General features: G+C 40.9%; 1 protein-coding gene across 1 annotated transcript; it reads right to left on the reverse strand.

Moving 5' to 3' along the window:
* Positions 1–46,690: 46,690 nt before the first annotated feature.
* Positions 46,691–105,740, reverse strand: LOC137502865 (zinc finger protein 782-like). Its single transcript, XM_068230022.1, has 6 exons — positions 105,500–105,740; positions 73,916–74,011; positions 67,046–67,128; positions 54,098–54,787; positions 48,590–48,734; positions 46,691–46,867 (listed from the first exon to the last, which is right to left on the reverse strand). The coding sequence occupies exons 1-6, from the start codon at positions 105,563–105,565 to the stop codon at positions 46,691–46,693; spliced, it is 1,257 nt and encodes a 418-aa protein (XP_068086123.1). The 5' UTR covers positions 105,566–105,740.
* Between the last annotated feature and the right edge of the window lie 38,439 nt (positions 105,741–144,179).

Raw genomic sequence — 144,179 nt, forward strand, 5'->3', positions numbered from 1 at the left:
GCTACCTTCCTCAAGCAGCCCACCGATGATCCCTAACCCGTTAGAGGGGCGATCCTCACTGGAACTATTTGAAACTAAGTTATTATTTTTATACACATAATTTTTAACGAGCACATTCACAACCGCTTAACCAAGTCCAGGATCTACGTGAGTCCAACCAGGGACTCCTAGGGAACAACATGGAGAACAAATAGAGTTCGATGGATTGCTATCAACATTAAACGGAGCTTGCGGACAAAATAAAATAGAAACGGCTGAAGATGCGTCTGGATGCATTAGAAGTGGATGTCATTCGACTTAGTCGGGAAGGGCTTATAAGGTGTTCATGACAGGTGTTAAAAAGGGACTGGCAGATTGTGGGTTTGGATTGTTCTCCAGGAAACCGTCGTATGCGCACATAGTTTCTGTCAGTCACGTAAATGAGCGATTGATGTCGATATATTGAATGGTGTGAGGAACTGGAACAAGAACTCTTTCAGAGTATTCTCCATGTAAGGAAACTGATGACAATGAAGTACACAAGTTACCGAGCGCTGGTCAATAGTTTGGAGTTATTGGGCATCTTTAATGCAATAATTGGAAACGTAACCGAGTGACATGAGAAGGTAATGGGTGAATGTGGGAAATATGGAAGCAAATAAGCAATGGAGAGGTTTGCCTGGACGTCTACGCTAGTATTGGATTAGCATAGGGCAATACACTGCTACACACTGAATCGTGGAGGCACTAAATCCATTGTAGGCTACTTAGTACCAGACTTTGACTGCAGAAACACCGTTTGTAATGTTCGGGTATTTAGGGGACTTGAGCGATTTTCCGATAATAGAGACTACTATCATATATGTATTTATTCTAGGCCAGAGAAACTTGTGTTTGCCTGCAAACGGGTAAGGGTAGAAATGAGAAAAAATGGCCCTGTGAGCAAGTCCGCAGAATAAACTCACTAATGAGCTTGGGTGGAGTTTTTAACAGTAAGAATGATGACTAAAATGGGACACCAGTGTCTCTCAACTTCGAAGTAAGACTTGGTCACCATCCGTCCGAGCTGATTCTAGTATTTCTTGCATTTACTTGGTAAGGATCTTTACTTTTACCTTCCCCCATCCGATCTCCCTTGATCAGTTCATGTTCTCTTCTGACCTCGATTGTGAGGTCCAGAGATTCTTCTGTTTTCACGACTTTAATGTCCCTTCTCTTTCTTTTAACGATACCGTCATTCTTTGAAACTTTGAATCTCCTACATTTTTCCTCTGGAGCATGGAGGATGGTTGCCCAGATGTACGTCCTCTTGTAACTGTAATCACCACTCTAGTTTTAAGCGAGTCAAAGCCACAGCAACATATTTTCATTTGGAATTCGAAACACACTAACGTTATTTTTGATTGAAAGAATTCTATATGCAACGGCTCGCATTCGATCAGTGAGGTGACACAGTTTTTATTAAGATATAATTTACACTGACTGACAGTGACAATGCAACACCAAGGAGGATTGGTTCGAAAGGGATGAAAGTTGGGGAAAAAACAGAGACGGCACGGATGAATAATTGATGTTTATTTCAAACCGATATGCAGGTTACACAATGCGCACGGCATCGACTCAGTAGGATGTAGGACCACCGCGAGCGGCGATGCACGCAGAAACACGTCGAGGTACAGAGTCAATAAGAGTGCGGATGGTGTCCTGAGGGATGGTTCTCCATTCTCTGTCAACCATTTGCCACAGTTGGTCGTCCGTACGAGGCTGGGGCAGAGTTTGCAAACGGCGTCCAATGAGATCCCACACGTGTTCGATTGGTGAGAGATCCGGAGAGTACGCTGGCCACGGAAGCATCTGTACACCTCGTAGAGCCTGTTGGGAGATGCGAGCAGTGTGTGGGCGGGCATTATCCTGCTGAAACAGAGCATTGGGCAGCCCCTGAAGGTACGGGAGTGCCACCGGCCGCAGCACATGCTGCACGTAGCGGTGGGCATTTAACGTGCCTTGAATACGCACTAGAGGTGACGTGGAATCATACGCAATAGCGCCCCAAACCATGATGCCGCGTTGTCTAGCGGTAGGGCGCTCCACAGTTACTGCCGGATTTGACATTTCTCCACGCCGACGCCACACTCGTCTGCGGTGACTATCACTGACAGAACAGAAGCGTGACTCATCGGAGAACACGACGTTCCGCCATTCCCTCATCCAAGTCGCTCTAGCCCGGCACCATGCCAGGCGTGCACGTCTATGCTGTGGAGTCAATGGTAGTCTTCTGAGCGGACGCCGGGAGTGCAGGCCTCCTTCAACCAATCGACGGGAAATTGTTCTGGTCGATATTGGAACAGCCAGGGTGTCTTGCACATGCTGAAAAATGGCGGTTGACGTGGCGTGCGGGGCTGCCACCGCTTGGCGGCGGATGCGCCGATCCTCGCGTGCTGACGTCACTCGGGCTGCGCCTGGTCCCCTCGCACGTGCCACATGTCCCTGCGCTAACCATCTTCGCCACAGGCGCTGCACCGTGGACACATCCCTATGGGTATCGGCTGCGATTTGACGAAGCGACCAACCTGCCCTTCTCAGCCCGATCACAATACCCCTCGTAAAGTCGTCTGTCTGCTGGAAATGCCTCCGTTGACGGCGGCCTGGCATTCATAGCTATACACGTGTCCTGTGGCACAAGACAACACGTTCTACAATGACTGTCGGCTGAGAAATCACGGAACGAAGTGGGCCATTCGCCAACGCCGTGTCCCATTTATCGTTCGCTACGTGCGCAGCACAGCGGCGCATTTCACATCATGAGCATACCTCAGTGACGTCAGTCTACCCTGCAATTGGCATAAAGTTCTGACCACTCCTTCTTGGTGTTGCATTTGCTCTGTCAGTAAGTGTATATCTTCCTTGATAGTATCGACTGCTCTTCGCCACTGTTGATACCGATGATATTGGTGTAGTGGTATCCCTTCCAGTCCCTATTCCATAAAAACGGAGGTCTCACAGTCAATCAGTGAATCAATCATGCAATCAATCTAGTAATCGATCAGTAATCAATCAATAATTCAATCAAATAATCGATCGATCAATCGATCAATCAATCGTCGGCACTCAGGGCTATGTTGTGTATGTGGTCTTTCCATAGATGAAGTTGGAATTGTGTCACACATCTCTCTTGGAAAATTACTCATATTATTTGCCGTTTCAATTCCAACATTTTCTTCATATTATGTTGTTTGATACTTTTAGTAACCGAGCAAGTGGTTGCGCGGTTTGGATCATGTAGCTATCAGTCTGCACTTCGGAGATCAAGGGATCAAAAAAGTATAGCTACAAAAGTAATTAGATTATTACTTTTAAAAACACCACCCAAGCTCATTCGCCTGCTGATATCATTTTCCGCCTTCCGGTGTCCGGGCCTGTTGAGATTTCCCGTGTTGAGTCTATTTCAGCCGCAGGCTTCACTCCTGGTGGTGTCCTTCCGTCAATTCCTTTAACTTTCAGCTTTGCAACCATACTTCCCCCGGAACACAAAAGCTTCGGTTTCTCAGGAGCTGCCTGCCGAAACATCGGAGGAACTTCTGCGTATCGCTAGCTGGCACTGTTTTTAGTTAGAACTTGGGCCGTATCTGATCGCCTTCGAACCTCTAACTTCCGTTCTTGATTAATGAAAACATACTGGGCAAATGCTTTCGCTTCGGTCCGTTTTGCGTCGATCCAAGCATTTCACCTCTAACGTCACAATACGAATGCCCCCGCCTATCCATGTTAATAATTACCTCGGGTTCCGAAAACCAACAAAATAGAACCGAGGTCCTATTCCTTTGTTCCATGCAAATTACTTACTTGGTCTAACTCAAGAAACCTCTGCCCCCCTGACAGTGTATCATAAACTGTTCGAAGGAAACCCTTTCAGCAATGACACCATCACAATGAGACCACAAGTAATTTCTTCTTCTTCTTCTGAAGTAAAACGGGCACAGTTGGTAAGCTTGATGGAAGATAACTTTTTTTTTTTTTTTTTTTTTTTGCTAGTTGCTTTACGGCGCGCCGACACAGATAAGTCTTATGGCGACGATGGGACAGGGAAGGGCTAGGAGTTGGAAGGAAGCATCCGTGGCCTTAATTAAGGTACATCCCCAGCATTTGCCTGGTGTGAAAATGGGAAAACACGGAAAACCATCTTCAGGGCTGCCGACAGTGGGGTTCGAACTTACTACCTCCCGAATACTGGATACTGGCCGCACTTAAGCGACTGCAGTTATCGAGCTCGGTGATGGAAGATACTGACATGGGTAGGAGTAGTTAAAAAGCTTGGCGATTACATAGATGACTCAGTGGTAATCAAAATAAAACTTCAATACTTTCCAATGTCACAGCAAACTAAATTGAACATCAATTTCTGCAAAATGGACAACCATCTAATCCATGTCGACTTCAGAATAAAGGAATTGAGAAGGCTCATGAGCAAGAGACTTAGACACTCACTAAACCTTCTACTTTATCTGAGCTGAACAGGGCACTAAATCAGTGTAAAAAAGTTAAGGATGCCGGCCTAGATGAAATATCTATTGAGCAAATTAATCAATATAGACCTATTGCTAAACAATGGTTACTAGAACTGTACAATAACTGTATAAACACCTGCAATTTACCACGTGTGCGGAGGAAAGCCAGATTAATCGCAATTCTCAAACTAGGAAAAGACCCAGACGATCCAAAAAATTACAGACCTATCTCACTGCTGTGTCCTCTGTACAAGATCCTAGAACGGATGATCCTTGAAAGACTTACAGTTATTATTGAACCACATCTCATCCCAGAGATAGCAGGGTTCCGAAAAGGGCGAATTTGTATTTCAAAGGGCCTATTTATGCAAATCATAAAATCACAGGGGTGGCTTTTATCGACTTATCTGTTGCATATGGGACAGTTAATCATCGTATACTGTTGCGTATACTGTACAACATGAAAAAAGGATTAGAAGACGACTCAAGTCATTAGCAATCTTCTCCAAAATCGTAGGTTGTTCTTCGAGTTTCAAGATCAGAATAGTCGATGAGGAAACAAAAGAATGGTTTGCCACAAGGCATTGTTCTCGCCCCTATGCTCTTCAATTTCTATACGAATGACCAACCTAATCCAGTTGGCACCAGAAGCTTCATATGTGCAGATGATCGAGCTATTTTTACTCAAACAAACTTCTTTGAGGTTGTAGAAGGAAGTTATCAGAGGCTCTTTCTGAACTATCCTACTACTATACAGGAAACCAATTGAAGCCTAACCCATCTAAAACCCAGGTATATGCCTTCATTTAATGAACAGACATGTGTAAAGGAAATTACAAATAGTATGGGAGAACACTCAGCTAGATCACTGCCCAACACTAAAGTATCTAGGTGTAATATTGCATCATGCTCTTACCTACAAACAACACCGCATTAACATCAATCTGAAAGTTTCAGCTATAAATAACATCCTTCGAAAGTTGTCTGGAATCAGTTGGGGTAAACATCCAATGACGATGAGAACTACAGCCCTGGCGTTGTGTTACTCCGCTGCAGAGTACGCTTGCCCTGTTTGGTACAGATCCAATCATGCTAAACAAGTTGACATTTATCTAATGGAACATGTCGACTTATCACTGGTTGTTTGAGAACGAAACACAACGAGATAGTACCTACTGTCTGGCTGGAATCGCCCCACCTGATATTAGAAGAGAAGTCACATCCACGAATGGGAGGACTAAAGCACTTGCCCCATGTGCACACCCATTGTACGGATATGAACCTGCCCACCGAAGATTGAGGTCTAGGAGGAGTTTCCTGATTACACCCGAAGATCTAAACGAATCTGCTCAATCCACAAGGTTGAGATTATGGAGAACTAGCAATCGTCAACTTACTGGTTGGATGCTACCATTCAACATCTCCTTCTAGGACACGAGAAACATTGGTCTACTTGGAAATCGTTGGAAATCGGGATTGGTAGATCAAGAAACAATATGGTAAAGTGGGTCTTTCTTGGCACATCCAGGCTATGTAAATGTGGTGAAGACCAAACCACAGCCCATTTCATGAACTGAAGTAAGTGTCCTTTACGTTGCACAGTGGAGCACTTGATGGCTGCGACACCTAATGCCCGTGATTTGGCAAAATTCTGACAGACACGGTTTGATAAGTATGTTATTAAGTACCATTATGTTATGTAAAATGTATGCTTCTGATACGAATAACTAAATAAATAAATTCCGTGCACACAGTACCCAGGCGCAGCCGCTTCTGATCCAGCTGTCCTTCCCAGATTAACTTATAATCGCATTACCGTGGCACTTAACATTCACCCACTTTACACTTTCTGTGTTGTTCGCCAACTAGCTGACAGCTGTGCACCAGTTCCCGGTCTCTACACCCCAAGTTGTCTGTTATTTTTGGAGACGAGCCTTTCACCTAGAAATTCGTGTTTCTCTCCCTTAACTTTTTCACGGTATAAACATCCTCCTTTCTTCGGAATGAATGCACTTTATGAAGAACTCTCCAGTTCCGGGATAAAACTCAACTCCTGTCGCAATATCCGGTGAAAATATAAAGTAATATACGAACTTTTTGTCGCAATAAAACATGGAAAAATTTCGGAGATGGGAGGATGGGAAAGGGCTAGGATTGTGAAGGTAGCGGTCATGGCTTTAATTAAGATACAGAGCCAGCATTTGCCCAATATGAAAATGGGAAACCACGGATGGTGTTTGTAACCTCCATCTCCAGAATGCAATCTCACAACTGCGCGACCCTCACCACACGGCCAACTCCCAGACTAAAAATACATCTGTTAAGTAACTCATTATAGTCCCTTCGTTAGAATATTTCTACAGTTCACCGACTACAACTTGACTCGACTTCCAGCTCCCTGTACTCGAATCACCGTTCACTAGACCAAACTTCTCTGGAGCACAGTCATTTTCACCAACATTCTAAATCAGAAATTTGCCTTAAAATATGTGATGTATTGTTCCCACGTGAAAATATATGCCAAGTACTCTTATTTATGCTTAGTAACTAATGTTTTAAAATTCCACCTAATTGAAAACCCGGGCCCCAACAAACCGTAGCTATCAAATTAAGAATGTAAAAAAAAATAATTAAAATAAAAAATTATGAAAATTAAGATTTGATTGTGGTCTCAGAACGAGATTTTTATCAGATACTCTTAAATCTAATGTTTCGTTCGTTGAAGGCCTGGACATTCTCCAAAGTCCCAGGTATTTTCCACGTTACTCAGGACACATACAATTTAAGATTTATCTCCAACACAGGAATGTCGGTGTGGGAACAAAGGTATATAAAGATAATTCGTCCGATTGTCGTGCAGGCATTTATTACTCTATGGGTTTTATAAAAAGATAAGCCAACATCTGTAACGTGTTTAAATCCGGGTTATTTTTAAGTGCTACACGTAGATATGCACTTGGTATAATTTTCCACATATACCCGAGCTTAAACTGTGGCTTGAATATAAATTCCCATTGTGTTTTAAAATTATAAGCTAAACATATGACGTCACAAATTTTAATTTCACTTCTCCCTGGCTTTTGAGTAGCTTCGGAGGTTTACAAGCGCTCTTGAAGTTGCTTAGTTAGACATCTGCAGTCGTTTAGGAAAGATAATTCACGAATTAATTTTTGGAGTGATAAACTTCTAAATAGACCGATATTTTTTTACAGACTAGCAATATGTCGCTTATGGGTCATTGTTGTACTCGCGTTACCTTGGTAACTGCATTGGGAGTAAGTCATCACCGACATATTTTAACAAATATTGTATTTTCAGTCTGTATATTGAAGCAAAACGTGGCTGATCATGTGGCACCTCCCTCTGAAATGTTTGTGCAAAATTTAATGAAATTCTGTTCAGCGCTTTCGGCGTGATGTTTCGGAAGGCGGACGTAAAGAAGATTACCAAGTCCATCACTGACGTAGAAATATCGTCATGGTAAGGAACTAATTCGTAGGTTTTATCAAAACCACGAGGTCATCTGCCCCTATTCATAATGAGGGTGACCACCGACATAAGGAATAGCCAGCAGAAAACAGAATATGATGTCTTGAGTCCCTGAAACTCGTTAAGAATTACATTTATTTCATGCTCTGAAGTTATTGTCTGTAATTACTTTCTACACTGTTCTATTACAAATCGCCTCTGATTGGTTGAACTCCGCTTGTGGAATGTTTCTCCACCAGATTGCAGCACCATCTCCACACTTCCAGCTCAAGTAATCTGACGTCATCACAATACCGGCTAATGTTAGGTTAAACCCGTCCAACAGATAAATATGACATATATCACAGTATAACATAAAGTTGGTATGAGTCATCGGGGTAGTTGCAGCCTCCCATCCGAGCAGGCGGGAAGGTGACTACAAAGTGAGGAGAGGAAAGCGGGAGTATAGAGAGAATGTACACTCCTGGTATGCAAGGGCTAGTGAAATAGCAAAGCATGATTTCTTTGTACCGTGTGCCCATTAAGATACATTCCTTCACATGAGGACACAGGTAGTGAATACAGCAAGTGTTACATTCGCGTGATGAGAAAGTCGCTATTTAACACATAAACTCAATTCACATGGCAGTATTTCTCAAGGATTTTCGTAAATTGGTCCTATATATCCCCTTCTGGCTTGTGCCTTCTTAGTTTCTACAGTTGCTGTAAGGACCGGCAGTATATTAAGGTAAACTTTAGAACTGTAGTAAAATATGGAACTGTAGATTTCATTTACTTACCGGTGTCGCTCACCAAAGAAATGTAATCAGTAGCAAAGGGAAGATATACTTCCTCTTACCAGCCGCTGTGACTTAAAAAGATGTATTTATAAATATTTGAGTTATTAATACGACATAATGATATTGTAATAAATGTTTATTTCCACAATGTGTGTGTGGGAGTTTGTCTTATGACTGTGACCGTGAGCCTAGCCTGTTCTATCCTTACCTGCCCGGTACGCCGCTCATCATTCTTCCAATCCCTTGTAGGGCACAATACACAATTCATGAGTAATTAGGATTTAGTTGCTTATTACCACACTTCTGGATTACATTTGTTTACTTTCTATTAGATTTAGTGCTGTTTGTGGATTTCCCGAGCTACACCTCCGCTTTATGGCTCGCTACTAATTTTACCAATGTTTTGTCAACTCAAAGTAGCGGCTTATATATTTCATTTATATTGGGATCTATAAGAACTTCACTCGTTAAAAAGTAGTTCATGCATTGCATATAATGCGATGTCAATGTTTAATACTGTACAATGCTTGAATTATGTTGCTGTTAAATAAATACCAAAAATGTGTAGTGACTGAAGGAACGGGTACCTGCCATTAAAACATCCCTGTTACAATCAGATATTTCGATAATGAAATGGCGTATGGCTTTTAGTGCCGGGAGTGTCTGAGGACGAGTTCGGCTCGCCATATGCAGGTCTTTTTATTTGACACCCGTAGATGACCTGCGCGTCCTGATGAGGGTGAAACGATGATGAAGACGACACTTACACCCAGGCTCCATACCAGCGGAATTAACCAATTATGGTTTAAATTACTTACCCTGTCGGGAATCGAACCCTAGAACCCTGTGACCAAAAGCTAGAACGCTAACCATTTTGCCACAGTGCCGTACAGGTATTTTAGGTACAAACATGGGATAAACGATAATTTATATACGCTTACAAAATGGGTGATGAGATGACGTATCGCACGATATATTGAATGAAATCAAGAATACCATGCCAAAGTGTTGTCCCATGTAAGTGCTTTTAGTGAAAAAATACATCTGACATTCAAAGTTCAGTTTTCTAAGAGCAGACTTGTGGCTCAAATAATTCACAATATTGGAAGAAATGTCGCATGACGTAAAGAATATGGTACTGAACTATTATAATTACTATTATAATTAAGCTATCTATCTATATATAAATGTCGTATGTATGTGTGTGTGTATCTATTTCATTTCCTCCTAAACCACTTGCGCGATTTACACCAAACTTGGTACACTTATGACTTAGTATCAGGAGACAAACCGCGTGTGGGTAAGACACCCCGAGTACCCTTAGGGGTGGGGGGCGAGGAGGTCACATATAAAAATATACGAAAATAGTGTCGAATCCATCGTTTTCGGATTCGCTGAGATGAATAGTGATACCCCGGAATTTTTCAAAGTCAAAATTCAGCCCCCTTTTGGGTGGGGGCGAGGGGGGAGTGATATATCAAAGTAATAGGAAATAGTGTCGAATCCATCCATTTCGGGGTCGCTGAGATGAATAGTGACACTCCGGATTTCTTTTGACAAACCGCGTGGGGGTAAGACACCCCATGTACCCTTAGGGGCCGGCGGGGCGCAAGGGTGCTGACATATAAAATATTTGAAAACAGTGACGAATACATACTTTTCGTGGTCGCTGAGATGAATAGTGACATTCTGTAATTTTTAAAGTCCAAGTTTTGTCCTCTTGGTGGTGGGGGGCGAAGGGAACTGATATAACAAATAAACCGAAAATGGTGTCGAATCCATCCTTTTTAGGGGTCACAGAGGTGAATATTGACACTCCGGATTTCTTTTGACAAACCGCGGGGGGGACACATTGAGGCGGGGGGGGGGGCGAGGGTGTGTAATATAAAATAATCGAAAAAAGTGTCGAATCCGTACTTTTCGTGGTCGCTGAGATGAATAGTGACACTCTGGAATATTTTAAAGTCCAAGTTCAGCCCCCTTTGGTGTGAGGGCGAGGAGGTAGTGATAAGAAAATTATCGAAATGAATATTGACACTCCGAATTTCTTTTGACAAACCGTTGAGGCGGGGGGGGGGGCGAGGGGGTGACATATAAAATATTCGAAAAAGTGTCGAATCCATACTTTTCGTGGTCGCTGAGATGAATAGTGATACTCCGGAATTTTTAAAGTCCAAGTTCTGAACTCTTTGGTGTGGGGGCGAGGGGGAGTGATATATCAAAATAACAGAAAATGGTGTCGAATCCATACTTTTCGAGGTCGATGAGATGAATAGTGACACTCTGGAAATTTTTTAAAGTCCACGTTCAGCCCCCTTTGGGGTGGGGGCGAGGAGGGAGTGATACAAGAAAATTATCGAAAACAGTGTCGAATCCATACTTTTCGGGGTCGCTAAGATTAATAGTGACACTCCGGATTTCTTTTGACAAACCGCGTGGGGGTAAGACACCCCATGTACCCTTAGGAGCCGGCGGGGCGCAAGGGTGCTGACATATAAAATATTCGAAAATAGTGACGAATCCATACTTTTCGTGGTCGCTGAGATGAATAGTGACAATCTGGAATTTTTTAAAGTCCAAGTTCAGCCCTCTTTGGTGTGAGGGCGAGGGGGTAGTGATAAGAAAATTATCGAAAATAGTGTCGAATCCATACTTTTCGGCGTCGCCAAGATTAATAGTGACATTCCGGAATTTTTTAAAGTCCAAGTTCTGCCCCCTTTGGGGTGGGGGCGAGGGGGGAGTGATTTATCAAAATAACCGAAAATGGTGTCGAATCCATCCTTTTCGGGGTCGCTGAGATGAATATTGACACTCCGAATTTCTTTTGACAAACCGTTGGGGGTAAGACATCCCACGTACCCATTGAGGCGGGGGGGGCGAGGGGTTGACATATAAAATATTCGAAAAAGTGTCGAATCCATACTTTTCGTGGTCACTGAGATGAATAGTGACACTCCGGAATTTTTAAAGTCCAAGTTCTGAACTCTTTGGGGTGGGGGCGAGGGGGAGTGATATATCAAAATAACAGAAAATGGTGTCGAATCCATACTTTTCGAGGTCGCTGAGGTGAATAGTGACACTCTGGAAATTGTTTTTTAAGTCCAAGTTTAGCCCCCTTTGGGTTGGGAAAGAAAATTATCGAAAACAGTGTCGAATCCATACTTTTCGGGGTCGCTAAGATTAATAGTGACACTCCGGATTTTTTATGACAAACCGCGTGGGGGCAAGACACCCCATGTACCCATTGGGGCGGGGGAGCGAGGGGGTGACTTATAAAATATTCGAAAATAGTGTCAAATCCATACTTTTCGTGGTCGCTGAGATGAATAATGACAATCTGAATATTTTTAAAGTGAAAGTTCAGCCCCCTTTGGGGTGGGGGTGGGGGAGTGATATATAAAATGAATCGAAAATAATGTCAAATACATAGTTTTCGGAGTCGCCAAGGTGAATATTGGCAATTCCGATTTTTAATATCAGGAGAAAAACCGCGTGGGTTTAAGGCACCCCAGGAACCGTTAGGGGGGCGAGGGGGTGAGATATAAATATAATAAAAATAGTGTCGAATCCAAACTTTTAGGAGTCGCTGAGATGAATAGTGGCACTCCAGAATTTTTTAATGTCCTAGTTAAGGCCCCTTCGGTGTGGGGCCGACGGGGGAGTTATGTAAAAATAATCGAAAATAGTGTCGAATCCATAGTTTTCGGGGTCGCTGAGATGAATTGTGAGACTCCGGATTTTTTATAAGTCCAAACTCAGCTCCTTTGGGGTGGGGGCAAGGGGGGAGTGATACATAAAAACAGTCGAAAATAATGTCGAATCCACATTTTTCGTCGTCACTGTGATGAATAGCGGCACTCCGAATTTTTAGTATCATGAGACAAACCACGTGGGGGTGAGACACCCCAACTACCCTTTGGGGTAGGGGGCGAGGAGGTGAGATATAAAAGTAATCAAAAGTAGTGTTGATTCCATACTTTTCGCGGTCGCTGAAATGAATAGTGACACTCCTGAAATTTTTAATGTCCAATTCTAGCCCCCTTCGGGGTAGGGGAACGATGGGGGAATAATATACACTGACTGACAGAGCAAATGCAACACCAAGAAGGAGTGGTCAGAACTTTATGCCAATTGCAGGGTAGACTGACGTCACTGAGGTATGCTCATGATGTGAAATGCGCCGCTGTGCTGCGCACGTAGCGAACGATAAATGGGACAAGGCGTTGGCGAATGGCCCACTTCGTACCGTGATTTCTCAGCCGACAGTCATTGTAGAACGTGTTGTCGTGTGCCACAGGACACGTGTATAGCTATGAATGCCAGGCCGCCGTCAACGGAGGCATTTCCAGCAGACAGACGACTTTACGAGGGGTATGGTGATCGGGCTGAGAAGGGCAGGTTGGTCGCTTCGTCAAATCGCAGCCGATACCCATAGGGATGTGTCCACGGTGCAGCGCCTGTGGCGAAGATGGTTGGCGCAGGGACATGTGGCACGTGCGAGGGGTCCAGGCGCAGCCCGAGTGACGTCAGCACGCGAGGATCGGCGCATCCGCCGCCAAGCGGTGGCAGCCCCGCACGCCACGTCAACCGCCATTCTTCAGCATGTGCAAGACACCCTGGCTGTTCCATTATCGACCAGAACAATTTCCCGTCGATTGGTTGAAGGAGGCCTGCACTCCCGGCGTCCGCTCAGAAGACTACCATTGACTCCACAGCATAGACGTGCACGCCTGGCATGGTGCCGGGCTAGAGCGACTTGGATGAGGGAATGGCGGAACGTCGTGTTCTCCGATGAGTCACGCTTCTGTTCTGTCAGTGATAGTCACCGCAGACGAGTGTGGCGTCGGCGTGGAGAAAGGTCAAATCTGGCAGTAACTGTGGAGCGCCCTACCGCTAGACAACGCGGCATCATGGTTTGGGGCGCTATTGCGTATGATTCCACGTCACCTCTAGTGCGTATTCAAGGCACGTTAAATGCCCACCGCTACGTGCAGCATGTGCTGCGGCCGGTGGCACTCCCGTACCTTCAGGGGCTGCCCAGTGCTCTGTTTCAGCAGGATAATGCCCGCCCACACACTGCTCGCATCTCCCAACAGGCTCTACGAGGTGTACAGATGCTTCCGTGGCCAGCGTACTCTCCGGATCTCTCACCAATCGAACACGTGTGGGATCTCATTGGACGCCGTTTGCAAACTCTGCCCCAGCCTCGTACGGACGACCAACTGTGGCAAATGGTTGACAGTGAATGGAGAACCATCCCTCAGGACACCATCCGCACTCTTATTGACTCTGTACCTCGACGTGTTTCTGCGTGCATCGCCGCTCGCGGTGGTCCTACATCCTACTGAGTCGATGCCGTGCGCATTGTGTAACCTGCATATCGGTTTGAAATAAACATCAATTATTCGTCCGTGCTTCTCTGTTTTTTCCCCAACTTTCATCCCTTTCGAACCACTCCACCTTGGTGTTGCATTGTCACTGTCAGTCAGTGTATAAAAATAATCGAAAATTGTGTCGAATCCATACATTTCCAGGTGGCTGAGATGAATAGTGAGACTCCGAATTTTTATAAGTCCAAGTTCAGCCCCCTTTGGGGTAGGGGCGAGGGAGGAGTGGTATATAAAAATAGTCGAAAATAGTGTCGAATCCATACTTTTCGGTGTCGCTGAGATGAATAGCGATACTCCGGATATTTAGTATCATGAGACAAATCACGTGGGGATAAGACACCCCAGGCATCCTTACGGGTGGGGGTGGAGACGGGTTGAAATATAAAAATCATCGAAAGTATTGTCGAATCCATACTTTTCGGGGTCGCTGATATGAACAGTGACATTCCAGAACTTTATAAACCAAGTTCAGCCCCTTCGGGAGGGGGGAGGGACGAGGGAGAAGAGCCATACAAAATAACCGAAAATAGTGTCGAATGCACAGAGTTCGTGGTCGCTCAGATGATTAGTGGCACTCCTGATTTTTAAAGTCCAAATTCAGGCCCCTTTATGGTGGAGGGTGAGGGGATTTGAGATATAAATAATCGAAAATAATATCGAATCCATAGTTTTTGTGGCACTCCGGATTTTTTATGAATCCATGTTCATTCCTCTATATTGTGGGGTTATAGGGGAGTGAGATGTAAACATGATCGAAAATAGTGTCGAATCCATAGGTTTTGGTGTCACTGAGGTGAATTTTTAAAGTCCAAGTTCATCCCCTTCGAAGTAGAGAAGAGGCGAGAGTGATATACAAAGTAATCTAAAATAGTGTCGAATCGGTAGTTTTCGTGGGCACTGAGATAATTTTTCTCACTCCGGATATTTTATAAGTCCAAGTTCAGTCCCCTTTGGGTTTTGGGGCGCGGGGGACGTGTTAAGTAAAAGTAAACGAAAATAGTTTCGAATCCATAATTTCGGGGTCCCTGAGATTAATAATAACTCTCCGGATTTTTTATAAATCATATTTCATCCCCCTTTGGCATAGGGGAAGGAGGGGTAAAACAGAAATTTTCAAAAATGACCGAAATAGTGGACGTATCGTAGCCTATGTATGTTACAGCGTAGCTTTCAACCAAAATTGATACAAGTATGACTTACTATCTGGAGTAAGTACTGTTTACGGTAAGACAGACCTGGAACCTCTAGAGGAGGGGTGATTTATATTCGTAACTAAAAGCGAACAATAATACTTTTCCGGACTACTGGAGCGATTAAAAAAGCCTGGTACACTTATAAATTACTATCAGGAGATAAATCGCGTGGGGTTATGACAAATTAGCACCCCTAGGGGTAGGTGTTAGAAAGGGTGAGATATAAAAATAATCGAAGATAGGGTCACATCAAAATTGTTTTCGGGGTCGCTGAAATGAACAGTGACACTCCGGTTGTCGTTTAAGTGCAAGTTGATCACCAATTGGTGGGCGGGTGAGAAGAAGTGAAGAAAAGATGATATCCAAATGACCGAGTTTAAGGATGTTTGTGTGTACGTTGCAATATAATTGTCAGCTGAACTTGGTACAAATATTACCTACTATCTAGAAAAAAAATACTATGGGGGAAAGACACCCCTAGAAGCCTTGGACAAGGGGACGAAATATAACAATATTAGTGTTGAATCCATACTTTTCGGGACTACGGGTGCGATTTCAAACAAAATTAGTCATTTATGACTTATTATCAGGAGACAAAGTGCGTGGAGGTATGACAACGCTAAGCACACCCACAAGGGGGTGAGATGTAGAAATAATCGAAAATAGTGTCGAATCCATTCTTTTCGGGGTCGCTGAGAGGAATAGTAACGCTCCGAATTTTTAGAAGTCCAAGTCCTGCCTCCTTTCGCATAGCGGCGAGAAGAAGTGAAAAACAAAATTTTCAAAATGACCGAGATAATGGACGTATGTGTATATTCCAGCATAATTCTCAACCAAATTTGGGGTAAGAAGAACCTAGCCTCTAGCTAAAATGTTAACATTAAACGAAAACGACCGATATATGTATCTAATTCATAGTTTTCAGGATCGCTGAGATGAACTGTGACACTCTGGATGCCGTTTAAGGTTAAGTTTAGTCTTAATCGGCAGGCGAGTTAGAACCGGTAAAGAAAAGAAAATGTCCAAAGGGACAGAGTTTAAAGATGTATGTGTGTATGCTCTAGCATAACTCTCAACCAAACTTGGTATACACATGACTTACTAAATAGGAAACATTACTGTGGGGGTCAGATACACCTAGTACACCTCGGGCGAGGGTGAATTATAAAAAAACACAGGAAGACGGGTGAAATATAAAAAATAATATATAACGACAAATATTCGTGTACAGTCCATACTTTTCGAGGTCGCTGAGGTGAATAATGACACTCCGGTTGTCGTTGTTCAGCCCCTATCGGCATGGATATTAGAAGGGGTGGAAAGGAAAATGTTCAAAATAACCAAAAATACGAATATATTTTTCATCAAGGATAGCCCTCATTCAAAATTGGTACACATATGACTAACTAAAATACTGTTGGGGTAAAACACCACTAGCACACCTAGGGGACATGGTGAAATATACAAATAAACGATGTTGTACTGATATTAGTGTCGAATACGTTCTTTACGAGGTCCGAGGTCACAGAGTTGATGTGTGTCACTCTGGATGGTTAAGTCATACTTCAGCCGCTATCAGTAAGGAGGTTGAGAGGGGGTGAAAATGGATGTAAATATTACAGATATTATGGATGTACTGTGTGTGGGTATGTTCCAGAATTGCTCTCAACGAAACTTGGTACACATACGACTTACCATCTTAGAAAAAATACTATGGAGATGAAAAATCACAGCCTCCGCTATGGGTGGGGAATGAGAGGGGCTGACGTGCAAAAATGATGGAAAATAACCGATATTAATGTCGAAATGCATTCTTATACGAACTGTGACGCTCTTGATACCGTTTAAGTCCACGTTCAGTAATCCATTGAGACAGGAGCTGAGAAGGGCTTAAAAGTATACAGTATAAAATGACCGAGATTAGTGTTGAATACCTCTTGGGGTCACTACGGTGATTGTGACGGTCTCAATGACTGCCGAAATTATGTACATCATTATGTATTGTCTGACGGGTAAATACATATTAATATTACTTTTATTTTTTGGAAAGAATAAAATACTTCCCAGCCAATTCTAGCTTACACAAGGACAAGGTTTTACTCGAAAGTAAAATAATCTAAAACTTGAAATCAGATACATCTAAATAACTCTAAAACTACATAATAGGTCGTAAAATCAATATTTCAAAAATAAATCAATAAGAATCTACTTCACACTTAACTAACTGGTAATACAAATACTAAAGGTAAACATTCAAAAGCTACCCGGACAACGCCGGGTACTACAGCTAGTATATATATAAATGTCATTGTACGTACGTATGTATGTATGTATGTATGTATGTATGTATGTATGTATGTATGTATGTATGTATGTATGTATGTATGTATGTATGTATGTATGTATGTATTACATCTCCTCCTAAATCACTGGAGCGATTTACACCAAACTTGGTACACTTACGACTTAGTATCAGGAGACAAACCGCGTGGGGGTAAGACACCCCAAGTACCCTTACGGGAAGAGTTCTTGGGGCTACATAAAAATATAAGAAAATAGTGTCGAATCCATAATTTTCGGATTCGCTGAGATGAATAGTGATACTCAAAACATTTTCAAAGTCCTAATTCGCCCCCCTTTTAGGGTGCGGGGCGAGGGGGTAGTGATATATCACAATAAGAGAAAATAGTGTCGAATCCATCCTTTTCGGGGTCGCTGAGTTGAATAGTAACACTCCGGATTTCTTTTAACAAACCGCGTGGGTGTAAGCCACTCCATGTACCCATAGGGGCGGAAGGGAGCGAGGGGGTGAATTGTAAAATATTCTAAAATAGTGTCGAATGCATACTTTTTATGGTGCTTAGATGAATAGTGACGCACCAGAATTTTTTAAAGTCCAATTTCTGTCCCCTTGGGTGTGGGGGGCGAGGGGATGCGAAATATCAAAATAAGAGGAAATTGTGTCCAATCCATCCTTTTCGTGGTCACTGAGATGGATAGTGACACTCCGGATTTCATTTAACAAATCGCGTGGGTGTAAGGCACCACACGTACCCATTGAGGCGGGGGGGGGGGGGTTGGTGGCATATAAAATATTCGAATTCGTACTTTTCGTGGTCGCTGAGTTGGATAGTGACACTCTGAAAATTATTAAAGTCCAAGTTCAGCCACCTTTGGGATGGGGGAGACGGGGAAGTGATATAACAAAATTATCGAAAATAGGGTCGAATCCACATGTTTCGGGATAGCTGACATGAATAGTGGCACTTCGGATTTTTAGTATAATGAGACAAACCACGTGGGGGCAAGACTACCCAGGTACCCTTACGGGCGGTGGAGCGAGGGAGCTGAGATATAAAAATAATCGAAAATAGTGTCGAATCCATACTTTTCTGTCACTGAGATGAATAGTGACACTCCGGAAATTTTAAATTCCAAGTTCAACCCCTATCAGGGCGAGGGCGAGAGGGGAGTGATATATCAATATCAAAAAAATAATGTTGAATCCATCATTTTCGGGGTCGCTGAGGTGAATATTGGCACTGCGGATTTCTTTTGAAAAGCCTCGTTGGGGTAAGACACGCCAGGTACCCATAGGGGTTGGGGCGAGGGGGGTTGACTTTTAAAATATTCGAAAATGGTATCGAATCCATACTTTTCGTGGTCGCTAAGATGAATAGTGGCACTCCGGAATTTGTTAAAGTCCACGTTCAGCCCCTTCGGAGTGGGGGGCGAGGGGGGAGTAATATATGAAAATAATCGAAGATAGTGTCGAATCCCTACTTCTTGGGGTCGCTGAGATGAATAGTGACACTCCGGATTTTTCAAAAGTCCACGTTCAGCACCTTTGGGGTGGGGACCGAGGGGGTCTGGTATGTAAAAATAATCGAAAATAATGTCGAATCCATTTTTTCCGAGTGGCTGAGATTAGTGAGATTCCGGATGTTTGTAAAGTACAGGGGGCCCAGGGGGAGTGATGTACAAAAATAATCGAATATGGTGTCGAACTGTGTCACTGAGATGAATAGTGACACACCGAAAATTTTTAAATCCTAATTTCAGTCTCCTATGAAGTGGTGGGCAAGTGGTGAGTGATATATAAAATAATCGAGTATAGTGTCAAATCCATACTTTCCGGTGTCGCTGAGATGAAAAATGAAATGTCGTATGGCTTTTTTTTTGTGCCGGGATATCCCAGGACGGGATCGGCTCGCCATGTGCAGGTCTTTCTATTTGACTCCCGTAGGCGACCTGCGCGTCATGATGAGGATGAAATGATGATGAATACAACACATACAGCCAGCCCCGTGCCGCTGGAATTAACTTATTAAGGTTAAAATCCCCGACCCGGCCGGGAATCGAACCCGGAACCCTCTGAACCGAAGGCCAGTACGCTGACCGTTCAGCCAACGAGTCGGACGCTGAGATGAATAGTGACACTCTGAGTTCTTTATACGTCCGAGTACAGCCCCGTTTGAGGTAAGGGCGAGGGGAGAGTGATATTTAAAAATGTAGGAAATAGCGTCGAATCGGTTGTTTTCGGGAACGGTGAATAATTCATTTCACTTCGGATATTTTATAACTTCACGTGCAGCCCCTTCCGTATAGGTGTGAGAAAGGGTGAAAAAATAAAGTGACCAAAGTGACCGTGATTATGGATGTACCTGTGTATTTTCCAGCAAAACTAACAACCAAATTCGGTGCAAATATTACTTACTATCTGTGAAAAACAGTGTGGGGGCAAGACACCCCTAGAAATACTATGGGAATTGGGTGAAATATAGACAAAAATGATCAATCATAGCATCGAATCCATAGTTTTAGGACTAACGTAGTGATTTGAACCAAACTTGGTACACTTATGACTTATACTAGCATAAAACTACCCGCGTGGTGGCAGGACACACTTAGCCTCTTTAGGGGTAGGGGTGGGGATGAGATGTTTGTGATATAAAAATAATCGAAAATAGTGGCGAATAATCGTTTTCGGGGTCGATGAGATGAATAGTTACACTCCGGATTTTTTAAAATCGATATTCAGCAACCCAGGAGCGAGAGAAGAGTGATATATAAAGATAATCCAAAAAGGCTTCGAATCGATAGTTTTCGGAAATACTGAGTTTCACTCCGGATTTTGTATAAGTTCCACTTCAGCCCCCTTAGGGGTCAGAGCGAGAGGGATTTATGTATAAAATATTCGAAAATAATGTCAAATCCATATTTTTCGTGGCCGCCGAGGTGAATAATAACACCCCGGATATTTTATAACTCCGAGTTCAGCACCCTTTCTCGGAGGGGCGGGGAGGGAAGCTAAGGTGGAAGTGAGATATACAAATGGTCGAAAATAGTGTCGAATGCATACTTTTCGTGATCGCTGAGATGAACAGTGACATTCGTATCTGTCAAAGTTCAATTTAGCCCCCTTTGCCAAAAGGAGATGAGAAAGTGTGAAAAAAAAAAAGTCCAAAATGATGTACGTTCCAGCGTAGCTATCAACTAAAATTCATACAAGTATGACTTACTATCTGTAGGAAGTAGTGTTTAGGATAGGACACCCCTAGAACGACTAGGGAAGGGGGTGAAATGTATATAAATAACTGAAAACGAACAATAATAATATCGAATAATACTTTCCGGGACTACCGGGGAGATTCCAACCAAACCTGGTACACTTATGATTTACTATCAGGAGATAAACCGCACCCGTAGGGGTAGGTGTTGGAGGGGTTGAGATGTGAAAATAATCAAAAATAGAATCACATCCATAGTTTTTGGGGTCTCTGGAATAAAGATTGACACTCCGGTTGTCGTTTAAGTCCAAGTAGAGCCCCAATTTGCAGGCTGGTGAGAAGAAGTGAAGAAAATAAAATGTGCAATGACCGATGTTTGTGTGTACGTACCACTTTAGCCGTCAACTGAACTTGGTACTAATATAGCCTACTATCTGAAAAAATACTGTGGGGCAAGACACCTGCACATGCCCTAGGAAATGGGGGCAAAATATAGTCTAATTATAACTAAAAGCGACCTATATTAGTGTTGAATCCATACTTTTCGGGACTACAGGACTGATTTCAACCACACTTGGTACACTTATGACTTACTATCAGGCGAAAAATTCCGCGGAGGTATGACGACCGTAGCACCCCTACAAGTGGATGAGATGTAGATATAAATGAAAATAATGTCGAATCCATTCTTTTGGGGGTCCCTGAGATGAATAGTGACGGTCTGGATTTTTTTGAAGTCCACGTTCAGCCTCCTTTCGCACAGGGGTGAGAAAAGGTGAAAAGAAAAATATCCAAAATTACCGAGATAATGGACGTATGTTTGTATGTTCCAGCGTAGGTCTCAACGAAAATTGAACTTACTGTCTGGAGAAAAATACTGTGGGTGTAAGAGACCCCTAGCCCCAAAAACGACCGGTATTTCGGTCTAATCCATAGTTTCTGGGTCACTGAGATGAATTGTGACACTCTGATTGCCGTTTAAGATAATGTTCAGTCCCAAACGGCAGAGGGTGAGAACGGGTGAAAAGTGGCCGAGGTTAAGGACGTAGCATACCTCTCAGCCCACATGGTACACACATGACTTAGAAGAATTTGCCATGGGGCGGGGATGAATTATAAAAACACAGAGAGACCCGTGAGATATAAAAATAATAGACAACGGCAAATATTAATATACAGTCCATAGCTTTTGTGATCGCTGAGGTGAAAAATGACACTCCGGATGTCGTTATTCAGCCCCCATCGGCATGGAGATGAGAAGCGTTTTGAAAAGAAAATGTTCAAAATGACCTAAATTACGAATGTATGTGTGTGTATTCTAGCACAGCCCTCATACAAACTTGGTACACATATGACTTATAATATAAAAAATACTGTGGGGGTAAAACAACCCTAGCACTTCTGGGGGCGGTGGTGAAATATAAAAATAAACGAAAATGACTGATATTAATGTCGAATACATTGTTTACGAGGTCGCTGAGTTGATCTGTCGCACACTGTATGGTTAAGTCATACTTAAGCGGCAATCAGTATGGAGGTTAATGAATGTAAAAAATAACCAAGAAGAATGTGAGTATGTTCCAGAATAGCTCTCAACGATACTTGATTGACCTACGCATGACGACTGAAAAAGTAATACTATGGGAATGAAACATCACAGCCTCCGCTGGGAGTGGGAAGTGGGAGGGGATGACGTGTAAAAATTATGGAAAATAACCGATATTTACGCAGAATCCGTTGTTTATTTGTCGCTGATATGAATCCTGAGACTCTGGATACAGTTTAGGTCCACGTTCAGCCTCCATTGAGAGGGGCTTGAAAGTAAATAGTCTAAAATGACCAAGATTAGTGTTCAATCCACTGCTTTTGGGGTCGCAAGGCTGAGTGGTTACAGTTGAAGTCGTGTACGTGATATCTGTTGCGCGACGGGTAAATGCATATAGTTATCTCTATTTTATTTTTGAAAGGATCAAAAACTTCCCAGTCAATTCGAGCTTCCACAAGGACAAAGTTTTACTCAAACATTAAATAATCTAAAACTTGAAATAAAACTCTAAAACTACACTAGAGATCGTAAAATATCAAACAAAATTTCAAAGGTATGCTATAAAAATTCACTTCACTCATAAGTAACCGGTATTACAAATCTAAGATAAACATTCAAAAAAATATCCGAGCAACGCCGGGTACTACAGCTGGTGCAAAATAAATAATAAACTATAGGGCTGTCTTAACTGATTGACTACAAGAATTTATTTTGTAGAGCATAATGTGATTCTGTTTGTTTGTGGCACTTCAACCTCTTTTGTCCGTGCCTACTCTAAGTATGTGGTAGAACTATGCTAAACGGGCAAAGGAGGTTCAACGGGTTGACCGGTCCTTTCGAACTAGCCTCTTCAGTCCCGAGCCTGTTGATGCATTCGATGTGTTATATTTTGCTCAAATAATTTTAAAAAATTCACCATAGAAAATTAGTGTGCTTCACTAAGTTGTTTTATTCGTGTAGCATATATGCTACATCAGGACTCAGAGTTGACTTTCCTACCATTATTACTTTTTTCCTTAAATTACTTTGTTTTATTGTAAGTAGACAAAACCACATGTAGAGCATATGCTACATACGGACTGAGGAGGCTAGGAGGACACGCTGATTCCTTCAGTGTAGCACGCGTGCGGCCCAGAACATCTAAGGGCATCACAGACCTGTTGTTGCTCAATCTCGTGCAGCTAGAAGCCGCCTGTCCCCCTAGGAAGATGTGTTGTCGCCGGTAGCATGAACGGATACCGGATGCGACTATTTAGCAAGCTAGAGTCTCGTTCGTTATCGGAATTAACCAGACATATCGCTATACTACCTAAGAAAGGCCATGCAGCAAAACCCACCGAATGAAGAAACAGCTCTCAACCTGTCAATCTTTCCCGTGTCCGGTCCTGGTGAGGTTTCACGTGTTGAGTCAAGTTCTGGCGGTGCGCTTCCGTTAATTCCTTTAAGTTTCAGCTCTTCAACCATACTTCGGCGGATCGCAAGCTGGCATCGTTTATGGTTCTAACTAGGGCGGTACGTATCTGATCGCTTTCGAACTTTCGGTATTGATTAATGAAAACATACTTGGCAAATGCTTTCGCTTCGGTCCGTCTTGCGACGATCCAAGAATTTCACCTCTAACGTCGTTATACGAATGCCCCCACCTGTCCCCATTAATCTTTACCTCGGGTTCCGAAAACCAACAAAATAGACCCGAGGTGCTACTACTCCATTGTTCCATGCACACAGTATTCAGGCGCAGGCGGCCTGTTTAAGCACTCTAATTTGTTCAAAGTAAACGTGCCGGCCCACCTCGACACTCGATGAAGAGCACCGCGGTAGGATTTCATCGGTGTCCACGTACGGGGCGCAGGAACCGCACGCGGATTAACCACGGCGGCCGCGTGCTTTCGACTCGCCACCATCGGCAGGACGTCGCCCGAACAATGCCAGTTAGACAACGGCGAGCGATGAACCGACAACGTGGGACACAAATCCTACTACGACACTTTTATCCCCAACATATTTAATATACGCTATTGGAGCTGGAATTACCGCGGCTGCTGAGAACACACTGGATTGGATAATGATTTAAGTGAACATTGAAGTTTCCCACAGTGTTACATGCATTTTGTTTAAACTACTCTTCTGAAAATGCAGAGTAATTCATAAACAATTACGGAAATGCACGTGGTAATGGAAGAAATAATGTCAAAACTTGCTGTGATAATTTTATTGGTAGTAAAATGATATCCGCTGAGAATTATTTAAGTAAATGTAAGCTACAAAGGTGTGCATATGAACTTACTCAGATATATTGGACTACGTAGAATTATTTTCACGATCACTATGACTTCACATACCTGTCAGTAATGAAAATAGACTCGCTCTCTATATATGTATGTCCATTATCCCCAAGAGCAAAGCAAGTTACGAATTATGGCGCAATACTTTCTTTCCATAATGTTATTCATATTTATACATTCACGAAGCACAAGATACAGCTACACTGAGCAAATTTCACTTGCACTGTCAACAGACTATTTAACAAACGTAAACTTTCTTAATAAAATATAACAAACATAATAAAATATAACAAGATCAGGTACACAGCCTACTAATAACAACTGTCCAAATCGAAAACCATGAGAATGTCCATGTTCATAGCCAAGTCGTCGTGGGTTAAGATGGCGGTATAATCCCTTCATATCAACTTATCTTTAACATACTATTTACACACCTCTCGAATACACTTTTATTTGATGCTTTATCAAGCTCTTGTCTCCTATTAAGATTGTTAAAGAGTGTTGGGAGGCGGATTAGGAAAGATCGTTGAAGTATTGAGTGTTGAGTGTGGGAAATGTGGAGAAGGTCTTTGGTTCTGGTGGAGCGGGAAGGAACACGGAGAGAGAAGAGTGAGACAAGATGTTCCGAGCGGTAATGCCCATTTAAGATCCCGTGAAGGAAACTCACGTCAGCTACCTGTCGCCTGATGTGCAGCGGTGACATATTAATTGCCATTAATACCTGCTGCGTAGACAGATTTCTGAGCTTCGGGTTTCTGTTCCTTACAATTGCAGCAAAGAAGGACACTGCTCTGTCTAACTGCTTAATATTGGAGGGGGAGGCTGTTGTCCAAATCGGAGAGCAGTAGTTTAAGAGAGGTTGAATGATCACGAGGAAGAAGTGACGAAGAGCAATGGGGTCAGAAATTTCTGTGAAGCGATAGAGAATGCCTAGTAATTTCATAGCCTTGGTTGTATATGTTTCTATGTGGGTCTTAAATTGTAGTTTTGTATGGAATATTACACCTAGGTCACGCTGCTGCGTAATCACGGTGATGGGCTTGTCGAGAAAAAGTGAGAGAGACAGAAAATTATATCCTCTTTGGACGGATGAACAGAGCACTTCGCTATTCAGCTAGTTGAGGAAAAGAAGGACTACTTCAGATATGAATTAAACAGTAAAGCGTAATAAATTAGCAACCTGAAATATTTTGGAAACAAGAAGAGTCCTTAATGCAGCGAGTAATAAGCTTCATTAAATATCGAATCGTCCAGATACGCATAACTGTGTGCTGCACACGCATCCATGCGGCATCCATGTTTGGGAGAAGAGAATGAGTTCTCCTGATGCTCAGCAAAATATTGGCATTAAAACATAAGTGAGAGCTAGCCTGCAGCGTGAAAGAGTAACACCTAAAGTTATGAAGAGGAAAGGAAAATTTAGAGTTAATGAATCCCTTCAGTGAGTGAAGCAAAACAGCGCGAGCGAAGGAATTTTGCAGATTAGAGCGGGGAATTACTAAAGCCGTCTTATTACAACGCGAGGCCCAGTAGGACTTACCCATACAGAACTAAGCATCCCCTTTCCCAGCACTCAATTTCTTTGGCCGAACGCAGCAGAATTCATGTGGCTGCGATACTTAGGTATTTTCAGAGAGTTCCACTACGGTTCTCTGCTTTATTTCGCTCCTGATTGACAAGATATCATCCAGAATTACGTTCTTCTCCTAAATGAAAAGTGCGGGAGTTTGAATATATTTTACCATGGATCAACCAGGCGAACCAACTTTGAAACAATTAATTCATAAAACTAAAAGACGCGGTCATATTTGCAGTACATGATGTACATAGATTTTGTATCTCAAGTGCGGACATTAGCTGTGAATATTGTCAACCTACTGAACAGCTAAGTCAAGTAAATTTTCCCAATCGTGACGGAAAGAAGCAGGTGGATTCCAGGAACACTAGAAACGAGTGCGGTTAACGACCCAGCTTAGTGTGAATATTTTTCTCGTGTTGTTCTGTTTAAATTAATATTCAAGAGTTTTCAGGTGAAGAATTTTAATTGTGATGTGTACAACCTTTGAAAGTCTAGGTAAACAGTTTGTAATGGCGTCAAGAGTCCACCTCTAGACCCCATATAAGTGAAGGTTAAGACCGGAGAGAGCTGAGCAAATCCCACAATGATTTTTCGCTGATGTGAGTAACAATTATGAAAATGCTTGTTGTTCTTAGAAAATGTTAATGATTCCCATCTATTTCAGTTCAGAGGTTGCCGGACGTTTCTTCACCAAGGAAACACGTGGAAATAAAGTGAAATGAAAGTTAATAATGAAATGCAGTTTAGATTTTCAGAGAAGATAATGTCCATCCAACGTCGAGAAATTCGCCTTGTGTCGAAATAATAATACTGACATTCTTCTCTCTTAAGCAAAAACGAAAAAATTAAATAACTGTGTTGTCCTACGTATTTTCAGTGTCAATGAAGTGATCTTGCAGGTATGGTTTTTAATTATATGGCAATTTATTTTGTTTTAGTGATGTTATGATAAGCCTAACTCGATATTCAGTGACCAGAATAATGAGATCAATTATTTCATGAGGAAGGAATATTAATGTGATCGGATAATGAGGTCGTAGTATTCAGTGGTTTACAGTAGATAATGGTCAGGACGGATAGTTTCATGGAATGTCTTATTCCCTATCAGAGTTTTATGTGGAGACCGGAAATTACCCACATTGCACTGTTTGAGTAATTCGTTCTTCGCAGATGTTCAGGAACTTCAAAATAGGACGGAGAATAAGGGTTGAATGAATTTAGGTTTTGAATAGAGCATCTGCTTAAGTTCTATCCTTATCGTTGTGGGAGTTATTGACAGTAATGAGGTGTCATCATTAAGCAAATTTTTGATAGAAAAGTGTTACTTTGTATTGCCAATTCTTTTAGAAATAATTCGAGGTGTGATATCTTTGAGATCGTGTACAGGACTAGACAGGCTCAACGCCAATCTCTTATCTGGTTACGTAATAATAAACCATCCATTCTTAATTGATTATTTAGTGGGACCATTTCATTTTTTAGGGGCTGCCTGGCCTAGGCGGTAAAGGTGTGCTCGGCTCGCCCGGAAGGACGTGGGTTCGAATCCCCGTCAGGAAGTCGTAAAATTTAAGAAATGAGATTGCCACTTCCGGAGGTGCATATGGCCCTGAGGTTCTCTCAGCCTACACCAAAAATGAGTACCAGGTTAATTCCTGGCGGCAAAGGCGGCCGGGCGTAGAGCTAACCACTCTACCCCATCACGTGCCGAGGTTAACAATGGTGGTAGCCTTTACCTTCCACTCCTCCAAGGGCCTGTACGGAGGTGACTTTGCTTTTTATTTCATTTTTTAATGTTCCAGGTGACTGTGGGATGACATCTGTTCAGTAATCATTATATTTTATTTTAAATCTCCGAGAGGAAGCAGAAATAATTATGGAATTTAACGTGTTAATCAAGTAAATGATTATTTCATTCTTTCTGTAATATGTACATTAGTCAAGGTTAGGCTAGCTTGTCTTGTAACATTTACTAGTTGTAATGAAGGAAAAATTGCTAGAGAGAATGATCCAAACAGGGAGAAAATCATAATATCAACGCCAATAATCATATGATTTCCAGATACGAGAAAAGCCCAAAACCGCTAATGTGTTTAGCCTGTAGAGGGCGCGTACAAGTAAACCCCGGGAGGAGGCGCACAAGTTGGTTTAGACTGGCTCAGGAAAATATAGCACAACTTAAGCAAAAAAATGTAAAGTTACAAAACTAGTAAATAATTTTGAACCAACTTGTAAACAATGTTCAAAGGCATTTTAACAATACAAGAATTGGATTTTAAACAATTGACATTCATTCTGCTTCATCACTTGATTCTTGACTTTCCGTAGCGCACCGAACACGTCACCGCCGAGCGTTCTTTGCAGATATTTCGCTGGAGCGTGAGAAGGGAATTGTTTACAGCACTGATAGGGGACGAGTCCAATGTAAGTTACTGGGCAGTGTGACGGTGTGTCGTGAACGACGTCTCACGACGCGCCTTCCGCGTATTAACGAAAGAGCGAACGGGTTCGAATGGGATTCGAATCCGCGAACTCCAGGGTAAAAAGCCTGTGATTTAAAAAGTAGCAGGCATATGAACGCATGTATATATGAAGGGAAATTACAGTAGAGTTTGTGTATATTCATAACTCATAATTCATAAATGACAGTAATAATAATAATAATAATAATAATAATAATAATAATAATAATAATAATAATAATAATAATAATAATAATAATAATAATAATAAGAGAAATAACAGAATATTTCAAGGAATGACTTGGAACATTCGATGTTGCTTTGGAGCTCGTAAGCCAAGAGCTTTGTATCTCAATATTGTGAAACATTGTGTAAGTGAAATACGCACTTCTTTTGGGTTGGAAATATACGGAGTCACATGTAAGAGTCGTAGAAACAGTTTCCAAAGTGTTATGGAACAATGTGTGTGATACAACGTGACTGGGTGTTTCCATGTGGAAGAACCAATCAGAGAACAGTGCGGTCGTGACGTGAACTAGTGACTTGTGGTGGTGGTACATGAATCAGTAGGATTATTCGAGAAAGAATAGAAGAAACTATGAGACTTGGTAACTTGTAAACAACAGGGCTTTTTGACTGTGATCCCTCGAAGAAGACTTTTGGACTAGCAGACCTCAAAGGAGGCTTTTCGACGGTAGGCAATATCGCGTAGAGAAGTGAATAATCAACTAGGGAGAACTGTTGGAGTGCTGGTAGACTTAGCATTCAGTCGCAGTACGCAGTAAAGTGATAGTAAGATAGAGGGATATCAGGCTTCCGAACTGAGTGTGATTTGTTGGTAAATAATCACAAGTGTTTTTATCAAAGTAGGTGTTAGAATATAAGCTTATAGACTAGCAGCTCAATTTAATTGGGAGAAGTCACGTCGCCGTGAAGAGTAACGAGTTGCGGGGATATCTACGCAGAAAAGGAGAAGGCAAGAAGGGAAGAGTGAAGACGTCAGCTGTACAAGAATCAGCTATACTCCGTAGTTAAGTATTCAACCAGTAAATATATGTATTATATGTATTTTTGTGTGTGCTAGGAACAAGACTTAAAGACTTTCACAGAGACTTGAAGTTAAGAAGGGATTGAGAGTAAATGGTGTCAGAGATTTTATGTTGTATGTATTATTGTATATATTGAAATGTGAATATTCTTCATATTAGAATCTAATTAGTGTTCAAACCTTGCCAATCTGATTATACGCTCCCAGAACTCCGAACCCAAGTCCTCAGTCTGTTGTACAACCCTTAGGGTCACGACAGGTGAAATGTTTAAGAACACTGATAAAGGACGAGTCAAATGTAGGGTAGTATGGAGCGTAAGGGGTGAATTGTTTACACACACTGATAGTGGACGAGTCCAATGTAAGGCAGTGAGGTGATCGAAGTTACCAGCCCTCTTCTTTAAGAACTATAAATGCTTATCTCTAAGTGTGGTCGAAAAGATCCTGACGCGCCCTCTCCAGGGTCATTGTGTGATTATATCATTCATTTCGGCCCTGGTATTTATTTTATTCACAGATTTGTGTGTTGTTGCTTCACTTCTGCCACCGGTGATCCATCAACTAAATTTGTGCCGATATTGTTGTGATGTTTGTAGCATTTAGATGTTTATATTATTGTTGTGTAATAGCCTTATCCACTTGTAGCTGTAAGTGTAGATACAGTTATCAATTAGGTTTGATAGCAAGGAAACAGGGACAGCTAAATTTGAATTTCAACCATGTATCAGTGAGTCAATGATAATAATCATATTCAGTGATATTTCGACTAAATGAAGATTAAATATTAGTCTAGGAATGTTGGGTAATTTAATTTGATTGAGTGATAATATTGTGCCCCCATTTTAGAAGTTTATTGTCTTATGATTATTTGTTTTGAAGAGTACTGTTTCCAAATCCTTGATCACGGGCTATGCCAGTTTCAATATATATCAGGTATGGTAGAAATTTAGTTCACAAAATTTCCTTGTTCGGCATGTGGAATACCATTTTTTGAAGTCGTCCGGAATGTCTTTCTAACAAATGAGTAAAGTTATCATACTTGTAATACGCGAAGCATACAGGAACAACACAATATCATTATTAAAATTAATTTTAAGAATTATCAATTTCCTCGACCCCACGTAGGTCTCACATAAATCCATACATAAAAATATGTCAATGAGGGTGCATTAAGGTCTCAGATTTTGAGAGACGAACTCTAATAAATTTAGCACACATAAACTAAGCTAACAGGATTGACTAAAATTTAACTCATTTAACACATTTAACTCATTTAACTCTGCCATTAAACAAACTTATGATAACTTTCAAAATTACTCTCAAAGTTTCCCGTGAATGGTTCATGTTTGTGGGGTACTGTAGTCACGTCCTAGTTCGTGAACCATGGGCAACGGCTGAGTAGCCTAGTACGTGGTCCTGAGAGTCGGGATACCAGTTGCTATGGAATGGGAGTGGGCATCTCGGACATATTCTGAGTCGTGGCCCTCCTTGTGCTCAGGCGGCTAGGACTACACAATTCACGGGTGGTCTATAACCCGTTAGAGGAGAGATCCTCACTTGGACTATGTGCAAGTAGGGCAGCATCCTGCTTCATGAATTTACCGAGCTCAGAACACTTTAAGCAAGCCTCGGACCTATGGGAGTAATAGAGTCCCACTCCCATTTGACAGGCGAGGGACTCCTTGGAAACAACTTGGCGAACGAAATGGAATTCGAAGGGGAGCTATCAATATTAATGGGGCTTATGGAAGAAAGAAGGTAGAACTTGCTGAGTCAGCAAAGAGGATGCATCTGGATGTGCTAGGAGTAAGTGATATTCGGGTAAGGGGAGATAAGGAGGAAGAGATAGGAGATTATAAAGTGTACTTGACGGGTGTTAGAAAGGGAAGGGCAGAGTCTGGGGTAGGGCTCTTTATCAGGAATACCATTGCACGCAACATTGTTTCTGTTAGGCACGTTAGTGAGCGAATGATGTGGGTAGATTTGTCAGTGGGAGGAATTAGGACAAGAATTGTGTCCGTGTATTCACCATGTGAGGGTGCAGATGAGGATGAAGTTGACAAGTTTTATGAAGCATTGAGTGACATCGTGGTCAGGGTCAACAACAAGGATAGAATAGTGCTAATGGGCGATTTCAATGCGAGAGTTGGGAATAGAACTGAAGGATACGAAAGGGTGATTGGTAAATGTGGGGAAGATATGGAAGCTAATGGGAATGGGAAGCGTTTGCTGGACTTCTGTGCTAGTATGGGTTTAGCTGTTACGAATACATTCTTCAAGCATAAGGCTATTCATCGCTACACATGGGAGGCTAGGGGTACCAGATCCATAATAGACTATATCTTAACAGACTTCGAATTCAGGAAATCTTTTAGGAATGTACGAGTTTTTCGGGGATTTTTCGATGACACAGACCATTATCTGATCTGTAGTGAACTAAGTATCTCTAGGCCTAGGGTAGAGAAAGTGAAATCTGTCTGCAAACGAATAAGGGTAGAAAATCTCCAGGACGAGGAAATTAGACAGAAGTACATGGATATGATTAGTGAGAAGTTTCGAAAAGTAGACAGTAAGCAGGTTCAGGATATAGAAAGTGAATGGGTGGCATACAGGGATGCTGTAGTAGAAACAGCAAGGGAATGCCTAGGAACAACTGTGTGTAAAGATGGGAAAAGGCGAACATCTTGGTGGAATGATGAAGTGAGAGCAGCCTGTAAACGTAAAAAGAAGGCTTATCAGAAATGGCTCCAAACAAGGGCCGAGGCAGACAGGGATTTGTACGTAGATGAAAGAAACAGAGCGAAACAAATAGTTGTTGAATCCAAAAAGAAGTCATGGGAAGATTTTGGTAATAACCTGGAAAGGCTAGGTCAAGCAGCAGGGAAACCTTTCTGGACAGTAATAAAGAATCTTAGGAAGGGAGGGAAAAAGGAAATGAACAGTGTTTTGAGTAATTCAGGTGAACTCATAACAGATCCCAGGGAATCACTGGAGAGGTGGAGGGAATATTTTGAACATCTTCTCAATGTAAAAGGAAATCATCATGGTGGTGTTGCAAACAGTCAAGCTCATGGGGAGGAGGAAAATGATGTTGGTGAAATTATGCTTGAGGAAGTGGAAAGGATAGTAAATAAACTCCATTGTCATAAGGCAGCAGGAATAGATGAAATTAGACCTGAAATGGTGAAGTATAGTGGGAAGGCAGGGATGAAATGGCTTCATAGAGTAGTCAAATTAGCGTGGAGTGTTGGTAAGGTACCTTCAGATTGGACAAAAGCAGTAATTGCACCTATCTATAAGCAAGGGAACAGGAAGGATTGCAACAACTATCGAGGTATCTCATTGATTAGTATACCAGGCAAAGTATTCACAGGCATCTTGGAAGGGAGGGTGCGATCAGTCGTTGAGAGGAAGTTGGATGAAAACCAGTGTGGTTTCAGACCACAGAGAGGCTGTCAGGATCAGATTTTCAGTATGCGCCAGGTAATTGAAAAATGCTACGAGAGGAATAGGCAGTTGTGTTTATGTTTCGTAGATCTAGAGAAAGCATATGACAGGGTACCGAGGGAAAAGATGTTCGCTATCCTGGGGGACTATGGAATTAAAGGTAGATTATTAAAATCAATCAAAGGCATTTATGTTGACAATTGGGCTTCAGTGAGAATTGATGGTAGAATGAGTTCTTGGTTCAGGGTACTTACAGGAGTTAGACAAGGCTGTAATATTTCACCTTTGCTGTTTGTAGTTTACATGGATCATATGCTGAAAGGTATAAAATGGCAGGGAGGGATTCAGTTAGGTGGAAATGTAGTAAGCAGCCTGGCCTATGCTGACGACTTGGTCTTAATGGTAGACTGTGCCGAAAGCCTGCAGTCTAACATCTTGGAACTTGAAAATAGGTGCAATGAGTATGGTATGAAAATTAGCCTCTCGAAGACTAAATTGATGTCAGTAGGTAAGAAATCCAACAGAATTGAATGTCAGATTAGTGATACAAAGCTAGAACAGGTCGATAATTTCAAGTATTTAGGTTGTGTGTTTTCCCAGGATGGTAATATAGTAAGTGAGATTGAATCATGGTGTAGTAAAGCTAATGCAGTGAGCTCGCAGTTGCGATCAGCAGTATTCTGTAAGAAGGAAGTCAGCTCCCAGACGAAACTATCTTTACATCGGTCTGTTTTCAGACCAACTTTGCTTTATGGGAGCGAAAGCTGGGTGGACTCAGGATATCTTATTCATAAGTTAGAAGTAACAGACATGAAAGTAGCAAGAATGATTGCTGGTAAAAACAGGTGGGAACAATGCCAGGAGGATACTCGGAATGAGGAGATAAAGGCTAATTTAGGAATGAACTCGATGGATGAAGCTGTACGCATAAACCGGCTTCGGGGGTGGGGTCATGTGAGGCGAATGGAGGAGGATAGGTTACCTAGGAGAATAATGACCTCTGTTATGGAGGGTAAGAGAAGTAGAGGGAGACCAAGACGACGATGGCTAGACTCTGTTTCTAACGATTTAAAGATAAGTGGTATAGAACTAAATGAGGCCACAACACTAGTTGCAAATCGAGGATTGTGGCGACGTTTAGTAAATTCTCAGAGGCTTGCAGACTGAACGCTGAAAGGCATAACAGTCTATAATGATAATGTATGTATATATGTATGTAGTGTCCCGTGAATACTATTGCCACACTTGTGTTGCGAGCTCTGATGCAATGCTTCCCGCGAGCTAGCTTGCGGCAGTCTGCTAACACACGACTACAACGTCACGAAGCGCGTGGCCCACACGTCAGAGGGAACCCACTGGAAGCTTTTCCATATCTCCGTTCCCAAGTGAGATATCAACCAACAGGCAAGGGGACCATATAGCTAATAATAATGTCCAAATTTCATGCCAATAACTATTTTATTTAAGGAGATATCGCAACGTCGCTATATCAAGTAATTTCAATGACGTGTATGCTCAGGGTCAAGTCCGGGTATTTCTCCAGCGAGAGATCAGTACAAGAACAGTACAGCACAGTAGAGACCTGCTGCCCGAGGTTGTGCTGGCAGTAAAGTTTAACTTTGTGCGCGAGTGTCGAGTCCGAACGCCGAAATAAGTACCCGCGAGGTAAGCCGAGAACTCTAACTCCGATAGCGGTATTAATCCTGCATTCTAAGTTTGTCCAAATACTAAAAGATTTTGGGTGACTTACAATATACAAGTGTTAGACATCGGACATCTTAAGACAGTGTTTGATAGAACTGTTGATTAACTTGTCAATTAAGACGAGGAGTCTACGTGTTAAACTTAAATTGACCAGTTAGGACTTTGTTTGTGGAAACTACATGTTTTTATTATTATACAATCTTCCTGCAACAGCTGTAGGTTGCCCAAAGACGAAGAGTACCTTCACAACAATAATGGATGTGGATACAATAGATAATGTGATCGTATGATGTTAAATGTAGGCAGTCGAGTGAGGCATGTCAAACATTTATTTGAGGTCCGCAAGCATGGTTCTTGAAGATCATGATGGACTTCTTGAGTGTGGTAATGGCGATGTTATAGATAAAATCTCTATTTAGCCCAAAGGTATTGCAGAAGTTGACAAAAAATTTAGGTATGGTTCCTCGAGCACCTACCATCAAGCCGATTACAGAGATGGATGAGTGCTTATATTTTCGCTTATAGAAGTCCACCGTTTCTTCATAAATTCTTCTTTTTCTGCATCGACCTCTTCCGGCTGGTTTTCGTTGGTCTCAAATCTAATTGTTGGATCAATGATGAAACCTTCAGAACAGGATGGCTTGAAAGCAAAAATGTCAATGCGTCGGTTGCTTCCTCTGTTGGAGAGACCGTGTACTTCTTCATAGACATTATAACCTTGTCCTCTAAGAGCGTTAGCTATCATTGATCTGGCTAAATTATGACGTGAGGTGCGTAGTAATTCACTATGTGGACAGGCTCCCAGGACGTGTGAAAGAGTTTCGAACTCTCTGTGGCAACGCCGACAGAGGCTGTTGCCCTGGGATCTGCCAGGTACAGTACGCACAGCAGAGACATTGGCGTTCATTTTTATTGCATCACGCCATTCACTGCAAGACAATCCTTTGTGATCACGAATCCATGTATTCGCTGGAGTATACTGTTTAAATTGGACCACACCTTTGCCTTTATGCTCTTCCTTGCTCCAGTTGTCAAAAGCTCTTCTTCTCAATTCGAGTCGGACTTTCTTTGTATTTACAGAACCATGTCTTTTGTCTCGAATAGATTCTGTTTCTGCTACATTCAATGTGGGGAGGCTTGTGCTGATTTCTTGACATAAGTTTCTCGTTGAATGTAGAAAATCATTATTGGAAGTTTTCAAAATTTTGCATGCATTAATATATTGCAGATATATTTCCCATGTTACACAAAATAAACCCAGACCTTTAAATTTCATTTCAGCGTATATCATATCATTCGGGACATCCATGGGAAGTTGCAAAATTTCCTTTAATGCCCCCCTAACCTTAATATCGGCGTCATTTGTAAATTTGACTGGAATCTTTTGTGGTGGTACTGTCTGAAATTTATATACCAAACTGGGACAGATTGAAGTGTTTATGATTACAAATTTTTAATCAGAATGCAAAGGCGGTGAAGAAATGAGGAGCTCTAGGGTGGTTTTGAGCTTATTTAGGACCTCGACGGACTGGAAAGTAATTTCATTGGAAAAATTTACACCCAAATATTTGATAGATTCTCCTTTCTTCAGACATGGTATCTGTTTTTCATCTGCCGTGAATAGTTTTTCGTCTGATAGGTGACCATGTTTGATGCATATTCCTTTACATTTTCCAATATTGATGCTATGTCCAATTTCTTGTAGTTGATGTATGGCCGCATGAGCAAGTACTAAAGCTGACTCAGAATCTTTTCCAACAATAACTGCATCATCAGCAAAACTTAATACTGTTAGAGCTTCACGATCTGGACTCAACTGAAAGCCATACTGGGTAGATATCGACGTTTCGCTAAGGTCATCCAGAATATGATTGATGGCGAGATTGAACAGGATTGGCGACAGAGGAGAACCTTGCATAACTCCCCTGCTTATCAAGATAGGTCTTGTTTTGCTTCCCTGCGTCTGAATTTGTGTGACATTTCCTGTTTGCAGATTCATGATTAAATTCATAAGTTTGGTTGGAATTGGTAACGACTTTAGTGTCTCATTTAAATGGGCATGACCAACGTTGTCAAAGGCTTTCTGGATATCTAAGAATATAGCAGTCAGATTAGTTTGTTTGTTTTTGGCTTCACGGAGAAGAGAGTCGAGTATCGCAGTGTTGACATGCGTTCCAGAGGAGTTAGTAAATCCTCGTTGATTGGGATTCAAGACAACATGTTCACGAAGACGCCTGTCAAGGACCCGCTCAATTATTCTCCTTATTACTGAACAGATTGTGATAGGTCTCCAGTTCTTAATATTGAGTGTATCTCCACCTTTATGAATTAGAACAGTCCTAGCCTTTTTGAAGATAGATGGTACAAACCCAGTTTTCAACATACGTGTGGCAATGTGAGATATTATGTCGATTGCAATACTGTCTTTGGTAACTCTGACGAGGACGTGGTCTGGACCGGGTGATGTGTCTACGGCTATACGATTAACAGCAAAGCTGATTTCATCTGGGCTTACAGTGTCATTAAATAAAACGTCAAATTGTTCCCTATCAATATCACTTGTATGAGATGGGTATTCGGATCGAATCATGTCATTAGGTTGCCCGAGAATTTCAGAGAAATAATGAAATATTTCATCCAAAGGAATTTTACAGTTTTCAGCATTGGAATTTAAAACAGATCTAACAGCCTTTCTGCGCCGATTGTAAAAGTGGTACTGGGTGAGCTGATATTTGTATTTTTCGCGGCGTTTTATTCGGTCCCGTTTTGTTGCCCGTTCAGGGTTGGTTGTCTGTTTATATTTCCTTTGGTTGTCTGTGATTTGTTTATTTTTCCTATACTGGTAGTATTTCGGTGACGGATGTTTGGGGCCAGGAAGTAGATCAATCGCAGAGGCCAAGAACTCACACCAAATGTTAATCTCATGGTCAAATTGCTCGTCTGTCAAATTGTTTAAAAATATACTTCACCACTGCATCATTTTCTGCTTAAATTCATGCGGTAGTGTGTTGACATCTTTAGTTTCCGTGTTAGCATTAGGGTCACTTTCTTGAACGATTGTTTCGACATTTTGAGAGGGATCAACGCTCTGTCGATTTCAAGAAACTAAAATTTGACGGTGAATATCAGGATGAGCTCTGCTTATGTGTATTTTGACCTCACGGGAACTGGAGGAATGGCATCCGCAGTGTGGGCACTGACAATTTATGTTTTCAAATGCCTGGTTTGAAGAATTCGCACTGTGTCTAGCCGATAAATTTGTATGAAGAGTTTGAGATGCCTGAGGAATTCCTAAATTAACGTGCAATTGTTCACTATCTACCAATGATGAGTCCTGAGATAGTTGCTCGTGAGCTCTTGCTATGTGTATGTTAATGCCCCTCTTTGTAAACTTTCTGTGACATATCTTGCAATCAATAAATGTAGGCACAGCACTTGAAGTGCTTGATGCTTCCCGAGAATCGACCATGCTTTGGAGTGTTTGGCTAATCTGTAATAATGCTGTTTTTGAATGATAGATCTTACCGAGTCAGATGGTTCTCTCCACTGCTAACACAAATGTAAATAGCTGATGTGAAGTGTCAGAATAATAATAATGCTTATATATCGTCATATGTTCAACGACAGTGGTACAGAAATCAACCAACGAAGCCGTCATAGAGGGTACCCCACAATGTTATCACGGAGGTTGTACATTAGGTAATGTAACGGAGGAAAATCAGATGCAGATCATTAAAATAATCTATACTATATCATAAAAGTTCTACCGCAGTACTTCCATCCAGTTAATTATATTGTAAGATTTGTTATATAAATTCAATATACATCCAATCAAATGTCCAAATGCAGCCCCTAACCTAGATTGTTGGTATCGTATGTAAGCAGATTAGATTGTTTAGCCACAAACAATATGGTCACGAGATGATAACATTCTTACTCATAAGGGCCTAAAGACGGCCAATTGTCCTAAACGGAGATTGTATTAGTTAATCTTCAAAATATTCGTGATATAGAATAACATAGCAACCATTCGATGAACGTAAACAAACAATACGTGTACTAACCTATAAGTATACGACAAAACAACTATAAACGCAGAAAACGATACAGGCCACAATGCAAACTATAAAACATATTTCAAAATATCATCAAGACCAGAAAAACTATAATAAAAATGAATATTAACCGTAATAAAATGTCAAAATATCAAGATCGGGAAGTGTCTCTTGACTACCAAGTCACCAAGACAGTGCCATTCACTATTTTATGGTGATGAAGGGGTAGTAGACTGTTTCTCAACACATAGAGAACATAGACTGAACCTAAACTGGTATCACGTGTGTTGAATCAATATGCTATATTTCAGTTTATTTGAACTGCATTAACCTGACAGTCAGAACTTAGTGAAGTCAGGGTATCGTGAAAGTTCAATTATCTTATTATATACTTTGTTTAAAAGTTATTGAATAGCACTAATCTGGCGAGTGAAACTTAGTAAATTCATTGTCTCATGACAAGTCAATCACCATATTAAAAGACTTGGTGCAAATTACTGTGCGTAATACACGTCCTACTTGGAACGAACAGTGCCGTATCACCGAAGTGACGTGTGTAAACCTCCGCTGAATGCATACTCCGACTGCCCGTATTATCATGCGAACTTCCGCCGTTGGAGACGTGGTAATTTCGAGGGATTCGTGGTAATAGTGTTCCTGATCTATGGTGGACGTGGTAAACTCGAGGGATGTGGTGATGGTGATCTTGATCTATGGTGAAAGTGGTAACTTCGAGGGACGTGGTGATGGTGCTCCTGATTCATGGTAGACGTGGTACTACAGACTGTGAGGACGCAGTCAAACGGAGCCAGCACTTCAATAAGGTGATATGCATCTGTGACATTACGGAACAATGTGAACTCTGTCTTATGAAGTAATTTTTAAATTCACCAAGTCACTTAAAAACTTTCTAGCAACTTGACTTCTCATGATTTCGAACTTATACATTCCGATTTTACAAATGGCTTGTTGCTTCATAAAGCCAGTGTAATATTAAGTCGCACCTACAAACTTGTTAGCGAGTGGAAACTCTAAACTTTACCACGTCGTTAACGTGTCTACGAACTGGATCTATGCTTATACTTTTATTACATTAGTTAGTTACCTAATTGAAGAATGAACTTCAGCTCGCTATTTTATAGACATGTCAAGTTTGAACTTTATTTGCTCGCACCAATTGATCATTTCAGAAAGAAATTCTAATTAATTTCGTTAGTTCCATTTTCAAGAATGAACTTTATTTATTTCAAGGTGAACTAAATTAACGTCTATAATGCACTTCAAGAATGAACATTATTCACTTACAATAATTAGTTAGTTCAAGGTGATCTTAATTAATGTTTTTATTTATAAACTTCAAGAATGAGCTTTCTTTATCCAAGTTAACTACTTATATCAAGAAAATATTTTATTAATTTGTCGCTAATAAGTTTGACACAACCTAATATCAGTTTATTGATTATTAAATGTTGATGAGAGTTCAATTTGACAAGTATACAAGGGAATAATAGGCTGTTCGTTTATTTTCATTGATTTTAATAAAACTGATATGGCCAGTCTATGCAGCCTTTTACTCCCTCTCTGTACAATCTCCTATCATAAGACCGCTCACGCCCCACAGTGCGCAATTTCAGGAATCTAGCCGGCCAAAATTCGTATCTCGGAAACTAATGGACCGATTTACATATAACTTAGTATGTAACTGCTATTATTGGAGATAATTATGTGTGTGGTCAATCAAGTACAATGAACAAATTACTACGCCAGGAACATAATTAGTAATCTTTGTAATTTTAATCATTCTTCGTTATAGCTTTAAGAAATTAAATAGATGTTAATAGTGGAACATGCTGTTTAGAATGTTTAAAAACCGGTACAGGAATACATGTACTTAGTCATTAGATGCAGTTACATCAGAATCACTAACTTCACTGTCATTATCTTCTTCGGCAAAACCAGATACAGGAGACTTAGACAGTAAGTTGAGCACTTCTCGTGAAAGCGTAATCAACTTCCTCCCCCTTGATTTCCCTAACCTGGTAATGTAAGGGTCCGATGATATAAGCAGCCTATGGAAAAGGTCAGTATTTGTGTCCTTTCTGGAAGGTTTCCTGCTATCTTTATTTCTGGTCTCCTGGGCTTCCTCGGAGAGTTGTCCAGTAGGTGTAATACAGTGCCTAATTACCTCCTCTCCATGAACCAGGTGTTTGTGCAAAGTTACAGGCATGTAGTACGATTTGTGTTTTTGTAAGTAAAATTGTATAGTTTCCTTTGCGTACCTGCCAAATGTAACTTTATCAATGGCATACTCACACGAAAGAGTTTCAACGATGGCACGTAGATGGTTTATTAAATTTATATCTACTCCAGTAATATCCGCAGAAGTGGAAGCCTCTCTGAAGCATCTTCTAGCGGTTTCCATCATTGGTATTGCCAGCACTTTGCTTCGGATATCAACCAATAGACCCGTTTCCTCCCAGAACCGAACCTGTATATTCTTCTTTCTTCAACCAGTTTCTTCTCCTCGGCGTCTCTTATTTGCCACTTTCTTACGTCAAGTCTGTACGCTATATGTAAAAGGCATTCGAAACATCGAATCCATGCATGAAGTGGTCATAACCCAAACTTAAGTGTTGTTGGGTTAATTACTCTTTCAGTCACATCAGGGATATTATTCATCCCTTTAGGGGACACGCCGCATATATAGCACCTTTGGGAAGACTGATAGGAAGACAATGCACTCCAGACTTTTTCATCCACCACAGTGAAGTGTTGCTCGTGTTCAACCGCTCTGTGACCGCTGGCAGCTCACTTCTGTGAAGTCATCTACAGTATTCATTTATTTCGTGTGTATTTTAGGCTTTAAATCAGAGTTGTGAGATAATTCTACGTGTGTGATTTTTTTCTTTAACGTTAATACCTACTGTGATCTTTTATAGTCATCTGCCGTATTTATTTATTGCGTCATTTTCTAGCTCTTATTGTCTGGATAAATTTATTAAATGCCATTAAATACATCCCCCGCCCCTCGAGCCCATAAAATTATTTGTCTATTTTCTCCCGCAATTTGCCTGTTATTTCAGTGCTGAGGTTTCTTATGTGCCGTAGTTTACCTCTTATTCTGTACAAACCAAAAGTGGTCCCTGTAAATCCCGCGTCCCCTGTAGTCCAAAAAAAAATTTGTAGCTTAGTTTCTTCAGTTTTTTGCCTTGAACTTAAATACTGAATTTCACAAATTTATGTGCCGTCGTTTTCCCGTGATGGCGTTGAGAAAAACCGTTCGATATGGCAACCCTCTTGTCATAATAGCAATACCGTTTAATTAACATGGAATGAGCTATAGTGGGCTAATGGCAGGCTCACCCTGACTTTTTTGTGATGCACGTCCTTCTGCAAGGCTCATTCTCTGGTCGGACCAACTTTTATTGTACTTCAGCAATTTGTCCCTTTCTCTAGGGACCAGCGTGATAGAATTTTAGCACAGAAAATACTGACAGACTTCCTTATTGTCTTGGATATATCCGCGGAACAATCCTCGAAGCCTACATGTTCAATTACAACATTCCCAACAGCATCGTTCCGCTTATATTCCCTACTGTTCCTCAACAGATCGAAAACCGACCTCCGGGTTACAGAGTACATGGCTTCTGAAGAAAGTTAATTACCCTCATGGTCGCACCTAGTCGCAGCAAACAGACACAGTTTTCTATTCATTTAAGTATAGATAACTCTTCCAAAAGACTTCCGTTGCGGAAATCAAAGGCAATCCATTTTGAAAGTCAGCTCAAATTTGTTTAATTAGGTAGCGCTTGGACATCCTGCACCTGAATTTTAAGGACACTTTATAGTAATATTAAATAATTCAGACCAGCGTGGCAAAAATTCGACCATAAAATCACTTCAATCTATCAATAATAGTTGTCCAGAGACTATGGTAAAGACTGTTGCAAATTACATTTTCAAGTGTTTAGTAATACTTCACAATCACATTTTCAGACGTAATCAGTGACAATTATGAACTGTGTTCGCTGCAGAAAGGACTGTGAGTATTAATTTAATATCGTAAAGTTAGAGTAGGAACCAAACTGTGCGTTACGACAGTGTGGGGTAATAATATCCGTGATTACAGAATTTAATGGTGCCAACTGTACTTTCCGTGTGCCAATATCACCTCCAAGGGCAACGGAAATCTTGGCGAAATACTACAAGATCCTGCTACATCGAACATCATTTCTTCATCTATAGTACCCATCGAGGGACGTCGACGAGGGAGATTGACGTGGTATCTTCAATGAACATCGCCGGTGACGAGTTCGAGTCTTCGTCCGCACTCCGCGGAATGTTCCAGACACCAAGTCTACAACTCCAACACTCGTAAGCAGATATTCCTATTCTGAGTGAGTAATCACAAACTGACTGACTTTTTACAAAACACTTAATCCAGTACAGTGATATTACCAGTGCTGCTTGTGGATAGTAATCCATAATTTTCTCGTAATTTCAATGAACTTCACATTTTGTGATAAGTTCATTTTCAAAATTATTAAGTAATTCAAATTCACGTTACCTAGATGAACTTTAGTGTTTTCAAGTGCTTCTTTCAATTCAAACAAGCTGAGAGATATTCAACAAGCGTTTAAATATTTTATTCAACTTTTCCATGACAAGTGTGTGTTCATTTTTGTGATTTAAGACTTAGAAATACTGTAGGTGCAAATTGATATTTTGTGTTTTCATGAGATTTAGAAAGAATGTAGGATATTAATGTCCCATGGAAGAGTGATATTTTTCTTGGCATTTTTAAACTCACTTCAAGAAGACCACGATATAAATCTCTGAGTTTGACAAATATAGATGATAGATTTGAGTTCTCCATTAAGATTGCAGGGTGATATGTCTTTGGATATTATTAATAAATTTTGTAGAAAAAAGTATAACCATCTATTATTCGCCCAGCGATACTATCCTTCTCTGTATCGGCTCCAAAAACACCGAACACCACCTGAGATCCTTCCCATGCTCAAAACCCACTATCATTTCCTGGTACAGAGAGGATAAAAGTAATAGATGGCGCCCTGTACGTGAAGGGCTCGATTGGAGTCACGATACTAGACGTAATAGATAACGACCAACGTTCAGGGTTAGATTGGAGTCACGATGAATTCAGAGTAACCTATTTAAACGCCATAGACATAATGGATAGCACACCGCACGATACAAGGCATAATACATTCCTATTCGAGTACAGGGTTCGATCGGAGCTACTACGAACGCGAAGAGCTCGTTATACCTTATAGTTGACTTCATTAAATATTCTGGCAGCATGGATAATTTACTTGCAGCAATCGAAGCTCTTAGGCTAAGCATTAACGATCAGAACGCAAAAATTTATCGAATAAATGCTCAAACGGTAGAGTCTAATGTGCAAATGAACACGCAAATAACCGCGTTAAATACGCACATGGTAGAGTCCAATAACCAATTACAGGCTCAAATGATTGAGTCTAACCACCAGTTACAGTCACAAATACAAGCGCAGATAATTGACTCTAATACTCAACTGCAAGCACAAAATACTCAGTTACAGGCGCAGATAGTCAACTCGAATACCTAACTGCAGGCGCAGTTAACTGAGTCAAACAGCAAGGTCGAAAACTTAACTTCTAAAATCGACAGGACCTTGGAAACTAAATTTGCAGAAGCCGATAAGGTTATTAATAAAAGGCTCACTGAATCCAGTGCCCTTATTGAGCAACGATTCCGTGAAGCTGGAACTCGCCTCGAAAACAAACTAACGGACTCCAGCGCAGAAGTTGAAGCCACATTAAAAAACACGCGGGACCAGTTCGTTGAAAACATAGAGTCTGTCGAGGAAGAGATAAAGACAGAGGTCATCAAGTCTTTAGACAAAGATCTTAGAACTGTTCTTCCTTCTGTTCAAGCATTCTCCACCGAACTTAGAGACTTACGAACGGAATTTCAAGAATCCCATGGTAACATCCCGCAAGCTCTAGTAAATCTAGCTCAGGTTCAGGAAAACCTTCGAGATGTATCAAAGAATGACGTGGGCAAATTACGAAGTGAGATAGGATTAATTAAAATTACTCAAGGAGAGCTTGACAAGCGTATTACAGGACAGCTAGACAGCACTCATACACAGATAGCTGCTTTCTGTAAGGACGTACAAGTTATCAAAACTGACTTGAAAAACGAAATACAAGATTTAGATGCCTCAATTAATTCCAAAATTGAGAATTTGTCCGAAGAGGTCAATCAAATTAAGCTCAGAGATCATACGACTGACGTCACAATTCCTGGTTCGTCGAGGGAAGTACACAGCACCACAACCCTCATCAAAGTACAGGATGACAAGCCAGTCAAATTTTCAGGACGTGACGAGTACACTGCCCGAGAATTTCTGTTAAATGTCGACGATTACCTGCAAGAAAATAGGGTAGAAGACGACAGGAAACTTAGGGTCGTATCTAAGCTTCTAGAAGGACGAGCCTTATCATGGTTCATAGCTTTTAAGAGCAGCTTTAGAAACTGAAGACTTCAAACAGGCACTTCTTAAACGGTTTTGGGACGCTGAGACGCAACATCTCGTCAAGATGCAATTATACACTAGGAAATACAACACTTCGGTCAATACTACTCGATGTTCCGATTATCGCCTAATGCAATTAAAGAAGCTACAATTCTTAGATCCGCCTTTGCCAGATATTGAACTCATTCAGATCTTGACACTTCAATATCCGCTTAATGTTCAGGAGGTATTAGTCGCTGCCAATATTAAAACATTGGAGCATTTCGACGCTACTTTGCACAGACTAGACACGGCTACTACCCAATCTACTCGGAAGAGTAGCAGAAATAGAGAAATAAGTACGAACTCTACGGAGATAAAACCGCCGGAGAGAGAGGATCCCAGGCCACGTGAAGAAGGCAGAATAAGCCCTACCAACCCAACAAGATTCCGAAATTATAGACGTCAGAGGAATCAGGACCGACATCCTTACCGACTAAGGAATTCATCGAGGCAGCGTGCAAGCACTCCTGAAGGAAATCGCGATTCCAGAAGACGGGGCTTAGAAAGAAGATGGAGGGATACACAGGAATACGTCAGGGAAAGAAACCGCAATCCTGATGAACCTGGAGGCACGTCCCTGGAATACCAACGTCAATTGGGACCGAGAGAGCAACGATCGCCTGACTCCGAATCAATAGGCGCTATTAAAAAAACGCCGATCACACAGTTAGGAGATTGACTATAAACCACGATGAGGACGAGATGTCAGATTATTGTATTGCTGTCAACAATTACTGGCACATTGACGATTCTGAATTTCTGTTCGAAGTCGCGCAGACACCAAGGCCAATAATTACTCGTTAATTACCCTTTTACGCACAGGCAACTTACATGTGATTACGCTCATTGAATCTGGAGCGCAAGCTTCTTTAATTTCTGATAGATTTGTAGACTCACTTAAAAATCAGAGCAATATTTAATTATTACCTGCAGCTCGGATTAAAGTAAGAGGGATAGTTCCGGATAAAGTAGTTAAATGTAAGTCACAGGCATTTTTGGAATTCGAAATAAATAGCCAGTCATTCGAACACATATTTCTGGTAGTTTCACGCCTTAACTTCAACCTGATACTTGGATCAAATTTTATTATCAAATACAAGGGAATCATTGATTATGATGCCAACCTCGTGAAATTAAAGAATAATTCCGTAGAACTGCAGTTGGTAGGGCCAAGCGACCTGCAAATTCAAGAAAATGGAGCCCGTTTCGAAGAAGCCGGTGGTGACAATAGAGAGCCCGCTCCGAGCGAGGAAGCGCCAGCCGTAGCAGAAAGTAGAAGGGGTGACCAGAGTGAGGACAGCATAGAGTCCCTATTCAATGAGAACTCCATAATAGGTCAGGATTATGAAATGTCAATAGCCAGTGTGGTTGACGACCCGGAAATCGGATTGAAATTGCAGGAGGCTAAGAATGAAGTTTTACAAAAATTTGCATATGTGTTCGATGATAAGCCTGGAGAGATAGCTGGTTATGACTATCATCTCAATGTAAATGATTTATCCCCTTACCAGAAAAAGCCATATCCCATTCCAGAGAAACATAGGGAAGAAGTTCGTGATCTAATCCATAAAATGACAGACGATGGGATAATTTCGCCTAGCGTAACTATTTGAATCCATTGACAACAGTGCAACGAATTTTTTTTCCTCAGACCAGGAGGAAGATGTACCAGGAAGGCATAGGCCCTGATACATATAAATTAAAAATTTTATTTCCAGCATACAATTCAATTCCGATACGTGAACAGCTGTGTGAAAGAATGTTCTAGTACCTACCACATTTCACGAGCAGGTCAAGCAAGGTCAAGTGACGTCACCGCCGCTTGCAGCTTACTTCCCCTACAAACGTTTCTAGACTGTTTTCATTAACTTTTTAACGCATGGACCGATTAAAACGGGACCAACGCTAAATTGTAGCTACCAGTATGTAAGTAAAACCCTGCAAATTTGAAGTCAATCCGTCCAGTAGTTTTCGAAATATAACAATTTAAAGTTTGGGAAGAATGATCAAACACTTCGTCACCTGATTCCTAGCGCCGCCAACCTGGCGTATATATATGGGCCACTGGGCCAAGGCCAAGGAGAGACCAGTCTGACCCGTGGAGTGAGTACAGTCCGTCAGTGCAGTCTCGTCAGTGCAGAAAGTATGCTCCGTCGCGATTCGCGAGGACATAGTTATGGCCATGATCGAACGCCGTTGAACTAGTACAGAACGTCGTACCGTACATGAAGTTTCCAACGCGCCGCGAGGACGGTAAAATTCTAGACGTTTCCGTTATATAACACTTGTGAAATTATTAACTGAATAAAACTATAACTTGGAGTGAGAATTCAAGTATCTGATATTTTAAGGACTAGTACACTCTGCTAATTTCGTGTAATTGTGAACTATGACGATATCCTAAATTATCGTGTGTGGCAAACGGAAATCGTAATTTACGACGACTGTATTCATTCTAGGACGCATTCTTTTTACGATAGTATATCAGTGAACTGTGTGTAACTTTATTTCCTCAGTATTCGTTCCATAACAGGACAAGACTTTGCTATTTTTCCCAGTGCACATACTCGATCTTTCGATCAACACTGTAAGAAACTCAGTGAACGTTAAGGACTCTTTATAGTAATATTAAATAATTCAGACCAGCGTGGTATAAATACGACCATAAAATCACCTTAATCTATCAATAATAGTTGTCCAGAGACTATGATAAAGACTGTTGCAAATTACATTTTCAAGTGTTTATGAACTGTGCTTACTACTTCACAATCATATTTTCAGACGTAATCAGTGACGATTATGAACTGTGCTCTCTGCAGCAAGGACTGTGAATATTAATTAATATCGTAAAATTAGAGTAAGAACCAAACTGAGCATTACGACAGTGTGGGGTAATAATATCCGTGATTACAGAATTTAATAGTGCCAATTGAACTTTCCGTGTGCCAATGTCACCTCCAAGAGCAACGGAAATCTTGGCGAAATACTACAAGATCCTGCTACATCGAACATCATTTCTTCATCTATGGTACCCATCGAGGGACGTCGACGAGGGAGATTGACGTGGTATCTTCAATGAACATCGCCGGTGACGAGTTCGAGTCTTCGTCCGCACTCCGCGGAATGTTCCAGACACCATGTCTCCAACTCCAACACTCGTAAGCAGATATTCCTATTCTGAGTGAGTAATCACAAACTGACTGACTTTTTACAAAACACTTAATCCAGTACAGTGATATTACCAGTGCTGCTTGTGGATAGTAATCCATAATTTTCTCGTAATTTCAAAGTAGTTCATATTTTGTGATAAGTTCATTTTCAAAGTTATTAATTCAAATTCACGTTACCTAGATAAACTTTAGGGTTTTTACGTGCTTTTTTTCAATTCAAACAAGTTGAGATACATTCAACAAGCGTTTAAATATTTTATTCAACTTTTCCATGACAAGTGTGTGTTCATTTTTGTGATTTAAGACTTAGAAATACTGTAGGTGCAAATTGATATTTTGTGTTTTCATGAGATTTAGAAAGACTGTAGGATATTAATCTCCGGTGGAAGAGTGATATTTTTTCTTGGCATTTTTAAACTGACTTCAAGAAGATCACGATATAAATCTTTGATTTTGACAAATATTGATGATAGACTTGAGTTCTCCATTAAGATTGCAGGGTGATATATCTTTGGATATTATTAATAAGATGTATAGAAAAAGTATAACCATATATTATTCGCCCTGCGATACTATCCTTGTCTATATCGGCTCCAGAAACACCGAACACTACCTGGGATCCTTCCCATGCTCAAAACCCACTATCATTTCCTGGTACAATATGTTGTTATAGACTACTTGAGTTATAAGCACGAACAAGTGTCTATGTTACATTTTTGTGGCACTTGAATATTCACGGAACAAACATCTATGATGTGTCATTGATCTGTATTTGCAGGTAGATTAATCATATCTCGAAAGATGGCTATAGCATTCCGGAACATGTGAAGAGAAATGCACTTGAAAGCTAATAGGACAAAAGTCTGATACATCGTTTCCCGCGCGACCGCTCGACAATGTCACGAATTGAATGCAATATAATGGACATATTCTAGCTCGGATATTGTTCAGTCTTATATTACTGAGTTTATTTAGTTTCTCATCGACGCCATAGTCATGCAATCAGACGATAGTAGTGTACCGTTGTCCCTAAGCAGTGTACACAAGTTGAGGAAAAACTGATGCAGGAAAGGGAAAAGTGACCCGTCAGTTGAAAGATGTGAAACGTAAACAATTAAGGGACAGTGGGAAGGCTTACATCAGTAAAAGAGGTAATCATGTAGAAAAGAAAAGAAAAGAAACCAACAGGTAATTTCGATTGTAAATGCAGGAGGTCTGGGTGTAAAGAATTGAGTTGTGAATGAAAACTTTCCTATTTCCGTGAATTTTATAAATTATCTTATGATGAACAGACCCTTTCTTTAATGAATGAAATCAAAAACAAAGTTACAGAACATATAAACAGGTTCCCTAGGCAACCAAGCCATTAATTTGACACATAACTGAGAAAGAGTACCTGCCACCTGATTTAACCTTAGCTAAAATATACAGAGCCTTTAAATGAAAGCACCCTGAGGCTGAAGTAAGCCTTATGTACTATCAATCAACCTTTTATAAAATGAATCTGAAAATAGGCTCTCTACGCAGTGACAAGTGTAAATAGAGTGAATTAATGTTTAACAAACTTCAAGCTGCTCAAACAGAAGAAGAGCGGAAGAAAATACAGACTAATAGTATGCTGCACCATTATAAAGCCAATCAAGCGTATAAAGCCATGCACAACGATGGTGAAATTGCCGAAAAAATGAAATGTAACTGCTTTGTGTCGATCTGCAACAAGTTCTGTTCTGCCATACACTCAGGCATGCATCCATGTACTACCAATGCCAGTTTTATTTCTACAATTTTTCTATTTATGACATGGGACGAAATAAAGTCACTTTCTATATCTGGAATGAAACAATGGGGAAGGGAGGATCGACATAAATAGCATCGTGTTTATTAAAACACATCACTGAAAACTTTCAAGCAAGCAGTTTGCAGAGCAGAAAACTTACTGTGTGGTCTGATCGATGAGTAGGACAAAGTAATAACAGGCTACATCTTGTACTATTCAGGAAATGTGTCACCTCAGGATTTTTTTATGAAGTTCATAAAATATTCTCTGTTCGGGACACAGCTTCCTACCATGCGACACAGATTTCGCATTAATTGAAAAACAGAAAAAGGTTTGTACAGCCCACGTTCCTTCTGAATGGAAGTATGTGATAGGAGAATCTTTTATTTCAAGAAACTATGAAATAGTAGATGTACAGAAATGACTTCAAAAGTTTCGAACCATTTACCAGGGGTATCATGAATAATAAAGAACTAAAAATCACGGAGGCTATGCCGATAAAATTTACTATTGATGAGCCTAGTGTTGTATACGTTGAAAAATTGAACAATGCATAATAGCATTCCAATATTATTCCGTTGTGACACAAAGAAATGTCATCATCGTTGAGACATTTTCAATTTTTGACCTTATTCTTTTGTATCCAGATGATCTGCGATTACGAAGGAAAAAGGAAGGATCTTCAGGATATGGTGAAATAGTTGAAGGAGTATCATAATTTCTATGTAAACCTAACAACAGAATCACATCAGAAAATAAACTACAAGTGAGTTGAACCATATAACTTACAGTGTTGCTATTATTGATTATTTTCTGTGTATAGCAGTTTGAATATATTTGTTATATATTTTCAAATTTTGCCGTTAATGTGTAACCAGATAATGTAATAATAATTATCAATATGTACAAATTAATGTGTTGAAGTACCAGAAGGAAGAGAACAGTAGTTACTTTCTAAAATAATCTTAACCACTGTGAATAAAGGAGTTCAATTACGATTATATACAATGGAACAGTATTTGTATGCACCAAATCAACATAATTAGGCTAAAACTTTAAAATAACGCTATTCTCCTCTGTATACACCCATTATGTGTGAATGAGTGAGCGCGTGCACTTCTATCATCTTGGTTTACGGAAAAAATCTATGTTAAATTCTGATACATGTCCCACGGTCAGCAAACATCGTTATTGCAGTTTTCCTAAATATGTGGGGAATGTAACCTACACGTTTTTTTGCGCATACGACTCATTTGTTACCTCATCATAATCGCGTCCGGCTTCAACTATCATAGGAAAACTATCAGCAAGGTAACACTAACCGAATCAAATATTCCATGGTGATCAGGCGGAAAAATATGACAGCATTAAAATATAATCTCATTGGAAGAAGGAAACTCAGAAACTCACTAATATTATAGGACTGAAATATTTAAACTTAATTTGAGCTCTTCCCGAAGGGAATGCTCTCAGGAAAACTAAGGTATTCTAAACCCATAGCACTACAATAAGAAAGTTTTCTATTAAAAGCTACATTCCTCATCTTGCAAGTAATATGAAACAAAACTGTTTTATTGCACAGCTAAGCAGAGCAATTCTGAAGAAAATGTGGTAGAAATCTAACAAAATATTGTATCGAAGGGAATTAAAAATAATTGCTGACAACGAAATTATTTGAAATTATAAAATGAATGTAACCCAGCTTGGGATATAACATGTAATGAAACTGGTAGAAAGGTAATAAAATAGTCAGCAGCCATTGCACCACATATCCTGAATTATTTGTTTCAAAGCAAGTTCAAACTTGCAAATAACTTTAAGCTCCTTGAGGAGAGTTAAAATTCACTTGCTGATATTCTGAGTTACCATCAGTTGCAGTGAGCAAATGGTTTAGATTTTACATTTTAATTAAGTTTTACAATTTTATATTTGAAAGGTTCACCCATGGTAACTGGTAGCATACATGAATTCTGTATGACAAGAGATAAGTAAATAATAATATCACTGTCTACAATATCCATTGCTCATTTACCTCAAGTTGCCATTGCATTTGTCTTGCTTTTCTGCACATGGCCTGCTTATGCCCCCGTGCCAACCCTCATGATATAATCCATCAGAATTACAAACAATAGCTTTAATAGATTTCAGGCAACACCACAATTTGCACACCATAGCATAACAGTCTTTTGGAGTGTCATCGAGCTGGAAGTGTGGAACTCTTGGCTGCTGAGCGGCAACAACATTATTCTGTTCACATACAAGAATGCAAAGCTCTACTTCCATTGTTGTTTTCACACAAATACACTTTTAAAGATATTTCTACAAACACGAGGCACTGTATACATGGGAAATGTACGTCCGACACGTGAGTTAGTGGACTGGTAACACCAATGTTTGTACCACTGAGAAAATTTACTATTGCACACACCACTTTGGATGTGCCGTAGCGCAAAGTGAGTTAACCCTTGAACAACAGGGTGAAAATCGTAACATCAACGGTTGAGCTAGGTTTAGTACACTCAATATAAAGGAATTATGTAAACCATTTTAGTGATTAATATTGCACTAAACGTTTTTACAATAATATGGGACAATATCAACAAGCTGAAAATATTTTTAGAATAGACGACTCCATAAAATTCCTTAAATATCCATTGAAGAATAAGAATAATAACAATTAGAGAATTTCCAACTCGGACATATTCCCTAGTTTCTTCTATTTTTATTAACAAAATAACCAGGAGAACTACATTCAAGTGAATCCTTTGTAATCATGGTAACAGTTCAATTACCTGTAATTGCATCTCCAATGCCTTCTTTTTTAACTTCAATAAATTACCTGTGGATTCACGAGCACCGGTTATCACTACATCAAGGTCAGAGTTTGAATCGTCAAATTCATTACTGAAGAACAGTAATGCTAATGTTTATCGAAGATATGAACGTGGTGACAATTTGAAACTTAAAACATAGGAAATAACTTGGTCAACGTGTTCGACAGAATTAGGCACGTCAACGGTCGGCACAGGCCACAGCGACCCAACTGACAAAGCAACACATGTTTATCATCACTGCAGGACAGGTGTTCCTCAAGGTTCCAATACTTGTTATCGCATTAATCACATCAAAAAGAACGTTATCCAGAATGTGTGGGCTTGTGTTTTTAAAAGTGGGATTTCTGCAATAACCTTTTATTGCACCAAGTACAAGAATGGGGACGCTATTGAGTATGTGTAAGCATGTGCTTCTTAAGGCTCGACATGTCGTAATACTTGTTATCACATTGAGTGCAAAAATATGGACGCACGCCAGTGTGTCTCAGAATGTGTTCCTTAAGATGCGAAATATGCTTGAACCGCTTCGTGCACCGAGAACATGAATGTGGACGCTCACCAGTATGAGTTAGAATGTGGTACTTAAGCGCCTGCTTTTGCGCATATTTGCCCCCGCAATGATCGCAAACATACAGACGTTCATCAAAATGTGTGAGGATGTGTCGTTTAAGAAGCGATAACTGTGCGAACCTTTTATTACATCTACAACAATAATGCGGACGCTCAGTAGTATGTGTCAAAAGGTGTTCTTTAAGATACCGCATTTCCTTAAACCTCTTAGAACACTGAGGACATGAGTGTGGACGATCAGGGGCATGAGTGCGCAAATGCTGCTGAACAGCTGACTTATGAGAATACCTTTTCCCGCATTGATCACATACATATTGACGTATTCCAGAATGTGTTAACATGTGTTTCTGAAGGTGCGACATCCGAGAGAACGTTTTCTTACACTGAGCACATGAATGTGGGCGCTCGCGAGTATGTGTAAGCATGTGGTGCTTAACGGAAGTCTTCTGAGAGAACTGCCTGCCGCAATGATCACAAGAGTATGGACGTTCGCCAGTGTGACTCCGCATATGTGCTTGAAGGTGAGACAGCTTCGTGAATACCTTGCAGCACTGAGGACAACAACGAGGACGCTTTTCAATAGGCAAAATAATCTGTTGCTGAACGGCCGACTTCTCAAAAAACTTACGGTTGCTTTGATCACAAGAACGCACATGATCTTCAATTCTTTGTTCAAGTTGCACTTTATTCGAAGACGTATGGTCATATTCCATACAGGGGTTCGGACGCTTTGCACTATGGGCGTGCAGGTGCTTAAGAAAAGCACATTTCTGGGAAAACTTACTACCACATATATAACAAGAGAGTGCCCATTGTCTAGTGGGATGGATTTGCCTTTCCTCAGGGTGGCCTCCGGTCAATAATGCGACATTCTCAAGTCTAGAAAACACAAAAGTTATTAAATTTTCCAAGTAAGGTAACTGAATCAAATACAGTAAACAGAAGCAAACACTATGTTTGTACAAAACAATTTTTTTCATATTGCAAGCTAATACAGAGCACTCCAAATCTCAATAATTTCAGATAAAGACTCTGGCAAGTAATCCCAAATAATTTTCACTCTTCAAGGCGGCTGTATAAGTTTGCACGTAACCATAACACATACAAACAATTGAAGAGAGGGCAACACAGTAGCAATGATTGTGAGAATGCTTTCTTGAAGTTTATTTGTAATTGAAAATCATCACAATTAGGATGCAAAGAATACTTAATATTTTAATAGCTTCATCCTTAAGGGTGTTACATGTTGACAAGATTTCTCTATCATCTACAAGGACATTGGCAAGGGCTTCTGGTCGACTTGACATCCAGATTCTGAGAACACATGTGTACCACAAAGCATGCTAGATAGTTCTGATAGAATCTCCTTAGCTTCTTCAACTGAGCTAGTACCCTTCAACAGATCACCAACGTAAAAAGAAGGGGATACAAAGGGTGCAATTCTCTGTGTTCGTCAGCAAAATGAGCTAGAAATCTCATCGCAAGAATGGGGGCAGAAATTGTAACAGTAGGAAGGTGGTAGTCCTTGATCCCTTCATCAGGGGATTCATGCCACACAATTTTCTGAAGACTCCTGTGGTCGAGATGTATTAACACACTTCTGTACATCTTAGCAATATAAGCTAAAAGAGCAAAATATAAGTTCTGGACCTTAAAACAATAGACAGGAAGTCAGGCTGAATTTCAGGGTCGAACATTTAGAAAGAATTCAATGCTATCCCATTTCACAATTCACACTGCTGTCAAAACCAACTCCTTGCTTGGTTGTCATGCTAGAATAATTCAGTACACAATGATGGGGTATGTAAAGGCTTCATGAGTTGAAGTCACGAGGGATGCAATTTCCGTGTGTCAAAATTTATTGCAATCACTCATGGAATTTACGTACTGCTCTTTCAAGTCTGGAAATCTAGCAAACTTATTTTCAATGTGTTTGAACATTTTAGCAACATTATGCTTAGACTCAGCTACAGATGAGACTTCAGGATGAATAGGAAATTTGCCAACAAACCTACCAGAATCATCAGCTTAATCATTATGTCAAAATGTCATTCACGAGCCCTTTCTTCAGGAGGAAGAAATGGTTGATGAGGGTCATCAACCTTCCAATACTTTTGCAATTTTGTTACAAGAGAATCAAGTTTTACAAGACTGGCATCCCGAATGTTGGCGTTAATCTTAATGCAGAACACAAGGGTTGTGCCTGACAATACCCAACCAAATTAGGTCATTTAACAAGGTGGGATCACCATTCTTATGCAAGATATTAGAAGACACAATTTAACAGTAGACATCAACACCAAGCAAGACATCAATAGAAGAAGGCTGACTAAATACACTAACAAATAAAATGATGTCATGGGCAATATACCAGTTGGAACAATCAATTTGCTGTGCAAGAATTTGGCTCGTGGTCGTATTCACAACTGCACAGTTCAACTTCAATGTATAATCTGACACATTAGAGAACAAAACAATGTTGCATATGGATCTTCCAGGCAATAAATCATCATTGACTAAACCAACCACAGGTAGCCAACAAGTCTTAGTACAAATACCAAGCTTCATGACAAGATTATAAGACACTAAGGATAAATGATTCCCCATGTCCTAATAATGCTTTAACTAGTATAATCTATCCTGAACTGTTTTTCACTGCTATACATGATGTGCTCAGTAAAATGTATGAGTGGGTGAAATAATTGCACAACTCAAACATTTAGATCATTATTGAAAATTGTTTCTTTACAAACCAAAAAGTTGTGCGGTCAATTTTATTGGGGTCACTTGTGTTGCTTACATTGTTTAGACACACGAGAAGCAGAAAACATGGATAACACCGGTTATTTTACCTCGCAAAGATCTGGCCATAATCAATGTTTGCTAGTTTGAACTTTCTACAATCAGAATTGCTATGATTATCAAGATTGCAGAACCTACAATTCACTGAAGTACTCTTCTTGGTGATGTGAAGTAAAATCTAAAATGAAGGATGATGACAAAATGACCGTGAATCCAAAATAATCAGTGAATCCAATTCACAATGCCTTATTTCCAGAGATGATAAATGTTGTCCAAAGGTTTCCAAAATCTGCATCACTGCCACTTGTAATAGTAATAGTCACTAGTAATGCTGAACCATGGCCTTCCTCATATAGTGGTTTTATTCACAGGTAGCTTACTCATAGCTTTCCTTGCATGGTGGTACTAATCACAGGTAATGAACACACACGGCATGTCACACATAATGGCACCACTCACAGGTAACAAGACCAATTGTGTTCATCACATAAGGGAACTACTCACAAGCAGTTCCTCACATAGTGGGACTAAACAAGGTCACCGACTACATGAATGATGGTGATGGTGACACATCTCATTTTAAAGATGCCTACCAGCTAGATAATAGGTCTTTTCGGTATGAGGTATAACAAAATGAAACTATAATCGAAACTTCAGAATATATTCACTGACAAAAATATAAAATGAATGATGATGAAAAATGGCCATGAATCCTAAACAATCAGTGCATCCAATTTACAATGCCTTAATGACTTCACTATGCCCGGGAAGATTATAAAGTTTTTTTTACAATTTGTTTTACGTTGCACCGACACAGACAGATGTTATGGCGACGATGGGATAAGAAAAGGCTAGGAGTTGGAAGGAAGCGGCCGTAGCCTGAATTAAGGTGTAGCCCCTGGTGTGAAAGTGCGAAACCACGTAAAACCATCTTCTGGGCTACCAACAGTGGGGTGCGAACTCACTATCTAACACATGCAAGCTCAGAGCTGCGCGCCCCTAACCGCAGGGCCAACTCCCCCCGGTAAGATTAAAAAGATCTTTAGAATAAAGCATAGAACTTAGCATGGGATCTCAGCGCTCGATGCTGCATCAGCCTGTTTGCATCCCGGAGTCGGCGTGTTTTCATTCCCCGCAGGGCGAGTTAGCTAGATGGTTTTTGGGTCCTATATCCACAAACTACAACTCAAGGGATGGTATGTTCGAACCCCCAGCTCTGAAGACAGTTTTACATTGGTTTCATATTTTCACATCAAGCTGGTGAACGTAACGTCACTGTATCGTGAAACTCCTCCTCAAGGACTTAGTAATGTTTGACCTCCTTATGGCCTCTTCCTTGCCAGTACTCATTTCTGTTACAAAGCTGAGCAATCCTCAGATATATCTATCCGACCTCTTAAGAGCCAATCGAACTTACACATTTTTCGAAAAGACATAACAGAATTGCTGTTAAAATTCATACTTCACTCCAGATTGAAATAAATGATTTCCTTGACATCACCATGAGAGTTAAACCCTGAATATCTGGGTTTAGAGATAGAGATTTGAACCCCCAAAACTACAAATTACTTTGCAGATAAATATGCCATTACTTGTAGTCGCTTAGCAATTTGGTTTACATTCAATCTTTTGACAGAGAATCGGTTCATCATGGGATTTGACTATTGCGTAGTATGACAATGCAATGATGAGCGGCAACCCAACTTCAACAGAAAACCAATAAAGAGCACCATCAGTTAGAAATCAACCACCTGCGGGAAAATCTTCTTTGGTGTCCGGAAATTCCGCACCACCACCGCAACCTCGAGGAAAACAAATTTCGTTAGAGGAGTACGGAGGGAAACAGGATAGGAGCCTCGAAGACAGTGATTCTCCAAGATGAAATCATTGCAAGTAGCTTGCTATTTGTCCAGAGGAATACATCCCACTTCAATTAACTGTTAGTACATACACACCACTGTCAGTCAGTCATGCAGCATATCATCTCTGAACATCAGAGAGAGTGATATTGTAGCAAGTTCCATTTACCAGCTGTGAACTGCCAATCGAGATTTTTGCCATTAAGTATCTGGAACTAAGCAGAAGCAGCAAAAACACTGCACTGCCACACAAAAAATACAAGAACACAAGGCCACAGCAACACACACAGTTCTTCCCACCCAATTCTACATAATGAAGTTGGGAATACTGAACCCGGATGTCAACCACCCAATCGCAATCTACAATATCAAGACCAAGCTTCTGCCCAACGCCGCATGAGATTACCACCTAGAAATTCAGTGGAGCAAAGATGGCCACACCATCAAATATTCTAGAACTTTATACAGTCCAAGTCTAAAAAAGAGGACTGGCACATTTTGGACGAATGCTGCAGCACAGAACCTGGCTCAAGAATGTGTCGCAACCATCCACCTGCACCTCCAGTCTCCGCCAAGTCAGTGGTGGCATATGGGGTCGTTAACAGCTAGATGAAGGACGTTATCACTACCCGTCTTCAGCAACAGAGACGCCAAATACTCCAGGCCATTCCAATCCGGGATTCCTATGGACACACCTTGCTGATGTGTATCCTGACCCGGAGCATTCAGTGCTCGCTGCTGCCATCTGGTCTTCATACTATGAACTCCTTTCTTAGAAAAAAGTGCTAGTCAATCTAATACGTCGAAGGTTTCGGGCGACGCAGGATGGGAAATGTCTGGGATTAGGAAAGAAGAAGCCACGGCCTTAATTAAGGTACAGTCCCAGCATTTCCTGGTGTGAAAATGGGGAAACCACGGAAAACCATCTTAACGGCTGCCGACGGTGGGATTGGAACCCACCATCCCCCGAATGCAAGCACATAACTACGCGATACTAACCACACGTCCAACTCGCTCAGTCGTTTTTGAAAATATGTAATTTTCTCTCAGAAGAGAATTTTTTAAATCGATATATTTTGTATAGGCTACGCGAGATTTACAGTAGCCCACTGGTTTTCTGATTCATCATACTGTTGGTTAAGTTACTGCGTCAGTCGGCTCACTTACTGTCCACATATGATTGAAGTCTTGTGCAACAATGTGACATACGAACTGAGAGAATACCGAGCCGTTCTTCCCAATATAAAACAGGTACTTCTGAGTGGTCATGAGCATGATTCATAGTCATAGGGCAGGCTAGAGTTGAGTTAATTAATTGTGAAATGTCTAAGATTCATTAAACTAATAAATAGTATAACCTAATAGCCTACCTACTTACCAGCTACTTTAGAATTATGGTTTGACTACCGTTTTAACAATGCAAATAAATCCATCTATATTTTAATCCTCCCTGTAAGAAGAGGATAGTGAATGCAAGTGGGTATTATTTTCAAATGAGTTGAGCTCGAGAGTCATTATAGCATACGATTATTTCAGTGTACCGTAGCTCTGTATGTATTGCATCAGAGGAAGTTCGGCTCCCCGCCAGTGTCCAGTGTGCCGATAAAGAGTCGTGTGTATCTTGTCTCACTGAGCGGTGCTTGCGCCCACGAATCTTTGGGTGTGCCATGATTCACTGCATGTCTCGCTGCAGCGGAAGCTCGGCTCTCCGCCATTGTCCAGTGTGCCGATAAGGAACCGTGAGTATCTTGTGTCTCACTGAGCCGTGCTTGCACCCACGATTATTTCGGTGTGCCACGATTCACTGCCTCCCTGCAGCGTAAGCTCGGCTCCCCGGCAACGTCCAGTGTCCCGTTAGTGAGCCGTGAGCTCGCCGTTCCTGTGAATCGATTCACTCCGACACTTGAATGAATAGATACAGTGCTTCGAATCATGCATTCAGTAGCCAACACTAGAGGTTAGCGCACTTCAAGTGCTTGCAAGAAAATTTTCTTTTTTGCTAGCGGCTTTACGTCGCACCGACACAGATAGGTCTTATGGCGACGATGGGAGAGGAAAAGGCCTAGGAGTTGGAAGGAAGCGGCCGTGGCCTTAATTAAGGTACAGTCCCAGAATTTGCCTGGTGTGAAAATGGGAAACCACGGAAAACCATCTTCAGGGCTGCCGATAGTGGGATTCGAACCTACTATCTCCCGGATGCAAGCTCACAGCCGCGCGCCTCTATGCGCACGGCCAACTCGCCCGGTGCTTGCAAGAAAAAGTGATAACTCAAATGCAACACTTTTGGCGAAGCTCATCCATATTTCTCAGTTAAATGCAAGGATAAACTTCAAACTTCTCCCACTCAACCAGAAAAAGTGTTACCGGGCTGAGTGGCTCAGACGATCTGACCCCAACTTGGCAGGTTCGATCCTGGCTCAGTCCGGTGGTATTTGAAGGTGCTCAGATACGTCAGCCTCGTGTCGGTAGATATACTGGTACGTAAAAGGACTCCTGCGGGACTAAATTTCACCACCTCGGCGTCTCCGAAAACGGTAAAAGCAGTTAGTGGGAAGTAGTGCAAATATTATTATTATTATTATTATTATTATTATTATTATTATTATTATTATTATTATTATTATTATTATTATTCATTCAATTCATTCAACTTCGCTAATCGGCCAACTAGGGACCACGATAAGCCTCACTTTACATTCTGGCATTTGTTCATCTTTCGCTTGATCCACATCGTCTTCATTAGCTCACTGTGTTTAGCACGACGTTCTTCTGTCCATTTAGCACCAGTTGCCCGTTTTTCATCCCGGAAAGTCCCAAAAGTCTTGATGGCTGCTCTGAAAAGATTTCGGTCTTGTGCATCTTCTGCTTGTAGGCCCAGTTCATTAAGATCTTTCTTGACATTAACGTACCATGGCATTGCCGTTTTTGGTTTTGCGTCAAATCTTCCCCCTCCTTCCAATGAGAACATTCCGAAAATCATCACTGTGCTGCTCTAGAATATTCTCGCATACCAACGTACTGATCCTGGAATCGAACACATAAACTCCACAAATGTAACAAAACTTTTGAGGACTTTTGTTTACACTGACTTCTGTGCACCCCTGAAACACTAGCCATGATGGTGTTAAAATACTAGAACTTCACTTATTAGTGATCAATTTGAAATTAAATTACATTAAATCTCGTGCACATGATAGGCCTACAATTAAATGAATATGAACTTTAAAAGACGCACTAAACACGTACCGCTACTTCTTGGAGCCCGTCTCAAGCAACTCTGTTATCTTGGAAAGGAAACTGCTTTATCAGTCCATCATAAACATTGCATAAGGACTGGGGCTTTTAACACGTCTGTTTATTCAAGTGGTCTAAGATGAAAGACAAACGCTCAACTGTCTTATCATCACTCTTACATACCTCGCGGTCTACTGCGTATCTGGGGGAGTTAGTTATGAATTTACCTGGAAACCCCCAACTACAAAATGAAAATTTAGACAGTAATAAACATATAATAAAATGCAAACAATAACAAATCAAATCACGTAATTGTATTCTAAAAAAGTTGCGCGAGAACATCTCTCAACATTACATCTTACAAATTCATGCAAATAATAAAACACCGAATTGCGTCAAAACTAGACCTGATAGGAAAAAAAAATATAGCATCACTATCGGTATCAGGGCAGCGATTTCCGTAAGAATGACATATTTTCTATTTTACCGCAAAATCATGTTGGCTAGTGATATCTATCTGAAAACTTAAGAAAGAAGTCATGGCTGGAAAACAAATAATAGCTTTGCCAACAGTTAATATACAGTACCTCCTGGCAATAACCCTCCTCACAAACTTCTCAAAACCGGGCGAGTTGGCCGTGCGTGTAGAGGCGCGTGGCTGTGAGCTTGCATCCGGGAGATAGTAGGTTCGAATCCCACTATCGGCAGCCCTGAAAATGGTTTTCCGTGGTTTCCCATTTTCACACCAGGCAAATGCTGGGGCTGTACCTTAATTAAGGCCACGGCCGCTTCCTTCCAACTCCTAGGCCTTTCCTATTCCATCGTCGCCATAACACCTATCTGTGTCGGTGCGACGTAAAGCCCCTAGCAAAATGATGAACCCAACTTAGCACACTGGGGCCAAACGCTAGCAACCAGGAATGAGTTAGCCGGAAAATTAATTATGTCCAATAAAGGAACATTTATATTGGTATCATAAATTTACTCATTCGGGACAAATATTTCAGGTTCCATGTGAGAAACAACATCTATCATCTCATTGGCAGGCAGGCATCAAATTTTGATAATGAGACAAATATCTCATAGTGCACTGGCACTGCCGGTGGCTCCAAGTAGCCTACGCAGTTGCCTCCATGGTACGCAGAAGCCATGCGTCTAGGTGGGTGTGTTATTTACCAACTGATGAGCCAAACTTAGCACACCGGGGCGAAACGCTGGCCACCAGCAAAGAGTCACCTGGAAAATTTATAATGTCCAATAATGGACCATTTATATTGGTATTATAAATTTTCTCATTCAGGACAAATATTCCAAGATTCCTGTGGGAATCAACATGTATGTCATCGGAGGATTTGTTAGCGAGGATAGACTTGGCCGCAGAAGAGAATGCGCGACGAATGGATACGAGTAGCCAAGTTGAACTTGTAATTTTGCGAGTGATGAAGAACAAATTATTCAAAGTCTTTATTTGAACATATAAAATTTGTGTGTGGTAACTCTGATTATGACAAGTCATGTATTGGACTTAAGTGACAATCAGTTCAGTTCAACTTATGTTCTGGGCGCTTATAGAAACTTCTCTATATAACTCACTTTCATTCTTATAGAACTGATTTATTACCATGTTGCTTGTGTGAAACTTAATCTCCGAACCAATATTAATTTAAAGGTGACACAACTGCAATATTCTAGGAACTGTAATATTTTTTTCTTTACATTTCAGTCAGCATAATTTCTTTAATAGACACGAGTATTTAGGAAAGTGTTCGAACATTCCCATGAATATTACTGCTAATGATTACTATGATAAAAGTATAATCGTGTGCTGCGACACAAGTGTTTCACTGTGAATTCAAACTGTTTTTTTTTTTTTCAGTTCAAATAGAACTGTGTATTATTCTTCTGAACAGTGTGGAAATTATTTGTGTATCCTTGAAGAGTCACCTATTTTCTTCCATGTCAAGTGCGCCTAACAACGAACAGTGCATTTCATTTCACCTTATTTCTTCGTCCAAGTGTTTAGTATTATTGCATGACTGACAGCAGGGTCTCTGATAAACTCTAGAGCAATCATACATTTCTTTTAATTTAGTTAGTGGAAAATCACCACGAACTGTGCCAAGTGCGTGAACAATTTTAGTTTCCTTATTTTTATTCATGAACTGTGCTTTATTTTATTCCAATTTTGATGCTAATCGCATCTACATCTTTAGTGAACTTTTAAATTCTCTCTACGAGATTAAGAGTGAACTCGACGGCATATCCCAACCATATTAAATAGTGCTGTTAATCCAAAGTGTCGGGGGACTGTGTAATTCTGGACACTCGTATAAGTTATGTGACGAGTGATTACCCCGCAACATCGTTGGAGATCATCGGAGAATGTCACAGAACGTCGGAGATCGTCTAGAACATCAAAAATTCGAGACTCACTCATATCCAACCAACCTGGGTGTTCCGGCCTCATCTCAAGAAAGTATTGGCAACTTCCAGAACGTGTTCCAGCCCCGTTCAGCCTGGTGAACTGGGAACATGGACCATTAAAAGGCGATGTTGAAGACAGCGACTATCAACAGTAAGGTGATGTGCATTTTGATATGCATTTCCTGAATAAACTATTATTCAATCTGATTAAAATTTTTCTTGTAGATAGGACCCTGCCTCCTGTACCAAGCCCTAGCTAGTAACCACCCAGAATTGCCCTGAGGACTACTTCATGCTAACGTTAAAGTTAAATCTTAAAGTCGGGCTCTTTTACTGGTACAGTACGGGAGAGTAGTAAATTGTTTTACTTCACGTCCTTTTTTGGGGCCATACATTCGTTCGAAATTAAGGACATTGCGTACCGATTAGTGTGTGCATTATATCTGTGCTTTGTAGCTGTATAAAGCCTCTTCCTGCCATCTGTCGGCCATTTATTTAAGTACGTGCACAGTCCACCTTTCATTCTTCAATTTCTGTTTTGGCGCGACCCCATATGGTTACGTCAGGAGAGCATTGTAGAGTGACAAAGTCATTGTCTATCTCACACACGGATTGTTTATCTTGGTATGCAGTGCTGTGAGTTTTGTGTTGTGTGAGTTAATTTGTTAATTTGTTCATTACCACTATGAGTGAATCGAGCAGTAAGAGACTTAATGAAGATAGTCTGAACGATCCGTTGAATAATTCGGACAACGAAGATGTATGTCTCAAGTATTATTACAATATTATAAGTCCACCTGTTCAATACAATACAATATGATCCACTATTTCATATGGTCAAATGTTTTTTATACATAATACATAAAAGTCAAAGGTACATGTTTCACCCTCCTTAGGGGCATCATCAGCCTATATCAATCTTAAAAAATAATAATAATACATATACTTATAAATTATAGGTTAAAATGTTGAAAAATGCTGAATAACACTTCACAGTAGCAAGATCATAGTATGAACAAGCTATCACTTGTCTCATAATCAAGGACATCCAACTTGTTGCGTCCATGCAAAGGGAGATGGCCAAGCATCGGGATATAAACTACTGTATAAGTGCAACCCCGTATGGGGGCACATACACGTTTATAATTTGTAAGGATCAATATGACCCCATATGGGGTCGCAATATTGTACATCATGTACATAATAATTTAGCGTAATATATCACAAATATATCCTCATTCCAGCGATCACTTGCTTGGTTAAGCCTGTGAACGTTTTGGCACCTGGGAGCAACTCAATGTTATTAGCTCCTGGCACTAGACGGCAATCTCAAGTATTTTGGTCTGGCATTCAACGTGCTAAGTATCTCCTAACTGCATGGAGCAGTGTTTATAATAAGCTGATAGAGGTGAAAAAGGATGAACAAAATACAGATGACGGAATACAACAAACCAGCCTATGAGGATCACTTTTGGAGTTTTAGCCACTGGATCCCAAGGTCATATTTTCAAAGGTCAGAATAAATGTTGAGTTGTTGTTTGTCCAACCCTTGTCCCATTTTCCTATGGGGTCGGGTATGAGGTGAGATGAATCTGTCGTATGGGATTTTTATGACCAGATGCCCTTCCTGACGTCAACCTCATCAGAGGAGTTAATGAGATGAAATGAATGACGTGATATATGATAGCAGGGAGAGGGTGAAAGCTGGTGCCAGCACATAGCCTACTCCTGTCAAATAGCACCAAGGGGTCTGCTCAAGGCATAACATCCCTATTCGATGGACAAATCACCATCAACAGCATCATAGGCCCTCACTCCATATGAGCAATGCGGAGAGGTCTGGGATTTAATCCAGGCTTTTGGCACGCAATCTAGTCATTAGCAATTGTATACCACCATCTCCCCTACCCTGGCGGCCAACATTCTGATGGTGAAAACTTTTTCGACCAACGGGACTCGAACTGGCTAACCTCGGTGTCAGACCGTTTCAGACTTCAGTGCCTTAACATTCATGGCCACCAGGCAGGTGTCAGAATAAGTGTGGAGTACGGAAAGCATATTGAGTACATCTAAATACAAATAATCAGGCCTTGAAATATAAGAATGATTCCACGCAGGTGCCTGATGTTATTCTTCCATCCGAAACAATTTTGAAAAATATGTACCTAACAACACAAAGTTAAAAATCTACTATGCCATCATAGGAGACATGGCATTCTATGGCTCTGGAAGTTAACCACCCACAGAAAGCAACAGCAAATATATGGATATCACTGAAAGAAGGTACTTGTAAAGTGTCACTAATGAGAGAAATTGAGGTTCGATACAAGAATGCGGAGATGTACAGAGATACGAAAAGGGACAGAATCAAGTGCCTATTTCAAGGAAGCATGATTCACTGATCATGTTGCAAGAAATGCCAACAAAGTCATAGTCAACCAGACACCCCAGGAACACCTATTACAATATGGAGAATGGAAATGGGATGGTAATATTAATTATCATTGTACTGGCTCAGATGGTGCACTAGGTGGCCTGCTGATCACTAGATACTACGGTCAGAGTGATATTAATTTTGTGGAATTTTTCTCAAGAGCCACGATCAAACCAACAAGTTTGAACCATGAGTGAAGCACAGGTGATAGAATTTTAGAATGATCTGGTTGGACCTGTGCTTGCCTCGAACCCTAGATATTGAGATATCGAGGTCCTCACTCCAGCGCTTGTCTGCAGAGGGAGTTACTGAACACATAAATTGCAAATTCCATATTGTCAAGGGTTAGGGATGTAAAATCTAATTAAGCTAAATTGTACTTACTCATCTTCTTCTTTGAAACAGGTGACCAGCTGACCAACTGTGTCTTCCTCCACGCATATTTCATCTTTAATATCAGTAGAAGCCTGTAAGCAAAAATTAAGCTTAGCAAAGTAAGAAGTGTAGAGTAAACAGATAACTAGAGTAAACATTTATAAATAGACATGACAGATGACAAAATAAATATTTTTGCTGCACTATAAAAATATCAATTTAATCTTCCATTTAAAAAGCAAAGATACAAACAAGTGTCAAGTCATAAATTTTATGAAGAACAGAAGCAAGAAAAGGACCTCATAATAGGATAAGAGGACAGCACTGACAGGGGATGCAAAAGAAGTAGAAAAACATGAAGGTCAAGGATAATCTCCACATTTCTTACCTTCTCTTCTTACAACATCCTGTCATCATGTTCTTCCTATTAAGTGTTCTTAAATGACTGGGTACTTGTTGGTTTCTTGGTTCCTACAGATGACTTTGATTGTCAAACAGATATACATTGCATCTTCCCTACCATCTCCAAGTTAGGTCAACAAATAGTCAGTCGCTGGACTTTTCATTGACTCTAGGCAATATGAAGGCTTTATCAGTATATAATATAATTACAACATTTACATTTAGATTTTAAAGGTCCTGTATTCTAGGAACAACGGGGATTATTACCAGACTCTAGCAGCCAGTTGCTGGTTCAGTCAGCCTATATCAGAACAAGGAAGATGATAATTGATAGAGGTAGAGTACTTAGTCTAAAAGGCCAAGAAAATTTGTTGTTCTCACTATGCATTGACTTATAAACTGCAGGCCATCAGGCTGAGCAGAGGTCGCTTGGCAGGGCAATGCTCATCAAAGCTGTAATGTGCTGGGTTTTGGTTTGGTCTTTAAAGGACTCAGTTCAGAGAGTTTAAAACTATGGTACATAATATGTTTCTTTGAGATGAGCAAAATACCCTAATATTTTTAAAAGCTATCATTCACTTGACATAGTCTGCACTTGACTTGGTATGCAATGTTAGATTAACGTTATCTCTTGGATTTTTAGAAAGAGAGAAACCTTACATTTTGCTAACTGAGAAGTGAACTTTCAACTGTTCTAACAAATGTGAAAGGATTCAAATTAGTTCAATGTCATTGAGCATTTCACCAATAGAGCGATGGTCAAATGAATTCAAGAAATCTAAACATTACTAATGAAATTTGAAGGAGCAATACTAATATGGTATATTTTAAAGCTAACAACCAGCAAAAGAGAAGAAAAGAATAGCAAATGCTGCAAAAAGAAATCAAGGATCCAAAGTACATCGGTAACACTGCCCTGGAATATCTTAAGGCTCAATTCATCTCCGATGTCATTCAGGATCAGCTGCATCTATGGATATGCCACATAGCACATGTAGCATTATACTGACTTTAATGTAAAAATTTTATACTGGAAAGGCAACTCCATTTATTCATAACAGCAAGGCTTTAACCAACAATCTATATTAACTTCATGACAAAACACATGCCTGAAACAGGCAATTCTCCAGATATATTCATAAAATGTTATCAGTGGACGGTGCACATGAAGATTAAGTAGGCCACAGGTGGAAGAAAACAGAAATGATGCTTAATTAGCTACAGAAAATGAAGGCAAACTGATATATGGGAGATAAGATGGTTGGAAACTTAATAGTGACAGCACTGCTGCGGAGATGCCGTGCAATGGAATCTAATAACATCACTGGCAGCACACGTTACTTATATACCTAACTTACCACATCACGTACATACAAACTGACATAAGAAACACAGCCTCAGGTTAGCTGACAATCTAAGACAGTGTCGTCACAATGTTTCTGAAACTGGAAGAATGGAATAGGATCAAGATAGAATGTGCCAGAGGTCGCAGAGCATGACAGTGTCACCAAGGGCTTCAAGAAGCTTGTTGGGAATCTGCAGTGCCTTACAGGAAAGTGGTACAGCGGGTAAAAGCCTTCAAAGAGGGACACCAATATGTGGCAGACGTGCAATAGCCAGGTCATCCTAGTGTCAGTGAAGGAAAAGTGCATGTTAATGGACACTGGTCAATGTCACATGGTATGTGAGCTGGCCCGAGACACTGGAACAGCAAATAGGACTGTGCTTCATATTTGAGGATCACCTGGGCATGAGAAAAATTTCATCAAAATGGGTTCTGCATGATTCAGCAGGAATGCATATGATACTATGTAGCTCGTAACTATTTGGAGTACTATAGGTAGAACGAAAAAGCTTTCTTATGCCATGTCATTACGCAGGATGAGACATGGGCTAAACTGTATGAGCCACAACTGAAATTCCGATCAAATTAATGGCATCATTACGGGAAACAACAAAGACTGAGAGTTTGTGAGAACCCCAGCCATGTGAAAGTTATTGTTATTCTCATGTATGACTGTGATGGTTTTATCTTACTGCACCATGTTCCGCCACAGCATACCGTCAATGGGTATTACCCATCATTTTCCACAACAATGCTCGGCCACATAGACTGCAAGCCGTGGCTGGTTTGTTTGGTCGATGAGGCTGGAAATCGCTGTAACATCCACTGTAATCCCAGGATTTAAGCCCTTGTGACTCTGATGTGATTCATAACATGAAGGAACCATTTTGGGACCTGTACTCCAGAACATTTTCAAAGATTTATCAGGCAGTAAACCACTCCATTCAAACTATGAACATAACAGGTGCTGTAACAGATATCCTATGATTTCTGCACCACAGGTTAACAGGATGCACACTATGCTCATCACTACTCTGAAGGACATTAAATATTGGTGCAACACTCATCTCTTTTGTATGAGTTGTAATTAAATAGTTGCTACTATTAAAGTTCCAACCCTCATATACGTCCAATAACTTTCTACTTACAACTTGCTTCATGGCACACCAGCAGAGGTAGGTCATAGATGGGATAGGAAAGGTTAGGAGTAGGAAGCAAGCAGCCTTGGCATTAATTACATTATAGCTCCAGAATTTTCCTGGTTTCAGTATGGGAAACCATGGAAAACCATCTTCGGAAGAATGGCTGAAAGAGAATTGCAGATGAAGCAAGCAGCCTTGGCATTAATTACGTTATAGCTCCAGAATTTGCCTGGTTTCAGTATGGGAAACCATGGAAAACCATCTTCGGAAGAATGGCTGAAAGAGAATTGCAGATGTTCAAGGCTTTATGGTCCTAGGAAAGGTAGGAACTGCATACAGGAAAATCAAGGAAGCCTTTTGAGAAAGGAAAACTAGGTAAGAAAGAGAAGTGATGGGTGATACCATAATGCTGATGGATTGGATATGGGGGAATATAGTCAACAGCTTGCTGATAATCCTATGAAACTGCAGTCCAAGGATTGGGCTCAATTCATATGTACATCCTTCCCGCTGTATCCAAGCAAATCCCCTCAACAAGAGCTCAGATGGAAAAAAAATTCTAGGGAAACAAGACAAAGCAGAGATATGGCAGGAACACATCCAACAGTAGTATCAAGGTAAAGAAGTAAATGGTAATGTTCTGGAACAACAAGAGGCTGTTGATGCTGATGAAATGGGAGTCCCAATTTTGAGGTCAGAAGCTGACAAAGTTTTGAGAGACCTAAGTATGAACAAGACACAAGGAATTGATGACATACCGTCAGAATTACTGACTGCCTTAAGAGGAACCAGCATGTTGAGATTATTCCATTTAGTGTGCAAGATGCATGATGCACAAGTGCCATCCGATTTTCGGAAGAATGATGTTATACATTTTCCCATGAAAGCCCGTGCTGACAAGTTTGGAAAACTATTGCATTATCTTAGTATAGAAAGGCAATTTTAAACCAAGTTGGAGGGCATCAATTTCAGTTCAGAAGAAATCTAAGGACATGTGAAGCAATCCTGACTTTATGTCAAAAACTAGAGGATTGAATTAAGAAAGACGAGTGTGCCATATCCTGGCCATCTCTATCTTTGTCTGGTTCACTTTTTGGATGAACTGCTTGCCCTCTGTTACTTATGTATCTCACTGACTTCGGTATAACAGCCGACTTTGACTTAGCCCCTATCGTATATTTCAGCAAGATGCTTCATGGGGTGGAAGTTATGTATTCCACATACAAGAAGGAGTGTTTAGCAGTTATTCTGAGCATTGAAAAGTACCATTCCTACCTTGAACATCATCATTTCTTGATCCACACTGATATTATGCGTTAATATGGATGGTTATTAATGTCAAAAAGTTAGGGAGAACGGCTTGATGGATTCTTCACTTATCTGCCTATAAATCTACCTTGGTTCATGTGAGAGGAAATGACAATATTGTGGCTGACTGTCTGTCATGCATGTTTGATGGTGTGGAAGTACCAGGCGATAGCATTAAATGTAGTCCTGATTGCAATTTTTTGGACAATCTTCCTCAAATTTACCCCTGGAGCTTTACCGACTGAGGTCTCTTGTGTTGTAAGTGTCCCCAACCCAAGTGTTCAAAAGTGTTTATTCCCTGTGATTTGAGGCCTATGATTTTAAAGTACTACGATGATTCATGCTCAGGTGTCCACCTTGACCAGTTTAAAACATTTCACAAAATTGCCTTAAATTAATATTGGCTAAATTTAAAGAAAGATGTCTTTGAACATGTCAGAAGTTGTGACACTATTAAAACTGTAAACCTGTTGAAAATAGACAATTTGATTCCCACTCCTCCTACATTGCAAATTCTCCTGGTGAGAAATTATTTATCAATTTCTTTGGCCTAATAAGCAGATCCCAGGATGGGAATATTTTTATACTGTACGTCATTGATGCCTTCTCGAAATTCATTTGGCTATTTTGGGTCCAGAAAATTAAATGCAATGTCACAATCTGTATGTTATCTAACCACATTTTTGCAATTTTTGGCCCTCCCAAGACTTTAGTGTCACACAACACCTCTGATTTTACTTGTTCTAATGTTCAGAATATGTATTTCATATGGGGGTGCACAAGTACACATACTGTATATATTGTTTGTAGAACAACAAAAGGCATTCAATACTGTTGATTGAACCAAGACATTTGTAGATTTAGAAGGTGACTGGTAACAGATACCAAGAAAGAAGGAATATTTACAATCCGTACAAAAATCAATCTGCCGTGATAATAATCAAAGACTTTGACAAAGCAGCGGCATTCCATAAGGGAGTGAGGCAAGGCTTCAGGTTTCCCCTCCTATTCAATGTTTCATAAAGAAGAGGCAGTTAAGAAAATCAAAGAGGGATTTGGAAAGGGAATTACAATCCAAGGAGAGGGAATCAAAACCCTGAAGTTTGACAATGATAATGTTATTTAATCTCAGTCTGCAGAAGATCTGGAGAAATCATTGAATGGTATAGACAGAGTCTTGGAGAAGGAGTGCAAGATGAAAATAAATAAATACAAAACAAAAGTAACGGAGTGCAGTAGAACAGAGTCAGCTGATGCAGGAAATATTAGATTAGAAAATTAACTTTCAAGAGAAGTACATGAATATTGTTACTTGGGTAGTAAATTAACTAACAACAGCAGAAATAAGGAGGACATAAAATGCAGACTGCAGGTTAGCACAAGCAAGAAAGGCCCTCCTTCACAAAAGAAATTTGCACTCTTCTAACACTGATGAAGGACTTAATTAGTTGTTTTTGAAAACTTTTGTGTGCAGCGTGGCACTGTACGGAAGTAAAACATGGATGATAAATAGCTCAGAAAAACCAAGAGGGTAGAGGCTCTTGAAATGTGGTGTTAAAGATGAATGCTGAAGGTGAGATGGGTAAATCGGATCACGAACTGTGAATTACGGAATTAAATTGGTGGACCTGAAAGTACTATTGCTGCAATTGTGGAGAACACTCATTTGTGTGCAGGACAGGAATAGCATGGCAGGGAAGAGCACTGTATGGGAAGGCAACAAAGACTAGGTACGAGCATACATAGGAGAGTATAAGCGAGGATATATTACGGTCTTGGCCTTATGAAACATATAATCTTATCATAAATTGTAGCATTCCATTTAAGAAGACTTTAACATATCCTTCCAATAATTATGCACACAACTGCACATTACACATAACTCAGTATGATCACATGATAGATCGATCATTCACTGTCAATGCACAAGGTATGCAAGGAAAGCAACTTAGTCCTCAACACAACAAAAACAGAAAAAACAAAAAAGAAAGAAACCTACACCACCTGAAATATTTCTGCTGTACAACATATACGCAGATAGGGCAAACAATATTGTATATTTAGAAAGTAATGGCGAACCACAAAAATCATCTTCAAGGATGCCGACAGTGAGAATCAAACCCACTGATCTTTTGGTTGGAGCATAACAAGAATAGGGAAGTACCCAACACTACGAGCTGATGACCTTAGCACATCAAGACAATTAAGCTGAGAAGCCTAAATTCCATGTATCAAATTACGAGGACACCAAAAAAGAACAGACTGTTACACCAAATAATTTGAGGAAGAAATAATGACAAACGAGAACTTAGCAGAAGATGGACATCTTGGATCAATATTTGAAGAAATTGGTTGGCTCTTTGACACATGACAAAAGGAAGATAGCCATGCTTGTATTCGAAATCTGGTTAGGATAAGGTAGAAGTAACAGTGATGAAACCAGCCACCAGATGCCATGCAGAGGAGGGACTTTGAACAATGATAGCTGCTATATATTATTTAGCATACAATTTCGACCTACATGAAAAAATATGCAAATAGATTCAAATATTCGAAATCTCCCTATACATCTTTCCGAGGACCTTCAAAATATCTGCTTTACAATGAGGAGTTTCTCAATGAAGTCTATTCAGCAGTTTGTTAAAATTTCCATCATCAGAAAAATGTCATCAAAATAATTACCTCAAATGCGTTCACCTGTGTTCCTCTTGGTTCTGCCAACTCTGATTTGGGTTCTTCTTTCAAATGCATCTCCTCAGCTGTAATTTTATAACTGTCCTGTGGAAAATTAAATATATTAGGCACATTTTCAGACACAAATGAAATTTTAGTTATATATATTGTGTAAGCTTAACAATTCATAACTTTCTAGTAAATAAGTCAGTTTCAGTGGAGAAATGCCCTGTTTAAATGCTCAGAGATATGTTTGAAGAGTAGAACAATAATATAATAGGAAACCTTCTAAGATAACACCGAACTATCACGAAAATGTACAGACATACTTACAGATAATCTGCTCATAATAAAGTAACCAACACTGAATAATTAAGAACTTCATAATTTATCACTGTTATCTTTCACATCCTCTACTAGCCAATACAGTTTGACATGAAATACATATGATCCATATCTCCTATTGTCTGTGAAGTGCTCAGCCTGAAGGCAGGGAGGATCCTCAATAGCTCCACCATCAGCTGCCAAAGAGAGCTAGGTATCACTGAGGAGGCAAACTAAAGAAATGAAGAGTGAGGTAGTTTTCCATTGCTTTCTTCTCCTAGCCAGACAGTGCTGTTACATTCCAGTCTCTCATGTTCACTAAAATGTACAAACAGACCAACCATATGAATGTCAATATCACAACTTGGCTATGAACATGGACATTCTTATGGTTTTCAATTTGGACAGTTTTTTTAGTAGGCTGTGTACCTGATATTGTTATATTTTGTTATGTTTGTTATATTTTACTGAGAAAGTTTATATTTGTTAATTAGTCTGTTGACAGTGCAAGTGAAATTTGCTCAGCATAGCTGTATCTTGTGCTTTGTGAATAAATAAATCAGGCATTGGGCACATATTATCTCACCAGAGGTGAATTAGGGCAGGCCACCTCATTTGAAATTTGAAAATGAAGTCATCAAGGACAAAAGCCCTTAAACAACATGAACCATACAATTATCCTTATAGGTCATCTGAACCACAATGAGCTAAAATATCATAGAGGGGCTGTATACGTGACATCAGCATTCCTTGTAAAGGCATGAGCACATATGGTCAGCTGACACAGATATTGCAATTTGCTTTATGTCATACCGACCCAGAGAGTTTTTTGGCGACGATACGATATGCAAGGGCTACGGGTGGAAAGGAAGTGGCCGTGGTCTTATTAAAGCACTGACAACCATGAAAACGGGAAACCACAGAAAATCGTCTTCAGGGCTGCTGATAGTGGAGTTGGAACCCACTATCTCGCGAATACAAGCTAACAGTGGCACAACTCTACCCACATGGCTAACTGCTCCATACGTGGATACTGTGAATGGTGACTGGACTTCAAAAGTATTAAGAAGCTAAAAGTTAGATAGTTGTCTCAAGAATGCCAGTCCTATGTCCAGCATATGGCTGCACTAATAATTGTAACTAATCCAAGGACACATTTTAACTCAGTGTTACTGAATTATAAGTGACAATGCTATTGTAATTCCTGTTTGAAAATTACATTTTAATGCTTACACAGAGAAAGCACTGTAATATACAGTAATTATTTATTTGATTACATTTCTAATTTTCTTCTTAAAGACCAAGGAATTAACTCAACAATGGGTTGTGAGGACGAAAAGAGACAAATGGTATCCCACCCAACACAGTCAATTATGCTCTGCACATTTTGAAGATAAGTACACATATCAAATGACCAGCAGTGATTACTGCCAAATGCAATTCTAACCATACTTTATTTTCCCTTGCATTTGCAAACAAAGAAAATAGAGTGCCCACAGCCAATAAAACATAACCAAGAAAACCAACCAGAGGCAACTGAAAGAGAAACATCCTGTTAAAATTAAAGTATACAAAGTGGGGGGCATTAAATAATTACTCGATACTTCTCTTCAACATGCAATATAAAATTGTAGTTTTCTGGATGACATTGTTAAAAATTATGGTATTTTTATCTTTAAGTAAAAAACCAACAACCAAAACAACAGCTTTTGTTCCAGCTCTAAGAAATTAAAGCAACAATTGGTGCAGCCTACCAGGAAAATATAATAGCTGAAGTCACGGCAGAACAAAAAAGAGGAACAGGAGGAAAGTCTTCAACCAGCAAGAAATCATTGAAGGTCTTTACAAGAAACTTAATGATTCAGGTCTGAATATTTTGGGTAGGTATTTCCAAGAGGTGATCCAGGACATTGCCAGGCTTCAGGCCAACCGAACTGTGCATCAATATCCCCATATCACTATTGTTACCTCAGGAGTATTTTTACACCACCATATCTTCAAAATCATTGTCACTTTATTTATTTATTCATTCGTATCAGAATCATTAATACTATAAATACATATACATATATACTCTTACTGAATTATATACATTATATACAAAGTCACACTTATCAAAAAACAAAGGTCTATACTACTTTTCCCCAGAAATTGGCGACATCCAGTGCATTTTCTGTTGCCTGAAGTAGATCTTGTACTGTGCATGTTTTAGGGCACCTACTACACTGCAGCAAATGAGACGTCGTCTGGATTGCACCACACTCTCACAATGATGACTCGATGTTAAAACCCCACTTCTGCAGGTTGCTTTTACATCTTGTCACGCCTGCCCGTAATCTGTTCAGTGATCTCCAGGTACTCCATTTCTCCATGTGACCAGGTGGTAATTCTTCACTTGGTGTCAACCATTCTTCGGAGCGAGTGCAGCTTGCGCGCCACGTATCAGTTCGGGATTGCTGAAGTGTCCCATTAAGAGCCTCTGTTGTTCTGAGGAAACTTTTCCTTGATTTGAGTCTTGAGTAACTGGCCTGTATCCATACAGAGGGTGAGCTTCAGAAGTTTCCGCCTTCTTCCTCTCATTTTTTGCTGCAACCTCTCGACGGATATCAGGAGGGGCAATACCAGCAAGACTATACAATTTGTTCAACGGAGTTGGTTTTAGACAGCCGGTAATGATGCGACAGGTATCGTTTAGAGCAACATCTACCTTCCTGGCATGACTTGACTTGTACCATACTGGGGATGCATATTCCGCTGCAGAGTAACATAGAGCAATGGAAGAGGTTCTCACAGTATTGGGATGTGCCCCCCAGGTAGTACCCGTTATCTTCCTTATAATATTGTTTCTGGCTGCCACTTTTTTCTTCGTGTTCGAGCAATGTTTCTGGTAAGTTAGAGCATGATCAAGGGTAACTCCAAGATATTTTCGTGTGCTGCAATGTTCTAATGTGGTTCCTTCCCAAGTGATTTTGAGAGTTCCGTTTGCCATTTTATTTTTGAGGTGGAAGGCACAAGTCTGGGTTTTACTGGGGTTCAGTCTCAGCTGATTCTCCTTGTAGTAAGTAGACAGCACTGAAAGTGCATTAGATAATTTCTCCTCAATAGCGTCAAAGCAGGTGTCTTGAGTGGTAATGGCACAGTCATCTGCATAGATAAAGCTCTGTGTTCCTTCGGGTAGCGGCTGGTCATTGGTGTAGATATTGAACAATGATGGAGAGAGTACACTTCCCTGAGGTAATCCATTCCTCTGTGATCTCCACCTGCTCCTTTTCCCCTGAAATTCAACAAAAAATCTTCTATATTCAAGGAGATTCCTAATGAAGCAGGTAAGCTGGTAGTCATTAGTTGCATTATATAGTTTCATAAGGAGTCGTCTATGGTTGACGGTATCATATGCAGCTGTAAGGTCGACAAATACAGCTCCAGTGATCTGTTTCCTTTCGAAACCATCTTCGATATGCTGCGTTAGCTTCAACACTTGAGATGTACAGCTCTTCCCAGTTCTGAATCCAGCTTGCTGCGGTATGAAGATTGCCTCTAACTTCTCCGTTAGCCTATGGAGTATGAGTCTTTCAAGGATCTTGTACAGATGACAAAGGAGCGAGATAGACCGATAACTCTTTGGATCATTTGAATCCTTACCTGGCTTGCGAATAGCTATAATTCTGGCTTTCCTCCATAATTTCGGGATCTTGCATGATTGGATGCAGTTGTTCATCAGCTCAATTAGCCAGTGCTTTGTGGCTGGACCAAAGTTCTTAATTTGCTCAACTCTTATGTCGTCAAGGCCAGCAGCTTTACCATTCTTGGTTTAATAATAATAAAGTTATTTTTTACGTCCCACTAACTACTTTTTAAGGTCTTCGGAGACGCCGAGGTGCCGGAATTTAGTCCCGCAGGAGTTCTTTTTCGTGCCAGTAAATGTACCGACACGGGGCTGTCGTATTTGAGCACCTTCAAATACCACCGGACTGAGTCAGGATCGAACCTGCCAAGTTGGGGTTAGAAAGCCAGCGCCTTAACCGTCTGAGCCACTCAGCCCGGCTGCATTCTTGGTTTTACTCAATGCATAATCAAGCTCAGCCTGAGTGAAAGGTTGATATAGAATGCTGGATTCTTGATCAGGTTTTCTCTCAAATGTCTTCTTACTAGTCTTGATGGTTCTAGTAGTTTTACCATTTTCAATGAGCTGGTGTGCAATTTCATCAGCTTTGACATTTGCATGTGTACTTGTTTGAGAACGGTCATTATTTAGGCGCTGTAGCAATCTCCAAGCCTCTTGGCTGCTCCTACTCATATCACAGTCTGTCATCAGTTTCTCCCATTGGTCTCTCTTTGCCTCGGATATTGAAGAGAGAATATGCGTTGCAACGTTGGAGGTTTCCTCACTAAATGGATTTTCGTTGTATGATTTGTAATATTCATCTAGTAATACTGCTGTCTCTGCAGTTATCCCTTGGAGATAGTTAGTCCTACAGCCTCTTGGGATACATGTCCGAGAGCATAGATTCACAACATCAACAAAACGTTCCTATTCTTCAGGTACAGCTGGGATAGTCCGAACTTTCTCATCCAGCATTTCGGAAAACTTTCTAAAGTTGTATCGTCGCCTGAAGCGAGTTTCTTGAGGTCTTATTACAGGAAGTAGCTGACACATTATTGGTGTATGTTGTGTTTTAGGGGATCGGTGAGCACACAGATTTCTGACAGTGTTGTGCTATACTGTCACTTATGAAAAGGAGGTCTGGGTTAAATCCTCGTTGCCATCTTCCACAATTGAAGGATGGAGGTAGTTTGCTGACATGGATGAGAGAGAGGTGGTTACTTTCAGCCCAGGAAAGAACAGCTTCACCGTTTTCATCTTCATGTGTGTATCCCCACACGTGGCTGTGACTATTGAAATTTCCTATTACCACAGATGTCTTCTCTGAATAGAAATTTTTAGGTGGGGCAAAGGAGAATCTTTCTGAAGGAGGCTTATGGATGGAAGTGATTACACAATTGCTGAGTTCTAGGGAGATTATCTCGATGTTGTGGTTGATTGTACAGTGGACGCTCTCAACTTGGATCTCTGGTTTGACAAAAACGGCGCTACCATGTTTAGGGTGTCACTGGGCAACATACATCGATGGCAGTCAAGGTTTTAAACGAAAGAAAAAAGTTAGGGCTATTTCAGAACCAATCCTCGGCACTTAGATGTTTGATGAAATGGCTGTTAAGAAGGACTTGGTTTGGGACGATAAACAGTTATGTGTCTACGTTGACTTACATCAGGGATATTTAGACACTGGTGAGAATGAAGGAGCCAAGGAAGCATCAGATTTTATGGTGGCAGCACTGAATAGGAACTCAAAAATGCCAGTGGGTGAAGGGCCCAAAAACGTGAAGTAAAATTCGGTGAAAAAGTAGTTGAGAAAACTACGAGAGATAAGTACAAAAAAAATATTGTCAACAGTTTTGATAGGATTGGCACTAATAGCCTTAGGAATGAAGTGTGTTGGACTGAACTCCCAGTGTTCTTTTCCTCATCCAGCAGACTCGGAGCAAAAGGCATTAGCTTTCCTTGATGCTGCTCACAATATAAAACTTGCACTGAATTCGCTAGCAGAAAAGGAGGTTTTTGTACATGGTAGTGCTCCAGACCAAGAAAATATTGGAAAAACTTGCTACTATTACAGGAAGTGAAAAGCCTGCTCACTGGTTATAGATGAAGAAGAAAGGATTTAGAGTGGGTGAGACAGAAAGTAAGCGTTTCCTGGGAGCATAAACCTTTAATTATTCTGTGGCTAATGCGTGTAAATTCTGGGTCTTCATGTGTTTCACTGATTGTGAAAGTACCATTCAGTTTGCAATGTTCCTAAATCTTGCATTTGATTCAACAAATTCATGCCATCCTATTGGTAAGCGAACGAATGCTGCAAACAGATTTTCTAACAACGCCAAAATCTGTACTGATATTAAAAAAGCATAAGATACAATGAAGAAAATGGAAATTGCAACACCCAGAAGAAGTGGTGCTACATTGCTGCAATTGAACATGCAGGACGAGTTGTTGGTTGTGATTCGATGATTACACTTCCAGGTCCCTCTGACCGCAAGTTAGGACAACAATCAATACAGGATGTGCCCACCACGAGCTGCAATACATTGATGAATTCGTCGAGGCATGGAGTCAATAAGGCCCTGGATCGCTGCCTGAGGAATTGTGGCCCATGCTTGCTGCACTGTACGGGTCAGTTGTTCCACAGTTGTAGGTGGCTGAGGACGGTTGGCCAGTTGTCGACCCATCATGTCCTACACATGCTCAATAGGACTGAGGTCCGGGGATCTGGCGGACCATTCTAAGGTTGTGATGTAGAGAGCTTCTCTGGAGATGCGTGCAGTGTGAACCCGGGCATTGTCCTGTTGAAACATCCCATTAGCAATGTGCGCCATCATATGGGCAACCACTGGATTGAGTACCATATCAACGTACTGTCGAGCAGTCATAGTGCCCTCAACAAGCAATAATTGTGATTTCACATTAAAGCCAATAGCTCCCCAGACGATAATGCTTGGTATTGGCCCTGTGTGCCTCTCGATAATAAGATCTGGGCGGCTCCTCTCCCCGGTACGTCGACGCACACGATTCGGGCAATACTGCGGGCAAGACAGAAGCGCGATTCATCACTAAAGACGACCCTATGTCATTCGTCGACCCACGTCGAACTTCCCCGACACCAGGCCAGCCTTACACGTCGCTGTTGTGGGGTCAATGGAACACCTTCTGCAGGAACACGGGCTCGTAAGCCAGCTGTACGCAGGCGATTACCAACTGTTTGTTGTGTAACGTGGGGTGCCACAGCTGCTCGAATTTGGGCTGCTGATGCATGGGGTTCCATCCGCGCCATCCGAATGATGCGGCGATCCTCTCTCGAACATTTGCCCGTCGCGCTGGGCCTGTGCCAGGTCTGCGAGTGTGGGTACCTTCATTTGACCACTGCTGCCATACACGTTGTACCGTAGATGCCTGTCGGCCAACACGTACAGCGACAGTCCTTAGTGATAATCCAGCTTCACACAGCCAAATTATCCGAGCCCTCTCAAACGGCGACAGTTGTTGATAGCGTGTTCTTCTCTGTCGCCGAGGCATGTTTGACGGGGAACACTTCACTGCACAGACTGCAATTCAACTACGCTACACCAGAGTCCGTATACTGGAGTTGATTCCTCCGCGACCAATCACGTGGGGAGACCTGTAGCAATAATCCAATGGGTCTGAAACTTTGATCGTTTATATACCTACATGGCGTTGTTCCATATCTAGAAAATCAACACAAACGACCAATGCCTTCATGGTGTTGCAATTCCCATTTTCTTAAGTGTATTAATAATTTTAGGCTAACTGATGATTTGTCCATCTGTAACCCTAAGCAAATAAATGTAATGAATGTTATCATTTATGACTTGTTAAGGGAGCAGTGTATTGCAGAAACACATGTCTGGAGGGGGAATTCTGTACTAAAATACCTCCTCACATGGAGGTTAGGCCAGGATTACGTGGAACTATCCTTCTCATGGATGATGAACAGAGATGGAAATAAAATGCTGCTCAATTCAAAGCTGCATACAGGAAGAGTCTCCCTGGTCAGATCGAAGCATCTTGTGATTCATATATGTTTTTGAAAGGTACTATTTTATAGAATCCTGATCTTGTACAGATAATTCCAGATAAAAGTGGTTTTACCAGACTTGATCATGAGTATGTCACCATTGATGAAGTCCTTCCTTTATATGTTGATTATTTGCGAGCATGTGGAAAAATTTATCGCTAAATCAATGAGACATGCGCAGTGTTTGCAGTGTTACATAATATAATTTTCATATCCGTATTGACAGTACTAAACTATACAGTTTATTACATCCTGCTATTCAACACGAACTTACTGATAACTTCAGGTCATGGTGCCAATAGAGGAAAACGAAGATAATGCACTAATATAATATTTATCTTGTACTGAACATGAAGATCAAATAGAATCTTGTAAGTATATAATTCTTATATAGTGCAAAATCAATGATAAATGCGGATTGGTGCAGTGTAATGAGTCTACATGAAATATATATATATATTTCTTAACATCGTGGTTGAGAAGCACATTAATGAAGATTTGACACATTTATTGTTCTTTGCCTCAGTGTTTAGACATTCCCATTTTCCTATAAGTGTCAGCTCAAAGAACCAGCAAAAAGGCCACATTTATTATTATTATTATTATTATTATTATTATTATTATTATTATTATTATTATTATTATTATTATTATTATTATACCGGGGGAGGTACACCTCTACTCCGCGCATTCAAAATCAGCGCCTTAAGAAATTCCACTATCGGCCAAAAGATGGAAGTGATACCACATGAAGTTGGAACTTTAATCAGAATATGTCACCACTAAAATACTGAGGAATTGTGTTGTTGCGAAGTTTCCTAAACTGCTGAATATCTCCTTGTTTTGTTTGCTATACATCAAGAAGATTGAACTCTGGTGCAAGGTGAAAGAACTTATATCTTAATGAAGTTTCATATCCCTAAGTTTTTATAACTGATCGATGTTCATTTGTTTTGTGTTAGCAATACTTCCTTTTCTTTCCAGCAGTTTTGAATTGAGCCAATCACGAATTTTTGTAATTAATTTTCAACCAATCCCGCATTTCTTGCTCACTTTGAATCTGCCAATAAAAATTAAGAGGGTGTGTCCTGATTAGTCTTGAATGATCTCGAACCTTCCCTGAGGGTATATAAACTGTGGCTTTTCATGTTTCCTTGTCACTTGATCACCGTCTTTCTAAGTGTGTGCGTTCAGGCAGGAGGCGGAGCCGCCTCTTTCTTCGGTCAGCAGAGCATCTATAAGGTAAGGGCCACATAACTTCACTCTTTCTTGCTACCTCCGCGGTTTCATTCGAGGGGAAGGTCCGAATCTTTCATTATGTAACAGTACTTTTCAAAAATGTAACTTTTATTTTGGCAAATGTAAAAACTTCATAAAATCTCTAACTGTAAATCGGGGATAGAGAGCGAGTTACCCTCTCGAGCTCCCCTTCATCTTGGTTTGAGGTGTCCGCGATTTTCCAAGCTTTTTGTAATGGATTACAGTAATTCCTATGCGAGCCACCTCAGTAGTTTGGGAATACCCCTGTTTCATCGGCCCAGAGCCCTGCAGGTTTTTAAATTTTCATTATCTTGGAGCGCAGTGTGCGCCCCCATTCATTTTGTGTTTGGGCCAGATTTCTAACCTGATCTTTTTCCATGAAGGCCCAGTAGGTTGGGTATTAAATACCCCTGTAAAAGTGAATTCAATTTGTAAATGGTGGCTTGAGGGGCCAGAGATTGTAATGTCGCCTTGAGTGGGCAGTAAGAAACTGGGAGCCTGTTTGCTCTGTTTCAAAGTTTTTGTCAGTTTAATGAGTGCCTCTGGAAGGCTAGATGTTGTATTTAGGGAGCAAGTGCTCTCGAATTAGGGGATATCTGCCCTCAACTAAATAATACCACATCCGTTTGTAAAATTATAAAACTAGAGGCTTGAAACTCAGAATCTGTAAAAATCATTAATCTTGGTTTTTCCTCGTCTTGTTTCAAGACTGCTTTTGTACCTGATATGCTGTTACGTTCCCTATGTGAAAAACTATTAAGTTATTGTTTTCTGAAGAAATATAGCCTTCAGTTCAAGTTTTAAATTAATTTTGATATTGTAGATAGACCCATTTACCCCAGCACCTTCTTTAACCTCTTTCTGCTCCACGGGTATCCCCGTAACAAGTAGTAGCAGAGCGTGGTTGAATGGGTCTAAATTAAGCCTCTTTTAACGGCTAAAAATAGGATCCGATCCAAACTCTAAGAATTTTTCTCGGTCGCTATCATGTCTGGCCCTCATGAAGTCCTCCATCCCGGGTACTTGCGCAAGGAAGAATTGATTTATGAATTACTCATTAGAAATATTCAATCTGGAGGCACGGTTGCGGCACATACTTCCAAACTTAATGATTCCTTAGAATTGCCAACTTTTATCCCAATTTTGTGGGAGAAGGAAACTGATGAGGCTCTCTCCACTATCACGGACAACACAACCGAGCTAACGGCTGTAGTTAGTTTTTTTGAAGTAAGCGATCCATCTCCTAATCAGCTTAAGAGAGTACAGGCATGGTTGTTCCATTTTTATAATAGGGTTAGGGACCAATTGTCTCTCTAGGTAAACGAAATCATGCTCAGGAAGCTAGTAATCTTGTTGAACACCTTTCAGAAATGTCAAATAAAGTTAGTCAATTGTTGACTGGAGCAGCTGTTCCCAAATCCGACCATGCCACTTTAATCAACTTGCCTGCTGAGGAGGATTCTTCAAAAGGTGTAGAAAGTAGAAAATCTGTAGCAACTCAACAAACATCAGCACCATTAGGAAATGAGTTTGATCGTCGTAAACAAAATACACCTTTCTTTTTGAACAAGGCTGTGTCTGAAGCCTCTCAACCACCTAGGCCATCACCAATTATGTCACCCTTTTCCAGTAGTCTGCCCCATCCACTAGCTATGTTGCTTAGGGGGATTTTTAAATTTTCAGTAAACTCCACCTGTGACGTTATTTCATTTCTCAGGTTCCTTGTGGAATTTCAAGATCACGCTTTAGTCTTTTCCCTTTCTCACTCTCAAATTCTTCAAATTATGTGCCCGTATTCTGTAGGCGTCCTATCGGACAAGATAGTTAAGGCTACTGCTGATAGATCATCCATAGAGGACTTCCATGCTCATCTTTTGGCACATATCATTCCGGCTAGGGCAATGTCCTCTTTAATACAGAAGTTCTATTTTAGGATACGTCTGGACGAAATTCTTGCGGATTACATCCAAGATATTAAATATTATACCCGAGTGTTCGCCCTGCATTTTTCGGAACCGCAAACAGTGCAAACGATTGTTGAATGTATCTCACCACCTTATAGATCTTATTTACGTTTTGAGTATCGTCTCCAAACCTTGGCAGAATTAGAGGTTATGGCTGTCTCAGCCGAAGGAGTGCGGTATGCCGACACCTTAAGAGTTGCGAAGTAACCCCCTCCGTCTTATAATAATTTTCGGCATCCACCTCGCCGAACTTTCACCACCCGTAAGTGCTACGCTTGTGGGTCTAGGGAGCATCTGCGTAACAAGTGCCCAGTGATAAAATCGAGTGGGACAAAGAATGGAGCACGGTCATCACAAGGTTGTTTCAAATGCGGCTCTTTTACTCATCTAGCCAAGAATTACCCCAATGCCAATAGCACCCCTTCCTGCGCAACTTATGGTGCAACCTCGACGAACTCCAATAACAGAAAGTGACTAGTGTCATCGGCTGAGTCAGCACGTCCATCTTCCCAAGGCTCAGCCCCTGTTAAACCCAGCGAAAGCTCTGGTAAGGATAAAGGTTCCTCTAATCCATCATTTGAATGCCCTAAAGAATGCCTCAGAATTGGGGCGGAGACCCCCCACACTAGTACCATTTCTTAAAATTGAATTGAGTTGTGAACCCGTCACGGCTCTATTAGATTCTGGGAGCGTGTGTTCGATAATTTTGGGCTGAATGGTATTCCAAATTAAAGACTGTAGTTTTCTGATTATTATTCATTTGTAGTCCAACGCATTTTGGCTAATTACTTTCCATTGGAAATTTTAGGTTTAATCTTTGCCAAAATTCATATTTCTAAATTCACTTGGAAAATAAAATTGTTTGTGGCTAAGCACTTGTCTTGACCCATTATATTAGGAGCGGGTTTCATATCTTCTACTGGTCTGGTGCTCGACATTCAGAGCAAGTCGCGCACCTTCAAATTTGCTAATGATTGTAAAATTCCGTTGCTTAAGTGTAATTCTGTGTCATGTTCATCTGTTTCGCCTACCCAGGATGAGATGTTGTTAGACCTTAGACATCTACCTGAGGAGCAGGCTGAAAGTATTCGTAGGTTGTGTCAGTCGTTTCCGGATATATTTTCTGATACTCTTGGGTTACTGACCTTACAGAATACAAGATTGAAGTTACGGATTCGATTCCAGTTAGATTTCCGCCTTATAGGCTGTCTCCACCTAAAATGAAGGCCCTTAAAGAGATCATCGATCAGATGTTAAAGGACGGTATAATTCGACCCTCCAAGTCGGCGTATTCATCGCCCATTTTTATGGTGCCGAAACCCCAAAGCGGCTTCAGGCCTGTGATTGACTACAGGGCTTTAAATCGGAAGGTGGTGTTACAATCTGTGCCCCTTCCCACCTTCATTCTTGTTTTTCATGGTTTCGGAAACCCAAGTTCTTTACCATCTTAGACCTTAATCAGGCGTACAATCAGATCCCTCTAGCTGAAGAATCTAAGCATCTAACTGCTTTTGCCACGGATTGGAACTTGTATGAGTACAACCGCGTGCCTTTGTGCTCCCCTAGGGGGCAGCTGTTCTCACTAGACTGCTAGGTAGGGTCTCCTCCGACATCAAATTTGAATATTTGTATCACTATCTTCATGATGTCGTCGTATTTTCTGAGACCTTTGAAGAAAGATCATCTAAAGCAGGTACTCAATCGCCTTCGTAAGGCCGGGTTGACTGTCAAGTTATCTAAGGTAGGTTTTGCTAAACCTTCCATGTCATTCCTAGGACGTATTGTGTCGCCCGACGGGGTTTCTATTAATCATTCGAGAACACAGGCCATCCGTGATTTCAAACCCCATAAGGACTTCAAAGGGATTGCCAGGTTCATCGGCATGGTGAATTTCTTCAAAAAAATGTATTCCTAACTTCGCTAACAGAGCGGCACCTTTGAACTTACTTCGTAGGAAAGGTGTCAAATTTGAGTGGGGACCGTCTCAACAAGCCGCTTTTGAAGATCTGAAATTAGCTCTTTGCAACGCCCCTGTCCTTGCTATGCCTGATTGTTTGAAGAAACTCATTTTTCAAACCGACGCCTCGTCATCGGCGGTGGCTGCTGTCCTTCTTCAGGAAACAGAACTCGGAAGGCGCCCATCTCCTACGCGTCTATGACATTATCGGCTCAAGAGGCCAAATATTCCATCTATGAACTTGAGGGTTTGGCAGTTTTATTTGCACTAGAGAAGTTCCGACTCTATCTGGAACATATGAAGTTCGACCTGGAAACAGATAATCAAGCCTTAAGTTGGGTCTTAGCTAGGCCGCGTCGTACTGGTCGTATAGCCCGTTGGGCCATCAGGATTTCGGCCTTCCAGTTTGATGTAAGGCATATCACAGGATCTGAAAATGTTGTTGCGGAAGGGGTAAGCCGCATGTTTTCTCATGATGTGGAGATCACCGAACAAGGAGATAGTTCTTCTCTTCCCACGCCCATACCTTCGGGTATTAATACCATTCTAATTGATGCCTCCATGTTGTTTCGGGATATTGAAAAATATCAACGTGAAGATCCTGTGCTGGCCCCCATTACTGAAACCCTTTCTTCTCGGGAACATGTTATCCTTTATGTATTGAGGAACAGGGTTTTGTGTTGCCCGCCGAGGCATGATCAAAAGATGAAAGTAGTGGTTCCAGCCGTGCTTATACCTATGATCTTCAAATACTATCATGAGACTCCATTAGGGGAGCATTTAGGCATCTTCAAAACTCAGGAAAGGATCCGAGACATGTTCATTTGGAATGGTTTCGACGGCGCAATTCGTGAATTGGTAAAAGCTTGTAAATCTTGTTTGCTTAGTAAACCCACCTTGTCCACAAAGCTATGTCTATTATCATCTCACCAAGTGTCGCGCCCCATGGAACGCCTATATACAGACTACGTCGGACCCTTCCCCCAATCAAAGGGGAACGCCAGTAAATACATTCTAGTGTGTGTAGATGGTTTCACTAAATTTTCCTAGTTATTTCCGACTAAACTGGCAACCGCTCAGTCCATCATTTCTTGTTTAAATACTATATTTGCCTCTTTTGGACCCTGTCAATATATAGTTTCTGATAATGCTAAAGCCTTTACATCCAATTTATTCCGTTTTGATCTGTCTATATCACATGTAACTACTTCGGCTTATTATCCCCAACCATCTCTGGCTGGGTGGGTCAATCGTAATCTTAGATCTGCCCAAATCGCATTTCATCATGAAGATCATTCCAGGTGGGATACTTCCCTGCATTGGCTGGCGCTCGCTTTAAATTCGGCGGTTCATGAGACTTACAAGTTCACACCAGCTTCTCTTATGTTTAAATTTGTTCCTAACACGCCGCTCTCTAACCTTTGGTCACTTAATGACGTATTATCCGAGACAATATATCCAAATGATATTAAGAGATCTATGGAAGAAGGCTAAGCGCAACCTGAAGGTTGCTCTTGAAAAGGTTAGGGAAAGATATGATCGTGGACGGAGGCCCACCAATTTAAAAGTTGGAGACCAAGTCGTGGTTAGGAATTTTGTTCCTGCGGGCAAGCGTGCCCCCAGATTCCATGGGCCGTGCGTCATTTTAGATTTTTTGACATCAGTTACATTATTGGTAAGCAATCCAGTCACAGAGAGGATCTTTAGAGTTCACCTCTCCCAGGTGAAACCTCAAATATTGACTTACTATTTTCGTTAGCCATCAACCTTTAGCAGGAGTCTGAAGGTTTTTTTATTATTTGAGGCCTTCTGCCCCAAGGGTTTTATTTAATTATGTGTATGACCTGTTATGTACGACCTTCCCCTCAGGATTTCCGGCTGTCAATTCCTTAGTGGCCATTACCAAGTCCCCGTCTCCTGCATCCACGAGTTGTTCACACACACACATCACCACCAACGCCGCCCGCCCCTCTGCCTCCCAAATAAAGGTCGTACTCTCCATTATCAAGCAACAACACTTCCCTGTCGCCTAGATCTTACTGTTTCAGTAACCCACTCAGCCAATCGCTGCCGTATTGCAACATCTGGTGAGAGAAACAGAAGTGGGGTAAGGGCCCACTCCACTCCAGTGAAGATTCCTTCGGAACGGCGCGCCGGATCCCATCTTCCCGGCAAAGGCTGAAGTGCGGTATCCCTACCGCGAACACAACTGGGGACTGTACATATACATCTCATCTGCGGCGACCATCACCACGACTACCCCTCTCATAATAACGGGAGAGGCGTATCTGAGGGTACTGGGAGGGTCTGGGTGACCTCACCTGGGTATCGGCAGCGGCGGCAGGACTTGCCGTTAAACCTATCAACAGGAAGGAATTTTGAGGGGGGAGGTCTGTACCGGGCGGTACACCTCTACTCCGCGCATTCAAAATCAGCGCCTTAAAAATATCTTCTATCGGTCGAAAGATGAAAGTGATACCACATGAAGTTGGAACATTAATCAGAAGATGTCACCACAAAAATACTGAGGAATTGTGTTGTTGTGAAGTTTCCTAAACTGGCTGAATTTCTCCTTGTTCTGTTTGCCATACACCAAGAAGTTTGAACATTTTTCCTCAGATGACACTACCCAAAAACTCTGATCATGTACTCTAGTGCAAGGTGAAATAACTTATAACTTAAAGAAGTTTCATATTCCTAGGTTTTCCATAACTGATCAATGTTCATTTGTTTTTGGGTTGGCAATACTTCATTTTCTTCCCGCCAGTACTGAATCTAGCCAATCACGAATTTTTGTAATCAATTTTCAACAAATCCCGCATTTCTTGTTCACTTTGAATCTACCAATAAAAATTAAGAGGGTGTGTCCTGATTAGTCTTGAATGATCTCGAACCTTCCCTGAGGGTATATAAACTGTGGCTTTTCATGTTTCCTTGTCACTTGATCACCGTCTTTCGAAGTGTGTGCGTTAAAGCAGGAGGCGGGGCCGCCTCTTTCTTCGGTCAGCAGAACATCTATAAGGTAATGGCCACATAACTTCACCCTTTCTTGCTACCCCCATGGTTTTATTCGAGGGGAAGGTCCGAATCTTTAATTAAGTAACAGTACTCTTCTAATGTGTAAATTTTCTTTTGGCAAATGTAAAAACTTCACAAAATCTTTAACTGTAAATCGGGGACAGAGAGTGAGTTACCACCTTGAGCTCCCCTTCATCTTGGTTTGAGGTGTCCGCGATTTTGCAACCTTTTTGTAATGGATTACAGTAATTCCTATGCGAGCCACCTTAGTAGTTTGAGAATACCCCTGTTTCATCGGCCTAGAGCCCTGCAGGTTTTTAAATTTTCATTATCTTGGAGCGCAGTGTGCGCCCCCATTCATTTTGTGTTTGGGCCAGATTTCTAACCTGATCTTTTTCCATGAAGGCCCAATAGGTTGGGTATTAAATACCCCCGTAAAAGTGAATTCAATTTGTAAATGGTGGCTTGAGAGGGCAGTAAGAAACTGGGAGCCTGTTTGCTCTGTTTCAAAGTTTTTGTCAGTTTAATGAGTGCCTCTGGAAGGCTAGATGTTGTATTTAGGGAGCAAGTGCTCTCAAATTAGGGGATATCTGCCCTTAACTAAATAATACAACTCCCGTTTGTAAAATTATAAAACTAGAGGCTTGAAGCCCAGAATCTGTAAATATCACTAATCTTGGATTTTTCTCGTCTTGTTTCAAGATTGCTTTTGTACCTGATATGCTGTTATGTTCACTAAGTGAAAAATTGTTAAGTTGTGGTTTTCTGAAGAAATATAACCTTCAGTTCAAGTTTTACATTAATTTTGATATTGTAGATAGACCCATTTACCCCAGCACCTTCTTTAACCTCTTTCTGCTCCACGGGTATCCCCGTAACAATTATTATTGTTATTTCTTCTTCTTGCGTTCCGGCCTTCTAAGGACCACGTTACAATTTCAATTGTTCCTCCTTAGTTGTTCTTTCCTTTTCTTCCAGTATTCTTTCATTGTTTCACTGTGTTTCTTTTTCCTGTCTTCAGTCCACTTTGTGCCTGTTTTCTTTTCCTTCCTCCCTTGGAATCCTTCCATTTGTAAGACTTTCTTCCTAAAAATCTTTCTTTCCAATAATTCTTCTTCTCGTATGTTGTTCCTTTCCAGGTCTTTCTTGATATTATTATTATTATTATTAATTATTATTATTATTATTATTATTATTATTATTATTATTATTATGAACGGCTAAATTCAGATGAGAACGAACAGTGCTTGAAGCTTTTGCTTGATGCTTATTCTAATAGTAAGACACTTCCTTAATGGGGCTGACTGATCACAAATCAACATCACAGAGGTGATCTAAAAGTGAACCAATAATCCATCACATAGCATTTTTGTACATCATGTAATAAGGGCTATAAATGGATACATGTATGTATGTAAGAACGTATTTAGTATTTTGTACTGCATATAGAACAGGGTAATCTTCTGGATAACTACAGGCCATGCTGCCAAAAGGGGCATACACGGACACGGTGCAATAAAAATTATTATCCATGAACACGTTAAGAAATGTCCTGTTAAAGGAATACACACATACACACACACATCCTTATTATAGACTGTTATTTCCGTTGGTATTCAGTCTGCAAGCCTCTGTGTATTTACTAATCACCACAACAATCCCCTATTTTGAAATAGTTCTATATCTCTTATCTTTAAATCATTAGAAACTGAGTCGAATGATCAACAACTTGGTCTCCTTGTATTCCTCTTACCCTCCATGGCCGACTCCATCATTCTCCTATGTAAACTATCAGCTCCATTCACCTCAAATGACACCACAACTGATGCGGTTCATGAATACAGCCCTATCCATTGAGTTCAATCGTAACTTAGTCTTTATATCATCATACTGAGTACCCTCCTCCCATTGCCCCCACCAGTGTTTACTAGCAATCATTCTCGCTACTGTCATCCCTGTTACTTCTAACTTGTGAATAAGATATCCTGAGTCCACCCAGCTTTCACTCCCATAAAGCAAAACAAAGTTGGTCTGAAAACACACCAATGCAAGGATAGTTTCATCCGGGACATGACTTACTTCTTCCAGAATACTGTAGATTGCAACCGTCAGCTCGCTGCATTAGCTTGATTCAAGTTTACATACTATATTACCAGCCTATATTACACATACTAAATATTTGAAATTATCTATCTGTTCCAAATTTTTATCCCCAATCTAGCATTCAATTCTCTTGGATTCCTTATGCTCTGACATCAATTTAGTCTCAGAAAGGCTAATTTTCATACGATACTCACTGCACATGCTATCAAGTTCCAAGATAGTAGACTGCAGGCTTTTGGCAAAATGTGCCATTAAGATAAAGTCATTAGCATATGCCAGATTGCTTACTAAATTTTCACCTTACTGAATCCCTCACTGCCACTTTACACCTCTTACAAGATGATCCATGTAAACTACGAACAACAGCTTTCAGTAAGTTTCCAGTAAGTTTGGTATATTTGAAATAAGTTTCACCATGCATATCTTGTGGGACAGTAAAATCACTGCTCAAGTCTTCCTATACACCTCCAGTCAATGCATGGATGTCGAAATGATGTTGAACATAAAAACTACCCATGGATAAGACGATTCTAAATGTGGGTTCATATATATCCTGTAGTATTTCAGTTACGAGAATTCAAACAACAAAAAAGTCAGACAAGACTCCAAAGCTAAAAAATATGTACTATCATTATTATATCTGAAATTGTTAATTATACGAAAATGTTGCCAAATTAATCAATGTATAGATACACACTTGTTAAAATTTCATTTATATAGATTACAACCATTACTAAAGTGCTTGGCTTATCAGTCCATGGACTACAATGATGCAGCTTTACACGTCACTTTATCCTGTCCCACCAGCTCCTTCTCTAACTTGTGCAGTGTTTTGCTCAGAAATTTTGTCAGGCGGGTATCAGGAATGAGTGGCCAGGCAGGGGATAATGAGTACCAAAATGGATACAATAAAATTCAATTTATTACCCTCAGGGCATTCATATTACCAGGCAGGTAACATTAACTGCAAAATTGAACTATTTTAGTGTTATTATCATGAACAAGATAACTCATTACATTGAACATGTCATGTTCTACTGCTCGTTCATAATCATTCAATACCGGGGATTACCATTCCATTGCTGTGTAGAGCCATGGGAGTTTGTGATGTCATGCAGAACCGCTAAACATTTTAAACTCGCATGTAATTGATGTAATTTTTCTGAAAATAATGATTGACCATTTAATTGAACAGTTTTGCAGTATGTAATTAGTGCATATCTCGGTTATGCTAGAAGGGCGGTCTAGAAACATGGCAGGGCAGTACACCCATTAAAAAGGTCATACGGAGAGCACAGTAGTTAAACTTATATTTACTAAAATCCTTTTATCAAACTAACGTTATGGCCTGCTCTACCAATCGAAACTTCTAGCTAGATTTGCACCCAAACAAAAGTCCTGCAGAATTTTGTTTTAAAAAAGATAACAATAATAAGGTTGTTATAACATTCCCTCAGTTGAAGTAGATTTCATAGAACACAGTCTAATCAGGTGATACAAGTGTCATAATATAATGGTGTAAAAAGGGGGTCAACAATTCTGCCATTAAATGGTTTTTAAATGCAATTTAATGTGACTTTTCATTTCAATGGAATACTTAACCATCTCACTATCCACATGAGCCTGGTGAATACCTCACCCTAACAAGGATTATGAATATTACCCCCATACATTTATCTACCTGTGCAATATCAAAAGCAAAGGTGTAGGAAGCCTTATGATTGTTGTGACAGTTATGCTATACCTTGAAGCATTGCAGTTGTAGCTATTATAATTCTTGTAATTTAAAAGTTCCTACAAGTTGGGACTCCATCTTACCAATGAATAGAAGTTGTATTGCCAGCTGGATGAGTAACTCTCAGGATGCTGGATGGGACTCAGTACTGAAAACAACCTAATGATGTTTACATATCATTCTAGGTTCCATTACTTTTTTTTTTGTGGGGACATATTCAAGGCATTCTTTAAGCACCAATAATGGTTACTTACAATTGCAAGCGCACTAATTTCACAAACTGCCTGAACTGCTCCATCCAGGAGTGCCGTCAAGAGTTGCCAACAAGTTGTGACCATCCTGAACAAGCCATAGATTGTTCAAGTAGGGGAGTATAAATAATCATCACCCCCCTCCCATAGCTCTCTCATAAGTTTGTTTTTCAGTGGCTTCCATGACTGTTAGATGTTCTGGTTGTTTTTCAAATATAATTCACAAAATCTCAACAGAATTCTTCACAGTAAACTTAATGTAGCTCTGACCTTAGAGATGGCTGTTAAAGCTTTAAAATCAGGATGTAAACATATAAGTGAATAGGATAATGAAAATATAAGTTAAGAGAACACAACACAAGAAATTTTACAAAAACAACTAAAATATTGATAAAAATCACAACAAAAATTTCTCTTCATGAATATGTAGGAACATTATATAACGAAATGGAAAATCCAATTGTCTAAGTTGACCATCGATGTTATAAAATCTATTCAATAAGGAGAAAAGATGAGTAAAAATCAATAATTGGCAAACTACACATACACACATCAATATAAATCTGTTAGTGCCAAAGGATAATCAATACTGCAATAATGAACTTGATCCTCTCATGATTTTAGATAAAAAGGACCCGACCAGTCCCAATCAGTTATTTTTTCAGGAACAGTAACCTAAATGTCACTATCAGTAGTTTTAGCAAAGAAAGAAAAAGTCCATAGCACAGATAAGATCCCAAATCAGCATCAAGTTTCAGGTATTGATATCTCAAACGCACTGTGAATCTTACCAGAGCCCTGCAGGTAAAATGACAGTGCTCATTTTCTAAAGAATAAGGCCTGCTCATTTAATTTACACTGAAAGTAATAGATGTTATGTTCCAAAGTCAAAAACTATCCACTATTTCCAGTAACAATGAAGGACATCCAGCATGTAATCACCACTCATCTGATGGCCACTGACAGCTACAACATACAGCACACCTACCAGACTACCTCCTAGATATGTCATGCTATGAAAGGTGAACAAAATGAAATATCTGACACATTACCTTTTAAGAGCTGAAGAGTTTATGTCTCTTGTTATGTGCCGAATATAACTGCAGATGAAATACTTTGTAACTTATAGCTCTGAAAATGTTTTGATTATCAATTAAATTCTGATCACTATAAAGCAAACAGGAATAATACTTTTGAAGGATGCACTTTCCGTTCCTTTAAGCCAGACAGACACGTTCCTCCTTGATCTCTATTTTCTGGCCCATTTCACACAGCTACAGAAATCTCTATATGAAAATGAGCCAAAAATAACCCCTACCCTGAATTTACGTTTTAAAAAACGTGCCAGAAATATATACAAGCGTTGAGTCATAAGTCACGGCAACTATTTTTTTTCTTCTCACGAACAGGAAAAAACATCGATAATCTATGATATGCAGTTGAAAATATAGGGTATGTACTTATGTGTCGTGCCTGAAGCCAAATTCCGACTTCAGGAGATTCTCATAGGTAACGTGACAGAACACACGCCATTGGTAAACATTTTATTATGGTATAGACAGCAAATACACAAGACTACATACAAAGGACAGGTCTCCACTAGTTAGAGACCTTCGAAATAATCTACTTCGTACATCACTGTCCATGGACACTGGATGGCCTGGGTGAGGCAAATCGGCAGTTGATGCTCTAACCTATTTGAACATCTCCACCCACCTCGCCACTGTTCTATAGGACATGGCATGCACACCTAATGCTTCCCGCAGCTCTGTATGGCATTGGCGTGCATTTCTGCCGCAGAGAACTGCTATTTTAATATACAATCATTGTTCCCGCTTGTTGACTTCCATTTTGAGACGCTCTCACTCACACACTGTACTTGGGGGCATGCTTAGACCCATACTGTTGTTTAAATACACCATCTAGTTGCATCATATGCAAGTACATACCGTACATTTCCAAATGCATATCTTAGATTTCCCGTGTTGTCTCATGTTCGTGAGGAAAAGAAATAGTGGCCATGACTTATGACTCGACCTACATATAATTACTGTCATCATCATTAGGGTCATAGTTTATTGACCAATGAAGTAAACAGGCAGGCCTGTACCTCTCCATTATTTTCAATGTCTATCACAGCCACACAGACTCTAATCTTCAATGAAAATCAAATCACAGGGACAAAGCTTCTATTTCAAACATCCCACATGCAATGGCAGGGACAAAATGTCAGCAATCCATATTTGAAAATGGAGAATTCAATTTTCCTTAAGCAGGTTAGCAATCCCTATTGGCTAACATTGTGGGACCATGCAGTTTGTCTGCCACTGCTAAGCAGAGTCTTGGAGGGGCGTGCCAATCTAACGAATGAGCCCAAGTGGCACGACTGGGTGAAACTCTGCAAACACACATGGCCAAACCACCCAAAAGCTGGTTCTATTCACAAGATTCTAAAATCTCTTGAACTTGATTGTGACTGGCATTAGAAAATGTTGAAAACTCCCAATAATCTAATGTTAATTCTGTTGAGTTTGCCAATAAGGTAGAAACTCTTGAACTTGATTTTGAATGGTGGTAGGAAATGTGGTCTTACAGTGTATGGGGTCCTTCCCATTTTGTTTCTCAGACAGAGTTTTTTTTTTTGCTAGTTGCTTTACATCGCACCGACACAGATAGGTTTTATGGTGCCGTTGGGATAGGAAAGGCCTAGGAGTTGGAAGGAAGCGGCCGTGGCCTTAATTAAGGTACAGCCCCATCATTTGCCTGGTGTGAAAATGGGAAACAACGGAAAACCATCTTCAGGGCTGCCGACAGTGGGGCACGAACCCACAATCTCCCGGACGCAAGCTCACAGCCGTGCGCCTCTACGCACACGGCCGACTTGCCCGGTCAGACAGAGCTAAGGGAATAAAATTTAATATAATCTTACTCACTGCATGTACAGTAATTTACGTAGAAATCCATATACAAAGTAGAATACTGTACTGAAGCATGGGTAAATTAGGTAGTGTGTAATATTTATTCATGGAATGTTTGGGATAATGGAACCTGTGTGTAATCGCATGCCACACAAAACTTTTTTCGAGCTACTTGTTACCATTTTTATTATTATTATTATCATTGTTTCCCTCCTGTATTTTACTGATTTTATGTTTAATGGGTAACTTTTATTATTATCAAGGCAAACTTTTGTTAGCCTGGTACCAGTGGGTGGTGAGGGAATCCCTCAATCATTGATTTTGTCGCACTGCAGAATCATTTTGCACTGTGTCTCTCCTTCTACGTATCTTCTGTATTAGTCTGCGACTTTGTATGTTGGTGAAGGTTCGTTACCGAGCTCGATAGCTGGAGTCACTTAAGTGCGGCCAGTATCCAGTATTCGGGAGATAGTAGGTTCGAACCCCACTGTCGGCAGCCCTGAAAATGGTTTTCCGTGGTTTCCCATTTTCACACCGGACAAATGCTGGGGCTGTACCTTAATTAAGGCCACGGCCGCTTCCTTCCCACTCTTAGCCCTTTCTTGTCTCATCATCGCCATAAGACCTATCTGCATCGGTGCGACGTAAAGCAACTAGCAAGAAGAAGAAGAAAGTTCGTTACTTTACTTGTCAGTGCGTTGTTGTCATCCTTGCAGTTCAGTGAGATTTTCCCTCACCTTGCATTTTGTTACATTAGTGTTTCTGTCATTGTTGAATACTGTAAATATACTGACTATATTTGAAAATATTGAACTAGGGTTGTCAAGAAAGCACAGAAACTGTTACAATGGATACATAGAGTGGAAAATGAGATGAACAGGAATGAAGAAGCAGGTGAAGATACAGATTACATAACTGGCAGTTGCTATGATAATGTTGAACGAATTAAACAAAGTTTTCTCTAATAATTGAAACGTAACCTGTTCTTACGAATTCCCTTTAAGGGCACAAAACAGATCTTATACACAGGGAAAGGTGGAGGAACCACAGGGGATGTACACTGCAGAAACAAGACACACAATACTTCGAACAGCAATCTTTTGAGACATCTACCAAGTGTTAGAGGAAGAGCAAGAAATGTAAATTCGGCATTAGAAGCATGGCATTTATTTTCCCCTGCAGATACTACAAGGCTAACTGTGCAGTATACCAATGTCAAATTGGCAGAAATGCATAAAAGTCACCCGTGAAAGAGATGATATGTGGGCTGGTGAAGATACCTTGGAAATGAACCCGCAGACCAACAGGCATCCCTACTCCTGGGGGCTTTATAATTCGGGACAGTGTGGCTGATAGAAGTGGCATCCTAGTACTAGCATTAGTAATAGTAAAAGGTATTTGTCTATAGCTATGGGAATATATCGGAGTTAGCCTTCTCCTCTCCATGTTAGGAGCAGCTACGAAAGGCGTCCCCTCTCCATGTTAGGTGTGGCCTAAATTTCTGCTGGCAGTAGCTCTAAAATGCCCAATGCCAGGCTGTAGCGACAAGCTGGTCGGTAACTCTGTCACAACCCATTAATCACGTCTACGTCAGTTTTGTCAGATAATGCTAGGATGTCCCCAGAAGGGATGCACGTTGGACTCGCCTGACTGCCGTGACAAATGGACAAAGGCTACTGGTTCAAGGGCGGAACCAGCTAAAGAAGCTAGCTCAACGCAAGCAACATTTACACAACGCCACGCTAAACATTCATACTCTTACTGGACGCAGTCGAGAACTAGCAGCAATGCTGAAGGAATGGAAAGTGGACAGTGCGTGTGTGCAAAAAACACATTGGGAAGGCCAGTAATGTCATGACATCGGTGATGGCTATAAACTGATTCACCATGGTACATCCAACAGGAATGTTGTTGCAATCACCCTTTGCGCCAGCCTGTGAGATCAAGTTGTTGAGGTTTAGTGCTATTCTGACCACCGTATGTCAATTACTATCGACACTCTATCCTCTCGACTCCATGTCTTCCCTGCACATACACCACAATCTGGCTGAGGTGACCTAGAAAATTAACAGTTTTGGCAGGAGCTCCAAGACAATGTTTCAGCGTGCCCTCAAGATGAGTTTCTACTGATCTGCAGTGATCTTAATGGGCATGATGGTCACACCAACGATGGCTACAGCTACGGTATTTGAAATGATGATGGTACTCAAATTTTGGATTTTGCCGAGGCAAATGACATGGTTATTGATAACACGTTTTCCAAACAGTGCATCAACCACCTCACCACCTAAACTAGTGGTCACTATAGCAGCCAAATTGACTTCATCCTTGTTCAACGCTATGATCTCAGACTAGTATCAAATGTCAAGGTTATATCATCTGACTGTGTAGACCCTCAGCATACGCCACTCACAGCTGACTTAAGGATCTGTAAACATTGTAGAAGTTGAGGGATAAATGCCCCCAAAAAGATCACGTGATGAAAGCTTAAAGACCAAAAGGAGACCCTAGCCAGCAGTGTATATTATCACCCTGAATGCGACTGACAACACATGGACAACATTCTGGAAATCTGAAACTGCAACCGCCACAGCAACATTGGGTACAACAAAACCTAGTTCCCACCGTATTGACAAGCAAACGTGGTTATGGGTGGCCAAAGTCCAAGAAAAGGTGCATGAAAAGAAGAAGGCATATGGAAACTGGGTTTCACAAAAGACTCCACAGAACAGGCGAAGATATGACACAGCCAAACGTGAGCCGAAAAAAGTTGTTGCTGAAACTAGGCAGTCACCATAATGACCTTTATGCAACACTAAATTCAAAGGAAGGAGAGAAAACTACCTTCCCTCCCACCAAAACTAGAACAAAGTCTGCACAAGGTATTGGGCACTTTGTGTACATGAAATGCAAAGATGGTCAGCGATTACAACACGACAAACAGGACATCCTCAAACGTTGGCAACAACACTTTGAAAAGATATCTAACATTGAGTTCCCACATCCTCCTATTCCAGAAAGTAATCCAACTCCAACAGCAGGTCCTATCTCATGCATCACACCAGAGGAAGTCACCAACACCATCTGGAGTATGAAGAACCAAAATGCGCCAGGACCCGGCAGGCTTCTTGAAATTGCAGAAATTAAAAGAACCCGCGATCACCTGGCTGACCAACTTTTTCAATGCCATTGTTCACTCTGTCTCTGTTCCAGTGATTGGGCTACGAACATCACTGTGCCCATCTTTAAGCAAAAAGGTGACCCAGTGGAATGTGCAAATTACCTTCAATTCACCTCGTGTTGCACACAATGAAGATTTTTTAGAGAATCCTTGATCGACGACTGTGTGATATTGTTAGCGGATATATCAAGGGTACTGGAACAACCAATGCCATCCTTGCTCCCAGAATGCTCATTGAGAAGCATCCAGAGAAAAAACGGCCACTGCATATTGCTTTCCTTGATCCTGAAAGGGCTTTCGACAATGTTCCACATCGTGTGATCTGATATGCACTTCATGACCATGGTGTATCAGAAATGCTTATCATCTGGATCAAGATGCTTTACAGAAACACCACAAGTCATGTATGTTGCACTGTCAGCATCTCAGAGAGCTTCCCAGTGAAATGCGTGTACACCAAATGTCCGCATTGTCCACATTGCTCTTTGTTCTTTTCATGGGCACAATAACATGGGATCTACAGAGGAGTGTCCTTGGACTCATTATAAGCAGATGATGTCCCACTTGCTGATACAACAGCGTCAAGTTCAAGACTGCAACAGCCGTCTCTCATAGTACGGTCTTAGACTGAACAAAAAAGAAGACCAAATAACTGGAAACCATCTCAAGCAACAGCTCAATTCAAGTTGATGGAGAAACCTTAATAAAGACCGTAAGCTTCAGGTATCTAGGATCTCGCCTACAGACTGATGGTGGGATATGTGATGAAGTGCAAAGTCGAATACGGGCAGCACTGATGAGATGGAGGAAAGTCACAGGCGTACTCTGCGACAGAAGTATGCTACTATGCCTTAAGTCCAAAATATACCGCATGGTAGTACATCCTGTTGCTCTATACGGTGTCCAATGTCGACCACCTGACAAAGCTACAGAGCTCCAATTACACACCATGGAAATGTATGCTCTGCAGGTCAATCGGCATCACACTGCTGCATCATACCAAAAACGACACCGTCTGCCAGCAAATTGGCACTGCATCCATCACTGAAAAGGCACTGGGAAAATGTCTCCAATGGTATGGTCATGTCCTGTGTGGTGCACCTGGAACAGTAGCCAATTTCACCCACAGCTTTGAAATAAATGGGCAACGATGACACGGACATCCAAAGCAGAGCTGGCATGACACAGTGAATGTTGATATGAAGACTCTGGACTTAAGACCACACAACGCCCACGACCATGCAAAATGGCAAGCCAAGATTAGAACAGCGTACCCTGGACCAGTGGGAAAACACTAGGAAGGAAATGAAGATATTTTATCTTTATCTTACGTTTCTTCCCTTTTCTTGTATTTATCTGCCTTTTGTTTATCCTACAATCCCTACATCAAGTGTGAAGAAATGTGAAGCTGGTCCCTTGATGAGTCCTAATTCCCGCCCTCCTGATGACGCTGAGAAGCAGAAACAATCTAGTCTGAGGCTGAAAAGAGAGGGATGTAGAATTGGGATTGGGGAGCAGAAAGCCCGTGGCATTGTATAAAAATATGGAGATTATTGTCCTTTTGTGTTTTCATGTTCTTCCTTATCTCCTCTTTCTGTGGCACCCTCTTCCCACACTGAAGTGTGATTATCTTAATCCGATTATGTGTTCGTTTCCTCATGACACTTGTTTGTTTCTTTCCAATAAGCACTGCACCTTTTATGTTTGTCCTATGTTCCTAAACATTTTACCAGCTCCTATATTCCTTCCCTATTTACCTTGCTTCCTGCTTCAAAACTGAAGATCTGTCAAAGTAGCCCCTGAATGAGTGTTAACACCCACCTTCATGCTGAAGCTGGGAAGGAGAACTTGTCGGGGACTAAGAAGGGATGGATGTAGAAGAACTGGGGATGATAAACTCTCCTATCATGTGTGCCTCTATCTCTCTCTCTATCTCTCTCTCTCTCTCTGTATGAGTTGATTTGACAATTTTTGTTTCATCCCAATGCTTATTCTTCCATCCTTTGATTGCTATAGATTAGATTTGAGATAAACTATCAAGTGAATGCTCCTGCTATCCCAGTAGATCCAAAGCAGCCTTAACTCTTATCTCAAACAGACACAGAATGCATCTGTTTGGTCTTGTATCAGAACTAAAACCATTTGTATAAATAACCTCAATCACCTTCAATGGCTCAAAGGGCAAGAGAGATTTTGAGAAAACGAAACAGCAGACTACAAAGCTAAAACTGCATCCAGCTATCTAAACACCATTTCCTATAGTTCAATATCAATGACAAGATGTAGGAAGTTACTGAAACAATGAAAATCCATAGCCTGTTGCCAGTTATTCAACAAGGTCAGGAATGAAATGAATGAAGCCACCATCTAGTGGCGAGGATAGGAAACGTGCTGGCTGTCAAAGCCTGTTTCCCTCCTCTGGGGCAATTATTAATGACTGACATATGAAATGGAATGATACTGGAATGAAAGATTACAGGGTACACCAGAGTAGTGAGAGAAGAGCTTATCCAGCCTATACCTTGTCCTGTAAAAATGTCACATGGACTGACTGGTATTTGAACCACAGAACCCAGCAGTAAGAGGCCAGCATTCCGCTGCCTGAGCCATGGAGGCTTTTACTGAAAAAATACTACACCAAAATCTTGACTGAAACATATATCAACACACAGAATGCTTCTCATACTGAACTATTCATTCCAAGTATCTCCCATTGACTTTCTGTATATTTTGTGCCTAATTATGTCCACAAGCAATTTTTAATAAACCCAGGCTGCTTAAGATCACCCCCAACCCCCTCCCCCACAGAATGAACATAATTACTCCAGCACTGTGTGAAAGCCCAAAGAAAACAAAAAATGGCTTACCATATAATGAAAGAATGTACCCTCTTTGCAAGGCAATATCCTACTGTACCACAGAATCTTCACCCATCTCAAGAGCGAACATCACATCAAAACTCCCAGCATTTGAAAGCTTCACCATATCCATCGTCAGTAAGATTCAAGAATAACATGACTGCGCTGTAATGCCCAACTCTGTAAATACCACTGGTATATCAACACCATCTGCTAAATTAAATATTACGAAAAAGACCCACGTGATGTTTTCCATCTCCTGACAATATAACCTTATTAGAATATTATACTTTCAGCAATATCACATTTACAATATAGCAGGTCATGGTTTCTGTAAAAAAAATTCACTGTCAAGTTGTTATCATTATCAAAGTGTAGAGAAATGTCCACCTATGCAATACCATTAGATTAATAGTATATCTTATATAATTGGTACTAGTTTTGACCTTGCTAGATTAGGCCCTCTTCAGCCATGATCCAATTGGATATACATGCATACATATAACAACCAATAACAAATTACAAATTGGTATGTCTTTAGTAAAACCTAAATCTAAAACAGTGATGAAATGTCTGACTACATATTTAAAATTGAAACCAAAATAACACATTAAAATTGTTGTGACTGGTGTTGGACTATGCCAATGTCCTTATAATAACCAAGTATTCTTCAGTCCTGAATTGATCCTGCAGCTGATATTCACTTTCTGTATAGTGGACCCACTTGATCTACAAACTTTGCTTTGTTGAATAGAATATGTGAGTAAAAGTTTATACAGGTTGTTTCTATATTCCCATTACGGACTTCGAGGGCTTGCAGTGGGGATCAAGATGGCTAAGTTGAGCATAGGAACTTGTGTCCTGAAATCTACCATCTTCCCACTACCGTAAAAAAAACCCACCACAGCACACGTTCAAATCTTCCGCACTTTTGGCGCCACTGACTAAGAGCATGTATGTCATTGAACGATCATGTGATGCCCCATACCCCTACAGGTTTGCTCACTTTCCATACCATTCAGTTCAGGGTGTGATCTGAATGGAGACGTGTTGTGCCTGCTGTTGTACATGTGATTTTCATTCATACTACAGTACAGCAGTAATTCTTTACCATGTACACAGCAGTAAGCTGTACATACAGTAGTTCATAAGCACCGAAGATTTGGGCAACAGTGGATAGGTCGTAGCGGTCCAATTGCTTCGCCTGCACGTTCACCTGACATGACACTGCTAGACTACTACCTGTGGGGTCGTATGAACAATTGATCTATGAGACCCCTGTGGAATTTGAGGAAGATCTCCTGGCGCGGGTTATGGCTGCGGCGGATCTTGGAGCACCAGGTATTGATGATTGTGTTTATGAGAACATGACACATAGGTACCATCTGTGTCGACATCGGTGGTCGTCACATCGAGATCCGCATATAGTTGGACACCAACGACAAGCATCAGAAGTTGAACAGAGCGCCGAAAATGCAGGAGCTGTGAAAGTGTGCTGTGGAATTTTTATGCGGGTAGCGGGAAAATGGTACATTTCCAGACACAAGTTCCTATTCTAAACTTAACCATCTTCGTCCCCACTGCAAGCCCTCAAAGTCTGTATTGGGAATTTAGAAACATCCTGTATATAGCTCTGAAGAGGACATTCACAACAATAAGTGGCCTTTCCATCAGATGTAATGATCTATGGTTTTAATTCGTTATGAAGGAAATGCCCCATGTTCCTCATAATTTATGTGCACTCAACAGACACACCAACACCAGACTGGTTGCCAAGTGGAAGCAGAGGTATAGGTATCTTTAATAATATTAATCTAATGGTACTGAATATTTGGACCTTTCATTACCCTTACAACTTACAAGTTGTTATCATTACTGATTCTACATCATGCAAACAAGCTTTATGGATTTTGAAACATTAAGATGACGAAAATTGTTTCTGCAACAGGCTGATATATTTGAGCACCTTTAATACAATCAGGGTAATAATGGTTTTAATATGCGAACTTGACACCGGAACGCAAGCTCTCCACAACCTGAGCTATTCAGACGGCCATTCTTCCTGACAAGAGCTATAGAGCAAAGAGAGATGAAGAGAAAAACTCTTCTTCTGTAAAACCGAATGAGTGAATTCCAGCTTTCAGACATGCTGTGCAAAATAAAAGATTCATACTTGTAAAATCTGCATTCGTGTAATCATTAAAAAAATATTTAGTAAATTTGAGATCAGTATACAAATATATATGTGCCTTAAGAATAGACAGGAATTTCCTGAACAACAGACGAAAGAAGAGTTATGTAACCAGTCAAACTCAGACGACCGTTAAATGTGTACTTGTAATCACTATAAAGTTACCTGGAATGATACTTACGAATGAAGTATTTGATGTTTCCTCAAAGCAGACAGGTTCCTCTTTGATTTTTACTTCCAAATCCATTTTGAATAGCGTGTGAAGGTATAGACTGTTTTGGGATGTAGATTACTTCCACAGGCCTTGTACTGAAACATGGGCAACAAACTCTATTATTGCTGTTTTGTAGTCAAGCCTGCAGTTTTAGGTGACTGTTGATATTGTGCTTATAGCCACAGGACCTCCAGTTTTACCTAGAGACTGAACCTCAGGGATAGACATTTTCACTGACAGAACATACTACATCTACAGATCGGGATTAATTTGCACACACCTTTTGAAAAGCCTGTGACTATGCAACTTACAAATCGCCCACTACACTGGGAGTCTAATGACTGGTTTGTTGTACTTCCCCTTACAACTCTATACTGTGCTACGCTGTAATTTATTACATTTTGTCCTCTACACCACAACTGATATTTCTTTTCTTCTTTTCTTTTACAATTTGCTTTTACATCACACTGACACAGGTAGGACATATGGCATTATGGCTAGGAGTGGGAAGGAAGTGACTGTGGCCTCGAGTAAGGTATAGTCCAAGTATTTGGCTGGTGTGAAAATGAAAAAGCACAGAAAGCTGTCTTTAAGGCTGCTACTGCCACTTCCTTCCCACTCCTAGCCCATACCTATCCCATCATTACCATAAGTCCTATCTGTGTCATTGTGACATAAAGCCAATTGAAGAAAAAGGAAATTCAACAACCAAGCCTTCAAAACTATTCATTTCTTGCTCAATGAGCAGGACAAATTATTTGCTTTTAACCACTGTGAAGACATGACCTGCCCACCCTGTCTCTCCGCTAGCTGTATTGGTTATATATATTCTGTACTGCTCAATATAAACCTCACTGTCTTGAGACCAGAGTCCAGTGGTGGTTCAGATACAATACAAATTTGAAAGTCACTAATAAGAATGTTCTGATATAGTTCATTCAGATTTGTTTTCAATCCACAAATACTCGAATAATAAATGGAGAGCCCAGTCTTATTCACCACACTTACAATTTATGTAAATCATCCTGGATGTTAATGACAACTGTGCCTTAAGAATTTCAATAACAGTTTCTTACATACAGATTTAGGCATAGTTCTTCTCTCAACGCACAGTCCTCCCTGGGCTAGGAGTCCTTTTAATACCTACCGTACAATATGTTTAACTCAGTAGCAGTTAAGCCAGATTTCTTATTGGTCAAACAAATTATTTAATAGAGGATAGCCATGTACTCATTGGCAAATTTAACCAAAAAATTAAAAAAGCTACTGATTATGTTACAATATATACTGTATGTTCATTGCAACAAAAAGTTCCGAAGTGGCTATGAACTCCTTTGTTACACCAAACAGTTCCAAACTGTTAATGAACTCCTTCATTACAAAAACAGTTCCTAACTGGTTATGAACTCTTTCAATATTATCCATATGTGAATAAGAATGCTTCCAGAAATGATTGTTAGTAATGGTTGGTTGGAATTAGTTAAAGGAAATTGTGAACTGTATCAACACCATCTGCGAATTGTTACAAAACATTTGACAATGGTTGATGAAAGACCTCCTTATTCCAATGAGAAATACTGTATGTAGTCGCTCCACTTACTTGTCGAAATAGATGTGCATGTATAGAACACGCTGCCCCTGGTATTCAATATGAGAACATAGGATATAAACTTCATGGTTTTGATCCGTATTGAATTGTGGTCACAATAATAATTATTAAATTAATATTGTATGGTCCACCTTATTCAATACTATATTATGCAATATTATTGAATTACATTACTAAACTAGTGACTATTTTCGGCCTTGGCTGGCCATCATCCGCCTTAATGTAATACATCTAATAACTAAACAAATGTAAAAACACAAAACTGACATGATAACTAATGTACAAACACACAGTTGATATTAAAATCTGGGATGAAATAAGTTTAAAATCTGAAAAATAAATTAGGGTCTAAATTCTTAGCATCTGGTGTATGCTCATCTTTCTTGTACTGATAGAAATGAATGTTCCCCTAGTGCTTGTTAAAGTCATGCTGAAAACGGCATGATTTTAACAAGCACTACAGGAACATTTTATTTACGTTGGTCAATGTAGAAACACCATCTAGCAGTTCTGCATCAGCTGGTGTTTATTTACAGTGGCATCCAGTAGCTTGCATTCATTGTGATTCAATGAGAACTGCCGGAATTTGCTCCGAAATGGTTATGAATGTTGTTAAAACAGCATGAATTCAGAACTCACAGTTTAGAACCAGTTCTGAATTTCTGTTGGAACATGTATTCTACTGCACATGAAAAAGCTATTCAGAATCAATTCAGTACCATGTTGGGTCAAATTTGCAAGTATTATCACTAATAATGGTAGCTGGGTAATATTTAATGTAGACAGCCAACAGTTGGCTGAAAAACAGAATTATCTGCCGCTGTTCTTTTCTGTTTAATTACGAACTGAACAATAAAGACCTTATTTCCTATCACAGACCATTCGATATTAAGTTCCTTATGGAGATGTAGAAGACTGAGACTCCAACTTTATTAGCAACTAGCTGATGTACCTGTGCTTTGTTACAGGATTCTCCGAAAAACTGACTTTGTGGTTTTCCTAACTGAAGTCAACATAGGTCAGTGCAAAAATGACAGTAGGAAAGTAGCGATTAAAAGCAAATGCTATCGTATAAAATACTTGTTCAAATGAAAATCCGCACATTTTCTCACTTTTAACGAAGAGTACTATGGTGCCGATCTAACACTCCAAAGTTCCAGAGCTGGAATGACCAGGCCACAGATAGCTGTGAACACTCGTCTGCCAATATTCCCTTAAATATGCACACTGTTCAGTCCAATCAGTGCCTCAGAGTAAGGATCCAACAGCTTGAATACTATGATGAACCAGTGTGTTACGCTACCCGTAGTATCAGAAAATTTATGAACCAGAGGAATGGCATGCTAAAGAAGAAAGTCATCTAACTCCCCAGCTACTTCCTGCCAATATTCAGGCATGCTGTTACTCGCTACGACCAGGCGAGTTGGCCATGCGGTTAGGGGCATGCAGCTGTCAGCTTGCATCCAGGAGAAAGTGGATTCGAACTGTAGGTAGTCCTGAAGATGGTATTCCGTGGTTTCCAATTTTCACACCAAGCAAATGCTGGGGTTATACCTTAATTAAGGCCTAGGCTGCTTCCTTCACACTCCTAGACTTTTCCTATCCAACCGACGCCATAAGACCTATCTGTGTCGATGCGATGTAAGGTAAATTTTTTTAAATACTCGGTACAAAGCAGTAATCCTATCTATCGCAGATCAGTGGCAACAGAAAACACAAAGCACATCGCAACAAACAATGGTCAATGTAATGTTCTAAATCTAAATCTAGCTTTCGATATCCCTTGAGGGCAATAGCCTCTTGCTAAGCAGGGCTTTGCTCGGATAAACTCATTAGGTGAGCAGTCCTAAAGAGTGTGAAAGCATCCTGTGGTGCACTTTTCTTGCCTGTTAGTGACACAAACATTTCTAACCTATACATCTTGTCTGTTATCGAGTCTTGTTCATATAGGCTTATCTAAGCACACACAAAATTTTAATTTACATTTATACGCTTAAAGGAGTTCTTCAAGGGTCTTCCATTCTTCTCTTCCTCTTGCTCTTCTTGTCCACTGTGCACCAGCCATTTGCAGAAACGAATCAGCCCATCGAATTCTCTGTCTTCCTACATTTCTCTTGCCGATTCTAGGATCCCACAATGTTAGTCTGTGTGTCCACCTCTTGTGCTCCACTCTTGCTATGTGGCCTCTGCATTTCCACTTCAATCTGTCCACTATGTTGAGTGCAACTCTTATACCGGTCCTTCTGCGTACCTCCTCGTTCCTCATTCTGTCTTTCAATGTGATGTTGAGGTTTTTCCTTTCCATCCTGTGATGACCTATTTGCAGTGTTTTTCTTTGCTTCGAAGTTAATGACCAGGTTTGGCATCCATAAAGCATTACTGGTATTACACACTTCTCCAGGACTGCAGTATTCATACTTAGCTTTAGGGATATGTCCCCTGAATTGAATTTCAGGGAGCAGAATTTTGTCCATGCTTGACCAATTCTTCTTTTAATTTCTTTCTCCATATTGTTGTGGAATGGTATGTTCTGGCTCAGGTACTTGTAGTCCTGTATGTACTCCAATGGTTCACCATCTATGTGTATGGGTTCTGTTGTTGCATTGGTCAATAGCTTTGTTTTTCTTGATTTTGTGGATAGGCCAGTTTCCTTGCTGACCTTGTCTAGTTCCTTTAACATCTGTTCCAAGCCCGATGCTGATTTTGCTATCAACATGACATTGTCTGTAAACTGCACGTGTGTCAGTCTTAGTCCATCTATGTTGATGCCGTATTTAGTTTCCCATTTCAGTTTTATGAACTAGTTTTCTAGCAGGCATGTGAAGAGTTCTGGCGATAATGGGTCTCCCTGTTTCACACCTCTCCCTAGCTAGAAGCTGCTTGTCCTTGTTTTCGCCCGGCTGTCTTCGTAGATTTTTGCTAAAAGTCTGATATATCCTTTCTGAATGTTTTGGCTCTCTAGAACTTGTGGGATATATTTGTGTTCCACGCAGTCAAAGGCTTTGTTATAGTCTACAAACACTATATATGCCTTGAGGTTGAATTCTTGCAATTTTTCATTGAGTTGGTTTACTGTTTGTAGGTGGTCCACCATGCTGAATCCTGATCTAAAACCTGCTTGTTCCATAGGTTGGTTCTCCTCAAGTGTCTTTGACATTCTCTTACGCTCCATGGCTAAATGGTTAGCGTGCTGGCCTTTGGCCACAGGGGTCCCGGGTTCGATTCCCAGCATGGTCAGGAATTTTAACTATAATTGGTTAATTCCGCTGACTCTGGGGCTGGGTGTATGTGTCGTCTTCACCATCATTTCATCCTCATCACGATGCGCGGGTCGCCTACGGGCGTCAAATTAAAAGACCTGCATCTGGCGAGCCGAACTTGTCCTTGGGTACTCCCGGCACTAAAAGCCATATGCCATTTCATTTCATTTCTTAGTTAGGATTTTTCTGCAATTTATATAGACTTGGCAGTAGACTTATAGGTCTATAGTTGTTGATGTCCTCTTTTGGTCCTTTCTTATGGAGTTGGATTATTGTGCTTTGTTTCCATTCCTTTGGTACTTCTTTGGATTCGAACAGTTTTGTGATGGCTAGTATGAGTCCCTCACCTCCCCATCTAAGTACTCGTTGAATATACCATCGTCTCCTGGGCACTTTTCTTTCTTTGTTCCTTTTATAGCCGCTCTCACCTCGCCGGGGAGGATTGGCGGTAGCTTCTCTTCTTGTGTAACCTCTGGAACTTCGTACTTTTGGATAAGATTTTCCTTCTCGAGGGTGCTGGAGTACAGTTTCTCATAGAATTCCCTTGAAGCTAACCGTTTTCCACTTATGTTCTTCACTCATAATATCCAAAGTCTGCCATCTCTGTAATGTTACTGTTGATCAATGTTATGTCCTTTCACATTTAGTTTTCCTTCGACTCTGTGATATTAGGGCGTCTTATAAAATGATTTAGAGCGTAGACCGTAGTTCCTTGTTCTCCGACTCTGCATACCGACTTTCATTCAATTCTGTTTACACATTTTCTCTTGACTCGGCGCTGACATGGCCTTCGTAAAAAAAAAAAAAAAAAAAAAAAAAAAATCCAAATTCATAAATATCTCTGTGAGCATAGCCGGTAAGGTAACAATGTACAAGACTTAAATGATCGCAAATTTAATACTTTATAACTTGATTTATGTAGTATTTATCGATACAACGACTAATAACATAATTATTTGAGAATTACATTTTAGGCCTTCCCCTAAACTACTATTTTTCTCAGCGTGAATACAATTATTTATGGCCTAGATCGTAGCGACTTGTTCCCCGACTTCATCTACTAATTCTCGTTAAGATACGACCACTAATAACATAAATATCAGAGAATAAAATTTTTGGCCTTCCCCTAAACTACCATTTCACTCAGCGTGAACACTATTTATGGCCTAGATTACAGCGACTTCGAATACTGATTTCGAATACCGATTTTCATAGATACGATCGCTAATAACATAAATATTTGAGAATTACATTTTAGACCTTCCCCTAAAATACCATTTCACTCAATGTGAATAAAATTATTTATGGCCTAGATTGTAGCGTACCGATTTCCATTAAGTTCTCTTCAGCCGTTTTCTTGTGATGCGTGCACCTACATGCAGCAGACAGATAGACAGACAGACAGAGAGAAAAAACGGAAAATTAAAAGGTGCATTTCCTTGTTACGGTGGATATGACTGACATAGAAATACCATATTTTTAAATTTCTGAGCAATATACTGACAATACTCTTATTTTATATATAGAGATATATTCAAAGATTTGGACACAGTGTAAAACGTAAGAAACAGCAATTACCTTATGAAGAAAATCTTAAGAGAAACAGCACAATCCACCGAACAAACCTGCATAAGCTGCCGCAAACAAAAGAAATCAATACAAATATTAAATAACAACAAGCCAACCACTTCGAACATAAACTTGAATTAGCGAATAGCGCCTCTCACAAATGTATAACCAGTGCGTTGTTCCTCGACTGAATACATACACACCCGGCATAATTCACTTATCTCCTACTAAGTACTGTATAATAAATGTATAGAAGTTATAAGTCATCTGGGACAACTCAGACCACAGTACAGAAAATACATGGTGCGCGTACCTAACCGAGGGACGGGAGAAAAATGGGAATCAGAAGCGTACGGTACACCGCCACTATGCTCATACGCTGTCCAACATACAAGATTGCCGTTACGCTTCTTTATTAAAGTAAACCTTGTGTAAATATGTAAATGTTAGGCTCGATGATCTTTGAAAGATTTATGTCTTTGAAGAACCTTATCTTTCTTCCAACTTTTGGCAGACTTACGAACCATGGGTCGCGGTATCGCGTAGTTGCGTGTCGGAAGCCTATGTGTTACATTTGTGTGACACTTATCAACTCATACGTCGTATCCATTGCTTCGCCCAGAGAAGTGATGGCATCCTCAATACCTTCATCTTTCATTTCACAGATGCAGTACACCTGTAAATTACTTCGCCTCGAAGACTGTTTCGTCCGCCTCTGGGATGTAATTAGCTGACACCCCCCGAAGGTACAACTCTTCAACTAAACTTGAAAAGTGGTACGAGAACTGGAACGGGATCCACTCAGTCTCAGGAGATCATTAGAGTGGAGGGGTTCGATTCCCACCTCTGCCATCCTCTAAGTGGTTTTCCGTGGTTTCCACTTCGTCTCAAGGCCACAGCCGCTTCCCACCCTCACTCTGCCTATCCCTTTCTATTGTATTGTGGGGTGGGGGCATGATGAACATGAACACAGGCATGTGGAATGATGAACAACTATTAATGCGAGCATTCCTGTATAATAACAATAACTTATTCGCAAACTAAGAGGAAAACAGACCAATAATAGTACGGAGTATTCAATAATATTTACAAGTAAACAGAAAAATAGAACTTGATTCCTACTAACGATGTGGAATGTACCCTACGGAGCTATCAAAAATAACCATAATTGCTTAAGTACATTTTGTGAACTTTTCGTCTCATGAAAGCTCTATCAGCATATATGTAGGCTACTGTCTTGCCCGTCTTCATTGGGAATGCAGTTCTCTGAAGGAATGCCCGTTTTCCGACCTCATTTCTTGATATAAAATCATCCGCCACTTTCTCCGGGTCTAACGCCTTAGCAGTCTCCTTGTGTATATGCAGAAAGCTCATTGCATTTAATCTATGACGTTTATTAATCGTACGCAAATAAGGCTGAAGTCTTTTAAAGCCTGAGAAGGACCTGTCAGCAGTTGAAGTTGTCAGGGGAATTGTCATCACTATTTTCAGAAAGTTGAACTGTTCTGGAAGCAAATCATTAACTGCCGTTTTCTTGAAGTGTCCTATTATTAATTATTTTTACTTCGTTCGGCCGCGACTCATGAGACATTCCTCTGTGAAGCAAAGGACGACTAGAGTCTACATTATCCTTATGGAACTGTAACACTGTGTCTTTGTTTGGATCACTACCAAGTAGAAACTCCTCGACTTCAAACAAGAAATTGTAAGATGTGTCAAAACGGGAAGCCAAGCAGTTAACACTGTTGCCTAAGATTGCAAAGAATAGACACCTCAACTTTATTCAACCGAATCAAACTGCTCTGCAGAGAATCATTATAATCGGAATCGATATACCGGTTAGGAACCTCCTCCTTTCTAGGCGGAGTGGGTGAATTAAATACTGCAAATTCTTCGCCCGTTCAACCAAGGGCGCCCATGCCCCTAGCTCTCAGGGAAAGGAAAAATCTAATGTAATCAGGTGTCTTTCTTTCAAGAAAATGATTTCAAAGTCGGTATTACGTAGAAGTGATAGTACTGCCCCCCGCCCATCAACAGGCAGGGCATACCGAGGGTGTTATTCTACCGCGGAATACAAGTCGCCATTCGTCTTCCAAAATATTAAAAATACTACATACCCCCCCTACAAGGTGTCATATGGGCGTCCATGCCGTTAACACGTCTAGACACACACCTTACTGTTTACACCGAGGAAAATAAATTCTCGAATGTTCGTACGACATAGTTCATGATTGAGAGACCCAAATAATATAAGTTACTACCATTCGTAAATAAATATACTGAGCATGAGCTGTTCGAATACCTCCACTTCTGGCGCGGTGTGTTAACTCAAACTTACGAAATTAATATATTCCTATAACATGCAATTCTGCACCTCTTTCGGCTGTACGTGGATAACATGTTTATTGCACTGATTACTTGTACGAAAACTCCATGGAGTCCAGGTACAGTATGTGTAGCTGTTGTAGAGTCGGTCAACTCATCACTCAACCAGCATTTCAAGGGATATACTGCCACGCACATTGGCCCCATGGGCTCTTAACTCGGGAATGTGGGTTGACGACCACAGGGCCCTCAGCTGAATCCTGGCATGGCTTCCACTTACTTGTGCCAGGCTACTCACTTTCATCTATGCCATCCGACCTGGCTTGGTCAAGTCCTATTCTTTTCCGACCCAACACTATTAGTTTTCCGAAGCCTAAAGAGTCTTTCATTCTCACGTCCTTTGAGGCTGTTGTCATTTTTAGCCGATACCTGAATTTTTCGAATTGTCGGACACCTTCCACATATTCACTATGATTGATGTTATTAGAGGATGGTTGCCTGGTTGAACTTCCCCTTAAAACAATGATAACCACCACCACCACCGCCAGGCTCTTCCCAAGCCCATTAGCGAGTGTGTCCGGATATTTCGTACTAGGAACATTCCTTACCACTTGAATTTCTGAACATCTCGCAGGTCGTTAACTGCCTGCGAACGGCTTTTCCATAATCCTCAAACATTTACGCCAGTTCAGTCCGTACCACGTGATGTCAGATGACTAACGTAAAACGTCAGATGGGAATTTCTCCCCGCTTAATAATCTTGTTATTTGGTTTATGTATCACTATCTACTTTTACGGTTTTCGGAGACGCCAACGTGCCGGAATTTAGTCCCGCAGGTGTTCTTTTACGTGCTAGTAAATTCACCGGCACGAGGCTGACGTATTTGAAAACCTTCAAATGCCACCGGACTAAGCCAGGATCGAACTTGCCAAGTTGGGTTCAGACCGCCTGAGCCACTCAACCCGGCCAACTGTCTGAATAATGAAGCGGTATGAGATCCTGCTTGAGAGAACTTGACGAACCTGCTCTTTATTTGGAGAGAAAAACGCCAAGAAACAATAAATAACATCAAAATAAAAAACAAAACATAGAACGATGAACAAATAAGGGCTTAACAACAACTTATTTGCAACAAGCCACAATTGTTATAAACTAGTATACATGAACATTGTGCCAGTCCAAAACCTAGATAGCAAAGGATCTGGTGTACAGGACTTAATTACAGTTCTATAAAAAGCTGTTTTATCCACGTTCAGTCCATCATAAGCAATTATTTCTACATGCGGTAACGTTACCTGCAGATGTTTTATCATTAATTCTCAACAAATTAACTATTCAAAACTTCAAGCGATATGGACCTTGTAAATCACCAACACTATTACCAAACAAAATTTAACAAGAGTTAAATCAGCCGTTTTCGCGAGAAAAGTATTCAACATTACTGATGCCACCAAAAGATTACCAATAAGACCGTCTCCGGGACCTCGGTACCCTCTGGTGTATAGGGCATTTTCTCTTCTAAATGACCAACTTAATATTCTGTAATCGCATATTTAAGACTTAAATACGGCCGTAATGTACTCGAAACACGTCCCATTCTTTTATTTGGTACGGAATGTCAGGTGTTCATTAGTGAGAGCTCACTGGACACTCTGGAACACACCCGTCCCGTCAGCGCAGCTCAACCCATCCCGCGGCAGACATGAGAGAATCAAACTTGGCACTTTCATTCAAACCTTGTTACACTGAAATCCTCGAGTCGGGGCTCCGAACTCCACGTTTAAGTGTAAGAAGACAACAGTTGGGGGGGGGGTTTCATGATTTTTTTAAATACTTGCGGTCCTTATCAGTTCCCATGTCATTATTTTGCTGAGTAATTTGTTCAACGTAGAACATGTTTTTAAATATCACGCAATGTAGCGACAAACACTGATCATTTCTGGGAGGCAGAAATCACTCCCCCCCCCCACCACCACCACCACCACCACCACCAACACCCTACCAAAAGTCGGCGCCACTGTCCTCAGTTGTATCCCCGACCTAATGTCTCATGTTCAGGATCACTGCCCTTGAGGCGGTAGAGGTGAGATCCCCCGCTGAGTCCGGAGGTAAGACTAACTCTGGTCGGTAAACTGATTAACTAAAAATATTGCTTCAATTCCTCTGTTTCTCCCCTCGTTTCCTTCTCCTCGTCGTTTGTTCACAGTCCTGCATTTTCATCGAGTAGAATATTCACATCGACTTTTGAATCTTCCTATTTCCCTTTTATAAGCTCGTTCATTTATGATTTTAAGCTGCGATTCTCTGCTACAGTTTCATTCTGCTTCCGTACAAATTCAATTTTCAGTTTCAGCTGCCGTATCACACTGGTGCTAGCCGTAACCTCACAATATTTCGCGACTACAAATTCGTTGGTTACCTACAAACTTTTGTCATTATAAGAAAGAAATCGGTGTTTAAAATCTGGGACACACTGTGTCTCGAAAAAGATTGGTTTCGGAAACTTGGACGAAACGTCCTCAACCGTGTGTTAATAATCTGTTGGAAACGCTGTTCTTCAAATCCAGCTTGGTTTCGGAGCCGAAGGCATGTCGTTATTTGACATTAGTACCAAACACTTTACTGGAGCTATACCGGACAGCTTCTGCTTTTCAGCGAAAATGTCGATAGCGCTGCAACCTACCTACACCTGTACGATTTTGGCGCACTGGCTAGTTGTATATAATTTATTAGTGTTCGACTCAACTCTGCAGTGATATTTCAAGAATTTTTTTCTGCGTTGAACAAATTACACAACAAGATAATGGCATGGGAGCTGATAAGGACTGCAAGTATTTAAAAAATGCATGACCTCCTACCTGTGTTGTTGTTACCTTATCTGCCCCTTAGATGAAGAAATCTACCAAATATCAAGAACAATTATATTAACAAATATTGAATTCTTAATGCATTCAAACTTGAGGGTACCATATATTTCACGTTACCTGCATAGTTTGTGGGAGTGTAGCATAACGGTGAAGCTCAAATTTCGAAACCCGTTAGCTTCAACTTTTTATATTATTTCACTTTTCTTCTAAAAGAAAATTATTTCAGTGCATCAACAACACAGGACCGAACACCAGTCCAACACATTTAATACGTAAGTAGGATAACTCTTCATGCACAATGTTGTGAAAGAGAGAACACTTCCTCCTTGTCTGGAACATCGTAGTGACTGCGTGTGTTAGGTCACGTAGCCATCAGCTAGTGGGTTCGAACTCCACTGCCGGTAAAGCTGAAGATAGTTTTCAGTGGTTTCCCATTTTCACACCAGGCGAATGCTGGGGCTCTATCTTAATTAAAGCCACGGTCGCTTCCTTCCCACTCCTAGCGCTTTCTTATCCCGTCGTCTCAATAAGACCCAAAATCTGACGCCAATATCCTCACGTAACTCCAACATGTATTATGTATTTCTGTCTTCAGAGGTAAGAAAGAAACTACTATATCCAGTAAAAGCGAGATAACAGCGCTATTATGTTCTCCTTTATTGTACGGAAACACCGACCGTTCAATGAAGACGAAGACTACGAAGGGAGAAACACAATAATCGACCGGAACTCCTGTTCGTTCATTAGAGTTTTTCTTAATAAGGCGGGTGTGTTGTTAAGTTGTCAGCCCTGTCTTTCTTCCCTTTCTTTTGACGATACCTTCACTCCCCGAAGTGTCTGGCCTCTTCCGCACTCCTGATTAGTGTTAATAGAGTATGATTGTCCAGTTGTACATTCCCCTTAAAACAATAATCACGACCAAGCAATGATCAGCGTACTGGTCCCCGGCACGATTTCCGGCTGAGCCAGAGATTTTAATCTCGTCTGGTAGTTCCTGTAGCTCATGACACGACAGAAAACACGCACAGTGAATACATCCTCCACCAGTGGCGGTTCGGCCAAGAAGAACCCCACCGCCATTTCAAAAATATTTAACGTATTTTGACCCTGTAATTGATTACATAGGACATGAACAAATGTAGGGAAGTCGAACTTATGTGGTGTGATATTCAATTACACAAAATTATCTTTATTATTCCGGCTGTAAACATTTAGCTTCTCTATATTAAAGAAAATGGCAAATGCTTTCAGAGCATGTCTGTTGTCCATAAAGCACGATGCTTTCTCTTTAGGCGACAGGCGCTCGAACGGTGGCAGCAGTGCCCTGAGTAGGTGCCCAGAAATAGCAAGTATGTGGGGGGGGGGGGGGTGCGGGAGGAGCCTGGGATTACGATAAGGGCTTGTCAGGGGAAGGAGGAGTGCTGGCGGGTGCGGAGCCCTCAGCAACATCGCCTACCACTTTACAATGTACCTAGGATTTCCCCTCACGTCTTACATTAATTGCTGTTAGAGATTAATTACAAAACATTTTACAAAACACTAAATTTCATAATGCTGACTACAGTATTTAAACACCTCGCTTCTATAAAGAAACTCAAACAAAGCTTCAAAATTTAACCGGAACGTAACGGCACTATTTTTAGAGTGGTCCTATTGTTAAATACGTTGTCTTGCTTTCAAATTTCATCAAGGAGAGAGAAATTCCGGCGTGCACTGTTTATTTGTTTTCATGAATGTTGTTATTATCACAAGTGATTGTGATCAGTGAAATAGTGCAGTGCCATAGTAGTCGGGATTGCATTAGCCTGTTCATATGTGTGCGTAGTGTAGTTAATAAATTAATGTTGTAGTGCTAGCTGGTTTCAGTGTCATCGGATTATTATTATTCATCTAAAGGTACCGTGGTGCTGGTCAGTGAAAACTGGACAGAGATGGCAGCAAAGCCTGCCAGAGTAAAATGTCATGAACCGCCACTGCACTCCAGATAGGGTCGGTGTCGGGAAGGGCATCCAGCCGCAAAATTAGGCCAAGCTCGTACACAATGCTGACCCAAGGTAACTGGGAAAATGCCAGAAAGGAGAGAGTAGTTGTTAAGTATTCTTCCCAGAGGCAGGGTTGATCCTCAAACGAATGCTGCTTATAATTTTTAAGACACAGCGAAAGGCGTGGCTAGTATAATGCTCGTCTGGAGGTCCATTCTTAACTATTATGACTCTTTAATTATTTCAACAAATAGGCCTATTTCCAATTAGTGGAGACACATTTCTGTCAACATAGCAAAGAGTAGTGTGCAGTTCCAGAGATCGCCGCACCGAGTCACCAGATATCTCCACCGTCGCTGTTCACACACCACTCAATGCTCTTGAGAGAGAGCTGTCCGGTATTGGTGCAGTAAAGTATTTGTTGATACTCAGACAGTGTATCTAACATACTGCGATACGTTGTACAGTCTTATTCCGTTAATTGCATAGTTTCTCTAAGATTTCCTTCATTAAGGAATTAAGATTTACTTCATTTTACATTGTATCCACAATCATCAGCATTTGATGGACAAAGTTGGAGACTCAATTAATTTTTCTTAATTCTTAATTATTCTTCGCGATTTCCTATTTTTCAAACATACATACATACATACATACATACATACATACATACATACATACATACATACATACATACATACATACATACATACATACATACATACATTATCATTATAGACTGTTATGCCTTTCAGCGTTCAGTCTGCAAGCCTCTGTGAATTTAATAAACGTCCACACATACCTCTATTTGCAACTAGTGCTGTGACCTCATCTTATCTTTAAATCGTTAGAAACTCAGTCTAAACATCATCACCTTCGTCTACCTCTACTTCACTTTCCCTCCGTAACAGAGTTCATTATTCTCCTAGGCAACCTATACTCCTCTATTCGCCTCACATGACCCCACCACCGAAGCCGGTTTGTGCGTACAGTTTCATCCATCGAGTTCATTCCTAAATGAGCCTTTATCTCCTCATTCCGAGTACCCTCCTGCCATTGTTCCCACATTTTAAACCAGCAATCATTCTCGCTACTTTCATGTCTGTTACTTCTAAATTATGAATAAGATAACCTGAGTCCACCCAGCTTTCGCTCTCGGAAAGCAAAGTTGGTCTGAAAAAAGACCAATGTAAAGATAGTTTCGTCTGGGAGCTGACTTCCTTCTTACAGAATACTGTTGATCGCAACTGCGAGCTCCTTGCATTAGCTTTATGACAACTTGATTCAATCTCACTTACTATATTACCATCCTGGGAGAACACACAACCTAAATACTTGAAATTATCGACCTGTTCTAGCTTTGTATCACCAATCTGACATTCAGTTCTGTTGAATTTCTTACCTACTGACATCAATTTAGTCTTCGAGGGGCTAATTTTCATACCATACTCATTGCACTTATTTTCAAGTTCCAAGATATTAGACTGCAGGCTTTTGGCACAATCTGTCATTAAGACCAAGTCGTCGGCATAGGCCAGACTGCATACTACATTTCCACCTAACTGAATCCCTCCCTGCCATTTTATACCTTTCAGCAGATGATCCATGTAAACTACGAACAGCAAAGGTGAAAGATTGCAGCCTTGTCTAACCCCTGTAAGTACCCTGAACCAAGAACTCATTCCACCATCAATTCTCACTGAAGCCCAATTGTAAACATAAATGCCTTTGATTGATTTTAATAATCTACCTTTAATTCCATAGTCCCCCAGTATAGCATACATCTTTTCCCTCGGTACTCTAGATCTATAAAACATAAACATAACTGCCAATTCCTCCCGTAGCATTTTTCAATTACCTGGCGCATACTGAAAATCTGATCCTGACAGCCCCTCTGTGGTCTGAAACCACACTGGTTTTCATCTAACTTCTTCTCAACGACTGATCGCACCCTCCCTTCCAAGATGCCAGTGAATACTTTGCCTGGTATAATAATCAATGAGATACCTCGATAGTTGTTGCAATTCTTCCTGTTCCCTTGCTTATAGACAGGTGCAATTACTGCTTTTGTCCAATCTGAAGGTACCTTACCAACACTCCATGCTAATCTTACTATTCTATGATGCCATTTCATCCCTGCCTTCACACTATACTTCACCATTTCAGGTCTATTTTCACCTATTCCTGCTGCTTTATGACAATGGAGTATATTTACCATCCTTTCCAATTCCTCAAGCGTAATTTCACCTACGTCATTTCCCTCCTCCCCATGAACTTGGCTGTTTGCAACACCACCAGGATGATTTCCTTTTACACTGAGAAGATGTTCAAAATATTCCCTCCACCTCTCCAGTGATTCCCTGGGATCTATTGCGAATTCACCTGAATTGCTCAAAACACTGTTCATTTCCTTTTTCCCTCCCTTCCTAAGATTCTTTATTACAGTCCAAAAAGGTTTCCCTGCTGCTTGACCTAGCCTTTCCAGGTTATTACCAAAATATTCCCACGACTTCTTTTTGGATTCAACAACTATTTGTTTCGCTCTGTTTCTTTCATCTACCTACAAATCCCTGTCTGCCTCTGCCCATATTTGGAGCCATTTCTGATAAGCCTTCTTTTTACGTTTACAAGCTGCTCTCACTTCATCATTCCACCAAGATGTTCGCCTTTTCCCATCTTTACACACAGTGTTCCTAGGCATTCCCTTGCTGTTTCTACTTCAGCATCCCTGTATGCCACCCATTCACTTTCTATATCGTGAACCTGCCTACTGTCTACTGTTCGAAACTTCTCACTAATCATATCCATGTAATTCTGTCTAATTTCCTCGTCCTGGAGATTTTCTACCCTTTCGTTTGCAGACAGATTTCACTTTCACTACCCTAGACCTAGAGATACAGATCAGATAGTGGTCTGTATCATCGAAAAATCCCCGGATAACTCGTATATTCCTAACAGATTTCCTGAATTCGAAGACGGTTAAGATATAGTCTGTTATGGATCTGCTATCCCTAGCCTCCCATGTGTAGCGGTGAATAGCCTTATGCTTGAAGAATGTATTCGCAGCTGCTAAACCCATACTAGCACAGAAGTCCACCAAACGCTTCCCATTCACATTAGCTTCCATATATATTCCCCACATTTACCAATCACCCTTTCGTATCCTTCAGTTCTATTGCCAACTCTCGCATTGAAATCGCCCATTAGCACTATTCTATCCTTGCTGTTGACCCTCACCACGATGTCACTCAATGCTTCATAAAACTTGTCAACTTCATTCTCATCTGCACCTTCCCATGGTGAATACACGGAGACAATTCTAGTCCTAATTCCTCCAGCTGACAAATCTACACACAACATTTGCTCATTTACGTGCCTAACAGAAACTATGTTGCGTGCGATGGTATTCCTGACAATGAGCCCTACCTCAGACTCTGCCCTTCCCTTTCTAACGCCTGTCAAGTGCACTTTATAATCTCCTATCTTTTCCTCGATATCTCCTCTTACCCGAATATCACTTACTCCTAGTACATCCAGATGCATCCTGTTTGCTGACTCAGCCAGTTCTACATTCTTTCTTCCATAAGCCGCATTAATATTGATATCTTCCCATAGAATTCCATTTCGTTCGCCAAGTTGTTTCCAAGAAGTCCCTCGCCTGTCAAATGGGAGTGGGACTCCGTTACTCCCATAGGTCCGAGGTTTACTTAAAATATTCTGAGCTCGGTAAATTCATGAAGTAGGATGCTACCCTACTTGCACATAGTCCAAGTGAGGATATCTCTTCTAACGGGTTATGGACCACCGGTGAATTGTATAGTCCTAGCCACCTGAGCACAACGAGGGCCATGACTCAGAATATGTCCGAGATGCCCACTCCCATTCCATAGCAACTCTCAGGACCACTTACTAGGCCACTCAGCCGTTGCCCATGGTTCACGAACTAGGACGTAACTACAGTAACCCACACCATGAACCATGATAATTACCATTCGAAAAATAATTGTAATTCCACATGTGCGACGCAGTTCACGCCCGCAAACTCAGATGTAGGGCAAAGCGGTAGATGTATTATTATTATTATTATTATTATTATTATTATTATTATTATTATTATTATTATTATTGTACCGGTTGGTACACCTCTACGCCGCACATTTGAATTCTCCGCCTTAAAATACCTCCCTACTGGAGAATCCCGGAACTTTAACAACTGTACTATCTCTACTGTTTATCAGAAGATGTCACTGAGTGTTTTTAATTTGCTTTTGTCTTTCATTGATCAAGAAGTGTGAACATTGCCTAACAGAGGTCTCTACCATAAAAACTATGATAATGCACTCTGGTGTGAAGGAATGAACTTTCTTGAAGACATTTTGAATTCATAAGTTTTGTCCTTACTAAATTTTGTTCTGTCATTTGTGGGTTGGCAATATTAACCCTTTTGTTCCGCCTGTTTTGAATGTAGCCAAACAGTAATTTCTGTAATTAATTTCCCACCAATGAGGTGTTTCGTCTTGCATTTGTGTGTAATTTTGGGGGTCAACCATAAAAATTGAGTGGGTGTGTCTACTCATTCCTGAAAAGTCTCGAATTTTCCACGAGGGTATAAAAACTGCTGATTTTATGGTCTCCGGGCCACTCGTATAACATCGTGATTTGTGTGAATATCTAGCAGGGGACAGGAAGCGCCTCGTTCTTCAGGCAGCAGTTCTTCATCAAGGTAATGGCCTTTTAACATCTTTCTTGCTAGCTCAGCAGTGTAACTCTCGGGGAAGGTTCGAAACCTTTAATATGTAACCCATCTCCTTAATATGTAAATCCCTTTTTTTCAGTCTAGGTAAAAACTACTAATTCTTGAACTGCAATTCGGGGATAGAGAGTGCTTTACCGTCTCGAACTCCCCTTCATTTTGAAATTGAGGTGACTACGTTTTCATAACCATTTTTACTCTTCCTTAAAGTGTTCAAATTTTTCATACGAATCACCTCCCTAGCTTGGGATTAGCCCCTGTGTATCGGCCTAGAGCCACTTAGGTTTTAAAATGTGTATTTAGGAGTGCAAGTTCTCGCCTCCAGTCCTTTATGTACTTTGGGCCAGTAACTTAACCTAATGTTGTTTTTTCATGTTAAGGCCCTTTAGGTTGGGTACATGATACCCCTGTTTCCTTGTAAGTGTGCCTTGAGGGCAGTTAGAAGTAGATTTTGTTGGGGCCTTTGATAGGCTTGTAAGATTGAGAGCGGGTCAGCTCTTTTTGGTATTTTGCAAGGTGCCTCGCGGAGGCGTGACATTTCGATTGCTGGGAGCTAGGGCTCCATGTAATTAGGGGCATTCTGCCCTTTGGTATTTTGTGGTTGTGAGCTGAGAGCTCAGATTTTGGGGCTCGTAGCCCAGAACTTGTAAAGTGGCATTGTACCTGATTGTTCTTTGTTATCTCACCTAGTAAGAATTGTTAACCGTTGTTAAGTTTTGAAAATATAACCTTTGTTGAAAATTTAATTTACCTTTTGAACTTGTAGTTAGACCCATTCCAGCCAGCACCTTCTTTCACCTCTGACTTCTACGGATAACTCCGTAACAATTATTATTACTATTAACTACTATTATCATTATTGAAATCTGTAGCATAAAAGGTATAGTGTACCTGCTCGTAGCGGATTTAAGATTTCTTGAGTGTTATGTATCCGTAAAAGTGTTTTGCCTTCTAGAGCCACGGACTTTTAATATGCGTGTTATGAGTGCTGACTTATGCAGCCTGTGGGCCAATTTTTTAAACTAAGCTTATGTTTCATACCCAGCTCGGTTAATTTCATATACACGTGTCATGCCGTTAGCTAACTACACTTGAGAGGTGAGATTACTTGAAGGGAATGAGCTAAGTACAATAGTTTACAGCATAGCCCAGTCTAGCTGAGTCTGGCATACTTCAATGCACGTGTGTGTGTGTGTGTGTGTGTGTATAGTATTAGCTACTAGAGTTTCTGATTTTCTGAAATGTGCCATGTATATATCCTGCGTATCAATGCATCCGCGCAGTACATAAAAACTAATCTTGTGGGACAAAATTCCGACTCCTCTGAAGATTCAATTTTCAATCAATTGCCTTATGTTGTGCGTTTTTTCGTAAATAGTATGGAAAGTATTATTTCATAAGTACGATTGAAGCTTATATTCCAGTTTCAAGACTTGTCAATGACGTAAGTATAACAGATTTGCCAATGTTTTCTGCTGCTAAAAGAGGTTCAAACTAGTTAGGTCACAAGCCCCTTTAGAAGAGTCCAATATGATGTGACCACATTGAAGCAGCTGAATTGGTTAGGTCACCTGCAAGTAAGGTTAAAACTTGTGTTTATCATTATAACATTACAACATTATAACCTACCTTTGTTACTAGAAACGCTAACCTAACCTCACACACGATCTTTATTGACTCCCCTTGAGGGAGTTGAACACGTAAAGTATCTTGTAGGTTAACTCTCCCTTTCAAAGTGCCTCAATTACCGACTCTTCTTAGAAGTGTTGAAATGGTGAGGTTCTTTCACCAAAAATAAATATGTAGATGTTCTCATTTTGTTCAGAACACAAGAGAGTGTATGCTGACTGTTCAGATATTTTCTGTTCATTACAAAACATATTTACATTTGATATTTATGAACGAGGTAAGATAACAGTAGACAATAAATGTTCTAAACACAATATAGGTTGTATGCATTCAAAATTCTCAGGCGTGCCGCCTTATTGCTCATTTCCGCTACTTGGTAGAGGATACATCTCACAGGCACACAGAACGGCTATTATTATCCGTTTCCTCAGCTGAATGGTCAGCGTTGGAGTTCCATCCCCTCCACTCCTCGCGCATCTCCTCACCCACACGACCACGCTATAAAAGTGAGTACAGAGAGCGACCGGCTGCGATGAGAGGACGAGGTTGAGTCGATGGTCACGCGGGGGGAGTGGGCTTCGGGGGCCCCCCCGAAAAAAAGACCGGCTGCGAGGACGAGCTTGACTGTCGTAGCGGAAGTACATAATTGCTTCTCGCTCCGCCGTCCCTCTCCTGTCACTGAGATCTTCTAGGGGCTACACAACCTGCCCCAACCGTTTACCTCATCTCGGTACCTAGGGTTAGTTAGGGAACTCTGTGGTCCAGGGACCCGTTTAACGACGGATCATCCCGCGCCCAACACCTCGTTCTAGAATGTCTCCACACTTCGAACACGGAACCAGGCTCGCAATATCCGAAAGAGCAATAATTCACCTCGGAAAGAGCAACTTGTCGGCGAGCCTGGGACCACTACAGACACAATCGCCGAGCAACCAGAACGTCCAGAGGCGACCGATTGGGAACAGCCTCTGTTATCACAGCGCTCTGATCAACCGGCGGTCGCCAATTCTACGGCGGAGAGTGAGATCCCCTCACCACTCTACTCGACAGTGGCGACGCTGTTTTCACAGTGCTGCAACATCAATCCCACATTTCCGTGCCCACAGCAATGGCCGCTGGCAGGAATACAACGCCAGCCTTTCGTAAGGCTGATACAAGTAGCTCTGCCACGCACGGTCCCAGCAGGTCACACACTGACCCCGTAGAGCAGGGAATTAACGTGACAGATGGTGTTTCACCAACGAAACACTACATATTACACATTATTGACACACACAACACAAACACGACCCCGAAAGCGAACCGGAGCCTAGACTCGCACCTTATGGTCAGGCCCATGCCGGCCCGCGCAGAACGCTGCATAGGTTAACCGGCGGCCGGGGTGGCGAATACTGGGGGAGAAGTACCGTCCGGCCCGGGGGCTCAAGAGGCCAAACACAAAACGGAGAGCACCTCTCCCCCAACACAATCCACCCCTCCTACTCAACCTAGTGGTTGACCTGCCGGACGCCGAGAAAGCGGGAACGAGTCCTGCCAACCCGAGCGAAGAGGCGGTCCCCCGGGGACGGAAAGAGGACAACTAGAAACGGACTCAGCGGATGGCGCCACCTATAGTGCAACCCTCCCCCGAGCAAGCCGGCAAATCTGACTCCGACCCGGACGAGGATATACTGGTGATTGATATATCAAGCTCATCCCAGGAGGCCGACTCTGAAAGCTCGGAGGGAGAAGGGATGTGTGAGCGCAGGGAGACCGAAAACTTGGACCTAGCCACCCAGCCGGGAGACCAGGACTACGGCTACAGGGAGGCTAAAGGGAGGATGAGGGGGAAGAGGAAAGGCAAAGAACCCCACCTTTCTGAGCCTTTCTGAGTACCCGAGCCGATAGCAGCACCGGAACATCTATTGGTTCATTCCAGCCACCGACCACCAAACAGCACTACACCATTCACAAGAGGAAAACTCGGCAAAGCCCACATCAACCACCACAAACAACGAAACCAGCCACCCATAAGGGGTCAACACCCCACCCCTTACGCTCTACACTACCAACACGAAGACTCTCGAAATGGAGCTTCTCAAAAAGCTACCGCATGACCACAGAAACTATTACTTTTCGCACGAAGCGATCCGGCTGAACATAACGAACTTTGAGAGCTACGAAGTTGCTATCGGAGTGCTAAAAGGCCTAAATATTAATTTTGTAAGAGTATTGCCCAACAGCACTATGCAGCGATTTGTAGTGAGGACGCCCATAAACGGAAGTAATGCGGACGAAATCCAGCTAGCAATGAAAGCGCAGGATATACCCGCATTCTCCGTAGTGCGGATGAGAACAGGTAATAGGCCAGCCAAAGGCAACCTATTCCTAGTTGCCGTGGCGGACACCCCAGGAGCGGACAACCTGCGGAAGATGCGTATGCTTGCGAATATGCTGGTGTCAGTCGAGCCGTACCCCCCACCCCCAGCCACTGGGCCCAAATGTGGAGTGCGTCAAAGACATGGCCATCCGGGGGCGGCCTGCCAACTGGGGCCCAGATGCCGCAGATGCGCCGCCTCCCACTTGTCTCGTGACTGCCCCCACCGCAGCGACCCCGCGTACTCTAAGTGCGCTAACTGCGGGGGGAAACACGCGACTAATTTTAAGGAATGTTCCAGCTGCAGGGATTTCAAAGCCGCTTATCAAGGCAAAGGGCCAAAGGCTGACAAGCGTGGCGACCCTAAAGCCCAAGCAGGCCCTTCAGGAACAGGCGCATCACGCAATAAGAAATAAAGCCCCTCGGGCAAGAAGAACCCTTCAGGTCCTGCAGGGCCTTCAGGCACAAAGGGCCAAAGACAAGGACGTTTAGGCAAACAAGGCTCACCAGGCGGAGGCATTTTAAATTTTAAACCAACACGGATTGATGGTGATCACAACCCCGTGCCATCAGCCCAACCAGCCCCAACCACCGTCCAAGGCAAAACCTTCAACACTAACTTTAAGAAGGCCCAGCCTCAGACAAAAAGCAAAAGGCAGGTTACGTCCACGCAAGCTCCCTCCGAGCTGCCACAGGGCCCACCCAAGGCCATCACCACCCCCCGCAGGGAACCTGCCACTAGCTAACCGGCATCCGCACCACCGCCCCCCAACGCCTGGCCCCCGCGAGACACCAACCCGACCCATCTCACCCCACACACATAAACCACCGAACCAGGTACAGCGGCCTGAGAGGAACACGGCGGGGAGAACGTTCAAGGAAATGATAGAAGTAATCCTGAAAACCATCTTCCCGAACTTAAACCTCACAGCAATCATAACCACTCTAGTTATGATAGCCAACTTGCTGCCGTTTCCCTGGCTGAGGGACCTGGCGAATGTGATCTACGAACTCCTAACCCAAGATGGCTGAACAACCCAACGAGGATAATAATAATAACAATAAGCACAACAACACTCAAGGGCTTTGAGTAGTAATATGGAACTGCCAGGCGTCAGGACAAGAAAATACGATCTCGAACCCTTCCTAACCGCGAACACTATACATGTAGCACTTCTAACAGAAACTTTCCTTCCACCAGGCAAGAAGTTCATCATAAGAGGCTACAAAATACACAGAAGCGATAAGGCTAACGGAGATGGAGGGGTGGCAGTTCTGGTAAGAAAGGACTTCAAACATATGGAGGTGGACATGCCAGAGCTGGTCGAACTGGAGGCATGCGGAATTGCCATGCCAGTGCGAGGAACACTCATAAATGTCATAGCGACATACTCCGGACCGAAAAGCCTAAACACACAAGACATAGAATTAGTACTAAGGCTAAATCGAAACACAATACTAGGAGGAGATCTAAATTCGAAACACGCCAGCTGGGGCTGCCTGTGCCCTAACTCAGCAGGCACAAGGCTGTATAACCACCTGCTATCCCAGCCAGCGAGCCCACGTTCCTAGCACCTAGCGGACAGGCCTCCGACATTCTGGATATAGCCCTACTGCGACATATTCCTCAAGAGCATAGCCTAACAGTAGTGAACGACCTCGGATCGAGGCACCAACTAGTGATATTTACACTAAATGCGAACCCGGAGGAATATGAGAACAACCCCAAGCCCCGGCTCGACTATAAAGCAGCCAAATGGGGTAAATTCTAACACCAACTAAACTCACTTCTGCAGGGATGCGAGGGCATGCTTTAAACAGCAGAACCCAAATCAACGAAGCATTCAAAATCCTAGTAGAAGCAATTCACGGAGCCACAGCAGCGAGCATACTAGTAACCAAATACAAACAATACCCTCATTTCGAAATTCCAGCCCACATTAAGGAATTAACACGTAAACGCAACAGCCACAGACGCAAATGGGCACGACACCATAGAGGCTACGACCGCGTTGTGAAAAATGAACTTAATACAGAAATACAAACAAAACTACAGGAATGCAGGTCACGAGAATGGAACCATAAACCCCGTCCATTCGACAAAAACACCAGGCCTATGCGGAACTTAGCGAGACACTTCATTCGAGAAACACACAGGATCCATACTATTAAGGGACCTAAAGGCCCGGTATACGAGAACCGTGATAAAGCTGGAGTCATAGCGGACTCAATCGAGACGGCATTCTTTCCGAACGAAATACCATCTGACGCCGCCTTCACCAGGCAAACTTAGGCAAAGGTAGCAGAGAACCTCGAATATGCACCTAAGCCTGAGGTTAAGAGGACAAATATACACGAAATTAAGTGGATTATAGGTCAGAGCCAGGATACTCGTATTTGGAAAACCAGGCAAAGACAAGTCAGATCCTAAAAATTACAGACCCACCAGTCTTCTCGATGCCCTCAGTAAAGTATTCGAGGAAATACTGCTGAAAAGGTTAGTAGGGAATATCAAGGGAAAAGGAATAATTCGCAATGAGTAATTTGACTTCAGGAACGGGCATTCTGCCCCATAATTACTCACGCGATTCATAGAACAAGCCACCTTAGGTTTCATTGAACGAACGGACACGGGTTCGGTTTTCGTTGATATCCAGAAAGCATTCGATAAAGTCTCGCACGAAAGCCTACTAGCAAAACAAATAGACCTGAATTCCACCCAGGCTGTATAAGACTAATAAAATCGTATCTGGGGGGCCGAGACTTCCAAGTGGACGTAGACAATACGCTGTCAAGCACCCGAAGGATTAGAGAGGGCGTAGCCCAAGTGACCCTTATTGGACCAATCCTCTTCATCCTATATACAAATGATATGCCAACTGCGGAACCTCTACGTGGATGACACTGCTATCACAGTCCAGCACCCACAACTAGCCTGCACTTGGAAGAGGCTACAAGTAGCACTACGAACTCTTGAGCCATGGCTAACAAAATGGCGCATTAAGGTCAATGTCGGCAAGTGCCAAGCCGTGCTGTTCCTTACAAAGAACAGACGCAAGCACAGACTAGTCCACATTAAACCACTAAAGCTGTTTAACCAGGAAATAGCATGGCACGATAAAGCCAAATACCTAGGAGTAGTCCTAGATAGAAAGCTTACCATGCTCTACCATATCAAAGTTATCCAGAGAAAAGCACACGTAAGACTCAGCCAGCTATACCCAACACTGAATAAGAAGTCCAGTATAAACACGAACGTAGCTTTAAACATGTACACGGCATTAATTAAGCCAATAATCATGTATGCAGCCCCCGCGTGGGGGTTCACTGCAATGACTAACTTGAATAAGCTGGAACTAATACAAAATAAATGCATACGAACCGCGTACAGACTCCCTTTCGACACACCAAATCGCCACCTACGCGCTATTGCGAAAGTTAGCTCGATAAAGCACAACAAACGCAAACAAACTCTAAGAATGTACACCAAGTCATGGGGTAACAAGATGAACCCACTAATAAGTGGGATAGGACGCTACGAAGTTGATCTGTACACCAAGTACCCCGCACCGGAACACATTCTGTTCAGCCACAGGGTTAGGAGGCGGGAGGCTGATAGCCGCCCCCCCCCATAAGCTAAGCTGACATCTACACACCACACGAATATACACTACACTGGAGACACCATGCATCTATGTATATATGTTCCTTGTTACAGCTGTCTTTAGCCCCATGGACCCAGGCGAGGAAGGACTGATAGGAAACATAGCAGAAGAAGACGACGGCAACAATGCCAGACGGCCAAGGACGAATCAATCCACCCCGCCCCCGACCGAGACACGGGAGCGGAAAACCTGCCCGCGCCCTATAACGAAGACAGCAGTAGCAGTACGAATATAGAAAGTTATTTGTGTTATTTCACTCTTTATATAGGTAAAACCCTAGATTTGAGAGCAGGCAAGCAAGCCGGTACTCCAACGAACATTTGTATATGTATTGTATTGATAACCTTAGCTTAGTTACAGATCTGCAGTGACAGGTGTGCTTCAACAGCACCGCATTAGAGGGACATCGCCAGGAGGAAGAAGATAGCCCCTTGCACCACACAAGGTTTGGCACTTATCCCCTTCTCCGAACGGAGACTTGGCACCAGGGACCACTGGCTGCTGGACAATGGGACGAACCTGTGGCCCAAAGTCCAGACAGTAGTGGACCCAAGCCGATACGGCAGTGACAACAAGGACTGATCTCCATAATAATAGACAATGGCATGGAAATGGTTATGATTGCATGACACATTCTAACTAACACAACCTCTGGACTTTTCCAGCCCACATCTTTGCATGTGCTATCACAAGATGTCAGGTTTACATGTAGGCTCTTTCTCTTTTCTGTCTATGTGGTTTTTCCCTGACCCTTCAATACCACCCCTTAACACCACCTTACCGACACAAACTCTAGCAGTGGTAGCGAGTCTAACTTGGAAACCGGCAGATACTCCTTGTAACACTTCCCACTCTTCCCTGTTGTCTCTTTCCTTCTTAGAAATTAATAGCATGTCGGAGGCCATAGAGATTGAGCTGATGGTCACGCGGGGGGAGCGGGCTTCGGGGGCACCCGAAAAAAACCCGACCGGCTGCCACTTCTCGCAATATGCCTGGCTAAGGAACCGGCAATATTTTTGGTCGAGGACCGGGATGTGGTCCTCGCGAAGAAAGGGTGTGCAATCCCTCTCTCACCCTTACCCTATTTTTGGTAGGGGCCGGGAAGGAGGGAGGAGAGAACCAACTCGACCCTCCCGAAAAACCAAAACTTCGGTTCCGTGGTTGCAGGTTAGGTCTGCTCATGTACGTAAGGTTTGACGTCACAATGACTTCAGTGGCCTGACGTCATTGACTAGGGGTCAATGACCACGCCTGCGCCAAAAAAGTTCTGACTCAACAAAAATTCAAATTTCCCACCACTAGGGATCAATGACCTCGTGGGATAATGGTGCAAAATTATAGACAGTTATTCGAAAGCTTAGAGCATTATAATCAAAGAGTGTGAACAGCGCTACTTCATCTTCGTTGCGACGCGAGTCCAGATTCACGATTGTAGGGTAGTTCGAAAAGGATCGTCATACAGTGACATACGATCAGGTCACGAAATCGGAGCCCTGCTTGGCTGTTGTGGTTCAGCGTAAATTAAATACAAAACAGTGGATAAAAAATTAGCAGTTATGACGGAAATAATTAAAACGAAAGGGACCTACGATAAGGATATAACCTCATGAGTACCACTATAAAGGTTGGACACTCCTCAGGTATCGGACTACTTGCTACTTGTTTAACGTCGCACTAACACATGAGTATCACTATAATGGTTGGACATTCCTCAGGTATCGGACTACTTGCTACTTGTTTAACGTCGCACTAACACATGAGTATCACTATAATGGTTGGACACTCCTCAGGTATCGGACTAATTGCTACTTGTTTAACGTCGCACTAACACAAGGAAGGCTTTCGGCGACGGACAGATGGGAAAGAGGTATGAGTGGAAAGGTGGGCCGTGGCCTTAATTAAGGTTTAGCGTGTTGTGAATGTGGGAAACCACGGAAAGCCATCTTTAGGAGTGCCAACGGTTGAATTCGATTCCACTATCTCCCGAATGCAAGCTCATAGCAACCCTAGTAGTTTGGGGTGGTATAATATCAACAACGGTGTTCCCACCTGTCAGAAGAGGCGACTATACAGGGCCCCACTTGTTCTTCACTGGGGAGCGTGGGTTGGCGACCACATAGCACTTAGCTCAACCAAGGCATTGCTTCGATTTACTTCAAATCAATCAAATCAAATCCACTCCATTTGCAAATACGGTGTCTACCTTGGTGGCGAATGGTACACTAAAATATATTACTGTCAAGCACTAAATTTTAAATTAACAAGAGAAGAAGACATTTTCACAGAATACAATATTATACAATTTACACCAACATTTATTTCTATTAAACATACAACTCATCCTTAATTAATTTTAATTGTTTACAAAAATCTACTTGTAATATCTCCCGTACTTACAAACATAGTCATCTCATATACAGTATGTGGAATTTCTTCAAATAATACTATACAACTGGTATAAGATTAAAATTTACATTGCATTTATTTATTTATTTACTTAATTAATTATTTATTTACTTAATTATTTATTTATTTATTTATTTATTTATTTATTTATTTATTTATTTATTTATTTATTTATTTATTTATTTATTTATTTATTTATTTATTGTTTACCCATTTTGGAACCTAAGTAGCATAACGACCTGCTGCGTCTTAACCAGAGCCCATTTTGTCACCGCTTTTCAGAGTTCCTGAAGGGCCTTCACAGCTACCGTTGCGGTCCCAGGACCCTCGAAGTTCCCACTGTACTTCACCCCTACAGGCAGTCCCCTACTTCGGCTGTCCAATCTCCATAGATCAGGGGATGGAATTAATTTATTCACACACATGTTTTATTTACAATAACCTGCACTGGTGGAATGCCTTCTAACATTTAATTTATTATTTCTGTTGCTTTTTATTCACTTCTTGAATATCTGTACAGATTTTGGAAAAGAATCAGACACTACACCCTTCCCAATGAATGAAAATTTACCCCAATCGCCTCTGCTAAAATTCCTTCTAATTTTATACTTGTGGTCAGTCCTGCCGATATAATTATTTCACAACTGAAGCCTCCCCAAGATTTCTCCCAATGCTTCTTCTCCTGTGTAGGCGATGTATAATCCTATAAGTCTAGTTTTCTCCCTTCTCTTCCTTAAAGTTTCCCATACACTACTTTATCTCCTGAAATCCCCTATTACAAATCATGCTGCGTTCTTCTGTGCACTGTCTATTTCTTTTATTAGGTATTCTTGGAGAGCATCCCAAACACTGTTTGCATATTCCAATCATGGACGAACCATACCTAAGTAACTTTTATCTTTTACTTTGTTGCATCCTATAAGTAGCCTCATTATGACAGGTAACAATCTGTATTCTTTCCCAACAATATCATCAAGATGACCCTTTCAGTGCAAATTACTTTCAAATCTCACACCTAAGTATTTGCACTTGCCATCTTTTGGGATAACTACCTCATCCGAAGTATATTTAAATTCAGTTTTAAAGCTCCTGTTTGTAAATGTTGTAACAGTTGATTTGCCTTCATTAACCTTCATATTATTTTCATCAACCCTTTGTTGGATACTCTCAAGGTCCCTTTGTAATTCTGAACAATCCTCAATGTTATTTATTTTCCTAAAAACAATTATGTCATCTGCATAATATCTTATTTTTGATTTTATTTTGTTCCCTAAATCATTTGTGTATGTTAAAAAAAAGTAACGGACCAATTATACTACCCTGTGCAATTACCTTCCAAACTTTCTCTTCCTGTGATACAGTATTTCCTACTTTGACTTTCTGAGCCCTTGAATTTAGAAATGTTCTTATCCAACGTGTAACCCTCACGTCCAATCCTATTGCTCCAAATTCTTTAATAATATTCCATGTTCCACTCTATCAAAGACTTTGGAAAGATCTATGGCTATGCAATCTAACTGGCCTCCTGAATCTAACTGATCTGATATGTCCTGCTGAAATCCCACCAGTTTGCCTCACAAGAAGATTTCTTTCTTAATCCATACTGGCTCCTCATGAACCAATTTTTATCATCACTTATCCCCCTGATATACTTTGCTATTAAACTGTCCAGTATTTTACAAACTACACTGATCAGGCTGATTGGTCTGTGGTTCTCAGGTTTCCTTTTATAACCCTTCCCTTTTTAAATTGGTATTATTATAGATTCCTTCCATTCCTTTGGTATTACACTATTATTTGTGACATATCCAAAGACAAATTTTAAATAAGGCACTATGTACCACCACCACCTCCCCAGTAATTTGATCACTTCCTGCTGCTTTTCCTTGCTGAAGCAGTTGGATTTCTCCGAAAATATCTTTATTTGTGAATGAGAAGCTACTTGTTTTCCTATTTGTCTCTTCCTCTCTATCTTCTATTTCGGTTTCCAACTCCTGAAAATCTTCTACTGAATCTGAGTTCCCTACTAAATAGATTTGCTTTCTCAGTATCTGTTAAATAGTGTTCACCCCCTTCTTCCATCTATGTGAAAATTTAGATTCCTTTTCCATTTTGATTCCGAATATATGAATACAGCTTTTCCCATTTCCCTTTTTGGTCATATCCCTCATGAAGTATGCCATTCAAATTATTCTCTTTTGCTTCCTTTTTCACTCTGTTCAGTTCCCTCATTAGCTGTTTTCTAGTTTCTCTACTCTCCCTCCCTCTTTGATTTTCCTGTTTACTATTCTACATTTTCTTTCTAATTTTCTTATTTCCCTTGTATAATAAAAAGGTTCTGAGGTCATTTTACCCTTCATATCAGGCAAGAATTTCTTCTCTCCTTCCCAAATGATTCCTTTGATTTTAGCCCAAAGTGTATCCACACTACTCCCTTCGCTTATCCAACAACTGAATTGTGATTTAAGGTAAGTCCCAAATTAATCAACTTTAGTTTTTCTGTACAGTTTCTGACCTTGTGTGAAAGTTCCCTTTGGGGATCATTGTAAGTATCTGGGTGTTAATATACGGAAAGATCTTCATTGGGGTAATCACATAAATGGTATTGTAAATAAAGGGTACAGATCTCTGCACATGGTTATGAGGGTGTTTAGGGGTTGTAGTAAGGATGGAAAGGAGAGTGCATATAAGTCTCTGGTAAGACCCCAACTAGAGTATGGTTCCAGTGTATGGGACCTTCACCAGGATTACCTGATTCAAGAACTGGAAAAAATCCAAAGAAATGCAGCTCGATTTGTTCTGGGGGATTTCCGACAAAAGAGTAGCGTTACAAAAATGTTGCAATGTTTGGGTTGGGAAGAATTGAGAGAAAGAAGAAGAGCTGCTCGACTAAGTGGTATGTTCCGAGCTGTCAGCGGAGAGTTGGCGTGGAATGACATTAGTAGACGAATAAGTTAGAATGGCGTTTATAAAAGTAGGAAAGATCACAATATGAAGATAAAGTTGGAATTCAAGAGGACAAACTGGGGCAAATATTCATTTATAGGAAGGGGAGTTAGGGATTGGAATAACTTACCAAGGGAGATGTTCAATAAATTTCCAATTTCTTTGAAATCATTTAGGAAAAGGCTAGGAAAGCAACAGATAGGGAATCTGCCACCTGGGCGACTGCCCTAAATGCAGATCAGTATTGATTGATTGATTGATTGACCCTCTTATTGAGCCTTTTTGGCAGTCCTACATCCATTATTACAGCCTTATGATCAGCTATTCCTTCAATTACCTCAGTTTTATCAACAATTTCCCATGGTTTTACCAAGAATACATGTAGCAAGTTATTGAGACGAGTTGGTTCTTGTACTAGATGTGTAAATCCTCCCTCCCAAATTAAGTTATTTGCCAGTTTCTGCTCATAGGCTTCACTTGCAGCTCCATTCCATTCAACTCGAGGCAAGTTTATATCTCCCTAAATTATTATCATATCATTATCAATGTTTATAAGAGTATAATCGATTAGTTTCTCAAATATTTCCATGTCTCCTTCCTCCCTTCCAGGCCTATAAGTTCCTATAATTCCCACCTCCTTCATATTATCACAAACAAATTTTATCCGTTATATTTCATCCCTTTCATCAGTAAACCATTCATGTAAACAATAAGTTTCCTTCACCAGAATAAACACCCCCCTACTATTTTACATCCTTGGTTTCTACAATAGACAGTATATCCTTCTGGAAGTACTTCTCTATTCCCAGCCCGTATCTCAACCACGATTCCACTCCTATCACCACATCAGTCTCGTAAGATTTCATCAATGTACCTACCGAATTTTAATTGTTTATTTACTACACTCTGACAGTTTAGCAAGAGCAATCTCAGACCCCCTTCCTCCCTAAAACTTGACTGTTGCAATTGGGTAACTTGAAATTCCTTACTTTCCTGAGTTTCATTTTCATTTTCTAGTTGACTGAGAAAGCTTGAAAAACGGCTGGCTCTTTCTACTAGCTTTCCTGAACAGTATTATAACTCAAGGGAGTTGCCTTTTTTACAGTACATGTCTTATGATTAATAAAATCTAGAACAATATTTGCAATCTTTCGTTTACCTGAATGGTTTAGATGAAGGCCATGCTTTGTTTAACAGCGTCTCTCGAAACTGCTGGAATCAATTACCTGACTATTAGGAAAATGTTTACAAATTTTAACCATATCTTTATTAACTTTGTCCACTTCAATGTTCACACACGAGTCTGTACTCAAAACATGCCTGTGGGGCACGTTCACTACAAAGATGTTGGTGTTAGTCAGCTTATCTAGTTTACTCTTAAGTTGAGAAATGACATTCTTAGCGTCGTTGTGAGCTACGTCGTTCGTCCCGGCGATGATCACTACTGCATCACGAATTCCGAGATTTCTTGCTGCCTGCTCCGTGTTTTCCAGTACCTTCTTGATTGCTGCCCCAGGATAGATGACGACCGATGCTGCAACGTCTTCATGTTCATTTTTTTCGCTATTCCCCTCGCCTAGCTATCACCAAATATAAGAATTTCGACACATTCGCCGGTGCACTGTGTGGGATTTTAGGCCTAACATTACCGCGTCTCGTAACGGAGTTTGTGCTATAAGTTTGACTGCTTGCGTATCGCTTACTTCCCTCAAGACTGAAAATCTATTTTTAGTACCAATTACAAAGTTGTTCTTATTTAACTGTACATTTTTCCTCCTAGAATCCGAAGCAACTTGACACCACGCGCTAGAATTCTCGGAGCCACCTGTGTTCTGAGTGTTTACCGGTACTTTCGATTCCAGTAAACGTACCTTCTCTTTAAGATCAAGTTATCCGCTTTTAATGCTTGTAAATCCTGTTGCAATAAAGAGAGAATTACAAGTACATTATCATTGCCTTCATCCTCTAAGGAATGTGACGCCAGCGTTTCGTTGACCGTTGTAGACCTAGGTTTGTTACCGCTATTCAAATTGCACTCGCCGCAGCTCACACAGGTCAAAGTTTCTACATTACTACATATACACACAAAATTCATTATTATTATGGGCGATCTTAACGCGAGGATAGGGGACAAGAAACCAGTTTATAGTCAACTTGAGGACGGGGTATTACTAGTTAATAGAAATAGTCAGGATAAAGAATGTAACAGAAATGGAGAAAAACTACTAGAGTTATGCGCGGTAGAGGAGCTTTATATATTGAATGGGTGGTGGTTTGGAGATGAGAGTGGAAAACTAACCTATATAGTAGAAAATGGGGGTAGTACAATTGACCTAGTTGTATGCTGTAGGGATAGTTTGCAAACTATCAAAGAGATAAGCATTAAGGATTGGGCAGAGGCAAATCATATGCCAGTAACTGTAAAATTAATTATTCAAGAGATAGGAGCGCAAGAGATCGTTTACGATAGCGTACAGGAGAGGAAAATAGCTAGGTATCGTTGGAGAGAAGAATTAGGAAATGAATTCAGAGTACTTCAATGGAGAAAATTTTGAGATTTGGAAAATAGGTATTGTAAAATTGATAGAAGAGAATAGAGTGGAGGAAGCCCTAACCAGGATAGAAAATTTAATAGGAATGGCAGGAAAAGGTATGAGGCAAAATCCAAGTAAAACGCAGATAAGAGGTGGATGGTATAATACAGAATGTGTAAAGAAAAAGTCACAAGTTATGAAGGCACTTAGGATATACAGGGTGGATGGTGGTCAAGTAGCTAGAAACGAATTTTGTAAAAAAAGGAAAGAATACAGAGAATTGTTAAGAAAGACGAAGTTGGAATGGCAACAAAAGTTGGCTGCAGATATAAATAAAAAGTGCAAGGACAATGACAGTAGGAAAGTATGGGATAAAATAAATCAAATAACCAAAAAGAAGTCGGGCTCTGGGGGGACCAATATAAGTTATAGTACATGGGTCCAGTATTTCGAGAAATTATTGAATAAAGAAGACACATGGAGAGCTCAGCATGAGGGGATTACTGTTTCGAGGGGTTTGAGTGTCACTCTGCCTGAATTAGATGAGGCTATTTCGACTCATGAAATAAGGAATCTGTTACAACGAGCCAAAAAGGGAAAATCAGGAGCAATTTCAGGTATCACATATGAATTTTGGAAAGAGGTGGGAGAACGAAGCGGCATGTTGGAAATTTTGACAAAGATATTCAATAAAATATTCGAGAAAGGGATATTTCCAAAAGCTTGGAAAGAGGGGATTATATGCCCTATATACAAAAATAAAGGGGATAGATTAAATCCAGGGAACTATAGGGGAATTACCTTATTAGATACATTGGGGAAAGTATATACGGGTATACTAGCAAATAGACTAAGGAACTGGGCAGAGAGACATTCAATCCTCTCGAAATTTCAAAGTGGCTTCAGAAGAGGGAGAACAACACCAGATAATGTTTCTATTGTGAGAACTCTTATTGATAAATATGTAAAGAAAAAACGTGGAAAGCTCTATATTACATCAATAGATTTAGAAAAAGCATTCGATACTGTGAACAGGGGGGCAGTCGTTACTAGATTGAGACAAGTAGGAGTGTCATGTAAAATGATAAGGGCTATAGAAAAGATATATGCTGAAGTAAAGTGTACTGTGAGAGTCAAAGAAGGAGTAGTAGTAGGAGATATTATTTCTAAAATGGGTTTGAAACAGGGATGTAAATTGTCACCGATTTTATTTTTATTGTTCATTAACGATATACTAGAATTTGAAGTTGAGGAAAGATTAGCACTGCCGTGTTTAGAAAATCAGGACATTCCTGGTCTTGTCTTTGCTGACGACATACTCCTGTTCACACTAACGCCAGTTGCAATGCAAAAAAGTATTGATGGTATCGAGAAGTACTGTAAAGAGTGGAATATGAAAATTAACGCACAGAAAACTAGAGTAATGGTGTGCAAAAAAGGGAACAAATTAGCAAAAAAGGAAAAATGGTATCTTGAAGGAGTAAATCTGGAAGTAGTTAATAAGTTAGAATATTTAGGAATTATCATATCAGGAAATGGAAATTGGTCTGAACACGTCAAGAGAGCAAAACTGATTGGTACAGCAGCCCTAGCTAGTATAAGAATATTAGATAACAGGATGCCTAATATTGATTTTAGGGTACAAAGAAATGTATACAACGCTGTGATTAAATCTAAAATGATATACGGTTCAGAAGTATGGGGCACAGAAAAGGAAATAGTAATGCTCGATTCAGTCTTGTTTAGTAAACAAACTCACGCGCTTTTTGTCAGCTGTCATCCGTCATCTTTAATCTATAGAGCTCAGTGCTACACTCTTTAGGTACATACCTTTGAAATATGGTGGCGGATAATTTAAAAAGAAAAATTCTACAGCAGCCATCTCTCGACGCTAATTGCACAAGATGGTGGCTATACATGACTCCTTAAAGGTGCTTATGCAAGATGGCCGCTATACATAGGTTCTTATGAGATGCCCTTGGGATGCTTGCGCAAGATGGCGGTTCCTCTTATGAGGCGGCTTAAGGGTCCTTGCACAAGATGGCTAGAGATGCCCTATGGATGCTTGCGCAAGATGGCGGACTCAAGATGGCGGCTATACACGACTCCTTATGAGGCGCCTTAAGGGTGCTTGCGCAAGATGGCTGCTGCTCTTATGAAGAAAGCTAGCTTAGAGGCTAACGTGTCGTGCTAGTTCGATTCATTAAATTTGGGGCTTAAATGCATAATGTTAAATATCTCGAAAACGGTGCATCGTAGAGCAAAACGGACAAAATTGTTCTACTCATTACCTCGGTTCGCAGTATGGGAAACATGATATCATAAGAAAAACATAGTCTAATGATGAGATCAACGGTTCGGATCTAACTTAGGAACTTTGGCATTAGCTCTGTTTCAGCTTGTAATGAAGCAAGTCTTCGTAACATGATCAGGTCCAGCTATGGTAGAGAGTATAACGTACCGTGCAGGTTCGATTCATTACATTTGGGGCTTAAATGCAAAATGTTAAATATCTCGAAAACGGACAAAATTTTTCTATCTGATACTTAGGTTTGCAGTATCAGGAACATGATAGCATAAGAAAAACATAGTCTAACGATGAGACCGACGGTTCGATTCCTACTTAGGCCCTTTGGCATTGGCAGCTATCTATTTCTACAAGATGGCGGCTATACATAGCTTCTCATGAGACAGCTTAAGAGCGCTTGCACAAGATGACTGCTGCTCTTATGAGACACCCTAGGGGTGCTTGCGGGAGATAGCAGCGACAAGACGATGACTATACACAGCTGCTTATGATACGGCCTAGAGGTGCTTACACAAGATGGTGGCTGCTCTGATGAAGAAAGCTAGCTTTGCATCGTGCAGGTATTTTTACAGCACTAAACCTCATACCTTTGAAATGTGGTGGCGGGTAATTTGAAAAATTCGACGTGCTTTTTCATAGGCTGTTAAGGCCTCCTCTTATGTCAAGGCATAGCTCTATCGAACAAGTTTAAACCTGCATCGGAATAGCTAGAGTAAGCACGTGCTGCAGTGATGACGTCATTAAGCATGTTTAGACTTGCAAATCACAGAAGAAACGTAACAAGGCTGGAATCGAAAACTGCACTCTATGCCGTTAACTTTATCATGTGATCGGAACATTGATTGAAGTGTTTAGAACACTAAATAAGTAGAACCGAACACTGTACTCGATACAACATGTGTTTAGAACATGTCAGGGGATACCTTTGTTCTAAGAAGATTAGTTTACCGCACATTCCTTGTAGGGCTAATAGGCTAAGGGGCTAATGGGCAAAAGGGCTAATGGGCAAAAGGGCTAAAGGGCTAAAGGGCTAAAGGGCTAAAGGAGCAACAACCTCATCGATCGCTATCAGCAAGAACGTTTGTACTTTGTTAAGTGTAGAAAATTAATCTTTATTTGTAAATGGTTTCATGTTCAGAACAAGGAATGGAAAATCCCCGAGGTGCGATGAGTTACGTTTTTCGAACTAGTGTTTGGAACACTGAACTTTTCAAGATGATAGCAGAGAGTTTAGCAATGTTCTGTTGTTGGATTATAAATTCCGCGCTACAACATGCATAAGGTGGCAGCCTTGAGGTTTACTGCCGTAAAGATGACAAGAGTGAGGTTAACAATGTTCCGTTGTTGGATTTTAAATTCCGCGCTATAACATGCATAAGGTGGCAGCCTTGAGGTTTACCGCCGTAAAGATGGCAGCAGTGAGGTTAGCGACGCTCTATTGTCCTTCAAAGTGAGGTTAGGATTCGTCAAGAAGACAGCTGTCAAAAAAGCACTTGGCTATGTTTACCAAACAAGAGCACGTGGTCGTGACGTCACGGTCACGTAGAATGCTGCCTCAGCATGCAAAGTTCAATGTCGACACCTACGTAGTAAACATTCTGCTATGTTCACAATATTTTTCACACATAACTATTCTTTATGATTTTAGTTCATGCACATAGGCTATGCTAAGATAGCAGCACAATCACATGCGAACTTTGTACATTCTAATGGAATAAGTTTAGTACTGCGTGCATCATGGATACATGATGTGTAAACGCATTTAAACATGGCTATATTTAATGCCGCTGCTTTGTTAACAAGATTTTTATACATTGCTATTCTTTATGCTTTAAGTTCGTGCACACACAAGCGATAGTCGTACGCTCTGGCAGGAGAAGTTTAGTACGATATTCGATACATACATTATCGATAGGTGATGTGTACACGCTTTAGAACATAGCTCTTCTTTGTGCTTTAAGTTCGTGCACATGGGTTAGGGATACACAAAAGCGATTGCTACACGCTTTAGCGGAAGAAGTCTAGTACGATAGTCGATGCATGTAAAATCGATAGGTTATGCTAAGATAGCAGCACACTTACACGATTTTAGCACAATCTAGTGGAAAAAGTTTAGTATGATAGTCGTTTCATGAAAAATCATTAGGTAATGTGTACACGCTTTGAAACAAGGCTTTTCTTTGTACTTTAAGTTCATGCGTACAGGTTATGCTAAGATAGCAGCACAATCTAGCGCAAGATGTTTAGTACGATATTTGATGCATGCAAAATCGATAGGTGAAATGTACACGCTTTAAAACATGGTTATTCTTCGTACTTTAAGTTCATGCGTATAGGTTAGGCTAAGATAGCAGCACAGTCTAGCGTAAGATGTTTAGTACGAGAGTCGATGAATGGAAAATCGATAGGTGATGTGTACACGCTTTGAAACATAGCC

The sequence above is a fragment of the Anabrus simplex genome, chromosome 13 (assembly GCF_040414725.1).
Source record: "Anabrus simplex isolate iqAnaSimp1 chromosome 13, ASM4041472v1, whole genome shotgun sequence".
Classification (NCBI taxonomy): Eukaryota; Metazoa; Arthropoda; class Insecta; order Orthoptera; family Tettigoniidae; genus Anabrus; species Anabrus simplex.

Excerpts from the sequence above, each read along its gene's own strand:
- LOC137502865 (XM_068230022.1), bottom strand. The coding sequence starts at position 105,565 with ATGGATTTGGAAGTAAAAATCAAAGAGGAACCTGTCTGCTTTGAGGAA. Across the intron at positions 67,129-73,915 it reads CACAGGTGAACGCATTTGAG|GCTTCTACTGATATTAAAGA; the intron begins GTAATTATTTTG and ends TTTTGCTTACAG. Across the intron at positions 54,788-67,045 it reads TGTTTCAAAGAAGAAGATGA|ACTTGAGAATGTCGCATTAT; the intron begins GTAAGTACAATT and ends TGTGTTTTCTAG.